Below are 144,179 nucleotides of genomic sequence, written 5' to 3'. Positions count from 1 at the left end.
GGGAGGGATTTGTTGTCTGAATATATGATCTGGAATACAGGGAAGGTCTGGGGAGGTCGGAGAAATAAGTCAACGCAAGGAATATTATGAAGATAAATTTGTTTTTATTCTTGCCTTTTTTCTTTGATACTTTTTGTCGTTTTTTTGTGTAATTTTGTATTTTTTCTGTTTTTGTTGTTGTTCATTTTTTGTTGTTTCATTTCTTATGTAAAAATAAAATATTTATATATATATAAAAAAGGAAAAGCATCTTGCAGAGCTAAAAACCGTTCAGAAAAGGGCAAGCAAAATGATCAAGGGGTTGAGCAACTCCCTTGTGAAGAAACTGAAATATACTCGGAGTCGAGAGTGGATTTCATGCTCTTTATTCAGCTCATAGTGGGGAGGAGGAATGGAAGTTCCCCCAGAATGTCTGCTTTATATACATTCTTTACACAATGGGCCCCACATGATTGGCTAATTCCAGGATTCTCCTGTAGGCCAATCAGGTCGCGGATTCCCTTCCACCTGGAGCTGGATTGGGTGGCTCCTGTGGACCAATCAGGCTGCTGCATTCTGAATCCTATTGTTCAGCTCAGTACATAACAAAAACCTTACATCATTTGGGGATTTTTAGTCTGGAGAAAAGGCAAGTCAGAGGAGGTGTATAAAATTAAAAGGTAAAGGTACCCCTGCCCGTACGGGCCAGTCTTGACAGACTCTAGGGTTGTGCGCCCATCTCACTCAAAGAGGCCGGGGGCCAGCGCTGTCCGAAGACACTTCCGGGTCACGTGGCCAGCGTGACATCGCTGCTCTGGCGAGCCAGAGCCGCACACGGAAACGCCGTTTACCTTCCCGCTAGTAAGCGGTCCCTATTTATCTACTTGCACCCGAGAGTGCTTTCGAACTGCTAGGTTGGCAGGCGCTGGGACCGAACAGCGGGAGCGCACCCCGCTGCGGGGATTCGAACCGCCGACCTTTCGACCGGCAAGCCCTAGGCGCTGAGGCTTTAACCCACAGCGCCACCCGCGTCCGTGTATAAAATTAGAGGTGTATAAAATTGCGTATGGAGAAAATGGAAGCACACCCCTCCTTTGATAACAGAATCTGGGAGCTACACAGCTGCAAATGAAATGTTTCAAGTGTATTACACAGATGTGTCAGTAGATGGCGATGGCAAATTCAATATATTTTTCAAAACTTTTTTTCAAAAAAGCATTTTCACAAGTGTGTGTGTGTGTGTGTGTGTGTGTTCTAGATTTCACCTAGGTCTTCCAAGGTTGTTGGAAAAATCAGGACAGGACTTCAGCCCTTTTCACACTTCCATGTCATCATCATCTCTTCTTTTTTGGGGGGGGGGGGTTTAGTGTTGAATGGGGAGAACAGACTGCTGATTGTGCTATTTATTAAATTTACTCCCACATGGTGTAGTAATGGCCACCAACTCAGATCCACACATGCAAATAAGGGATCGAAAGTGACATTCAGTGATTGGATAGTTACAGAAAGTTGTTACAGTTACATTGTACTGGAGCTCTATATAAGCAGGCTGGCTGAACCCTTCAGTTCAGTTCTGTTCTGGCCTGTGAATAAACAAGAGCTGTTTGAAGAATCGCTGAGTCGTCTGATATGTTCACCCACAACATAAACCCAATAGAATTTAATTATATTTAGTTTTGAGGAAGCATGTGTAGGATTGTGCTGTAAGGCTGCAGTCCTACGCACCGCTTACCTGGGAGTAGGGATGGGCAAATCTGTCATTTCCACTTTCTTTCAATATTTGATTTTTTCCCATTTTGGGTATAGTTCTCCACATTTCCGCATGAAAACACACCAGTATTTATGGTGCAAAATTATCACAATGTACCCATGTTTGTGTGCAGTTTTGCCTCACTTGAATATTTTTGTGCAGCAGTTTTCCTTAATATGATCATTTTTGTATGTTGTTTCCACAAATATATGCATTTTAATGCACACTATATGCATTTTTTGCACACTTGCCTGGAGAACTTTGCAGAATGTCTAGGAGACCCCAGTTAAAGAAAAATCCTCATTCGTGATTTCTGGGTTAACACGGTGGGTAATTTGCCTGCGATCTGCTCTGCTGTTTCGTACATGTCATGAACAGCAAGCATGAGTACAGGAATTATGTGACGTCAGGCTGCAGGATTCTGGTTCCTTGCCAACCAGGTTATCTTTAAGAGTGCATGCTGAAGTCACGTGACCAAGTGCTCCCAAGATAACCAGATTTTCCAGCTCTCATTCAGTTCTGAGCTGACTGGACTCCCACAGGTTTAAAAGGAAAAGGAAAAAGCTTCCAGTAGAATGAAAGTCGAGTGTGTAATGGAGGTTGCTTTGGTTGGCATCCATCTGTCTCAGGAGTCAAGGAAGGAGTGTGCCTTTGTGGGAAAAGTCAAATTGATGGAAGGTTGCAGAGCCAGCTGTCACTGTAGATATTGATCCCTGGATCCTGTGTTCCTCGGAGGAAGGATGAAGAAATTTAATAAATAGTAGTAGTAATAATGGAGTTTTCTTGTCAGGGATACTGGAGTGGCTTGCCGGTTCCTGCTCTAGGTGGATCACATTTGGTCAAAACTCTCCACTATGGCCTGTCCATCTTGGGTGGCCCTGCATGGCATAGCTCATAGCTTCTCTCAGTTATTCAAGCCCCTTCACCACGGCAAGACAGTGATCCATGAAGGGATCACAAATGCAGTGACAAACCTAGACAGCATCTTAAAAAGCAGAGACATCACCTTGCCAACAAAGGCCCATATAGTTAAAGCTATGGTTTTCCCAGTAGTGATGTATGGAAGTGAGAGCTGGACCATAAAGAAGGCTGATCGCCAAAGAATTGATGCTTTTGAATTATGTTGCTGGAGGAGACTCTTGAGAGTCCCGTGGACTGCAAGAAGATCAAACCGATCCATTCTGAAGGAAATCAGCCCTGAGTGCTCACTGGAAGGACAGATCCTGAAGCTGAGGCTCCAATACTTTGGCCACCTCATGAGAAGAGAAGACTCCCTGGAAAAGACCCTGATGTTGGGAAAGATGGAGAGCACAAGGAGAAGGGGACGACAGAGGACAAGATGGTTGGACAGTGTTCTCGAAGCTACCAGCATGAGTTTGACCAAACTGCGGGAGGCAGTGGAAGACAGGAGTGCCTGGCGTGCTCTGGTCCATGGGGTCACGAAGAGTCGGACACGACTAAACGACTAAACAACAACAGTGATAATAATAGTAGTAGTAGTAGTAGTAGTAGTAGTAATAAATAACTTCAAGGCTCTCGCTGCTCTCATTTCTGAAGGTTCATCATATTTAAGCTGAGCTAGGACCAGACAGCTTCTTAACCTGAGGACCATAATCTGTCAAACCGAACACAGGGACACCACGATTTAGAAATTCCTTAGCTTTCAGATACAATTAAGTCCAGTACCATTTTGTGGTTTAACTGTATAATGGCACTATCAACACATGTCCCTAAATCTGGCTTGGGCTGTACTGTTTCATCCCACAAGTGGTTCTCCCAAGACAGAACGAACCTCCATCCAAATAAAACAATAAAAAACCTGTTGCATTTTCAGGGCTTGGGGTTGAGACAATAACAAAAAATGGGGTGTGTGAGAGAAAATATGCAATAATTATTATTTTCAGCGCCTTTTAAAATTTGAAAGTCACTACATTACATCGAGAGCATAGAACAATTCATGTATACCTTGGTTCAACATTAGGTTGTTATGTTGGGAATATTATAAGTACAACTTACACAGTCAATAATTGCAAATTGATTTTTATTTTTATTTTTATTTTTACGAAGTGTCAAGCAGACATAAAGTTTTGTGAAGAGAGAGGGGAAACCAAGGCTCAATGAATACTATATGAAATTTAATCAGTCTCATTTCCTGGACTACCATTTTCTGCTTCTTCATATTTTTCATCATATTTATCACAGACTTCTAAAAACCGGAGGTTTGCCTGGATGCAAACAAGCTTCTCTACCCTTCTGTATGTCATAGACCAAAATTTTTCATTTTTCCTCCGATTTTTTGAGGTGGCAAAGGGCTTTAGGAGAAAAAAAGGGGGCTTTAGTCTCTCAAGCCTTCATGTCTCTAACTTGAGTAGAAGAAGTCTTCACCATGACACCTTGTTTCAACACAGAGGCGTTTAAAAAATTTATTGTAGCGTTAAACGTGTGAATCTGCTCCCCCTACTGAAAGAATGCAAGGCAGGCATGGAATATAATCTCAGTGAGAACTGGGCCTGAATTCTGAAGCTCCGTGCGATTTCTTCTCTTGATAAATTCTGGGAAATGAAAAAGAAATGGTGAATTATTTTCTCCGGCAATGTAGAATTTGGAATCCTTACGTACAAGCATATGTCAGCTACACTTGCGTAACAGAAATCAAGTCTGTTATCCTTAAGCTGGCTGCTAAGAAGGTATTATCTGACACTGCCCTGATGGAAAACAAGGGTTGTCATGGCGCTGATCCTTTCAATATTTTGCAAAGCCCTTTTGCCTAATTATATGGGTGCATTTCAGGGCCGCGGGAACAAATCCATTAGGCAGCCACTTAAATTCCATGTGAAATTTGCTTCGTTAACATGGCAAGGCAATCAACCCAGCGCATGTGTCTTCTGTTTGGGGTTGTTTCCCTCCCCCCCCCCATAAAATTCAGAAACGAGCTAATGGCAGCCACCCTTGCCATTTCGACAGGTCCTGAAACAGCCAATTTGTACCTCGGGTGCTATTTTGCCGCCCGGCTTTGCTGATTGCGGCAACTCTGGGAGACTCCAAAAAGGATGCTTTCAGTAAATTAATGGCTAAGTGTATCATTATCTGCAGGCTCAGAAATGGCTGTTTCTTTCAGTTCACATTTTGCATCCTTCCCAGCCTTCCCAAAGCGTCGCCGCAGTTACAAAGACCCTGAGATATTTTACATGAATAAGGAGGGCCCATAACTCATCATTTGAGCACATGCAAGAGGTCTGAGGTTCTGGCATCTTCACATCTGAAGATCTCAGGAGATGGGGAAAGCTGTGGATTGATCCAGATATTCAGTGCAACCCTGAACATGTCTACTCAGTCTTCTGTTGCATACAGGGAAGCTCACCCCCAGGTAAGTGGGGTCAGGATTGCACCCTAAGGCTAGATCTGGTGAGATGAGCAAGATTAAGATGTAGTGCAGGGGTCTGTAAAGTTTTTGTGGCTTGGGCCGGTTCACGGTCACGCAGATGCCGCAATGGGCCGGAGAGTGTGTGTGTGTGCGCACACATGCGCAAAGTGTGTTCTCCTTCATGGAGAGCACGGGTTGCGGTGGGGTTAACAAGACACCTCACTGTTGCCGGGCGGGTTAGTTTGGATGTCCACTGTTGTGATTGGGGAGAGTTGATGTTGCCAATTATTGATTGACAGCCTTAGGTTATATTTTCTCTGTGCGCAGCGTTGAGCTTCCTCTTTCCGCTGCGCGCATCAGATCACCCACCCACCCTCCCTAATTTTAGGGCTTTTGCGTATGACCTTGCTATGCCTGTCATGGGGCCGTCTGCTTTTGGGGCAGGGGCCTGGTAGGAATTTTGTCCATTTGGCTGATTGGCTGGTGCCATTTGGTTTTTTGCCTACTGCATAGCAAATCATCACAACTTGTAAGGTTGCGGTTAGGCATTGGTTTTAGAAAATTGGTTGGTGGAGGGGCATGGATTGGCTGTGCCAGCCCCTCCAATGCTGCTGCAAGGGTATTCCGTTAAAGGAATCCAGGGGCTCACCATGCTTTTGTCCGCACCCCTATCAAGGGGGCTAGGGCCACGCAAGAGCCCCTGGGAGCACTTGGGGAGGGGTGAGGGTATGGCACCCAGCTCCATTTTCTCCCCAAAAATGTTTTCCCTTACTGATTTCACAGGTTTGTGGATGTCATTTCTGTCCCTGGGCGGGGACAGATAGTCACAACCAATGCCTAAGCAACCACTCACATTTTGTATTTTATCCATTTAAAACCATACACACACTTAAGGGGAGAGATAGTGACATGTTCATTTATCTATTTATTTCATTAAGTTTATATACCACTTGATTGGTTGGGGAGGCGATCATCAAAGCGGTTTTACAAAAGATGGAACAGCAAAAGGAAGAAAAAATTACAACCCTACCTTAAGGCATACAAAGGTTAAAATACTGAAGCAGATTAAAATTACAGTAACTTTCTAAGCATCACGTATATGGTTCTATGCAGGGGGGGGGCAGGGTTATTTTGTGTGTTATCGGGGTGATTTAGAGTGGACCAGGGAAAGGGTTAAGCAGTCCCTGGAGTCTACTCAAAAGTTGCTTTTAAAAAAGGATAAAGGGGGACATTAACACACAACTGAGCATTGTGTTAATCACAAAATTCCGCCTCCCTGTTTTGTTGATCCAACAAAATAGCGCATGCCTTTCAAAATACCCCATGTGCTGTCTGTGACTCTTGTTCAGGTAAAATGTCATTGTGAAACACACGCCAAGCCTCCCTGATGCCCATTCTAATATGACAGTGCCCTGCCGCCATTACAAAGGCACCGTCCATTAGCCTCTTGCATCCGAACTGAAATTTGCGGCTGCGTGGACTTTGATGGACTGAATTAGGTGGAACGGTGAAGTGTTGTCTAGATGTTGCTCAAAAGCTAAACAACAGAAAAACAGAGCTGGGGAAAGGCCCATGCAAAACTTTCTTACAATGAGTTGGCAAAGTTGCCAAAATATACCGTATTTTTTGCTCTATAAGACTCACTTTTTCCCTCCTAAAAAGTAAGGGGAAATGTGTGTGCGTCTTATGGAGCGAATGCAGGCTGTGCAGCTATCCCAGAAGCCAGAGCAGCAAGAGGGATTGCTGCTTTCACTGCGCAGTGATCCCTCTTGCTGTTCTGGTTTCTGGGATTCAGAATATTTTTTTGGGAGATATCCAATAAGGTCATACTCAGATCCCTACTTGACTCTGATGGGTTCTAAATATTCCATTATTATTATTATTATTATTATTATTATTATTATTATTATTATTATCCGTCCATCTGACTGGGCAGATTCCAACATATATAAAAAGATAATAAAACATTACACATTAAAATGCTTCGCTGCCTTCAGATGTCTTCTAAAGGTCGCATAGTTACTCATCTTGGGGTTTTTTTCTTTTAAAATTTTTATTTATACTTTTCAGGTTTATACATTTCATTACTTTTACAATCATTTTAACATTTCAGAGTCTGATTTCCTTCCCCCTCTTTCTGTGGTTCCTTGAATTTTTTTTTTTAATACCTTCTGCATATCCAAATTCATTTAAGTTGCTCATTTAATTATCTACTTTAAATATATACTCTTATGAAACTGTAGGTTATTACAATAATCCTGCCAATGTTTTTATCTGTTGGCAATTTGTCTGTAAATATTCAATAAACCATTTCCATTCTTTTATAAAAAGTTTGTTATCTTGATTTATTATTCTTCTGGTAAGTTTTGCCATTTCTGCATATTCCACAAGTTTTTGTATCCATTCTTCTTTGCTGGGGCTTTTGCTTCTTTCCACTTTTGGGCGAGTAGCATTCTTCCTGCTGCAGTCGCATACATGAATAAATTTATATACTGTTTGGGTAGTTCTGTCCCTACAATTCCCAAAAGAAAAACCTCTGGGGTTTTTTTTAATAACAAAAGTTATTTTGAACATCCTTTTCAATTCATTATAAATCATTTCCTAATAAACTTTAACCTTACTACAAGACCACCCTCTCAAGTACCTGTTGCAGCTAGTAGTCACTGAAAAGCCTTATCAGAAGTCACCAAACCTTTTCAGCAGGGGGCCGGTCCACTGTCCCTCAGACCTTGTGGGGGGGCTGCACTATATGGGGGGAGGGAATGAACGAATTCCTATGCCCCACAAATAACCCAGAGATGCATTTTAAATAAAAGGACACATTCTACTCATGTAAAAACATGCTGATTCCCGGACCATCCACGGGCTGGACTTAGAAGGCGATTGGGCCAGATCCGGTCCCTGGACCTTAGCTTGCCTACCCATGGTAGGCGCTCTTCTTGCTTAGTGGATGGAGCTGATCTGGTCCTCCGTCGCTGTCAATGGGCGCTTCCTCCTCCGTGCTGAAGGTACCGGAATAGTTTCCTGGATTTGACTTAAGAACAATGGGGATCCAAGGTTTGCTCCAGTTTATCAAAGAGGCTGCCGAATCTGCTCATGTAAAGAAAAGCTAGCCAAAGGAGAACCCACAGATCAACATGTAGCTTATTGCATGAAGCTTGGTGATATGTTTCTGTCATTTGGGGTCAAACCCATTCTAGTATTTGAATTCCCAGGTCAGATCCTCCCTCTGTTGTGTGGGCAGGTAGTCCCTCCCCTACCTGGCTTGGTCTCCTTGGCAACGCTTTCCCCAGGCGGGACTGGACAACTGACTGAGGTAGGCGGAGACCTCCAGGTATCCTACGCAAAGGGCGCCCCCGTTTAATGTGGGGAGCGGTCATTCTAGTATTTGATGGCTGTACCCTGCCTTCCAAGAAGAAAGTTGAAAAGTCGCGACAAGAAAAAGGGCAAGCAAACCTCCTAAAAGGGAAACGGCTGCTTCATGAAGGGAAATTATCAGAAGCCAGAGAATGTTTTGCATGTAGCATTGATGTTACACATGCTATGGCCTGTGAAGCGATTAAACCTGCCCGAGCCCGGGGAATAGATTGCATTGTTGCTCCATTTGAAGCGGATACTCAGCTCGCCCACCTTAACAAGACTGGCTTAGTCGAAGCTAGAATTACAGAGGATTCTGATCGTCTTGCTTTCGAATGTAAAAAGGTATTTCTGAAAATTGACAAGTGTGGAAATGGCTTACAAATGAACCAGACTCGGCTTGGAATATGCAAACAACTTTACAGAAGAGAATTTCTGTTACATGCGTATTCTGTCTGGTTGTGACTACCTTCCATCTCTTCATGGTACAGTGGTACCTCAGGTTACATACACTTCAGGTTATAGACTCCGCTAACCCAGAAATAGTACCTCGGGTGAAGAACTTTGCTTCAGGATAAGAACAGAAATCATGCTCTGGCAGCACGGTGGCAGCAGGAGGCCCCATTAGCTAAAGTGATGCTTCAGGTTAAGAACAGTTTCAGGTTAAGTACGGACCTCTGGAATGAATTAAGTACTTAACCCGAGGTACCACTGTATTGGATTAGGCAAGGCTTGCAGGCTGATAAAAATAGCCAAAAACCCTGATATTGTAAAGGTCATTGGGTAAATGGGGCAGTATTGGAAGATGAATATTTTGGTACCAGCAGAATACATGCAAGGATTTACTTGTGCTACCCATGGTATAACGCATCTTTTTATGCTCCTGGAAGGAGGGCAAAGTCGGAGGGAAGTAAGTGCACATTATTCACAGTGAAACCAGGATTCCCACTTGCTTCATTGTAGATGAAAATTAAGTCACAACACTGGCTGCTTTCACATCCACACATTCATATTTTGACACAGATACACATTTTATTGTCAGAAAACAAACATGCAGCTTTTGTGCCACATTATAGCCTGCCGGATTTAGAAGGCGATTGGACCAGATCCGGCCCTCAGGTCTTAGTTTGCCTACCCATGAGCCTTATTATTCATGAGTTTGTCCTGAGTCAGAGCACTGGTCCATTTAACACAGTACCGTATTTTTCGCTCCATAGGATGCACCCAACCATAGGACGCACCTAGTTTTAGAGGGGGAGAGAACAAGGAAAAAAAAAATCTCTCCCTCTCTGCGCAGCGCCCCTTCAGCGAAGCGGCAGGAGAAACAGAGCCCCTTCCATTTCTCCTCCCGCTTCGCTGAAGGGGTGCTGCGCAAAGAGGGAAAGCTGCGCAGCGCCTCTCCAGCGAAGCGAAGCCAGGAGAGCAAGAGGGATCGGTGCGCACCTACCCCTCTCACTCTCCAGGCTTCAGCGAAAGCAACGTGAAGCCTCCGGAGAGCGATGGGAGCGCTCCTGCTGCGCTTCGTAGGCTTCACATTGCTTTCACTGAGGCCATGGAGCCTGCATTCGCTCCATAAGACACACACACATTTCCCCTTAATTTTTGGAGGGGGGAAAGTGTGTCTTATAGAGCAAAAAATATGGTATTTTATTTTGTTTGCTCTCTTGGGCATTATAGTTCTCTAGATGGGGGGGCATTCCCTGACCTGCTACTTGGAGATACTGTATGCATGTGGAACAGATTCTGTGTCTCTGAGCTACACCCTTCCCCACTGGCACAACTGGAAGGTGTTGTTTTGTTTGTTTGTTTTAATTTTTTTATTCAAAAATATAACAAGACATATTATCCAAAAACGTATCATCCTTGTTTCCCACGCCCATTTTTCCTCCCCCACCCCCACAAAGACCCCACCCCTGACTTCCCTCAGTTCCAGTCTTTGGTTTCTCTGAGACTGCTGTTTTCTGCATGTTACAAAGTTGTATAGATCATCAAACTATTTAGCTGATTATTGTCAATAAAAAGTTTGTGAATGTTTATTCAAAACCTGCCAAGGAGTCCAGTTCGCTTTGCTGCATCTTCAGATACATTGTAAAGGGTTCCTATTCATCCTTAAAGTCACATTTATCCTTGTCCTGTAGCTTATATGTCAGTTTTGCCAGTTCTGCGTAGTCCATCAATTTTTCTTGTCATGATTCTTTAGTTGGGGTTTCTTCAGTTTTCCATCCTTGTGCTACCAGAACTCTCGCAGCCGTTGTCGCATACATGAAGATGTTTTTCAACTTTTTGAGCAGGTCTTTCCCTACAACCCCCAACAAAAATGCCTCAGGTTTTTAAACAAATGTTAAATGGAACATTTTCTTCAATTCGTTGTATATCATTTCCCAATTTTTTAAAATTACCTTACAATCCCACCACATATGATAAAATGTCCCCTCCTTTTCCTTATACTTCTAACATATATTTGAACTAGTTTTGTACATTTTCCCTAACTGCACTGGTGTTGTGTACCATCTGTACATCATTTTCATGTAATTCTCCTTCAATAGGGAACAATCTGTAAATTTTAAGTCGGTTTTCCATAATTTTTCCCCATCATCCATCATAATGTTGTGACCTACATCTTGTGCCTTGTTTTTTTAAAACAACAACAACACCATTGCAGCTGCTCATCGTTTTGCCTGCAGAACATCAGCTTCCATGCTTTACAATGTAGCTTGAGCTTAGTAGCTTTTTCCACCCACCAAGGGGAACCAGCTGGGAGCAGCAGCTGTTGCTAGTATGCATCATTGCACCGGCCTGTTGCTCAGGCCTGTTCCCCATTGCCACTTCTAGCCTGTGTTTGTTTGCAGAGCTTAGATGTTGAAGAGACGATGGATGAGTTTTCCTATTTCATTATTGTGCAATTACGGCTTCCACCAGAAAGTCATTCATCTCACGTTAACCTTCTGTTTTAGGGCCTGCAAGTGCTCTGCAAACATTTGCTTTTGACGGTCTGCAGTAACTCCTGAGCTGTAGCATTGCTGCCCTAACCCAAAGCGAATGGTGTGCAGAAGTAACGGAAACTAGAATTAATTCGCAGGGCAAGGGAGTTAACGGTTATTCAGCCAAGTTATGATGACAGTTTTCTTGAACGTAGGAAGCTATTGCTATGTACACAGCCAAACCTGTTTGTAGCACATAAATGTAGTTTTTTTTCTCAGTCTGCCAAAGTTTCTGCTCATCTTCGACCTGCTGCTTTTAATCTAGATTGATTCTAGAACATGGTGTCTACCAGGCTGGGCGTTGTTACTTGAAAACCCTCCCCTTCATTTGGTAATCTATGCCTTTTCCATTCCTGCAGAGGTCAATGGAGAAGTGCAAGGATTCTTCCTTCTTCTTGCACCGCTGTGGTTGACAGACAACAACGTGAGTTGGGACAATGCACACTGCTGTGATGTCACAGAATGTTTGCCCATAATGGTTCTCTGTGGAAGTGAGCGCAGAGAGAGGAAGAGGGAAAAGTGGCTAAGGTTGCCATATTTCAAAAAGTAAAATTCCTGACACACGCAAAATTGTTGAGCTTTTGGGGGGAAGCACTGTTTTTAACACTGTTAAAAAGTAGAGACATCACCTTGCCAACAAAGGTCCGTATAGTAAAAGCTATGGTTTTCCCAGTAGTGATGTATGGAAGTGAGAGCTGGACCATAAAGCTGGACCATAAAGAAGGCTTATCACCAAAGAATTGATGCTTTTGAATTATGGTGCTGGAGGAGACTCTTGAGAGTCCCATGGACTGCAAGAAGATCAAACCTCTCCATTCTTAAGGAAATCAGCCCTGAGTGCTCACTGTAAGGACAGATCCTGAAGCTGAGGCTCCAATACTTTGGCCACCTCATGAGAAGAGAACATTCCCTGGAAAAGACCCTGATGTTGGGAAAGATTGAGGGCACAAGGAGAACGGGACGACAGAGGACGAGATGGTTGGACAGTGTTCTCGAAGCTACCAGCATGAGTTTGACCAAACTGTGGGAGGCAGTGGAAGACAGGAGTGCCTGGCGTGCTCTGGTCCATGGGGCCATGAAGAGTCAGACATGACTAAACGACTTAACAACAACAACTGTTAGAATTCCTGCTCCATGATTGCAGTCATGGGATTGTTGTCTATCACATGACGGTGCGTGTTTTGACTCCACAGAGTGGAAAGTGACCGCCAAAATAGTGATTTTTAGCTTTTGGAGCTATTTCTACTGATTTTTCCATTGCGTTGCCATACACCTGGGTTTTCCCTGACATTTTGCCAGTTCGGCGAAATTCCCCCCGACGCCATTTTTACACCCGAAAACCAGGACATGTCAGGAATTTTCCCATTATATGGCAAGCCCAACAGTGGCAACTCTTGTCGCATCTACTGAAGCGCTCAGATAAATAACTGGTCTTCCAATTCATCATCTGTTAGAGAAGAAATTGGTTGTTGTTGGGTTTGCTATCGTTATTATTATTATTACTTCCATTGTTTCGCAGCGCACTGAATTTTCCGTGCAATCATTTTACTCCTTATGCAAGCCTAATCAAGCGGCTGCAGGGAAGGAAGTGCAAAAGAACAGCAAAAGGCCCCAAACAAATCCCAGGTGAATCATCTCAAGCCGTCTTTTGTGTGGAAGAAAACCTGGCAGAACAATGAGTGTGTTCGAGGTTTATAAAGGGCAAAAAAAACCCTTGACGCATTATTAGGCTTATTATCTCTCACCTATCCTGGCTCTGAGATCTTTCTGGACCTCACACAAACCTTATGCCACTCTGCACATAACTCTTACAATCTGTCCATGCATTTTTTGATTCAATGGCAGCCAAATGGAGCATCATCTGCCACCAGCGTCATTCTGAAGACCACTTCAAACGTCACACAACAGGCGCGACTGGCAATTGCGCGCTGCACGTCCGTCAATGAAAATCACGCAAGTGCGAAGTCGAGACATGAATTGCTAAACTAGAGCTGCACCTGGATACAATTCGTGACCATTTCAATTGTGTGTTTGGCAATTCAGGAGATGCTCCCCTTTAGAACGAGAAATTTCAAGTTTATTTTCCAATATGTTGAATGACACAAACCCCGCTGTAATGGTTCTAGGGGTTGCTCGTGCGTAAGTTGCCACCACTCCTGGCTAGGTTACCTGGTTGAACCCTTTCTGTCTGGACAGCCTCAAGTTTCGTGGCTGCCTCAGTCGCTGGCAGAATCCGTCAGTGGGCGTTTCTTGAACCTCTTCCAGCATAAAAGCTGTTTGACGCCCAGTCTCCTCCTACTCTCCCTGCGCGGAAGTCTTCTGCGCAGGGAGGGTGTGGGTAGCGGAGTACCCGTACTCTCTCTGCTGGTCTCCGGCGAGGAGTCCTGGAGCCACCTCTCCGATTCCCCCATCTGCCCCCCTTCTCCACTGGTGTTACGCTGATTTCCTTCCCCAGCGGATGGGCTGCCTCTCTCCCTGCTGGGACCCTCTCCGGCATCCCTCTGGAGCCTTCTCTCCACCTCCAGCTCCAATGGCAGTTCCCTGACACCCGCTTTTAAGAATTATATCTGAACTAGAGTCCTACATGACTCCAAAACTTAACTTTTGGCATTCCTTCATATTGTTGCAAGTTTCAGCTGGGATTTGATCCCAAAGCAGCAAATTCAGATTGCAGCGTTGTAGCAATATACTCATTGTTGCTCCAAAGTTCAAAGAAACAAAACAAAACAAAACAAAACAGTGCAGATTGGTTCAGTTCTCCATCTTAATTCAAAGTGGCACCCAGCTGTATCTGAACATAGACAAAAAACTGCTTCTTGATATGCAGAACCACCATGCAAAATTTGGTTGCAATAGCTTAAGAGATGCCCCAATGTTTAGCGAACAGACAAACAGCTTTCCAAAATATATAGTGGAACAGGAGGTCTTGTGCAAGAAACCCGTTTCCTGTGTGCGTGTTAAGGAAACTGATGGGATGCACTGGAAAGTGTGGGATGACAAATGACACAACTTCATCTAACCTCCCTGCAAACAAAGTCAGAACAAATATTCATTCAATAGCCAACGTCGTCTAATCTCCTTGCAAACAAATCAGGGTGAAAACTCAATGAGCAGGCTGTGTGGAAGTATTGTAAAATAATCAGATAAAGGGATTGCTATGTAATGTCTTAGTAGCACCAATATCAATAAAGAGACTTTGTTTGGTAGGGATATCATGACCTCTGGTGGTGATCATGAGTATTGGCGTTATAAAATTAGCATGCTTTGTTCGGCAAAAGAAATGCCTTCTTGCATATATATATATGTGTGTGTGTGTGTGTGTGTGTATACACTGTGTGTGTGTGTGTGTGTGTGTGTGTGTGTGTGTATCTATGATAAGCCATTTCATACTGTCATGTGGTTCTGATATATTAGCAGTGTCTCATCATCGCTTCTGCTGCTACCTATACAGTCATACCTCGGGTTTCAGATGCTTCAGGTTACGTGCTGAACCCGGAAGTACTGGAACGGGTTTCTTCCACGTTTCGGTGTTCGCTCATGCGCAGAAGCACTAAATTACGCTTTGCACATGTGCAGAAGCACCGAATCGCAACTTGCGCATGTGCAGACGCCTCGCTGCTGGTTGCGAACATGCCTCCCGCATGGATCATGTTCACAACCCGAACATCCACTGTGTAGTGGAAAGTCAAAAATAAACAGAGAGAAGAATGGTAGAGTTCTCATTAGACACCATTTCATAAATGATTATCTGAGCCAATCTGTTTTATTGTAACAGTATGAACAAGTACAAAAACAAAAAGTGAGGGGTGTATAGAAGAGGGGGCATAATAAGACGAAAAAAGAGAAAAGGAATCTGGGAGTATGGTCACTAAGTTTATGGTAGATACGGTCCTGAACTCTTTCATTCCATAAACTTATGAAAAGAATCCAGTGTTCTAAGAACTGATTTTCTTGTTGGTTTCTCTCCTTGAGTATGTCAATGTGATACACATTAACACTTGCTATGCCTGTGTTGTTGATATTGTTATTGTTGTCTACTATAGTGGATTTGTAACTGGCTGACTGACCGAACCCAAAGGGTGCTCATCAATGGTTCATCTTCATCCTGGAGAAGAGTGACTAGTGGGGTGCCACAGGGTTCTGTCTTGGGCCCGGTCTTATTCAACATCTTTATCAACGACTTGGATGATGGACTCAAGGGCATCCTGATCAAATTTGCAGATGAGACCAAACTGGGAGGGGTGGCTAACACCCCAGAGGACAGGATCACACTTCAAAACGACCTTGACAGATTAGAGAACTGGGCCAAAACAAACAAGATGAATTTTAACAGGGAGAAATGTAAAGTATTGCACTTGGGCAAAAAAAGAGAGAGGCACAAATACAAGATGGGTGACACCTGGCTTGAGAGCAGTACATGTGAAAAGGATCTAGGAGTCTTGGTTGACCACAAACTTGACATGAGCCAACAGTGTGACGCGGCAGCTAAAAAAGCCAATGCAATTCTGGGCTGCATCAATAGGAGTATAGCATCTAGATCAAGGGAAGTAATAGTGCCACTGTATTCTGCTCTGGTCTCACCTAGAGTACTGTGTTCAGTTCTGGGCACCACAGTTCAAGAAGGACACTGACAAACTGGAACGTGTCCAGAGGAGGACAACCAAAATGGTCAAAGGCCTGGAAACAATGCCTTATGAGGAACGGCTAAGGGAGCTGGGCATGTTTAGCCTGGAGAAGAGGAGGTTAAGGGCTGATATTATAGCCATGTTCAAATATATAAAAGGATGTCACATAGAGGAGGGAGAAAGGTTGTTTTCTGCTGCTCCAGAGAAGCGGACACGGAGCAATGGATCCAAACTACAAGAAAGAAGATTCCACCTAAACATTAGGAAGAACTTCCTGACAGTAAGAGCTGTTTGACAGTGGAATTTGCTGCCAAGGAGTGTGGTGGAGTCTCCTTCTTTGGAGGTCTTTAAGCAGAGGCTTGACAACCATATGTCAGGAGTGCTCTGATGGTGTTTCCTGCTTGGCAGGGGGTTGGACTCGATGGCCCTTGTGGTCTATTCCAACTCTATGATTATATGATTCCATATATTTTGGAAAGTTGTTTGTCTGTTCACTAAGCATTTTGGACACCTCTTAAGATATGATAACCAAATTTTGCATGATATCAAGAAGCAGTTTTCACCTAGGTTTGGATACCATTGGATGACATTTTGAATCAAGATGAGGGACGGAATAATAATAATAATAATAATAATAATAATAATAATAATATATTTGTACCCCACCCATCTGACTGGGTTTCCTACTCTGGGTGGCTTCCAACATATATAAAAACATAATAAAACCTTAAAAAGCTTCCCTATACAGGGCCGCACTGTTTTTATCTGCTGATGTCAAAACTGATTTTGGTTCATTCAGCTTCCTGAACAATAGTGGGTACAAGGCTGGTAGTAATTATTATTTGAGATCTTTTTTAAGAAAAGGGGGAGGGAGGGGCTCTCTCACACAAAGGGGGACACATCACCCTTGACAAACGACAGCAGAGGGAAAAATGACATTGTCAGGGGATGGAATGAGAAGGAAATGCCACTTTAAAGGATTGTTCAGCCTCCTAGCATCTTTCTTGATGATGCTGATGATGATAAATTACTTTTGCCCCGCCCATCTGACAGGGTTGCCCCAGCCACACTGGGCAGCTTGCATCATAATGAAAATACAGCAAAACATCAAACGTCAAAAACTTCTCAATAGAGAGCTGCCTTTAGATGTCTATGGAAAGTTGTGTATTTGTTTATCTGTGCGTTTTTGGGGTTTTTTTTATATTTTATTAAGATTTTCACATAAGAAAAAAGAAAAATACAAAAATAAAAACAATTCAATTTTCATAATGTTTCTTGCATTTGCTTATTTCCCGGACCTCCCCACACCTCCCCTCTCTGTATTCCAGTTCAATTATTTATTCAGCAAATCCCTTCCCTCTACCTTATCCTTATCTTGATCTTTGTATATTATACCTTTAGTTTTTCGTCTATTAACCTTCCATTTTTCCATATTCCTTCATCCCATTATTACTAATAACCCTTTAATCTCAATCCAACATCATTCTAACATTCATTAATTTTATAGTATTTCTGTAAATAGTCTTTAAATTTCTTCCAATCTTCCTCCACCAACTCTTCTCCCTGGTTTCGGATTCTGCCGGTCATTTCCGCCAACTCCATATAGTCCATCACCTTCTGTGCGTTTTTCAGACTTTGAAATAAACACCTTACTTTTCCGTGTGTAAGACGAGGCTTTTATACTGTAAAATAAGGTCAGAAAACTGGGGGTGCCTTATACACAGGTAGTGGGTAGACAGATGATTGGTTGCAGCCGTGAGCTGCAGGTTGTCATTGGCGCGTGATTGGTGGCTGAGGCAAAGGCTGTTTCGTATTGGCTGATGCTGTGTTAAATAGGTGTGTGCCTGGTTGCTGTGCCAAATGCTGTTTTGTATTTACTGCTGCTGCAATTTGGCTTGCGATTTCCTTCCACTGTGGGCAACCGGGCAGACGCGTTTTGCTGACACGAGTGATTGTTAGCGAGCGGCGCACACAATTTTAAGCGTCAGGTTGGTGATTTACTGCATTTCCCCCCATAAAAACCTCAACAACCTTTGACATCCCCCCCAAAAAAGTTGCACAATTCTGGGCAATCCTCTGTAAAAAAGCTCAACATTGTCTTTATTTGGAGTCCCCAAAAAATAGGGGGTGTCTTATACAAGGGTGTGTGTTATACACGAAAAAGTACGGTACAGTGGTACCTCAGGTTAAGTACTTAATTCGTTCCGGAGGTCCGTTCTTAACCTGAAATTCTGGTTCTAAACGCAGCATAAGGGATCTCTATAGTATAGTGTATTTTAAAATGGGGTTTCAGAGTTTTTAGGGGTTTTTGAATGTTTTATGTAGTTTTGTAGTAGTTTTATGTAGTTTTATGTAGTTTTGTAGTAGTTTTATGTAGTTTTGTAGTAGTTTTATGTAGTTTTGTAGTAGTTTTATGTAGTTTTTCAATTTCATTGTTCTGCATGGGAGAATGACAATAAAGATATCGGATATCGTATATTGTATAAACTGTTCTTAACCTGAATTACCACTTTAGCTAATGGGGCCTCCTGCTGCTGCCACTCCGCCAGAGCATGGTTTCTATTCTCATCCTGAAGCAAAGTTCTTAACCTGAAGCACTATTTCTGGGTTAGTGGAGTCTGTAACCTGAAGCGTATGTAACCTGAGGTACCACTGTACTTATGCTTAAAATGACCACTTTTTATGATGAAGAAGAAAAGGATCTACCGGCCTCTTATCCTTGACATGTTCTCCATCCAGATCGGGGGCCCATAGCAATTTCCTGTGAACCTCGACAACCCCCATTTTGGGTGCAAATAGCACCTGGGTGACATGTTTCTGCAGAAAGTGGCTTGATCCCCAGTAGAGAATGTGCCATGCGTAGCTCCTAGGCTCGCCACACGGAGGAGCTGCTCTCAGATCCAGCAGTTCCTAATAACTTGGGGCAAGGCAGCTCCCTACATATTCCTGCTTGAGCAATCCTCTTTTCGTGATCTATTTTTGTAGAAACCTTGGCACCACAAGCGGCCTGCCTCGGCGGTATCGCTCCCCTGAGATTAATGGTGCTTTGGATTGGCTCGGCCGGCTTTTCAAGCTCATGGAAATGTAATCACACCGTGCAGCCATTCCCGCAAATTGATAAGGTGTCAGGTCAGAAGGCCTCGTCTGCCTGTTAGCGGGCTGGGGTGAAACACCAGAGTTGCACGGAAGACGTCACGGGCACAAAGCCCACTCTCAAATCTCCCCCTGGGAGCATCTCTTAAGAACGTCAAAGCAGATTTACAGTAAAGAGTTTGTAACTGCCTATAGCTGGAGTGCAGGGGGAAGTGGAGGGGAGCACGAACACAAAATAATTTATATTAGCTGGTGACTGTACAATTTCTCTTTTCTTTTCCGTGTGTGCCCTGAACACTTTGGCAACATGTCTAGCAAAGAACAATGGGGATCTGCCAGACTTCCATGATACAAAATGAATTGTGTTTTGCGTTTTCATCAAGTGGCTAATGATACCCAAAGAGCTGCTTCAAAAACTCTTGCCAAAAAAGCATGGGGGGAAATGCAGAGAATACTTCACAAAACAGTGCCCTAAACTTCAGACCTGAACTTGTTTCGATTAATGTCTGCAGGAGACTTTGTGGATATTTAAGTTATAATTAGAAAAATCTTAATAATTATTCATAAAGGAAACAGCTTATAATAAGTAAATAAGGATGCCTGATACAGGATAAAGGAAGTCGTTTATTTGATTGTTTGTATTGTTGTGTATTATGCTTGTTGTTCATGTCTGATGGGGGTGGATTTCTGTGTTGGTGGGGGGGAGTTGTGTTATGTTGTAAATAAAAATTTTAAAAACAAACAAAAACTCTTGCCAAGGTTGCAAATTTGAGAACTTGGGCTTGATGTAATAGCACACTGACATTTGTTATCCTGCGGAATTCTGGCATTAAAGAAGGTGAGGTCTGGTCTTCCAGCGAGATGTACCTAGGCTCCCTTATGCCCTTGGCAAGGGACTGTATTGGCGACCCCCCCCAAAAAAAATCACAGATATACCGTATTTTTTGCTCTATAAGACTCACTTTTTCCCTCCTAAAAAGTAAGGAGAAATGTGTGTGTGTCTTATGGAGCGAATGCAGGCTGCGCAGCTATCCCAGAAGCCAGAACAGCAAGAGGGATTGCTGCTTTCACTGCGCAGCGATCCCTCTTGCTGTTCTGGCTTCTGAGATTCAGAATATTTTTTTTCTTGTTTTCCTCCTCCAAAAACTAGGTGCGTCTTGTGGTCTGGTGCATCTTATAGAGCGAAAAATACGGTAGCTGGAATACTGCAGTTGGAAGTAATATCCTGGCAGAAATCACTAAAAATGTCAGGGGAAATCCAGAATGTATAGCAACCCATTCATTTTGGGTTCGATTTTGCAAAAAAATAAATAAATCTCAACAACATTTTTGTCTGGATTTTTACTTTTTGAAGTATGGCAACCCTACTTTCACCCTTGGATAGAATGACCGAGCCAGAATGGAGAGGTGCCCGTGGTGGGGGGCAGTCTAGCCAACCCCTTAGTACTGCATTGCTGAGTCTCCAAGGGAAAACTTTTCATTTCCCTCAACATCTAGTCAGTAGTCTAGCCAGGGGATTACCAATGCATGGACCACTGTAGCAAGTCTATCCTTGTCCCAGAACGTCCTAGCAGAAGTGGCGGTGGGAAAGCCCATTTTTAAAACACCCAGAACTATAAATGTCCAATAAACAAAGTCCTTTGGCCTGAGCAATAACTCTGCCGCATTCAATCATTTCTCCTAGCATTGCAGCATTCCCATATTCCCATCAGGTTTATTATAATGGAAGCATTGTTTGTGTTGTGATGTCACAGCTTCTGGGAGCACATCTATAAATGGTCACCGTGATTTGATGCCTCGAGTCCAGTGGTTCAGAATTTTCTCCTGAGATAAGTGGGAGGTTTTGAAAAGCCCAAGGCGGAACAGTTTGTGGAGGCATGGGGTGTGTCGGTCCTTCATGCATTTAAGTCTGCCGTTAGGAGCAAAGGAACACAACCAGCAGAAAATAGATGGCAAGGTGGCCGAGTCAGAACCTTAACCCATCTCCTGCCCTACTCCGAGGTACCACTGTACAGTGGTGCCTCGCAAGACGAAATTAATTCGTTCCGCGAGTCTCTTCGTCTAGCGGTTTTTTCGTCTTGCGAAGCAACCCTATTAGCGGCTTAGCAGATTAGCGCTATTAGCGGTTTAGCGGCTATTAGCGGCTATTAGCGGCTATTAAAGGCTTAAGGGATTAGCGGATTAGCTGCTAAAAGGCTATTAGCGGTTTAGCAGCTTAGAAAAAGGGGGTGGGGAGTGGGGAAAAACCTCAAGACTCGCAAGACATTTTCGTCTTGCGAAGCAAGCCCATAGGGAAATTCGTCCTGCGAAGCGCATCGAAAAACGGAAAACCCTTTCGTCTAGCGGGTTTTCCGTCTTGCGAGGCATTCGTCTTGCGGGGTACCACTGTATTATTAACACAATTTTCATGAGGACACGTATAAAAATAAGCAAATGTGTATTGAAATGGAGTGAGCTGATTTTTAAGGCTGGGAAAATTAGAAACTGAGAGACACCAAAAATGGCAGTTTCATCTGTTCCCTCCTCTCAGGAGGCAAATTTCAGAGGAGGAAAGTTAGTTTCCCGGTTAGGATGAGTGTCTTCCTCACCTTCTTCACAGGATCTGGAGAGAAATAGGCCCTAGTTTAAAGGGAAAGAGACAAGGCCAGATTTGGGAGAGGTGGGGGGGGGGGAACCCACCAAGACTTAAATCATCGTCATCATCAGATGGGAATTTGATTCTTTCCCAATATCGCCTAATCCCTTTCCATAGTCTATCATTTCCCCATTCATCACATGCACGTCCTTTTAATGAACTGCGTGATATTATGACAGATGTCCCGAAGCCCCGAGTAGCACATTAACAATGTGTCTTGGATTCCCAAAAGTCCTTCGTAACTTCATGAAGAATCTGTTTCGTGCTAGCTTTGTCCTTCCTGGGAAGCAGGGACCCTGGGAAACTAGAGGAAATGGAATTTGTTCCCAGGCGGAAGAAAATAAAAAAGGTCCTTCTTAGGCTCCGTGATAATGAGGCCTGCGGTCACGGTGGAGGTTGAGGCTGTCTCCACGGGGGCTGAAGGATGCTCTTTAGATTACCAGTGTTGGTCTGAGGGGGATAGCGGTTCCTCAGATTGCTTCTGCCTCCGCTTATGAATCGAGTGGATCCCACTTCACAGAGGATACACAGCTGTTTCAAGGAGTCCTCAATTTACAGGGCTGCCCATTCTAAGTCCTGTGTAAAGAAAAAGACCCCTTAGAAAGAAGATTAGGATTACTGCTAGGCATGGAGGAATCTATCAATTTCAGCTTAGTTTCTCATTTTTTCTTAAGTTCATTTCACATTTCCGGGCTGGAAAATGTGCATTTCAAAATTTGGAGGTGTGCACATTTCATCAGCTGTTTTCCGCTTCCCTTTCGTTTTGGACACTGTGAGTCTGATAGGTTCACCTTTAAATGTGAACGGAATTGAATTTGTGCCCCCATCCCTATGACTGGAATATTTTTTGCTCCTGACATGAAATCTGAAATGACACGGCTGAAAAAAAGGAAACCATTATTGCATACCCCCCCTAACACATAGTATTTATTTTCTGCCTTGAAACCAGAATATAATATCTCCCCCACCCTGTCTTGTTTAATTATTTTTTGTTTTGTAAAAAAAAAAAAAAAACCTATTTGAAATCCTTCAACATAAATGCCCCCCAGAGATGTTCCCTTATCCCAATCTAATTAATCTCATGATTTTTCATAGCATGTAACCTCCCTCTCCCCCACACAGCAGCATGTAGCATCCTCCTTTATTTGTTTTGAAGCAGAGATTTTGTGGCTGTTGACATCAGTTGTCCAACTTTTATAATATGAAACATCTGCCACTCTGTCTCACACTGTTGCCTGTAGGTCATGGGAAAGCTTTCTTTATCTTCCTAAATGAAGGATGTCCCACTGTACAGTCTAGCCCAGATGACCAGGGCCTTGGTATTGTCCGGCTGTGAGTGCTTCCCACCACGTCTCTGAGGAGATAAGATTTAGCCTTCAATCCTCAAGACATTTGCTCCACAGCAATCCCACCAAGCTGTCGTCAAAGGGACTTGGCGACCGGCCCTCTTCTGTGGTGGGTGAGAACCTTTCTACCGCAGCCGTACGTCGTTTGATTTATACGCAGACAAAATCCCCCAGAGTACTAACTCAATGACTCTGAGAAGTGAAATGCTTCAGAGTGCTTAGGAATAATAATAAAGACTAATTGCCTCTCCCCAATTTGCTTCCTTATTTTCTCTTCAACAATACTTCCTACCAGTTTTCCTGAGACAGACATTAAGCTAACCGGCCTGTGATTAACAGAATCCCCCACAGATCCTTTTTTGAAAATTGGTGCTACATTGACTATTTTCCAGTGCTCAGGTATGGAGGCTGATCTGTGGGACAAGTGACAGATTTTGCCCAGTTATAAAACCACAGTAAAACATCGAACATTAAAAACTTTCCTATGCAAGGCTGCCTTCAGATGTCTTCTAAAAGTCAGATAGTTGCTTATCTCCTTAACATCTGACAGGAGGGCGTTCCACAGGACGGGTGCCACTACGAAGAAGACCCTCTGCCTGGTTCCCTGTAACCTCACTTCTTGCAGTGAGAGAACCACCAGAAGGCCTTCGGAGTTAGATTTCAACATTATACAATAATCTTATAATTATACAATGAATAATAATTGGGAGTGTATTGCAGAACTCCATGCGTTGCCTTTCTACTGTTTTCTGTGCACCTACATGGGCAAATGAGTTGGAGAGCTCCAATATCTCATTTAGGAGGGGCTTCAGGTTATGTTTTCCATGAAGTCACATTGTATGTAACAGAACTTTCGCACCATTCTTCTGGAACAGAAACACCTTGGGTTCTCAGTGTTCTCAAATCCTTAGCTTCATAGCACACTAGGGCTAAAAAAAAATAATTCTCCCCTTTTATGTTGGTTAGGCAGCTCTTGTTTGAATTATGGTGCTGGAGGAGACTCTTGAGAGTCCCATGGACTGCAAGAAGATCAAACCTATCCATTCTGAAGGAAATCAGCCCTGAGCGCTCACTGGAAGGACAGATCCTGAAGCTGAGGCTCCAAGACTTTGGCCACCTCATGAGAAGAGAAGACTCTCTGGAAAAGACCCTGATGTTGGGGAAGATGGAGGGCACAAGGAGAAGGGGACGACAGAGGACGAGATGGCTGGATAGTGTTCTTGAAGCTACCAGCATGACTTTGACCAAACTGCGGGAGGCAGTGGAAGACAGGAGTGCCTGGCGTGCTCTGGTCCACGGGGTCACGAAGAGTTGGACACGACTAAACGACTAAACAACAAGGCAGCTCTGGGACGATGGAGGCAGTGACCCTACAGAGATCCTGCTGCAAATATAGTGCAGTCTTTGACCTGCCTCAACCCCAGACCATTATACCACCGGCTAGATGTATTGATGGATCAGGATTCCTACTCTTCTAAGAACGTTCATGAGCTACAGAGATCGACAACCACAAATGGCTAAGTAACTCCATGCTCATTCCCTGCACGTGATGGGTATTTTGTTCTCGTATGGTAAAAGGAAAGAAGTACACTGATGCTTCATGTTGCCATGTTCTAAAATGTCAGCCTTCAGTTCTCTAAATGCTGAGCCTGGGTAGTATTACACAATTTAACTGTACGTTCTCAGTTTGGATGTCTTGGCTCTGCATCCCCAGTGATGTGAAAAGAAGGTAAGAACATGTTCTCTATCTCTCAGGGACCTTCTGAATTATCACTGGCACCCAACTGAAGTCTACACAGTTGGAGTAGGACATCTATTATGCCTCAGAATCATTGCACACCCTTTAGTAACTGTGCTCATTACCAGAAGAGAGAGAGCTTTTTAAAACTTGAAGTTTCTATAATTATATTTTTTATTCATCTTTGAAATAAAGACCCTGGGGAAGAAAGCCACATTTACATGATTAGAGAAATGTGGCTTTTTGTGTTAATTCTTTGTGAGAAATTTTCTTAATTTCAGAACTACAATGTACTTTACCTCAAAAGAGAGGGGGAGCGTGGAGTAGCACCGGCTGGCTTTGTTACTCTGCTGCTCCACTGGCTGCCCAGTCAGTTGGTCAGTTAACTGGTCAGCTATACTGCTGCTCAGTCAGTCCGCTGCTCACTTGGTCAGTCGCTCCACCCCTCTCTCACTTGCTCGGCAATTCACTTGGCCAGCCAGCTACCCTGCTGCTCATTCAGCCATCCAGTTGGTCAGTCCACTGCCTGGCCAGTCTGCTGCTCGCGGGGTCAGTCATTCTGCCATTTGCTACACCGACCGCTTGGTTGATACTTGGTCACTTGGTCATTCGGTCTGTCATTCTGCCAGCTCACTGGGTGAGTAGCTTTGTTGCTTGTTCAGGCCACTGTTCATTCCCTCAGTTGTTCCACTGCTCAGTAGGTCAGTCTCTCAGTTGGACCACCAGTTGGCCACTTCTGGTTGGTCGGCAGCCTGCCACTCCCTGCCACTCAGTTGGTAACTGGGCCACTCTCCCACACTTGCTTACTTCCTCTCACTAAGTATCCGACTCTCCTCAGAAAGCCACTAAAGATGTCTGGCAGTCCTTCAAGAATGGAAAGTGCCACAACACAGGCTATGTCACTGTTACTTTAACAACCACACCCCAATAGCTTACTTTTCATGGCCCTTAATCTGTTAAACCTATTGTGTGTTGCATATGTATTTTACAGGTGTCTAATCGCCTTTTGGGACGCGGGTGGCACTGTGGGTTAAACCACAGAGCCTAGGACTTGCCGATCAGAAGGTCAGCGGTTCGAATCCCCGTGATGGGGTGAGCTCCCGTTGCTCGGTCCCTGCTCCTGCCAACCTAGCAGTTCGAAAGCCAATAAAGCGAGATGTGCGCCGCAACCCCAGAGTCATCTGCGACTGGACCTAACGGTCAGGGGTCCCTTTACCTTTAATCACCATTTAAAGCCATCCACGTTAGCGGCCACCATTACATCTCATGGGAGCAAATTCTGTAGTTTAATTATAAATAAGTACTTTCTTAGATCTCTCCTGAATCTTCTCACATTCAACTTCAACAGGGCAACCATATGTCTGAGGGGTTTTTTTTGGGGGGGGGGGAGAGATATTTCCAAAGCTCAACAACTTTGTCCAGATTTTCATTTTTGGGAATATGGCAACCCTAGCTTCAGTGGCTTCTAGTATTATGAGAGAAAACTTCTCTCCACCTGCTTTCCCCACGCCATGTATAATTCTACACACCTCTATAATATCTCCTCTCGCTCATATTTTCTCTAAAGTAAAAACTCCCAAATGTTGCACTCTGTCCTCTATCTGTGGCCTCGGAGCCTGATATTTTCCACCCCAGTAAGGCAGAGCAAATCAGCTTATTTTGTTGATTTAAAGATATACACACTGCTTAGTGAATTTGAAGGAATTTACTGCTGAAAATGGAGTAGGAAAGTATTTCCTAACATATACAATCACGATGCGCTGGAAAAATGAGAACTTCAGTGCAGTGCCTGCTGTTACCTTACAAATGAGCGTGACTTGATTAAATATTCCTTACCCTCCGAGGATGGAAACAGGAGGAGAATGGTTTACCATAACTTACTGAATCGGAGCGGCTGCAATGAGTCTCTCTTTAGACCCTCGTTTAGAAACACTTGTCTGCGACTGAGAAGGACCAGTATTTCATACTATTTATTGAATCATCTCTTGGAAAAGAAACTCTAAATCTAAGAAATGACCACCCAAGCGTGCTGCTGAAAACTGAGCGAGCTAAGCAAGTTTTGGATGCCTTTGTAGTTCTGCTGGTTTTGGCAAAGCTCTTTGAAGTGGAAATGCTGTATCTGTTAAGTGGGGTCAAATTCACTGGACTCAATAGGACACACATAGGATCGCTCTGTCAACAGCACTAATTTTCTGAAAAGAGGAGCAGTTTGCTGGATAGCGCATCGCCTGATGTAGATGTATTGTACAGGGTACATGGGGAGTTAGGGGTGGGGTAGAACCTCTGGTAGGGGACACACTGTGCTCCCTCTGGGTGGTTTTCCACCTTTGGTCCCCACCCTGCACTCAGAATCTCACCTGTGGCTCCAAGAAGATGTCAGGATCAGCCACATCCCAGGAATGGCTTTGTCTGGCTGGCTAAACCAGGTGAGGGTAGCCGATGGGTCTCAAACCCTTGGGGAGTTAGGGACCTTCCTTGAATGTGAAGACAGGCTCCGGCAGATTGAGCAGACAAGACCAATACAGTGGACACTCGGGTTGCGAACGTGATCTGTGCGGGATGCACGTTCGCAACCCACAGCATTCGCAACCCGCGTCTGCGCATCTGCGCACGCATGGGTTACGATTCGGCACTTTTGCGCATGCGCGACTGCCAAAACCCAGAAGTAACCTGTTCTGGTACTTACAGGTTTTGGCAGACTTTTAGAATACATCTGAAGGCAGCCCTCTTTAGGAAAGCTTTTACTGTTTAATAGACTATTGTATTTTAATATTGTGTTGGAAGCCGCCCAGAGTGGCTGGGGAAACCCAGCCAGATGGGCGGGGTATAAATTATTATTATTATTATTATTATTATTATTATTATTATTATACATCAGGGTAGCTCAACTGTGGCATCCCAGATGTTGCTGGAGACAGCTCTTATAATTCCTGACCATTGGCCATGTTTGCCAGGGCTTTTGGAAGTTGTACAGTCTAACAGCATCTGAAAGACACCATGCTGACTTACCCCTCTCCAGGATTTCACTCTTCTACAGCCATACCTGGAGCTGCTGGGGATTGGGCCCTACATGCAACACCAAGACTATTCCAATTCTAAATAGAAACACAATGTTCTTATGCAGATGAGATGCCCATTCAGCCTCTTTTCTCCACCCATTACTAATCTCATTAGCGTTGTCGATTCTGCCATCACAAAATACCTGAAATTATTCAATTTCAACGAGGCGCCCTATTTGTAACTATGCAGATTCCTAATCACCACAATACATCGTTATGGTTAATTTCAGAAGCTGGACTTTACAGGACTGTTTTGAGGCTCAGCTGGAAGTAGAAGAAAATTGTACATCCATTCTGATTGTTAGTGCCCAGATTTTCTTTCCAAAGTGCTTTTCAGCTCTTAAAAATACTGGCTGCTCTCAAGGAGGAACTGCAGGTTTTCTGAAGAAGAATAAAGAAGTATTGTCTCTTGAATCCACTTTTCTGTATGCTGTTTTGTCACGGGCCACGAGCAGTTTTACTCTAAGTTTGCAGCTCTTGAGATGCTTGTTCTAAAGTAGCTCCATAGATAAAGTTATTTGAGGACTGAATCTGTACAGCTGTTTGCCAGCTATAAAGAAACTGGCCCCTCCAAACTAGGTGGTTTTTACCCCTCCCCCATGTGCATTCTGTTTTTATTATTATTATTAAATTTTTATTGGAAATTTTATTTACAACATAACATAAACCCCCCAATACAGAAATACAATAAGCATAACATACAACGTTGTTGTTGTTTAGTTGTTTAGTCGTGTCCGACTCTTCGTGACCCCATGGACCAGAGCACGCCAGGCACTCCTGTCTTCCACTGCCTCCCGCAGTTTGGTCAAACTCATGTTTGTAGCTTCGAGAACACTGTCCAACCATCTCGCCCTCTGCCGTCCTCTTCTCCTTGTGCCCTCCATCTTTCCCAACATCAGGGTCTTTTCCAGGGAGTCTTCTCTTCTCATGAGGTGGCCAAAGTCTTGGAGCCTCAGCTTCAGGATCTGTCCTTCCAGTGAGCACTCAGGGCTGATTTCCTTCAGAATGGAGAGGTTTGATCTTCTTGCAGTCCATGGGACTCTCAAGAGTCTCCTCCAGCACCAAAATTCAAAAGCATCAATTCTTCGGCGATCAGCCTTCTTTATGGTCCAGCTCTCACTTCCATACATCACTACTGGGAAAACCATAGCTTTTACTATACGGACCTTTGTTGGCAAGGTGATGTCTCTGCTTTTTAAGTCTTTGACCATGGAGTTTTCTTGGCAGGGATACTGAAGTGGCTTGCTGGTTCCTGCTCCAGGTGGATCACGTTTGGTCAAAACTCTCCACTATGACCTGTCTATCTTGGTTGCCCTGCACGGCATAGTTCATAGCTTCTCTGAGTTATTCAAGTCCCTTCACCATGGCAGGGCAGTGATCCATGAAGGGGACATACAACAATACAAACAACCAATTAAAAGACTTCCTTTATCCTGTATCTGGCCTCCTTATTTACTTCTTATAAGCTGTTTCCTTTATGAATAATTATTAAGATTTTTCTAATTATAACTTAAATATCCACAAAATCTCCTGCAGACATTAATCAAAACAAGTCCTGGTATGTATTTTAGGGCACTGTTTTGTGAAGTATTCTCTGCATTTTCCCCATGCTTTTTGAAACTCTTGTCTAGTGTGATCTCTAATTGCTTCTGTTAATCTAGCCAGTTCAATATACTCTAACAGTTTGTCTTACCATTTCTTTTTTGTTGGCACAATTTCTTTTTTCCAGTTTTTAGCAATTAGGATCCTTGCCGCTCCTGTGGCAGAGCAATATTTTCTGATCTTGTCTTGCTATAGCCCCATGTGCATTCTGAATAGGGATGAGAGACCATTTCAGTTTCTATCAGTTTCTCATTTTTCCAGTCTTAAATCCAGTCCTTCGTATTTCCACATAAGTTTGATATATCTATATCTATATCTATATCTATATCTATATCTATATCATCTATATCATCTATATCTATATCTATATATCTATATATCTATATCTATATCTATATCTATATCTATATCATCTATATCTATCATCTATCTATCTGTCTATCTATCTATCTATCTATCTATCTATCATCTATCTATCTATCTATATCTATATCATCTAGAGAGAGATATAGAGATATAGATACAGATAAATATTCTTCATGAAAATTCATTAGCACTTTAGTGTGAATTTCCTGAATTTCACTTTTGTATGCAATGCTGCAATGCAATTTCCCCTACTACAATTCACTTTTTATTTTCACGGATGCATGCATTTATATACTCTACCTTAGCGTATGCATTTAGCTGGATATTACCTGGCTGGAGAACTGCACTGCAAAATTTGAAGAAATGTGAATATCTAAGCATGGCTGGGTTTCAGTTTGCGTCCTATTTCGGAAAGTGCAGATTTGGTAGGTTTGCCTGTCAGTGTGAACTGAATTTCTCCTCCATTCTGAATTCTGCAACAAATCATGGACTCTGCAATAGTGCATTAGTGGTGGGTTTATACTGGACTGTCCACACATCATTCTTCTTCGTTGGTTTTGCATTGCTTCCCTAATGTTACCCTGTCTGGAGAAGAAGAAGAAGAGTTTGAAGAGTTTGGATTTGATATCCCACTTTATCACTACCTGAAGGAGTCTCAAAGGGGCTAACATTCTCCTTTCCCTTCCTCCCCTACAACAAACACTCTGTGAGGTGAGTGGGGCTGAGAGACTTCAGAGAAGTGTGACTAGCTCAAGGTCACCCAGCAGCTGCATGTGGAGGAGCGGGGAAGCAAACCCGGTTCACCAGATTACAAGCCCACCGCTATTAACCACTACACCACACTGGCTCTCTTGAACTATATCAGGGCAAAACTGGGATGACAAAACCCTGGATCTCTCATGGTATAAAAAGTCAGAGGTTATCAGCAGGAGGTTATGGCACATGCACTGACTGGAAATGAAATTAAACAATTCCTTCCAGTAGCACCTTAGAGACCAGCTAAGTTTGTTATTGGTATGAGCTTTCGTGTGCGTGCATTGGAAATGAATCAGTATTTCCATCCCAAAACTTTTGCAGGTGCAAGCAGTATTGAAAGGGGATTGAGTATCTCTTCCCAGATACCATCATGAACGCAAATCATCATAAATGCACAATAAACACAGCATCTGGAGCGGGACAAAATTTAGCCGCTTTGAAGCTGTTTTTAGGACTCGCATAAAGAAAGAGCAAGCAAAGATGTCCGAAACTACTTGAGATTTATTATATTTGGCCAAGGGACCAGGCATGCAGAGTGTCACGAGTTTTATGGGCCTGTTTTAATGCAACTGCCCCATTCACATTATGTTCCATTTTAAGCAATGCTGTCTTTTGTCCTGTGATAAGCCTAACTATGCTACTCATCATTTCCTTTTGATGTATGCCATAGTTCGTAGACAAGCCTCCTGGCTGGGCAAAGATTTACATTGCCCTAGATCAGCGATTCTCAACCTGTGGGTCCCCAGATGTTGTTGGACTACAACTCCCATCATCTCTGAGCTCTGGCCTTGCTAGCTAGGGGTGATGGGAGTTGTAGTCCAACAACATCTGGGGACCCACAGGTTGAGAAAGGCTGCCCTAGATGAAAACAAAGGACATCATCACCATAGTTTTCAGGACCCCCAGAATGGGGAAGGGTGATAAACTCAGAGTCAATTGCTATGATGAAGAAAAAGCAGAAAAAATGAAGCCAACATCGTAGATTTTAGTTTATGCAAGCTTATTCCTCCGTTTCTAGGTGTTATGCAATAGTTACAGGGCTGGCCCTATTATTAGGTAGAATGAGGCAGCCGCTTCAGGCAGCGAATTCTGTTGGGGTGGCCCATGACCTTTCCTGGGCCTCCTAAGCTGCCCTCATGCATCAGTGTTGAAGTAAGATTCAGCTGCCAGTTTGGTAAACATTTTACAAGGGGGGCCACTATCTTGCCAATTGCCTCAGGTAGCAAAAAGTCTCGGGGCAGCCTTGAGTAAGTAGATCATGCAAGTGGAAATCATAGAATCTAGTCCAACCCTCTGCAATGCAGGGATCTCAGCTAAAGCTTCCATGACAGGACCATTCCACCTTTGCTTAAAAACCTCTTAGGAAGGGGAGTCCACAACTTCCCGAGGGAGACTGTTCCACTGTCAGACATTTCTTGTGTGGTTTGCTGGTTGCAATCCACATCAGAAGAGGACAGCCTAGGGTTAAAATATTTCAAAAAGTGACAAGCCAGATACAAAAATTGTTGAGCCTTTTTTTTTGCAAAATCTTTTAATCCCTGCTATGTCCAGGAAATTCCAGACGAATGGCAACCTTAGGAGAGCCAACGTTCAGCCAATGGGCTGTAAGTATCCAATCCAGATAGGGACGTGGGTTAAACCACAGAGCCTAGGACTTGCCGATCAGAAGGTTGGCGGTTCGAATCCCCACGACAGGGTGAGCTCCCGTTGCTCAATCCCTGCTCCTGCCAACCTAGCAGTTCGAAAGCACGTCAAAGGGCAAATAGATAAATAGGTAACGCTCCAGCGGGAAGGTAAATGGTGTTTCTGTGCGCTGCTCTGGTTCGCCAGAAGCGGCTTAGTCATGCTGGCCACATGACCCGGAAGCTGTATGCCGGCTCCCTCGGCCAATAAAGTGAAATGAGCTCCGCAACCCCAGAGTCGGCCACGACTGGACCTAATGGTCAGGGGTCCCTTTACCTTTATCCAATCCAGATATGGAGGGCCAGATACGGAAGTCTGGAGAGCCACATTGAAACCCTGTTCCTGTGATTTCTCCCCTCTGCTTTATCCCAATCGAAAGGAAATTCCATCTCTAGGCAACGAGGTTTGTTACTGCATTGTTTTTATATCTCTATGGCTCCAACAGCGTTTGCCATCCAACTGGCAGTGAGAAGGAAAGATAAATAGGGTTGTACTCTGGGACACTAAGATCCCAGGGACAGCGGGAGTCAGTGTTGCTGGTATGATTTACAGCCCCCAGAATGTGAGTAAATGAATTCGGCCTCAGGAATCTAGTGTGCGCTGCGGAACTGACAGAGAACCACATCTAAAGAGCCTTTGTCACTCGTGTGTAACTAATATCAATAATAATAATAATAATAATAATAATAAAATAATTTATTATTTGTACCCTGCCCATCTGGCTGGGTTTCCCCAGCCACTCTGGGCGGCTTCCAACAAAGATGAAAAATACACTAAAATGTCACATATTAAAAACTTCCCTGAACAGGGCTGCCTTCAGATGTCTTCTGAATGTCAGGTAGTTGTTTATCTCTTTGACATCTGATGGGAGGGCGTTCCACAGGGCAGGTGCCACTACCAAGAAGGCCCTCTGCCTGGTTCCCTGTAGCTTTGTTTCTCACAATGAGGGAACCACCAGAAGGCCCTCGGCGCTGGACCTCAGCATCTGGGCAGAACGATGGGAGTGGAGACACTCCTTCAGGTATGCTGGGCTGAGGCCGTTTAGGGCTTTAAAGGTCAGCACCAACACTTTGAATTGTGCTTGGAAACGTACTGGGAGCCAATGTAGGTCTTTCAAGACCGGTGTTATGTGGTCTCGGCGGCTGCCCCCAGTCACCAGTCTAGGTGCTGCATTCTGGATTAATTGCAGTTTCCGGGTCACCTTCAAAGGTAGCCCCACGTAGAGCACATTGCAGTAGTCCAAGCAGGAGATAACTAGAGCATGCACCACTCTGGAGAGACAGTCTGCGGGCAGGTAGGGTCTCAGTCTGTGTACCAGGTGTAGGAAAACAGGGGCAGCAACAAATATTGCCACTGCATATCCTTCTAATAAAAGCACTCCTGTTCAGGGTTCCAGCCAGCCAGGCCCGTCTTCAAGATACTCCATTCCACCTCTCTCATTTCCTTTTAATTCCCCCCCCCCTCCCTGACACACATTCTGTGGTTACTGAGTATGCTCAGTCCTCATGGGGCTGTTTTGGTGTTCTTTTTGCCCCCTTAGATTTTATTTTTAAAAGGTTTCAGATTTGTGCTTCCATATACTTAGGGTTCCCATAAGCTTGCGGATCCTTCTCTCTTTTTCCTAAGAGACCCTCTTCTTGGACTCTGCCATTTCATCCAGCACGAAGTCACCTGTCTTCACAATTAGAGGGCGTAGCAAGCTCCTTCAGTGACTGGCTATAAATATAAGCCAGGCAGCCAAAGCATAAATAAGCTAAGGGAGATCCATCAGTTATTCTGTTTCTTTCAAAACTGGCAAGGCTTTCCTTGGTCTGTTTTGGAAAAAACAAAGCAAGAACAAAATGCCAATGCAGAAGAAGAAGAAGAATGGATTTGGACTTGATATCCCGCCTTTCACTCCCCTTAAGGAGTCTCAAAGCGGCTAACAATCTCCTTTCCTTTCCTCCCCTACAACAAACACTCTGTGAGGTGAGTGGGGCTGGGAGACTTCAAAGAAGTGTGACTGGCCCAAGGTCACCCAGCAGCTGCATGTGGAGGAGCGGGGAAGCGAACCCAGTTCACCAGATTACGAGTCCACCGCTCTTAACCACTACACCACACGGGCAGAGCCACCACCAGCTCTGCTGAGGAGTCAGAGGAATTCATAGCTGTCAACTTTTCCCTTCTCTTGTGAGGAATCCTCTTCAGAATAAGGGAATTTCCCTTTAAAAAAGGGAAACGTTGACATCTATGGAGGAATCATAGAGTTGTAGAGTTGGAAGGGACCCTTTGGGTCATCTAGTCCAACTCCCTGCAATTCAGGAGTCTCAGCTCACAAACCCCCATCCAACCTCTCCAAAGAAGAAATGAGACCAATGGGCCTGTCCATTGGCAGAGCCGAGAAACAACTACTTTATGCCCCTCCACTTCTCAACGTTTTCCTCCCCAGCTGGTCACCAGAGGAGCTTGGAACCAAAAACTTATATCTTGTGTACTTCCTCCTCCCTCCCAACTCATTTTCCTTTTGTGATGTGTCTTCCGTTTGCTTGGTTTTTTGTAAGTTTGCCTTGCTTATAGTGTCCAATGGCCTGTAAGCAACACGGGGAGCTGATATTTTTTAGCCATAGGTCAGTGGTAGAGCATCTGCTTTGCAAGCAGAAGGTCTCAAGTTCAATCCCAAGAGAGGACTGGGAATGTCAGTGTAGACAATTCTGAGCTAGACTAATGGACTAATGGACTGATTCAGTAGAAGGCATCTTCCTATGTTCCTATGATAGCTAGATCTATCCATGCACCCCAAATCTCTGAGTAGCAAGAGACTTCAGTGGTTCCAGATGTTACCTGGGGTTCGGTTTCCTTGGAATGAAGGTCAACGGAGACTGTGGTGCCTTTAGGATATATGGTTTTATTTACACACACTCACAACCTGAGCCTAGCATGGAGGGGCTCATAGCACTTGACATTTCAACAGACCTTTCCCTTCCCATTAGGTTTCCAGGGGATCTCAAAGATATAGCTTTGGGTCCAGTGCAGAGCGAGACAATCCTCTGTGTATCCAGCTTCCAGCATCAGCCAATACACACACTCTCTCTCACACACAAAAACCCTTCGTGACCTATTGTTCCCCATCCTAGGTTAATGTTGCATCTAGCCAGGTGAAGGCAGGTGGGGAAAATGCCTGTCCCACTCTCCTGTAGATCACCATCACTTAGCTGTTGCTATGGCAACACAACATCTTTAAGATGCTGATGAGAGTGCTTAGCTGGCCAGCTAAGGCGATTCCCTGATAAGGAGAAATGTCTGACTGGCTCAACAGCTTCTTGTGCTTGATTCTAAAACTCACTGGATACAGAATCACCTGCATGGAAGGGGACCCCCCTCCCCCAAATATCATTCAAGTTAGCCACCACCCCCATAACAATACATATAGTGGAATTTTGAAAAATCAGTGATTGAACCAGGCCTAGAGAAATGATGCTGCGGTCCTGATATTGTTACGATTCATGGTTGTCTCTTCTTGTCATCAGTTGGCTCAATCACAGTTCCAGATCTCACTGATCCAAAGTGAGCATCTAGCTAGCCAACTGACACAGAGGGACATAGGCAGAGTTTCAGGACATAAAACCTAAACATAATTACACATCACAACAAAGAAAGTGGGGAAAAACTTTATTTAAAAAGGTTGTCTTTATGAAGTGGACAACTAGAAGATCTACATATGCTGAGGTTCTTAATATAGTTTTCTGATGTGCATTATTTTCTTTTTTTAAAAAAAAAGATTTGAATGACAATAACTGTAGTATTTGCTGGTAAACATACCCTACACAGAATCTTACTACATAGTGAAGTGAATTTTACCTCACCTCTTTTCCCACCCACTTCTGATCGCTGAAGGGGCATGGTAATATTTCAGTTCATTCTACTCAAGTCCTGTTGATTTAAGCATAATTCTAAGGCTGGATCCAAATCCTTGGTTCAAGAAGTACTCTAGGTCATTTAGGGTTGTTTACAGCAATGCCAGAACTTTGAACTTCACCTGGAGCAAGCTCCCCTCTTTGATGGTCTTCCAGGACCAGGAGGGCATGAAGTGGGAGGAGCAAAGGCAGGCGTGCTGGCGCAATCTCAGATTGCTTGGGAAAAGCCCTGGAAGAGACTTAGGCAGCTGTGGAAGGTGGGGACCTTTAGTCTCTGCAACTGCCTCATAGGGGCAAGACTTACTGAAGAGAAGTTGCTGTGCTCATTAGGCCTGGCACTCATGAACAGATCCTGTTTCTTCTAATAAAGAGATAACTTCACTTACTGTGTGTGATTTATTGCTGGCTCCCTCCTGACACTGGCCTAGTTTCATCTGTGAAGTGCTTTAAAAACCTGAAGGGATTCATTGTATTTTTGTATGGAACCATCTTGTCCAACCAGATGTTGTTGGACTACAACTCCCATCACCCCTGCCCATTGGCCATGCTGACTGAGGCTGATGGGAGTTGAAGTCCTACAACACCTAAAGGACACTGGGCTGAGGAAGGCTAGTCTAGAGGAAAGTTCTCCGGTCTAAAATGGTACACATGCTGGAAGGTGGGCCTGGCTCTGGTAGACCATGTCAGTGACAACTACACTACAATTACAGTGTTTCTCTCTATTTCAGGGGTGAGGGACCTGTGGCCCTCCAGGTGTCGTGGGGCTCTGGGCTCCCACCAGACCCTGCTAGCATGGCCAAAAGTTAGGAATGATGGGAACTGTAGTCCAACATCATCTGGAGGGCAGCACGTCCCCTACCCCTGCCCCGTTTGGTTCGACTTGGTGCTTGCACATAATAAATAGCTCCCAGCTCCATTAATTTTTTACACCGAGTTAACACAAATGTCCTAAGAGGGGTTTTTTTTACAGAATAGTGTGTGGGATTACTTGAGACCTGTCATGTCTCCAGCAAGTTCTGGTTTCCTTCCGGTGTCATGAACTGGACCTTGGGCACCACAAAGGACGAATTATTCCTCCTCATGGAGTTGTTCCTCCTTATGGAGTTATTCCTCCGCATGGAATTGCGTTTCCTCAGGGAGTTCTGGTGTGACAGCTCGCTCTTCTGGAGGGTCTGGATGAGGATGGAAGGCTTCTCGTCCAGCTCCTTGGCACTGCAACGCGGCGCTGCGACTTTGCTTGTGTTGCCAAACTTGGAGTAGTCGACAGCGTAGGCCCCTTCTTCTTCCGCTACAATGGGCACGAAGCGGTGGCCCCAGAGGATCTCTTCGGATATGTAGGACGTTCTTGCTTGGGTGGTGATTCCAGTGGTTTCCACCACACCTTCAAGTATGACAATGATCTCTAGGTCTTGGTTGGCCAAGTCATTGGCGGAGATGTCATACAGAGGACTCCGTTTGTCAATGATGTGGCAAATAATCAAAGGGGCCACTAGGAAAATATTGTTGCTCTCAATGGGATTGTCTACCGGGACGTCTAGTTGGTGGATCGGGATGACTTCTCCTTCAGGAGTGGTGGTCTTCTTGACCACCTGGATCCGCACTGAGGCACTGATGATCATGCTTTTCCTCAGGTCCCCAACCCGAAACATGAAGCAGAGTTTGCCATTGCGTACCGCGATGACCGCGTTCCGGCTGAATATCAAGGTCTCGGCTCGCCGGTGTGCCTGCGCCGTCTTCATGAAGATGCAACCCAACATGACGGCGTTGATGATCAAGCCCACAATGTTCTGGAGCATCAGTACGGTGATCGCTATGGGACATTCTTCGGTCATCATCCTCCCTCCAAAGCCAATGGTCACCTGGACCTCAATAGAGAAGAGGAAAGCGGAGGTGAAAGACCTAAGGGAAAGGAGAGAGGGGAAACAATGCACACCATTATCAAATACTGTATGATGGGCGACTCATGTTATCCATTACTGAAACTTATGTAGCATCACGAATGAGCCAGCAGTAAATCACACCATGCAAGATGGAGTTAACTCTTTATTAGCAAAATCACGATCTGCACAGGAGTGTCAGGCCTAATGAGCACAGCAACTCATCTCTGGCAGGTCTTGCCCCCATGAAGCAGTTGCTGAGACTGAAGGTCCCTGCCTCCCCATAGCTAGCTAAGTCCCCTCCTCTACAGGGCTTTCCCCAAGCAATCAGAGACTGTGCCTGCCTGTCACCAATCTCTCCTCGGCTCTTTTCATGCCTCTTCTGGTTCTGGGAGACCAGTGGGGAGGTTAGCTTTTAGAGAAAAGGCGAGTAAGAGGCAACATGATAGAATATTTTTGTAAAATTATCCATGGCATGGAGAAAGTGGATGGATGCAATCATCAACTGGGGCTCTTCTTCAAGTGCCCCCTCAATGGGAAGTCCAGAGGGTAAGCAACAAGAGAGCAGGCCTTTTCTGTGGTGGCTCCTCAATTGTGGAATGCTCTCCCCAGGGAGACTCACCTGACACCAACACTGGATATGTTTAGGTGCCAGGCAAAAACATTCAGCTAGGACTTTGGATGATAATGATCTATGGTCTTGTAAATCGGTGTGTGTGTGTGGTGTTGTTAAAATTTGTATACTGCCCCTCATCCATAGATCTCAGGGCTGTTCACAACATTTTAAATGTACAGTCGTACCTCGGAAGTCGAACGCTTGGCAGGACAAACGTTTTGGCTCCTGAACACCGCAAACCCGGAAGTGATTGTTCCGTCTTGCGAACGTTCTTTCGAACCCGAACGTCCATTGCGGCTTCTGATTGGCTGCAGCAACTTCCTGCAGCCGATCAGAAGCTGCGCCTTGGTTCTTGAACATTTTGGAAGTCGAATGGACTTCTGGAATGGATTCCATTTAACTTCCAAGGTACAACTGTATTTAATTTTTTTTGTGTATTTCCCCCTTGGTTTTAATAAATGTACGGCTTTCCTTTTGCTTTTCGTATAGTTGCTTTGGGTGGCAAGAAATTTAATCAATCGTTGTCGCTATTACCTGACACAGGTGACACAGGGCTTCCACCTATCGATGTCCTCACTGGTTGTGCACGGCTTGTCCATGTCCCCGTGAGCAAAGGCCACCAGCCACCACATCATGGCGAAGAAGAGCCAGCTGCACAGGAAGGACATGGTGAAGATGACCAGCGTGTGGCGCCACTTCAGGTCCACCAGGGTGGTGAAGATGTCCTGAAGGAAGCGCCCTTGCTCGCGGATGTTCTTGTGAGCCAAGTTGCAAGCCCCGTTCTTGGCGATGAAGCGGGCTTTCTGTTGCCGGTCCCTGACGCGTGGCTTGCCCAGGTTCTCGGCCGCGATCCGTGCGAGGACATACTCTTCGGGGATGATGCTCTTCCTGGCCAACATCTCCCTGTCACCATAGTCCACCGATCAACTGAAAATGGGCAGAGGTGGAGAGGATGGAAAAACCCTGTAGAGACCTCTCGTGTATTCTGTTTTCTCTATCCAATCCTGGAGAAAGAAAGCAGCGTGCATAAGTCACCTCATCCCACTAATTCACTCCATTCTTGCCAATGATTATAGGCCTAGCTATAGGGATGCGGATGGCGCTGTGGGTTAAAGCCTCAGTGCCTAGGGCTTGCCGATCGAAAGGTCGGCGGTTCGAATCCCCGCGGCGGGGTGCGTTCCCGCTGTTCGGTCCCAGTGCCTGCCAACCTAGCAGTTTGAAAGCACCCCTGGGTGCAAGTAGATAAATAGGGACCGCTTACTAGCGGGAAGGTAAACGGCGTTTCCGTGTGCGGCTCTGGCTCGCCAGAGCAGCGATGTCACGTTGGCCACGTGACCCGGAAGTGTCTTTGGACAGCGCTGGCCCTTGGCCTCTAGAGTGAGATGGGCGCACAACCCTAGAGTCTGTCAAGACTGGCCCATACGGGCAGGGGTACCTTTACCTTTACCTTTAGGACGCGGGTGGCGCTGTGGGTTAAACCACAGAGCCTAGGACTTGCCGATCAGAAGGTTGGCGGTTCGAATCCGCACAACGGGGTGAGCTCCCGTTGCTCTGTCCCTGCTCCTGCCAACCTAGCAGTTTGAAAGCATGTCAAAGTGCAAGTAGATAAATAGGTACCGCTCTGGCGGGATGCAAATGGCATTTCCATGTGCTGCTCTGGTTCGCCAGAAGCGGCTTGGTCATTCTGGCCACATGACCCGGAAGCTGTACGCCGGCTCCCTCGGCCAGTAAAGCGAGATGAGTGCCACAACCCCAGAGTCAGCCACAACTGGACCTAATGGTCAGGGGTCCCTTTACCTTTACCTTTAGGAAAGAAATTTGGGGGAGATTTGCCAGGAGGGTGGGGATTCTCATCTGAGGATCAAAGGTTTCTGTACAAGCTAGGAGATCTTTTGCACTCTTGTACAAACAAATCCAAGAATTCTGGGCTGCTCCAATCAAAAATTCTATACAGAATGGGAATGTATAAGTGAATACATGAAGAAATGTGGTGTTAAAGCAGAACTCTTAATAGGGAATTGTTAAGCATGTAATTATAATTTATCAGTTTTCATGTTATTTTATTTAAGCAACTAGAAAAAAATATTATTTTGGGACGATCTCACACAGGTGAAAGGGAAGCAGTGGGGAGGAGGGGAGGGTTAGGTTGAATTTGGGAAATAAAACAATATATGGGACAGCAAAGGATATAATAGATTCTTATAGAATAGTAATATATTGTAACCAAAATAGAAGTTCAAAAGGGGAAGTAAATGGACTTTTAGTATTTTCATCATTGTATTAGTTATTATTATTTCTTATTGGTAGAAGGCAATGTTAACTTAGACGTCTTCGTTTTGCTGTCTGTATAATTTTCTTAAATCAATAAAATAATAATAATTCTGGATTGCAACTTCAAAGCACTCGTTTTCATGATTCCATTGGACTTCCTTTTTTTAGTGTAATACTTTTTATTAGTTTTCAATTGCAACAACCCAGTAAAAGCCTCGTTGTCACAATACCAAATTATAATACAATTAATAATGCCAATTGTTCAGATGCCAAATTATCTTATTTTGTAGGCCCCCTTCATGCTAGAATTGATGATTTGATAATTTACTTTAACTCTGCGATTCCATTGGACTTGCATTCCTCGAAAATGAAATCATCTCCCCCCCCCCCTGCAAAAATGTAAAATTTGTCAATCTGAAGAGCTGTCACATAGAAAATGGAACAAGCCACTTTTCTTCTGCTCCAGAGCGTAGGACCCAAAACTGATGTATTCAAATTACAAGAAAGGTGATTCTGGCTAAACATTAGAAAGAACTTTCTGCTGTTAAGAGCTGTTCAACAGTGGAAGAGACAGCAGGTATTGGACTCTCCTTCCTTGGAGGTTTTTAAGCAGAGGTTGGACAGCCATCTGCCATAGATGCTTTAGTTGAGATTGCTGCATTGTGTGGGGTTGGACTAGATGACCCTCGGGCCCCTTCCAACTCTACCATTCTATGATTCTATGGATGAGTCCCACAAAGGATTTGCACTCTAGAAAAGCAAAACTCCACACGTTCTCCAACTAAACTCATATAAACATCTTCCAAAGGCCGTTTGGGTTTAATTAGTACTTTCTTGGGCAACATGAAAGGTTAAACGCACTGTTTTAACTCTTTCCCACATTATACCTGCATGTTTCTAGCAAATGGAATACAGTGGTACCTCGGGTTACATACGCTTCAGGTTACAGACTCCGCTAACCCAGAAATAGTACCTCAGGTTAAGAACTTTGCTTCAGGATGAGAACAGAAATCGTGCTCCGGTGGTGTAGCAGCAGCAGGAGGCCCCATTAGCTAAAGTGGTGCTTCAGGTTAAGAACAGTTTCAGGTTAAGAACAGGCCTCCGGAACGAATTAAGTACTTAACCCGAGGTACCACTGTACTGTGTATGAATGCATTTGGGGGTCTTCCCAACAAAGGCTGAGAAACACTGGGGGATAAGCAGAGCCTTAGCAGTTGTGTCAGTTTCACAATACAAGAAAGAGAAAGCATCTTTGTTTGGGAATCTGGTGTTTATTTACAATGCAGGAAGCAAGTTTTTGAGTCACACGGGGCTCTTCCTTTATGCATGACACCCTTAAACACAGAAGTTGCTAATCCAGAAATGGCTGGGATACACTATTAAGGGCAAGTAGTCAGTATCCCAGGAAAGTGATATCCCATTACCGTGTGGACCGCAAAACAAACAAACAAACCATAAATATCTAGCCTGGTTGAAGAGCCCTGTTTGACTCAAAAGCTTGCTTCTAGCATTTTAAATGCTAGTCCTCCAAATAAAATGCTAGTTCTCCCAAGCACGCTTGCACATGTGCTTCATGTCAGGAGAAAAGTTGTACAACAAACAAAGGACACAGAATGAGCGGCGCTGAACTAAGTTTTAAGTCAGAGTAGACCTATTGAAATAAATGGACCTAACTTGGGCATGTTTATGCATTTCATTGATTATTGACATAGTTGATTGCTGCTTCTTGACTAGTAAAACGTGAAATACCTATAAGTATTGACATAATATTCAATGGAAATGTCTGCTACGAATAATCCCATGAAGCCTGGAAAACGGAAAATAAAAACTAAAGACTATGTCATCCTGCAGGCACTTTTTAATCTGAGCAGGGGCAATCAAGGGCTCTTTTCCCCTCAGTATGATCCCTGAGCCATGCTAATAAGAGTTCTTCTGAGCATGTCTGAAATCCCTTCTTGTAACTTGTACAGTGATACCTCGGGTTACAGACGCTTCAGGTTACAGACGCTTCAGGTTACAGACTCCGCTAACCCAGAAATAGTACCTCCTGAACTTTGCTTCAGGATGAGAACAGAAATCGTGCAGCGGCGGCAGCGGGGGGCCCCATTAGCTAAAGTGGTACCTCAGGTTAAGAACAGATTCAGGTTAAGAACGGACCTCCAGAACGAATTAAGTTCTTATCCTGAGGTACCAACCCTGCCTTAGACAAGGGAGAAAATCCCCTCAAGGGCTCTCCAAAAGCACAGAGCATCACTTTCAAAATCCAGAACTCTTACATAAAAGTTACTTTGAGAGGAGGGGATAACAGCTTGTTTTAAGTCCCAGGGTGCGGGGATGCTGAATGAAAATGCGAAGCCGCAACAGCTGCAGACCCCTGAACTGTCTTCCTTAGCATTAAGGGGACACCGACTAAGGGAGCTCAGACAAACCCGAGAAAGAAAGTGGAAACTTACGGAGATTCTGCAGCGACAGAACAGACGCAGCCTGGGCTCTCAGCCTGGCCAGATCCTTTGAGATTCCATGGCAGCTGAATCCCCAAGAGGCAAAAGGCAGCCGCGAAGCTGGCAGGATTTAAGACGCAGGTATTGCTGGTCTTCCTCACGTTCTGCTCCCCTCTGGGATTTTTCAACCGCCTGGCCTGCAGACTGGACGTGGTGGTCAGAGAGTTGGCAGAGCCATGATTTGGTCTGCCTTGGCCCGGGAGATGTTCTTCGGCGGAGAGGAAGAGGGAGGGGTGGAGGAGAGAGAGAGTGGAGGGGATGAAGGAGATCCAAGTTCAGGAAAGGCTGGCTGAGGCTGTGTATGGAGCTAGGTAGGAGAGAGGAATCTTGACATCAACAGTAGCAGCGACCGGAGCCCTGCCTCTTCTCATCTTCCTCCTCCCTCGACATACAGATCGTTGCAAAGTTTTCAGTGTTTCCCCTGAGTTTGGGGATGGGACAGAGAGAGCAGGGGGAGGGATGCTGGCCCCGGTCCAAGCACCACTGACGCAGAGAGAGAGAGAGAGAGAGAATTAAATTCTCTTTTAACCTCTGGCCTGAATAGGGCTCAGTGACAAGCTACAGCAAAGAAACTCCATCTTCGGAGTCTCTATCCCGGCCAGTTGATTCGGTGGTTGGCTGTTTTCCATAAGAAACAGGGGGCTGAAATATGTGACCTTTCTGGCCTTATAGGGGTCGAACCTCTCTTGGGAGGCCCGGCAGGCAATCTAGTGCTCTCCCTAAGCTGTTGTGCCATGTGATTTAAGAGAAGCGATCTGGGATCCCTTGCAGTGTCACAGAGGATACTGCAGAAGCCATCCCGGTTTCTGATTTGATCCTGGAATGTCCGACGAGCACGGAATAGGGATGTCCGATTCCATAATAATAATGATAACAATTTTATTATGTATACCCCGCCCATCGGACTGGGTTGCCCCAGACACTCTGGACAGCTTCCAACAGAAAACTTAATATGAACCTACCTGGACCCTGAGATCACCTTCTGAGGTCCTCCTTCGTGTGCCTCCTCCTCGAGAGGTCTGGAGGGTGGCAACATGAGAACAGGGCCTTCTATGCAGTGGCTCCTTGTCTGTGGAATGCTCTGCCCAGGGAGGTTCACCTGGTGCCTTCATTATAGACCTATAGGCGCCATGCGAAAACGTTCCTTTTAAACCAGGCCTTTGCTCGGTTTGATTGACATCCCATGCCCTTTTAAAATGTGGGGGGTTTGGGGGGTGGGGAGTTATTGAGTTGTTGTTGTTTTGATTATGTATTTTGTGGTTTTATATTTTGATTTTATTCTGCGAGCCACCCTGAGACTTGTGGGTATAGTGCAGTATATAAATTCAATAAATAAAATAAATAATAAAACATTTAACATTAAAAAAAAAAAACCACTTCCCCATACAGGGCTGCCTTCAGGTGTCTTATAAAGGCTGCATAGTTATTTACCGTATTTTTTGCTCTATAAGACTCACTTTTTCCCTCCTAAAAAGTAAGGGGAAATGTGTGTGTGTCTTATGGAGCGAATGCAGGCTGTGCAGTTATCACAGAATCCAGAACAGCAAGAGGGATTGCTGCTTTCACTGCACAGCGATCCCTCTTGCTGTTCTGGCTTCTGAGATTCAGAATATTTTTTTTCTTGTTTTCCTCCTCCAAAAATTAGGTGCGTCTTGTGGTCTGGTGCATCTTATAGAGCGAAAAATACAGTATATCCTTGGCTCAGTGGGGGGGGGGTGTTGCAGAGCTCTACACTCTGATGAAAATAGGGACATCCTAAGGAAAAGCGGGACATTCTGGGATCAAATCAGAAACTGGGGCGGCTTCTGTAAATCCGGGACTGTCCCTGGAAAATAGGAACACTTGGAGTTCCATCCCAGTACTGGACATGGAATTTGAGAAGACACTCTCCCGCTCCCATTTTCTCCTCCTCTGTAGCCCCACCAATTCTTCCTCCATAGATCACTGGTGGGTTCCCAGGAGGCAAGACACAGTGATAACAGCAAGAACATTTCATGACCTACATAACTAGGAAACAGGGGCAAAGCAACTGCTTATATACATTCCTGAAAGCCTGGGCCACTCCCACTCCCAACGTGATTGGCTGTCTCAACTTCTAAGCTGTGAATCATGACTCCAAGGGCCAATGGCAGAGGCCCAAATCCTGAAATGTTCTGTGATTGGACATCATGTATCGAATCAGGAGCTCATAAATCCTTAGTCCAGGCTCAAGCTCAGGCAAACACAGACCACTGAATACATAACACCATGCTTCGCGGAGACTGGATCTGCTGCCTGAGGCTACTGCCTCATCAGGCCTCATGGGTGGGACAGCCCTGCAGCCATGGAAGGTTCTGGAAGGCATCGGTTGGGCCTGTGTCCTCCTCTGGAAAACTTAGTCACTCCCTTGACTTCAATAGGGCTTCCTTGTAACTGAGTTTCCCTGGATTGTGCCCAGCTAAGCTTGTCTTCTAAATCTCGCAGTGGTTGCCCAAAGGTCAAGGCCCAAAATGGTGTGCTTTATTTGCATCCGAAGTACAACCTGTTGCTGTTTGAACGCCGGAGAATCATTTCCTCTAAATCTCTGGTCTTCTCATAAAAAGGTCTCCTTAGCGTAAATCTCTCTCACACACATACCCTGAGAAATATGCCGTGGAAACTGAAGAAATCATGCAGGCCAAAACCCATTTCAAAACAAAACAAAGCTAATCAGGGCACAGCAAAAGGAGGCCGTGAAGTTTTCCCACTGGTTTGAGCCGGCAGAGTGTATAATTCTGGCACTCAACGTCTTCTGTTTAATGGAAACTTGAATTCTTGGAAATCTGATTCCACTCCCCCCACCCACCCCAGCCAACTATTAGGGTTCATAATCAGAAGGATAAACAATGAGGCTGATGTATAAAACGAAGTTTAGGAAAGTACATGTGACTTTAACTGTCAACCCGAAGCCAATGAGATGCTCAACTGAGACAGTGATCAGATAGGCAGTGTGCTGTGGTTTAGACTTAAGAGTAAGATTGGGGAGACCTAGGTTGCTTCCAGGTGCCCAGTTTATTGAGCATTCATCCTAATTTGATTCCTGCATTGCAGGGCATTGGACTAGATGGCTCTTGTGGTCCCTTCCAACTCTACAATTCTGTGATTCTACAACTCATCTGGACAGCAATGTCCCACATGGGGCTGCCAATAGCTTGCAACTAAACTTCGCTTCTTTGACGCACAATTGACTTGGACTGAGATACGAGTCTCATGCTCGCTCTTCGTTTGCAAGAGTCAAAGTCCTCTTATCTCACGAGAAACGATAATCTTAATAGACTCCACTCTGGAGAACGACATACAGAGTGCTAGAACCTGGTCAAAGCACTCGGTAACTTGCAGAATTAATTGTGGCAGCCTCTTGAACAGATTTTGGAGGACTTGCTTTCAGGGCAAGTTCTGTGCCGATATTAAACTGGTTTCCCCACCCCAAAAGAAACACAACGGTGGTTCTTCATTCCTAGGAGGCAGCTGGTTCCATGCAATATTATTGCTTTTACCCATAGCCTTTTTGTAGCTCCTAGGCATTTGGGAGGGGGGGGGGTTGTAATTTCCATTCAGTATTTAAATGCATACCTACTTAATTCACGCTTCGCCAAATAACATTTGAACTGAAATACAGCCTTCAGAATTTGCATTCCTTCAATGCCGTTCTTTGGCCAACTGTGAGGGACGTGGGTGGCGCTGTGGGTTAAACCACAGAGCCTAGGACTTGCCAATCAGAAGGTCGGCGGTTCGAATCCCTGTGACAGGGTGAGCTCCTGTTGCTCGGTCCCTGCTCCTGCCCACCTAGCAGTTCAAAAGCACATCAAAGTGCAAGTAGATAAATAGGTACCGCTCCGGTGGGAAGGTAAACGGCGTTTCTGTGCGCTGCTCTGGTTCGCCAGAAGCGGCTTAGTCATGCTGGCCACATGACCTGGAAGCTGTACGCCGGCTCCCTCGGCCAATAAAGCGAGATGAGCACCGCAACCCCAGAGTTGGACATGACTGGACCAAATGGTCAGGGGTCCCTTTACCTTTAGGTAAAGGTAAAGGTACCCCTGCCCGTACGGGTGACATCACTGCTCTGGCGAGCCAGCGCAGCACACAGAAACACCGTTTACCTTCCCGCTAGTAAGCGGTCCCTATTTATCTACTTGCCCCGGGGGTGATTTTGAACTGCTAGGTTGGCAGGCGCTGGGACCGAGCAACGGGAGCGCACCCCGCCGCAGGGATTCGAACCGCCGACCTTTCGATCGGCAAGTCCTAGGCGCTGAGGCTTTTACCTACAGCGCCACCCGCGTCTCCCCTTTACCTTTACCTATGTTCAAAAACACATATACCATGGTTATGTGTGCATATGAATGCAAATATCCACAATAACGGCATATAAAAATGCCTTACTCAACTGCTTCAACTGGTGAATTTGGCACTGCTACAGATGCCACATAATACCACAGATGCCACATTATATTTGTAAAACCTTTGGAACTCTCTGCCTATTGAGATCAAGCAGGCACCTTCACTCTACTCTTTTCGGCACCTGCTAAAAACATTCTCATCTAGGCAAGCCTAACCAGAGGCTTAGAAATGCTGGTGTCAGTTTTAATCCTTTTTTGTTATTTTAACCTCTTGTGTTTTAATACATTGCAAACGTTTCTTTGGTTATATGGTTTTACCTTTTTTGCAAACTCCTTTGAGGTTTTCTTTTGCAATCAGGTGGTGTATAAATTTTACAAAACAAATAAGGTTACGCAGTGGTTCTCAACCTGTGGGTCCCCAGATGTTGTTGGCCTACAACTCCCATCATCCCTGAGCGCTGGCCTTGCTAGCTAGGGGTGATGGGAGTTGTAGTTCAACAACATCTGGGGGCCCACAGGTTGAGAAAGGCTGGGTTAGGGGAAATATGCTTTGCCCAAATTTGCCAAAATATATGGGGGAAATTGCATACAATCTTCAGGAGGTGCTGCGCAGTGAGCCACCAGAGATACATGTTTGCAGGGATAGCCAACACAGTGACTTCCACAGCTGAGCTACATCCCTGACCTTTGGCCATGTTGGCTCGGGCTGATGGGGTTTGGAGTCCAACAGCACCCGGAGACAATGCCCCCCCATCCCTGCTCTAGGTAATAAGGGGATCATAGGTACTGGAATAGGGACGCGGGTGGCGCTGTGGGTTAAACCACAGAGCCTAGGACTTGCCGATCAGAAGGTCGGCGGTTCGAATCCCCGCGACGGGGTGAGCTCCCATTGCTCCGTCCCAGCTCCTGCCAACCTAGCAGTTCGAAAGCACATCAAAGTGCAAGTAGATAAATACGTACCGCTCTGGCGGGAAGGTAAACGGCGTTTCCGTGCACTGCTCTGGTTCACGAAAAGCGGCTTAGTCATGCTGGCCACATGACCTGGAAGCTGTCTGCAGACAAACGCCGGCTCCCTTGGCCTATAGAGCAAGATGAGCACCTCAACCCCAGAGTCAGCCACGACTGGACCTAATGGTCAGGGGTCCCTTTACCTTTAGGTACTGGAATAATTTCATCTACACACAGACTAGCTGCTGTAAAGACTTCCTGTTCAGGTTGGGACTTTGCCTGAAGGAAAACAGACTTCACTGCAAAAGACACAGAGCATATTTCATTTTTTTAAAAAAAATAGTGGCAATGAAATCTCAGTATACCTGAAGGAGCATCTCCACCCCCATCATTCAGCCCAGACACTGAGGTCCAGCTCAGAGGGCCTTCTGGCGGTTCCCTCCCATCAGAATTCAAGGAAATAAACAACTACCTGACTTCTAGAAGACATCTGAAGGCAGCCCTGTTTAGGGAAGTTTTTAATGTTTATCATGTTTTTAATATTCTGTCGGGAGCTGCCCAAAGTGGCTGGGGAAACCCCGCCAGATGGGCGGGGTATAAATAAATGATTACAGTGGTGCCTCTGGATGCGAACGGGATCCGTTCCGGAGCCCCATTCGCATCCTGAAGCGAACGCAACCCACATCTGCTTGTCTGCACATGTGCGGGTCGTGATTCACAGCTTCCGTGCATGCACGTGACGTCATTTTGAGCGTCTGCGCATGCACGAGCAGCGAAATCCGGAAGTAACGCATTCCGTAACTTCCAAGTTGCCGTGGAGCGCAACCCAAAAATGCTTAACCCGAAGCTACTTCAACCTGAGGTATAACTGTATTATTATTATCCATTTAAAAGAGTTGGGTTTGTTAGTACAGGCCCTAAGCACACGGCTATACTGAACCTTACTTCTGAGGAAGCATGCATGAAATCAGATGGCAGATCCCTTTCCTTTGCTTTCAATAGAAGTTAGCAATAATTGTGTTTATCTGGATTTTGCCTATTCCTTCTCTTCTCCCCCAGAGGAAAATGATTGGACCGTTCTCCATCTGCAAAGTCCACCCAGGAATTCAGCTACCATTCCCAGTGCTGTAAATCCTTTCGCGCACCAAAAAAGGGGAACATTTCGACTCCGAGTACTCCAAGAAATTGCCAACTCTCTCCATGCCAAGGGATCGAATTGCTAAGGAAATACAAGGGAGGATTGCCTAGGGTTTTGTGAAGAAGAATTTATTGCACTGAAGTCAGCGTACATAACAGGTTTCGGTTTTATAAAAATTAGACAGATGCAAAAATCCTTGGCAAAGTCTGCAGTGATGCTACAGTGTATAGAAAATATACATATATGTTGTTTCCTCAGTCGTTGAAAAGTCAGGCATTAGAAAAGCCAGTGGCATGCATTTCCCCCCAGCCCTTTCACATGTCGGCCCGAACAAAGGATGCAAAGATGCCGTCTTCCTGAGCCAGCAGATTCTCGGGTGTGTCGTACTCCAAAATGACCCCTCGCTTCATCACAATGACCAGGTCTGCAGTCAGGATGGTGTGGACCCGGTGCTACAATTAAAAGACATACCTAAATTATTTCATTTCCCTACCAGGCATCATCTAGATGCGAGTTCATACAATGATTGGACCAGCAGCATTATTTGCAAGCAGCATGGTGGAGGACCCCACACGCTGCTCCCCATTCACAGCTAAAATGCATTGGGGCTGAGCCACTTATTAAGGATTTAAGAGTGTTTGTAACCTGTGAACCAGCAGCAGCCACAACAGCAAAAGCTGAGCTGGGGTTTGAAGAGAGGGCTTGCTGCAGACCGAGTCAGAAATTACTGTAGTTTTCTGTGTATAAGACAATGCTTTTTGCTATAAAGGGGGGGGGGCAAATATTGGGTGTCATATTATACACCAGGCTTCCTCAATCTCATCCCTCCAGGTGTTTTTGGCCTACAACTCCCATGATCCCTAGCTAGCAGGACCAGTGGTCAGGGATGATGGGAATTGTAGTCTCAAAACATCTGGAGGGCCAAGGCTGAGGAAGCCTGTTGTACACGGATAGTGAATTAATGGCAGCAGCAAGCAGGAGATTGGCAGCGGTGACTGGGCAGGTGATTGGTGGCTGCGGCAAGGCCTGCTGGCGATTGGTTGTGGCTGCGGCAATTGGACAGGCGATTGGTGGCTGTGGCAAGTGGGTGGGTGGGCTGGTGGCGGCAGCGAAAGGGCAGACAATTGGCAGCTGCAGTGAGGTGTGTGATCGGTAGTGGCAGGCAGGTGGGTGAGCGATTGGCAGAAGTTACCACCCCTACCCCCAAAAGCTAAACAACTTAATTTCTTAATTTGGGGTTTAAAAATATAGGGGTCGTCTTATACATGGGGGCGTATCATACACAGAAAAATACAGTACCTTTTAAAAAAAATAAAATAAGATGTATACCTAAGGCATCCTGTTTCCATATATGACCAGTGGCATCATTCCAAGGGAATGAGTAAAGAGCACATTGTGATTCTCTGGGGATATATAGCTGACAGGTGCAGGGAAAATCCCGACGCATTGACACTGCCTTGCGGAATACAGGATCCCATCTCCGAGTCCCAATGGAGAATGCTGGAATACCCAGTAGTGGGAACTGCTACAAAATCATAGAATTGTAGACTTGGAAGGGACCACAGGGGTCACCTAGTCCAACCTCCTGCAATGCAAGGATGTTCCAGTCAACATGGGGTTCAAACCCACGACTGAGATTGAGGGTCTCATGGTCTACCAACTGAGACATCTCAGTTGCAGAGCATTCCTCTTCAGGGTTCAAGCCAGTCAGCCCTGTTTTGGGATGCTCCATTCTAATCTCCCCTTGTTTCCCACCTCTTCTCTTTGCCATAGATACTTCACAGTCTCTGCTCAGTCCTCTATGGGCTGTTTTGTTTGGGCTTTGCTTCCTGCCCCCTTAGAGTCTTTCTTGTGAAGTTCCTTTTTTAATTTCTTTAAATCTTGGGGTTCCCCCCAGTTTGTTGATGCACCCCTCCCTGCACAATGATGACCTACACTTTGTTATGTAAGAATCCACACTTGGGTGATCTGTTCACACATATAATTAAATTCATAAGCTGCTTCTCTTTTAAAAAAACATACAAAAAACAGCTAGACCCACCTCAAAGGTATCTAAAAGGTACCTAAAGGTAAAGGTAAAGGGACCCCTGACCATTAGGTCCAGTCGTGACCGACTCTGGGGTTGCGGCGCTCATCTCGCTTAATTGGCCGAGGGAACCGGCATACAGCTTCCGGGTCATGTGGCCAGCATGACTAAGCTGCTTCTGGCGAACCAGAGCAGCGCATGTAAACGCCATTTACCTTCCTGTGGGAGTGGTACCTATTTATCTACTTGCACTTTGATGTGCTTTCGAACTGCTAGGTGGGCAGGAGCAGGGACCGAGCAACGGGAGCTCACCCTGTCGCGGGGATTCGAACCGCCGACCTTCTGATCGGCAAGTCCTAGGCTCTTGGTTTAACCCACAATGGTTTAACGAACAGCCACCCACGTCCCTAAAAGGTACCTAAAGCTATCTAAAATTTGTATGCTACAAATTCAAAACAAAAATAACAAAAAATAACAAAAAGGCACAAAGCACTGTTAAAATAAACTGTAATAGACCTAGTTGTAGTAGAGCAATTATTCCTCACATGCTCAAAGGAAAAAGGACTCTTGGCTTGCTTGCTAAAGTATGAAAAAAAGTGAGAAGAGCGAATTGTCTTTGGTGTTCCAAAGCTCTGTAGAGCAATTACATAAAGAAAGGTTCTTCTGCTTTGCATGGGTGTAATTCAAAAATGTTGGCACCTGCAGAAGGGCCTCATTATCTGATCTCAAATTTCAGAATGGTGGTGGGATTAACTTCATATGGGAGAAAGTGGTGTTTCCTAGGTGGGCAGCTCTGACACTATTTAGGGTTTGGTTGTAGCAGCTATTCTAGAAAAATATGCCTGCATCTCTCTTTTTGTACGGGAATAAATTGTGCCCTACTGTAAAAATCTTTGTGTTATGTACTGAAGTTCTCACCCTGGGCCAGCAGGGGGATACTGTAGATAGTTATGCAAATAAGGGATCGAAAGTGATGTTGAGTGATTGGATAGTTTTAGAAAATTGTTACAGTTACGTTGTACTGGAGCTCTATATAAGCAGGCTGGCTGAACCCTTCAGTTCAGTTCTGTTCTGGCCTGTGAATAAACAAGAGCTGTTTGAAGAATCGCTGTGTCGTCTGATACGTTCACCCACACCTTAACACTTTGGATCTCAAGTGCCAGAATGCCCCAGGCCAAACCTGCCCTGCCAACACTACCATGATTGACTGTTCTGAGACTGAATGAAGAACAGGACCATACAGGACTGAGTGAATTAATACCGAAAATCTTTCCGGAATCCTGGGTCAAGAGTATCTATTTGTTTGTCTTCACCAAAGTGGTGAAAAGGCCTCCCTCTTTGAGGAGCAGGTTGGCTGCCGCGTCACACTCGACGAGATCGCCTTCGGACAAGACTAAGACGAGGTCTGCATCTAGGATTTGAGAGACCCGGTGCTGGAAGGAAAGGAAAGGAAAGGAAAGGGAAAGTAACAGAAAGGGAATGCCATGCAAAGAACAGGAAAGCTTAGAATAAATACAGACAGAGATCTTTATTGAGCGGAGAGGAGCATGTAAAGTAAATATGCCAGGATTGAAATCAGCATGGTGATTTATGTAAGAACCCACTAAAGCAGTACTTAGTCACTCCCACAATTACCTCCTTCCATTGGCTGGATGGGTATTATTGCCCCAAATACACGCCATAATGCCTCATTCATCAGGTTGTTCTAAATTCAGTGACAAAGAGAAGCCAGAACTCCCCATGAACACCTCCCTCGTTCTCTTACATTGGCAATGGCGCCCACCCAAGAGGGGCTGGAAAGGAGGTCTGGTGCGTTCCGGCTGAAAAAAAGCCCTGTCACAGGTAATTCAAAGACTTGGTGCTCATCTTTAAAGCCCTAAACAGCCTTGGTCCTGTATACCTGAAGGAGCGTCTCCAACTCCCATCATTCTGCCCGGACGCTGAGGTCTAGCTCTGAGGGCCTTCTGGTGGTTCCCTCACTGTGAGAAGCAAAATTACAGGGAACCAGGCAGAGGGCCTTCTCGGTAGTGGTGCCCGCCCTGTGAAACACCCTCCCGTCAGATGTCAAGGAAATAAACAACTCTCTGATGTTTAGAAGACATCTGAAGGCAGCCCTGTTTAGGGACGTTTTTAATGACAGATGTTTTAATGTATTTTTAATCTCTTGTTGGAAGCTGCCCATAGTGGCTGGGGAAACCCAGCCAGATGGGCAGGGTATAAGTAATAAATTATTATTATTATCACACATGACTATCTGCACCCGAGATCTGCCATTTCCTAGATGGGAAAGGTCTCCTTGTATTATGGATTTTGATCCCACTCAAAATTCTGGAGTAGTCTCAGCTTGGGATTTCATTTAATACTGGCAGTGTTTGAATGTAACCCAAAACCATGGTTAAGCACTACACGCATGAACTGGAAAAAGGCCCCAAAAGGACTTGGGCTCATATGCTTCTCTCATCCCCTCCTCCTACATGGTTGGGTGAAGGATTCCCAATGCTTTCGATTTCACTTTCATAGCATCCTGCCTTGTATTTATGTATGAAGCAGAAGTTATGGTTTACAACAAACCTTGGTTAATGAAACAGGCCAGCTTCATAAACTATGGTTTGAAGTCAGCTTGCTTTTTTCCAAAATAATAGTAATAATAATGATCAGAGTTTGTTTTAAACCACTATCTTTTGTTTGGACATAGACACGAGCCAGGATTTTGAGAAAGTACACAGAAGTCTTCAGAAGGGGTGGAGGAGGACTTCTGCAGGGTTTAGTTGTGCTTTCTGGGAAGCCTGGCTTGTCTTTACATATGAAACAGAGATTGGAGAGGGCCAGGAGAGGTGAATGTAAGCCGATGGTGAGCTTCTTTTTGCTTCTGCATGTGGTGTTTCAGGACACTGTTTCCAGCAGACCAAGTTTATCATCTGCTGGGGAAATGCGGAAAGGAGGTCCACTGTGGAACGGCATACTTACAGCTATCGTCACCACTGTGCGATCAGCGAAGGCAGTCATCACAACCTTCTGCAAAATGTTCTCCTAGCAAATGAGAGATGCAACAGTCACTTAATGACTGCAGGAGTGGAGCTTGTCATAAGTCCACACCTACAGAAGCTCCTGGGTCTGGGTCTTGCATGGCTTGTGGTTAAATATTGAGTAAACCTGACCTGTAAAATTCACCCAATCACCTGTACATATGCATCACAGTTGACCACCCATGTGGGTCACTCACTGCCTGTATAAATGTGTCCTGGATTAGATGTTGGTAGTACTTTTTTCTGGGGGTACGCATACCCCTAAACATTTTGTGAATCTTTGTACTTTTGTCCATTTACTGTATTTATTTTTCCCCATTTGAACTATAAAATGGTGATTTTCTTGAGTCAAAATGAGAGTACCCCTAAACATTTTTTTAGGAAAAAAAGCACGGGATGTTGGAATCAAAGGTGTGTTGACAAAGATAAAGTCTCCATAACAGTCCCCCTTAGAGGAAAAAATGCTTAGGAACCACCAATCCCATTGAAACAGAGGAGTGTGCTATGTACTGAGCTGAATTCTAGAACAATAGGATCCAGAATGCAGCAGTCTGATTGGTCCGTAGGAGCAACCCAATCCAGCTCCAGGTGGAAGTGAATCAGCAACCTGATTGGCCTACAGGAGCAGCCCGGAATTAACCAATCACGTGGGGCCCATTGTGTAAATAATGTATATATAGCTAGACGTTTTGGGTAAAGTTTCATTCATTGCTACTATGAGCTGAATAAAGAGCATGAAATTCACACTCGACTCTGAGTATCTTTCAGTAAGGAACCCAGTGAGACAATGAAACAAGATCTTCTCCCTCCCCACATTTCCTAAAGCAACCATGTCCAACATCTCCCATTCAGGGGCTGGACTTTCCCTGACCAAGCTCTTTGGGGGATAGACCCTCTGATTGGGTTATGAGGTCATCAGGGCAAAGCACCACTTCTGCCCTGGAAGGCATTCTGTACAAAGTGGTGGTTGAGGAGATTTCACCCCTCCCATATCCAAGAATCTCCTGAGGAGTCTGCTGATTCTGCAGAGAGGAGGAAGCGTGTTCTGCTTTCTACATATTCTGCTCCAGCACCACATCAAAGAGTCAGTCGGTCAGTGAGTGAGTGAGTCAGTCAGTCAGTCAGTGTGTTGGAGAGACTGAGTGTTAGAGATCGTGTGTATAGATAAGGTTGCTGCTAAGAGCAGCTGCAGGCACTCAGTGCAGTTCAGCATTCTTTATGCTTAGACCTATTTAGCTCTGTATATAGTTGTATAATAGTTGTAGTTATAGAATAAAGAGAATATTCTACAGAGCTGCTCTCCGAGTTGTTTATATACTCTGCTGGACTCTGCTATACTCTGCTGTACGACGACTGTCTTGTTGGAGTGAATCCGGTGCTCACAACTCTAAGTTGTGAGTCCACAGCACTTTGACCTGTTCCTGTGCTGAAGGTGGTCTCTGGAAGTGCTACCCAGCTCACCTAGCCCAGTCGGGGCTGAAGTGTATGAGTCCAGTTAGTCACACTGGCTCAAGGGCGATGCTGACAGTGGTAAGACCTCCGCTGTAATGGTTCAGCACCTGACTCTTGAGCAGATTGGTCTGAGCTTTGCATATTAATGTAATGTTCCATGATCTCCTACTACGTGAACATGGAGGAACAAAAATGTGTCAGTCGTTTGTGGTTTGGGGTAGTGCTGGGGTTGGGAACCTAAGGCAGGGGGATCAAATGTAGCCCTGCAAGCTTCTCTGCCTGGACCACAGAATGGTCCCCAGGCATGGTCCTCCTCCTCAGCCACAGCCTCTTTCCCCAGGTCACACCCCTCACCCGTGATGCTCGGCACCCAACTTGGGTGTTTTTGCCTGGCTGCAATGTGTCCTTGAACAATGATCATGAATCTTGCTTGCCTGGATGGGAGATAGAGTGTGAATGTGAAGCTAGCCTGGTGTGTGAAGGTACAAGGTACATTTGCTTCTCTGCCCATGTTCCCCTCTGGCCCTGTCCACCTCGGGCATGTGGCCCTCAGAAGCTACTTCAGAAAAGAATGTGGTCCTCAAGGTGAAAAGGGTTCCCCACCCCTGATGTAAACCGAAGAAGAAAGTCCTCTGAATGGGTGGAACTAGGTGAACAGGGTCGTCTTCTTCAGTCTTGGCTGAAGGTAAAAATAAATAAATTACATTCCTTGCTCTTCCTACTTTTGTCTAGTGCCATCCGCAATTGGCATGTTGGCTGCAGATGTCTGTCCAGAAAGCGATGCATCCCGTGGCCTGAAATTGGTTCCCTTTTTCTTAAGAAAAATGCAAACAGGAGGGCAGTGGTTTACTCACTGTGGCCATATCGATGGATGCTGTGGCTTCGTCCATGATGAGGATGCTGCTCTTGCGTACAAAGGCTCTAGCCAAACAGAAGAGCTGCCGCTGGCCTACACTGAAGTTCTCGCCCCCTTCAGTTACTATAGCATCTGGATGGGAGGACGAGGAGGCAATAATTAGAATTTCTACACCTGTCTCCAGCTGCCATTTATCCCCAGGAAAGCCTCTTGTCAGCAGGCTATGGGATTCCACAGGGATCAGTAAGGAGGAGTGTTGGAGCAAGGTGCCATTGGTACATCAATGGCATGCAATTCTCTTTCTCCATAATATCTGTCCTAAAGCACCAGGAACACAACCCTGGAGGCACAGGTCAATTCTGTGTCCAGGGCGGCTGTCTACCAGCTCCATCTGGTACACCAGCTGAGACCCTACCTGCCCTCAGACTGTCTTGCCAGAGTGGTGCAGGCTCTGGTTATCTCCCGCTTGGACTACTGCAATGCACTCTAGGTGGGGCAGATTTTTGAAAGTGTACACCCAAAAAAGTAATGTGTGAATAGGACAACCAAAAGACTGCAGGCACATGGATCATGCAGAGGGGCAGGATTGGGTGCAGCTCCTCATCAAGTGTGCACCTGACCACAAACCCAGAGTTGTTGCCAACATAACTTGTGGAACGGCTCTCAGAAACATCAAGCAGCCAAATGATTCCATTGCAGGCTGGACTCTTGTTTTTAATTGCATGTGTTGATAGGGGCAAACTAGTATTGCATCTGCCCCCGATATACACACCTAGACCTCCTGGCAATGACTTGACCATGTTCTTCAACTGGGCAATCTCCAGAGCTTCCCAAAGCGTATCATCCGTACATTTGCACTCTGGATCCAAATTAAAGCTAAAGAAAGGGAAATGTAGAAATGCTCAGAGTCTGTTGCTGGATACATTGCCTAGTTAAATCCTGGCTGGACTGCTCAGCCGTTCAGTGAGCACATGCTTATTCTGTTACATATCTATCCTGTTGTTCTTCCGTCATAGATCTGGATGTGTGATAATGTGGTTCCAGACCCAGACCTGCTTAGCTTCAGCAAAGTGGTGGCCTCATGTGACTTTAGACCATATACTAGTTCCCTTTTTATTTGAATCTCCTCTTTCACATGGCACATTCTTCCCAGAGCGAGAGAATCAGCAGAGTGGGAGAGAAAGCAGGGAAAGACACAAGCAAACCTGAAGCCCAATGTAAACGTATCCAAAGCCATTGAACACTTCCTATCAGTTGCAGTGGGGTAGCAGTGGGGGCTAGCCTCTCTTCCTCCTGCCCTATGCCAGTCTGGGAACATATATCAATGTGGAGAGTATGACACAAGATCATTCATATTCTCCAACAAAATAAACATATTTTGTGCCCAGAGAACCGAATTCTAACCCCCGCCCAAATAATTTGTATTTGGCACAGATTTTGTTCATTATACATTTGTTGCTGCTGTCGTTTTCTTTTTAATAATTTTTATTAAATATTTTATTAGTTAACAAAAGTATGTGCATTGCCTCTTTTTCAGGTAATAATAATAATAATAATAATAATAATAATAATAATAATAATAATTTATTTATACCCCACCCATCTGGCTGGGTTTCTCCAGCCACTCTAGGCGGCTTCCAACGGAATATTAAAATACAATAACCTATTAAACATTAAAAGCGTCCCTAAACAGGGATGCCTTCAGGTGTCCTCTAAAAATCTGGTAGTTGTTTTTCTCTTGGACATCTGGTGGGAGGGCATTCACAGGGCAGGTGCCACTACCAAGAAGGCCCTCTGCCTGGTTCCCTGTAACTTGGCTTCTTGCAGCGAGGGAACCGCCAGAAGGCCCTCAGCACTGGACCTCAGTGTCCGGGCAGAACGATGGGGGTGGAGACGCTCCTTCAGGTACACTGGTCCTTCAGGTATATTGGTTGTGAGAACCTGACTTTGGGACATCCTCTCCCATCTCGACCAACAGCATTTAGGCAGACGTAAATATCTCCAAGTCCACCGTAACCAATGTTCCATCAGTCTGTCACAGTCTCTGAGGAAAGTGAGTCACAATAGGAGACTCAGAATCGTAGGCGAGTGCGTATGGGGAACACTTCCTGATTTAAGGAGCACAGTTCCAGTTAATAGGACTGGCCTGAAATAGAGGGATAGCCTTTGCTTTCTCACTGAGCATCACCACGTGGGGGAACTTTTGAGTATTAGGTACCCTGATTCAGGGCCTGAGTGGTATGTTCCAAGCAATTCTGAGCTGGTTTGCAACTGTGCTTTGTGCATGCCTGTTTGGTGGCCAAATCCACATGTGAAAAGGTTCAAAGGCAACAGCTGCCTTAGCTGTGCTTGGGGAAGACTTAGATGAGTCCCACCCAAAGATAGCACCAACATTATCTGAAATCCCGGCTATGCAAAATTCTGGGCGCACAGCAACACCGCAGCTCGCCAGCCAAGGGAACTGCAAGAGTGCTTACCGAATGGAACCACTGAATAATATGGGATCCTGCAGGATTATGGATAGCCTGGAGCGCAACATATCCAGGGGTATCTTTGAAATGTCGATCCCATCGATAACAATCTTGCCTGTTAGGAACAACAGAAAACACAACAGGTGAGGTGCTCAGTGATGTAAATAAAGCCTACAGAAAGGTAGAAAGGCACCTGGAAACAACCCCAAATGTCTGTTGGGTCATAGGGCAATGCTTTGGGGACAGAGGTCTAGGGTCCTACTCAGAGGAATGAGCGGGGGGAGTGGGCGATGCAGCAGGCTTGGTGTTAATCATGTTTTGAAGCAATATACTCGATGTTAGAATTCCTGCTCCATGATTGCAGTCATGGGATTTTTGTCTATCACATGACGGTATATGTTTTGACTCCACAAAGTGGGAAGTGATGGAGACAGTATGTTTGTGTTACTGTGTTCCGTGAAATGGGACTATTTGTCCTTTTTCTCTTTGCTGTCTGATGCTAGAGAAAGAAGGAGCCATGTTGCAGTGCTCCGTGTATGTTTGTATGTAAATAAAGTAGATTAGCCAAAATGCTGAGTTGCTGAGGTCTGTTACGCAACTGCGCAAACTCTGCCGATCCCTAAGTGTGCCGGTGTCGGTCGCTGTGATGTTTGGGCAGAAGAAAGCTTTTGAAGCTCCTGAACAAATGACCAGAAGGGAGAGAACATGCCAGTTGGGCATGTGTCTCTGTCAGGATCCTACTCAAGTGTAGGACGAGCTGCTGACACTTGACCGCTAAAGTTATCTTGGGCTAGTTACTGCACCTACATGGCCTCATCTTCTGTTCTGTCTCAGACTATACAATAGCCTTCCCCCAAACTGGTGCTCTCCAGACATTTTGGACTACAACCACCATTTGGCATGCTGGTTGGGGCTCATGGGAGTTGGAGTCCAAAGCATTTGGAGAGACACCAAGCTAGGAAAGAGTCAGCTCCAGAGTGAGGGGGTGCTGCTAGCTGGGTTTTACCAAGGCAGAGTTTAGAACACAGATCTTTCCTGATGCTGCTGCTTCATAGATTCATCACTCTCAAGTTCAAACACAATCCCGGGAACTGCATACACTTTCATCTCCATTCCTTTTGTCCTTTCTGATGTAAGTGCGATAGTTTGAACCCTAAGCCCAAGTGAAAGGTGTATAAGAGCGGTTGAAATATAAAGCAGCAATTCATTAATTAACCAGTAATAGGGGCACTGAATAGGAGGAGGCAGCACACAGGTTGGCTGGGAACGTGGTGAGAATCAACAACGCTGAATACCGCAAGGCGCTGAAGTAGCCCAAATGTATTCTGTTGCTTGCACTTGAAAGAGTGTACTTTTCAGAGCCATAATATCATGACTCATGAGCCTGCAATACAAGGTCTTTTCTGATCAACTAGCTTGCTTCTTAAATCTTCAGCTAAGCTCTGCTAGACCAAACACAGCTATCCATCAGCCCTAAATGAACATACCGGTGTGGGGGGTGGCCCTAAGGAAGAGCAGCAGAATGTGTGGGTCACCTCTGGGTCCAGATTCTTGGTCAGCCTATAGAGGCACCTACCCTTTACTGATCCAACACAGCCTGACGGAGAATTATTGAGTGACCCTCACTCCTTTGTTCCCTCCCCCCTCTTTCTCCCATTCTCTTTTGTTCTTCCCATAAAGGAAATATTTTGATTCCGCGGCGCATGATTAACGACGCTGCTGAAGGGATAATTTACAACGTGTTGGACACGGGGGCAGAGAAAAAGCAGCACCTAATGTAGCTGTCACTATGGGAGGCTGATCTAACTCAGCCATGAAATAGGATATGGCCCTTTTGCGTTTTGGCTCTTCCTTTTAGATGATTGGCTGCATAAGCCTTCAGCTGCAAGGAGAGGAGAGAATAGCTCAGAATAAATGCTTAGTGGCAGTGTTATGTACTAACCCTGGAACCTAAGAACAACAGGCAAGTAGGATCCTAGAATGCAACAACTGATTGGCTTGCAGGAGAAGACCAATCAGGCTCCAGGAAGAAGTTTATCAGCCTATTAGGCTGGTAGAATCCTAGAATGCAACAACTGATTGGCCTGCAGGAAAAGACCAATCAGGCTCCAGGAGGGAAGCAGAATCAGCCAATCAGACGGGACTCATTGTGTAAATAATGTATATAAAAGCCTGAGGTTTGGGGGGCAATTCAATCACTGTTTTACAAGCTGCAATAAAGAGCATGAAATTACTCAGAGTATATTTCAGGCAGTAAAGGTGAGGCGTTAAAATGGGCTAGGTTGGGGATGGGGTACCTGAGCGCCTCTGGATGTTGCTAGATTGCAGCTTCCTTCATCTATTGGTCATGCTGGCTGGGGCTGATGGGAGTTAAGAGTCCAACAACATCTAGGGTTCTCCCCCCCTCCCAAAACAGGTTCCCTGCCCTTGGAATAGGCAGGGAGTGATACTGGACCAAATGGACCAACTGGACCAAATGGTCAGGGGTCTCTTTACCTTTACCTAACTGTGGTCCACTGCAGGGGATTGGACTAGATGACCCTCAGGTTCCCTTCCAACTCTAAAGTTCTATGGCTCTATGGCTTAGTTGCATTTGGTTTGGTAATTCACAGGTGGCACAAACCTATACTAAGAAGTGACCAAGTACTCACCATCAAATATGTCTACCATTCTGAAGAAGGCCAAGGACAATGATGATTTTCCGCTGCCAGTGCGACCGCAAATCCCAACCTGAAAGAGAAGGTTCGTTGTGGCTTTTCTTGAGCATCGATGGAGGATTGGGGGAGGAGACCACAGAGAGCAAATCCACACACCCCTCCGCAAAAAAGTCCATGATGTTTTTCCTTTAACTACCGGAGATGGAGAAGCACTTCAGGCACATTGAGTTTTAAGCTGAGATTTGGCAGTGGAGCGGTTGTGGACACTTGGCAAGAGACAGATATGGGGTAGTGTTAAATTAAATTCATTAAAGTTCCATCAAAGTTTGGAAGATAATCCAAATTTTTCAAGACTTGTTTGAACTGAATGAATTATGAACCACACTTGGCCAGTATACAGCAATAGGCCAAGTTAAGTATATTCCTATTCAAGAAAAGAATTGGTTGGATGGATTTAATTCCTTGTGTTAGCTACCGGTAGGGTTTGGTCCTATTTAAAATTGGCATACACACACACACACACACACACACACATATATATACACACACACACACATATATATATCTCACATCTGTGACAATGGTCATCCTTCATTAACTTTATGGTAAGAAAGAGAGTAAAATTATTTAAGTCTGAATACTGTAAACCGCCCTGAGATCCTTGGGTGAAAGGTGGTATAATGAATTAATAAATGATAAATTTATGAAACCTTCTGGCCTGGTTTGATGTAAGCTTTGACGTGCTTGAGAACCGGCTTCAGGTTGTTTTCATATCGGACGCACAGATTTTCAATCTTGATTTCTCCTTCTTGCGGCCAGTCTTTGGGGACCTGAGAAATATCTGGAAAACGAATGAAGTCGTTGACCGTCAGTGCTTGGAAACCTTATCTATGCGATCAGTTAGCATGCAAGCGCAATATTGTTTTGCTCTCTGGCTTGTATGCATGTGCAAGATAAAGACATTCATCTAAGTGAAAGATGAGCAAAATATACAACCAAAGAGCCTCCAACTGGATTAGAGGCTATTGACTCCGTTATGTTTCATCTTAAGATAGAACGGCAGTGTTAAGACCTCATACGTTAGGTGATATCTAAGTCATAGTCAAAGAAAACCAACTAAAATCAATAGGCTTCATTTCAGCAGGTCTACCATGATGCTGATTTAGAATCATAGAATCATAGAGGTGGAAGAGGCCCAGGGGTCATCTGGTCCAACCCCTGCAATGCAGGAATCTCGACTAAAGCATCCATGACAGATGGCCATCCAACCTCTGCTTAAAGACTTCTATGGAAGGAGAGTCCATAACCTCCCCGGGGAGACCATTCCACTGTCGAATAGCTCTTACTGTCAGAAAGTTCTGATGTTCAGTCATAATCTCCTTTCTTGTAACTTGAAGCCGTTAGTTTGGGTCCTACCCTCTGGGGAAGGAGAAAGCCACTTCCGCCCTTCGGAGGAGGTGGAGTTATGGGCGTCACGCGTGCTTGGGGGGATTCCCAGCCGCATCACCTCCTGGCCAGCCAATCGGCAGGCTCTGGGGGCATGGCCTGCCCTAGTTAAAGCAGAAGGCGGCTGGGGATCTCCCTCTTTGCCAGCTGTTCCTGGTATAGTTCTGTAGATGGAAGAGGGGAGGTAGCGCCATCACCTGCCCCACATATTGAAGGGTAGTCCGATAAAGGATTCCAGGGGACGTGGCCCTGTCCAAAGCCTGGGGAGGTGAGGGCCTAAGGCACACCCCCTATCGATGACCCTGGGGGAGTTCCTAGTTGATGTGCATCAGCAGGACTCCCCCTACTGGTGGTTAACCCTTCCCGGACTTCAAGCGGATGGGCTGAAGTCAGATATAGTTGGTTAGGACAAATGCCTAAGCCAATACCGGTCATCACCTGTAACCAACAAAGTTGTGGCCTTATTTAGCCCGTTAACCTTAATAATTGTGTCATGTGTCATTATTTCCACTGGGGGTGCAGGAACTCGCCACGCAAAACAAGCTTGCTCCATCTTTCATGTGACAGCTCTTGAGATATCTGAAGATGTCTATCATAGCCATCTATGATGGGAAGTAATAGTGCCACTGTATTCTGCTCTGGTCAGACCTTACCTGGAGTACTGTGTCCAGTTCTGGGTACCACAGTTCAAGAAGGACACTGACAAGCTGGAACGTGTCCAGAGGAGGGCAACCAAAATGGTCAAAGGCCTGGAAACGATGCCTTATGAGGAACGGCTAAGGGAGCTGGGCATGTTTAGCCTGGAGAAGAGGAGGTTAAGGGGTGATATGATAGCCATGTTCAAATATATAAAAGGATGTCACATAGAGGAGGGAGAAAGGTTGTTTTCTGCTGCTCCAGAGAAGCGGACACGGAGCAATGGATCCAAACTACAAGAAAGAAGATTCCACCTAAACATTAGGAAGAACTTCCTGACAGTAATAGCTGTTCGACAGTGGAATTTGCTGCCAAGGAGTGTGGTGGAGTCTCCTTCTTTGGAAGTCTTTTAGCAGAGGCTTGACAACCACATGTCAGGAGTGCTCTGATGGTGTTTCCTGCTTGGCAGGGGGTTGGACTCGATGGCCCTTGTGGTCTCTTCCAACTCTATGATTCTATATCTCCTATCAGTCTCCTCTTTTCCAGTCTAAACATACCAAGCTCCCTCAACCGTTCCTCATAAAGCTTGATTTCCAGACCCTGGGTCATCTTGGTTGCCCTCCTCTGCACACGTTCCAGCTTGTCAATATCCTTAGTTGGGTATCACTTCCTTATGAGTAAATCAAGGAATGGGACCACACCGACTGTTCCACCTTCTGAGCATAACCTTTGAAAGAGCCTACAAATGTAGGAAAGAACTGGAAAAGTGTTGGCAATCAAGTCAGGTTCCCAATTGCACAAACAGAGCCAGCTCACACAGCTTTTACAGATGTGTGCTCTTTCAGAAGTTATAGTGACTGTATCTATGGGGCAGAAGTGAGGTCAGCAGGCATGAAGAACAGGACTGTAAGCATTTTGACATACCCATGGTGCCTTCGTAGTTCTCTGACTCCATGTTGAGAAAACTGTTCACTTTCTTTACCGCACTCATTTGTACTTCTAAGTCAGCCAGGTTTCTCACCACCCAGTTCAAATAATTGGTGATCTGAAATGATACAATAGGATAATTTCACAGGATGAAAACGGGCCGCTAGTAGTACAATGTGACGGAGTGAGGCTTCATTCATCCACGCATCATTTTCGAAAGTCCGAACAGTGCTGACAGAGTCGTCGTTTTAAAATGGTAGCCGGATAAGCAGAACCAATGATTGTGTAGATTTATACCATTGGGTGGTGTCTCCATTGAGTGATGCCTCCATCTCTACCATTGGGTAGAGACATCACCTTGCCAACAAAGGTCTGTATAGTAAAAGCTATGGTTTTCCCAGTAGTGATGTATGGAAGTGAAAGCTGGACCATAAAGAAGGCTGATCGCCGAAGAATGGATGCTTTTGAATTATGGTGCTGGAGGAGACTCTTGAGAGTCCCATGGACTGCAAGAAGATCAAACCGATCCATTCTTAAGGAAATCAGTCCTGAGTGCTCACTGGAAGGACAGATCCTGAAGCTGAGACTCCAATACTTTGGCCACTTCATGAGAAGAGAAGACTCCCTGGAAAAGACCCTGATGTTGGGAAAGATGGAGAGCACAAGGAGAAGGGGACGACAGAGGACAAGATGGGCAGTGTTCTCGAAGCTACCAGCATGAGTTTGACCAAACTGTGGGAGGGAGTGGAAGACAGGAGTGCCTGGCGTGCTCTGGTCCATGGGGTCATGAAGAGTCGGACACGACTAAACAACAACAACAACAACAACATACCATTGGGTTTACGCTGACTATTTTTACTAGTTTAATTTGTGTACTGCAGTTCCTCCTAAAGGATATATCCAAATGCTTAATACAATACAATTCAAAACAAAAATTGAAAACCTATTAAAAGCATGTAAAAACAATTAAAAACCATGTATTTTATTCTGTGAACTGCCCTGAGATCTTGTGGTGAAGGACAGTAGGTAAATGTAATAAAAAATAATAGCATAGAAACATTTAAAAGTATAACCTCGTAGCCCCCTGCGTACAGTGGCTTGATTCAGGTGTCACCAATGGCCATTCACAAGCTGTCTGAGCACCATCTCCAGCATCAAGTAGAACAGAGTCTGTTGCTGCTCCTGGCTCTTGTCACTGCTTGCACACCTGGGCAGGTGTGCAAGGCTATAACAAGAAGCAGGGGCTTGGGGTGGAAGGTTCGCAGGCTGTGAAGGACTTGTTCACAAATTTATTGACAGCCGCACAAATTATTATAGCTAGGAAGTGGAAGGGGGCAAGCAGGAGATAAAATGGAAGAAGATATAAAGAGGTGATATAACTACAGTGGATGCTCGGGTTGCGCACGTGATCCGTGCGGGAGGCACGTTCGCAACCCGCAGCGCTGCGTCTGCGCACATGCAGGTCGCAATTTGACGCATGCGCAAAGTGTGATTTAGTGCTTCTGCGCATGCGTGAGCACCGAAACCCGGAAGTAACCCGTTCCGGTACTTATGGGTTTGGCGCGGTGCACAACCCAAAAACCATAGCTGTCAACTTTTCCCTTTTCTTGCGAGGAATCCTATTCGGAATAAGGGGATTTCCCTTTAAAAAGGGAAACATTGACAGCTATGCCGAAAACGCGCAACCTGAAGCGTCTGTAAGCCGAGGTATGACTGTATTAACGTTCAATTAGCATGTGCCATTAAGGGAATATGCAAAATATGATTTTGAGGAGAAGGTGTTTATAGAGTTTGTACTGTTAAAACGGAAAGGGGTCAAACCATCACAAGAGGTGTTGAAATTTTGGGAGGTTGTGTTAGAATGACATCAGATTAAACGTAAAAGGTTATTAGTCAAAAGGTGTAAAATTAAAAGATTTAATATTTTGAGATGCTAAGGAGATCAAGATATAGTAAGATATCAAAATTAAGATAAAGATCAGTTAAGACAGAGGGAAGGGATTTGCGGATCAAATATATGAATTGGAATACAGTGAGGGGAGGTGTGGGGAAGTCTGGGAAATAAGTAAACGCAAGAAATATTATGAAGATGGAATTGTTCTTATTTGTTTTTCTTCTTTTCTTTTTTGCTGTTTTTTGTTGTTTTGTATTTCTGTAATTTTGCATTTTTTTGTATTTTTTGTTATGTCTTGTTTCTTTTTTTATGTAAAACTTTAATAAAATATTATTAAAAAAAAGAAATTTTGGGAGGTTGGATAGTTACATTGGAGTTGTCTCAGTGGTGGGGTGCATATTTTTATTTAGTTTTATTTATGATTATCACTTCCATCAAAATAAAAAATAAAATTTAAAGGAGGAAGAGGAGGAGAAGGGGCTACAGGCTTGGGGTGGGAGGGGCTGCTCAGGCAGTTTTCAGAAGAGATAGAAGTTATCCCTTTCTCCTCCAACTTTTCTACTCCCTTCCCTCCTACCTCTTCCCTCTGCTGAAGTTTAGACTGCAAATTCCTCAAGCTGTGGAGGGACCTGCTTTTCCTTTGCTGTAAGGCACTGCGGGGGACTGGACTAGAGAACCCTTGGGATCATAGCTGTCAACGTTTCCCTTTTTTTAAGGGAAATTCCCTTATTCCGAATAGGATTCCTCGCAAGAAAAGGGAAAAGTTGACAGCTATGCTTGGGGTCCCTGCCAACTCTACAATTCTGTGTCCAGCAAGGATGAGTGACTGTGCTACTATGAAAGAGAGGCAAATTTCATCAGTTGATTTTTGCCTAAATATCCAGCCTGCCTTTCAAGCTGAGCTGTCCTGTAAAGGTTCCTTACAACAACGGTTCAGAAAAAATTAAGATATTTTAGAAAGTGAAATGAGGTTTTGCTTTTTGTTTTTTAAAAGGACAGTAAAGTGGATCCCCTGTCGAAAGCTGGGTTTGAGAAGGCTAAAGTCCTTGCATGCACTTTCTTCGGGAGCACTCAGGGCCTGGGAATCTCAGTGACTTTGTTATGATTATTTCCAATTGGCTCGTAAAGCCAGAAGCTGGTCCAAGTCATTCCAAACTCCCTCAGCCCTGGCTTGAATCCATAACTTGCAAGATTGTTTCTGTCAATATTGAGAGTGTTGGGAAGTGAACCATGTACGGGTTTTATTTTTATTCTTTTAACGGTGGCTGTGAACCCAGCGGATTGGTTTTTGAGTGTGCGAGTCACCGGCAGATTCTGCTGTGCAAAGTGCACCAAAACAAGTGGGATCTGTACTGCCTCCTGCAGAGCTTCTCATTCAGTTTGGTGCAGCTTTCATCAAAATGAACTGCGCCCAAGTGCTGTAAACCTCTGTACGTACCGTTAGTGCATAGAGGAGACCCAAGCCCACAAGGCCAGACTTTGGACCATCGTATGGAGAAATGGAAGCCACAGCTGCAGTGAGAACAATGAAAGCCCCCAGATAATCCTGCAGAGAGAAAACAAAACACAAAAGGTGAGGGGCAGATTTATGCTACAGTTCAGTTAAATTACAGTTCACTGAATTAGTTCAAAAATCTCCAACAACACCTGAAAGCAGGTCCCATAATTGCTGGGTGAACTGTACGTATATCAAGATCATTTTGAGGTAGAACTTTGAACAACTTCCAATTCATCTTCAAATTAATTCTCTTCTATGTGGGCTAGACTTAGACTTTTCAGTTTCATTGGTAGGGAAAATAAATGCTTCCTTAGACATCTTAAGTATGTTTAATACTTCAGCACAGCGGCTTGTAGCATTTGAAAAGCCGACCCAAATTTTTTTTAGCTGATTTGGATGAACTTGAATTGAACTGTGAACTGAATGCAAACCTAACTAGTTCATTTTGTAAAAGAACAGAACGTGAACTGCAACCAGCTCCTTTTTGGGCACGTTGAACTGGAACAAGAACTAGTTCTTTTTTTAAAAAAAGAACTTTTCAAGCTCTAAGTGGATCCAATACATCGATTTCACATTTCTTTGCTTAACATTCACCCTGCCTTACAAAGGACTAGTGCACCTTTACTTATTGTACAGCAGAAGGGATTTCAGCAGGGGGAGCAGGCGTGTGACTGAGGTTTTCAGCAACTGCTGTTCCTTTAAGTGCAGAGGTAGCAAATGTGGTGCCACCAGATATTGCAGGAATACAGTTCCTAGCATTCTGCAGGTGCCTGGGCAAAGAATGTGTGTGTGTGCGTGCGCGTGTGTGTGCATGTGCGTGTTACAACCCTCTGGTGGAATCTGTGAGGGATGGATACAGAACCGGTGACTCCCAGATTTGTTGGACTATAACTCCCATCACCCCTGATCAGTGGCCATGCTGGCTGGGGTTGATAGGAGCAGGAGTCCAGCATCTGCAGAAGATGGGTTTTCTCCCCCCAAATCTCTTCTCCTGTGCTGTGTTGGTGGGCTGATCTAAATCACCCATAGAAGGTGCCACTAGGAGAAATTTATGGACACATGGTTCATAGTGGCAGCGGCGGTGGGGAGGGTTAAGTCAGGCACAATGGGGAAAAGCTAGTACAGGCCTTCATCCAATTCCTCAGTCCCTCGTGGCTGCTTTTGCAAGACGAAAGTTATGGCTTTGGTGTTCCAATCGCAGAACTCCAATTTAACACATAACAGGGGTCACCAGCCTTTCTGAGCTCGTGGGAACTTTTGGGATTCTGAGGGCATCTCATCCAAACTTTAGTTGTTGTTTTCCACTGGGTAACTCTCCCCGCCCCCAGGCAACATAAGGAGAGAAAGCACACATACAGATAATTCTTCCTACACAACACACACACACACACCATCACGAATTCACAAGGGGGTCTGGTTGAAAGTTGGATCCAGCAGAACTAAAAGGGATCCTCTTCAATTTGCATGTTTTACACAGTGTCTAAGGGACACGGGTGGCGCTGTGGGTTAAACCACAGAGCCTGGGACTTGCCGGTCAGAAGGTAGGTCAGCGGTTCAAATCCCCACGACGGGGTGAGTTCCCGTTGCTCGCTCCCTGCTCCTGCCAACCTAGCAGTTTGAAAGCATGTCCAAGTGCAAGTAGATAAATAGGTACCACTCTGGCGGGAAGGTAAACGACGTTTTTGTGTGCTGCTCTGGTTCGCCAGAAGTGGCTTAGTCATGCTGGCCACATGACCCGGAAGCTGTACGCCGGCTCCCTCGGCCTATAGAGCGAGATGAGCGCCGCAACCCCAGAGTTGGTCACGACTGGACCTAATGATCAGGGGTCCCTTTACCTTTTAGGGGTGTGGAGGAGGTAGCCACCCTCAACACAGGCGCCACATTGGCAAGCAGAGGTGTATAGTTTGGCCCTCAGCAGTCCTGTGCCATCCAATGGCTCTAGCACAGGCATAGGCAAACTCGGCCCTCCAGATGTTTTGGGACTACAACTCCCACCATCCCTAGCTAAGAGGACCAGTGGTCAGGGATGATGGGAATTGTAGTCCCCAAACATCTGGAGGGCTGAGTTTGCCTATCACTGCTCTAACATAATACTCCAGCCTGCAGCAGGTCTTGAACTGGTGACTGAAGGAACTCAGGAGGGTTTTCAGCCTGTGTGCTACCATCCATCTCTGGTCAGATTTGGGAAAGCAGCAAAGAAGCCTCTTAAAATCAATAGTTCAGGTGATATTCCTCAACTCAAAGCTTCTGGTTTCCTTTATGGCCTTGCATGTACATCCAGGGGCGGAATAGTTGGGGGTCACCTCACCAGGTGAGCTGGGAGGTCACACTGTCATTCTCCTCTGTATAGCTGGATTGGGGGTGGGGAGTATAATCCAGCCCAGCCTAGCCCAACTCAGATTCTCTTCTGAATGACAATCACCCCCAGCAGCAGCAAATGAAGACGTTTCTTGGCTTCATCGAGAAGAAAACTCAACAGAAATAACAATGAGCTATTTTAAGGATTGGCGCATATGAAAGTGTGGGTGTTTCGTAGCCAGATGTATTCCAGTTATAATTCTTTGCCCAGCATTTCACATCAAACAAAAGTTAACTGCCGGGTTCTAAGGTTTCAAAACCATGGCGGGGATGCAGGCGTACGTACCGTCCTGACCTCCAGCCATCTGTTGGCAGCCGACAGGAACAAGTATGCAATGTTGTTTGTGTCCGTAAGTTCCAGCATTCGCTGTTTAAATCTGGGTTCGTGCCTGCGAAAGACAAAGGGATTCTTACGTTAGCAACTCGCAATCCTGATGATACAACACACAGAGCACAGGTTGCAGGGAAGTGGAACCAAAACATTCAGATCAGGACCCTATCTGCCTACGGACTGCCTCGCCAGAGTGGTGCATGCTCTGGTTATCTCCCACTTGGACTACTGCAAAGCGCTCTACGTGGGGCTACCTTTGAAGGTGATTCGGAAGCTACAACTAATCCAGAATGCAGCAGCCAGACTGGTGACTGGGAGCGGCCGCCGAGACCATATAACACCAGTCTTGAAAGACCTACATTGGCTCCCAGTACGTTTCTGAGCACAATTCAAAGTGTTGGTGCTGACCTTTAAAGCCCTAAACGGCCTCGGTCCAGTATACCTGAAGGAGCGTCTCCACCCCAATCGTTCTACCTGGACACTGAGGTCCAGGGCCTTCTGGTGGTTCCCTCACTGCGAGAAGCCAAGTTACAGGGAACCAGGCAGAGGGCCTTCTCGGTGGTGGCGCCCTCCCTGTGGAACGCCCTCCCACCAGATTTCAAAGAGAACAACAACTACCAGACTTTTAGAAGACATCTGAAGGCAGCCCTGTTTAGGGAAGCTTTTAATGTTTGATGTATCACAGTATTTTAATATTCTTTTGGAAGCCGCCCAGAGTGGCTGGGGAAACCCAGCCAGATGTGCGGGGTATAAATAATAAATTATTATTATTATTATTATTATTATTATTATTATTATTATTATTATTAAATCTGAGTAGGATTGTGCCAAGTTGCCGGGTGCCTTTTGAAGATCAGGAACCAGAATAAAAGCGTCCCACTCATTTGCTCACATTCATCCCTTTTTCTTAGGTTGCCATATTTCTAGAAGTAAAATTCAGGACACACATTTTTTGGGAAATGAAACTCAAAGTTGTTCCCCTCCCCTAGATACTGTTTTCACTGGTTTAATCTCAGCAACCTTTTCCTTTCTGAGTTTTCCCCTACCCTTCCCTCCTTCTATTTTCTTCCCCCGACTTCATCAAAATGTTCAACCTGATCCAAATCATAGAGCTAAAAGGAAAAGTGGGATAGAGTGTCGCTTTTCTAACTTCCTCCTTTAGCTCTATGTGTCGACATGCAGAGGGCAGGGGCCAGCTGGGAAGCCCCAGCTGGGCCGTTTCCTTCCAGCCATCCTGCTGCGAAGACTATCAGCCTCTGCTTCGACATAAATCAGCAACCCGGGCTATCAGCAGAGTGACCTGTGCACACAGAATAGGCGTGAGGCTTGTGGAAGCATACTACAAACTACAGATTTATTAATCATAAATCAGGACAAAGAAACATGTCGTCTCTCTCTCAGAACAGGGGGAAAGCAAAAGCTATACACACAACGGAAGTTCCCAGCAAGCGGTGCTGGAATATAAACAGACATGTGACACGCAACAGTTCCACACGTCTGCTCCTTAAGGTGGAATGGAAATCTCAACACTATGCACATATTAGACTGCTTCCTATGCGTCATGCATTAACTCAGTAGTTCGCAAACTTTTTTCTCTGGGCCACACTTTTGGAATAAAAATTTGCTCATGCCACTCCAGTTTCTTTCTTGATAAGAAATACAATGGAAAACAAAAAGAAACAACTCTTAGCAGTGCTTGATTTGCAACATAGAACACAACTACTTTATAATACAGTGGACACTCGGCTTGCGAATGTGATCCGTGCGGGAGCCACGTTCACAACCCACAGCGTTTGCAACCCGCAGTGCAGCGTGTGCACATGTGCGGGTCGCAATTCGGCGCTTCTGCGCAAAGTGTGATTTAGTGCTTTTGTGCATGTGCGAGTGCCGAAACCCGGAAGTAACCCGTTCTGATACTTCTGGGTTCGGCGCGGTGTGCAACCCGAAAACATGCAACCTGAAGCTTCTGTAACCCGAGGTATGACTGTATAACCGTGGGACATCCAGGAAGTATAAAACAAAGCAGCTACATACGAACATGAATCATTCCCACCACACTTGCCATTCTCTCCTGCCACACCACTGTGGCACATCACACCCTTTGAGAACCACTGAACTAACTGGAATCAGTCAAGTAAAAGTGTGGGGAGAATCTTTGCCTGATGCCTAATCCAGAAGCACAGGCATCATTGATCTCTTTGGGGAGGGTTTTTCAGAGGCAAGGAGCCACCGCACAATAGGCCCAAAGCCCAACTTATTCCCAGTGTCACCCAGAGCAGGTCCCCGGTTAAAGATCAAAGTCAGGGATGGGGAACATCTGTGAACTTTCAGATGTTATTGGTACATCTAGAAGTCAGGGAAGATGGGATTCACAGAGCAGCCATGTAAGGAGGCCAGTCATTCTGTCCCTGCTTTAGGGAACAGACTGCTCAGTCGCTATAGCATTCCTGCATTGCCGGGGGTTGGAATAGATGGTCCTCCTGGTCGCTTCCAACTCTACAATTCTACGGTTCTATGACAGGTTCATACAGGAGAACAGCCCTTCAGAAACCAGTGCATCAGCTTGTCCTCTCTGACCTACCTGGCAGGTACTGATAATATGAAATCCCATGAGTGGGAGGAGAAGAACCCAGAAAACTGTTAGGATATTTCCGTTCCACCTTAAAAGGGAGCAGGATGTTTGTGTCACAGCCTGTGTATTTCCTGTTTTCACAGGATGTTTCTGTTGTGTCTTTTGCTTTCGTTTCTCTCTCTCTGCCGGAAACTCTCAAGCAGGCAGTCATGGTTTTTCTTTGTTCTGATCAACGCTGAATCTATATAATGCTCTCCTGTGTGCATCTTTCGTTGTGTGAACACTGCTGATAGAGTGTGCAAGAGCTCTGGAATGTGGCAAGCTATTTCTGGAGCTCCTGTCGCTAATTGCTGATACTGCGTGTCTACGGGAGATCGATAGACGTCCGGAGACGACGTGGAGTCAAGATGGACTTTGTCTCCCTGGCAGTATCCCAACAAAAACACCCCTCCATTTATACATCCTCCCTTGTCCTTATCCCGTCCAATGTACTGGCTATCTGACGAAGACCATGTCGGGATTCACAGAATGCTGTGTGAGTTAGTAAGTCTGCAGGCTTGAGTTTGCTAGCTGATGCAACTTCTGATGTACTTCTATAGAAGTACTCAGCAGTAATGTACTGACAGTTGATTGGCTGCCATCGGTTTAAAAGGGAAACCTGTCCAGCAGTAAGTGTGGTGGTGTAGAGGAGTGTGGTCAGAGAGAGAGTTTGAGGTCTTCCTATTTGCCTTAAGGTGCAGCCAGGTACTCTGTTTGACTATGAACTGCTTGTGTATTATAGCCTGTAGATATTTGTATATATAAAGGTAAAGGTACCCCTGCCCGTACGGGCCAGTCTTGCCAGACTCTAGGGTTGTGCGCTCATCTCACTCTATAGGCCGGGAGCCAGCGCTGTCTGCAGACACTTCCAGGTCACATGGCCAGCGTGACAAGCTGCATCTGGCGAGCCAGCGCAGCACATGGAACGCCGTTTACCTTCCCGCTGGTAAGCGGTCCCTATTTATCTACTTGCACCCGAGGGTGCTTTCAAACTGCTAGGTTGGCAGGCGCTGGGACTGAATGACGGGAGCGCACCCCGCCGCAGGGATTCGAACCGCCGACCTTTCAATCAGCAAGTCCTAGGTGCTGAGGCTTTAACCCACAGCGCCACCCGCGTCCCTATTTGTATATATAGCTCACAATAAATAAACTGCACTGAAGAACCTGGAACTCTGATCATTTCTGCTAAAGCGTCACAAAGAATTCGCGACAGACCAATCACAAAATGCCATTATCCCAGAAGATGGGAGGAGATTGGGTTTTATGCTTTGGTCAACATTTAGTAAGCGATGCTGTAAAGCCAATGACATGCTTTTGATGCTCTTTTTGGGCTCTGTGTGCTGGCTGGCCATCTTTTAACTCGAGCCAGGTGTTTACATAACTACCAAGTCTCCCTCCCTCCCAAAAACTAGCTCAGAGACATTTCATCATGATACATACATTTCTTCATTAGGGGGAAGGGAAGAAGCCCAGTATTGCTTCAGCCTGGAGTGCAGCAACTCTGCTACAGTGATGTTTAGAAGAAATTGTAAATATTGGCAGGAGGCTGACTGTATTGTATAAACGTTACTGCTGTACTTCTGCTCTGGTCAAAACAGATGAATTGCTCTTTGCTGGTTTATTATAAATTGCAAGAATGCAGCGCTTGTGGTGCATTTTTGTTTAAATCCATTTTGCTTTTTGCAAACTCGGGAGCCAAGAACGGTTTTTACCAAAAGAATAGCCTGATTAACAATAGCAATTGATCCAGTTTAGGATACAGCGGAACTCAGAAAGGGGAAGCTTTGCTCTGTTTGAGTAAGCCTTGATTGGTGCCAAGGTGGGTTACAAAAATGAAACTATGAAAATAAGCACAATTTACATTTGCACAATGCAACAAAAAAACAAAGCACCCAATGACAAAATAAGAAAACTGGAGCACAGAAAAGCCATGCAGAATATAGGAATACAGTGGTGCCCCGCAAGACGAATGCCTCGCAAGACGGAAAACCCGCTAGACGAAAGGGTTTTCCGTTTTGGAGGTGCTTTGCAAAACGAATTTGCTATGGGCTTGCTTCGCAAGACGAAAATGTCTTGCGAGTTCTGCGGGGGTTTTTTCCCTCTCCCCCTTTTCCCCCAGCCCCTAAGCCGCTTAACAGCTGTTAGCTAAGCCGCTTATCAGCTGTTGCTAAGCCGCTTATCAGCTGATCTAAGCCGCTTATCAGCTGGTCCACTAATCCCTTAATAGCCGCTAATCCCTTAATAGCCGCTAATCCCTTAATAGCCGCTAATCCCTTAATAGCCGCTAATAGCCCTTAAACCGCTAATAGCGCTAATAGCGCTAATCCGCTAATGGGCTTGCTTCGCAAGACGAAAAAAACCGCAAGACGAAGAGACTCACGGAACGGATTCTTTTCGTCTTGCGAGGCACCACTGTACTCAACAAAAGGCGTGGTAATGAGATGCATCTTGGGTAATTGATGAACGGCATACGTACTGACATGAAGCCTATCCAACGCATCGTAAAATCCCTGGATGCACAGCACTGAAATGATTTGAATGATTGCCAGTACAGTGGTACCTCGGGTTACATACGCTTCAGGTTACATGTGCTTCTAGAAGACATCTGAAGGCAGCCCTGTTTAGGGAAGCTTTTAATGTTTGATGTATTACTGTATTTTAATATTTGGTTGGAAGCCACCCAGAGTGGCTGGGGAAGCCCAGCCAGATGGGCGGGGTATAAATAAATTATTATTATTATTATTATTATTATTATTATTATTATTATTATTCAGGTTACAGACTCCACTAACCCAGAAATAGTACCTTGGGTTAAGAACTTTGCTTCAGGATGAGAACAGAAATCGTGCAGCGGCGGCGCAGCGGCAGGCCCCATTAGCTAAAGAGGTGCTTCAGGTTAAGAACAGTTTCAGGTTAAGAACGGACCTCCAGAACGAATTAAGTACTTAACCCGAGGTACCACTGTAGATACTGGTTTAAGGTGGCAAAGCTGTACTCTGTCTTAGAAAGCCTTGGTCTGCATATTCCTGCAGGTTCATCTCTGGAGTATCTGGATAAGGGATTGGCCATTTGGCCTTTGTGGAAACAGAGCTTCAGATCTCAAGAGGTTGTAAGAGACAGCAACATATGTACCTGGAAGCACTTATTTTGTTTTTCCTGCCAGGGTGATTATTGAATTGACAAACCTGCCCTGGTCTTCGTTATCAATAAGAGTGTAATTCCTAGATGCTGTCAGACTACAACTTCCATCATTCCTAACCAGCTTGGCCAGTGGTCAGAAATTATGGGAGTTGTGGTCCAAGAACAGCTGGGCACCCAAGGTTGAGAAAGGCTGGTATAAGGCGTCTCAGTTGTTGTTTTGGATAGGGGGGAAATGTAGAGGGACTCATGTGACTCACAATCAGTGCTTTTTTCTGGGGGGATGCAGGGGGATGCATACCGCTAAACATTTTGTGAATCTAAGTTTGGCTTCATTGAGGGGCAGTATTTCAATATGAGGGGCAGTATTTCAATATTTCATAAAGAAGGCTGATCGCCGAAGAATTGATGCTTTTGAATTATGGTGCCAGAGGAGACTCTTGAGAGTCCCATGGACTGCAAGATCAAACCTATCCATTCTGAAGGAAATCAGCCCTGAGTGCTCACTGGAAGGACAGATCCTGAAGCTGAGGCTCCAATACTTTGGCCACCTCATGAGAAGAGAAGACTCCCTGGAAAAGACCCTGATGTTGGGAAAGATGGGGGGCACAAGGAGAAGGGGACGACAGAGGACGAGATGGTTGGACAGTGTTCTCGAAGCTACGTACATGAGTTTGACCAAACTGTGGGAGGCAGTGGAAGACAGGAGTGCCTGACGTGCTCTGGTCCATGGGGTCACAAAGAGTCGGACACGACTAAATGACTAAACAACAACAACAGCCTCACCTGTCCCGGGGACAGTCTACGGGATATCTAACAATCCAGGATAGCAGCGGGAAGCATCGGGAAACGGCGCCGGAATAAAGGAATTTCCAGCAAAAAAAGGGAAGGTTGACAGCTATGCACTGTGCGTGCCCAACATCGTTGTGATGATGTAATGACGTTGTGATGTGGCATGATATACAGAAGGAAATGTGGACCCCAGGCTGCAAAACATTCCCCAGCCCTGTACAGAATGAATCCTGTGATGTGTGAACAAACGTTGGCAAGTCTGCAAAACTTTGAAGTGCTGGGAAGTGGGTAAGAAAGTAATTGCCCAGTTATTAAATTGATGTGCCCTGCTTCCTCTGAGGCTCACAGAACAGTTCACAAAAATGAAGACTCAAAAATACAAAGAGTAAGAAAGAAAGATCTTGCCGAATCTGTGGGATGAAAGGGCGGTATGCCTACAACGAAAGCAGCAGAGTCACTATGAGCGAACTACTTTTTCTCTCTCCGAAAAGCTATTGTCTGTCTCCCACTTTGGAGAGCTTCTTTGGCAGCCACAATCCCCTTCCCTTCCCTCCCCCCCCCCCCCACCACACACAATGGAAACTCTGACACACTCAATCTGCATCTTTTCATCTGCCTCCAGCTCCTTCTTCTGCACATTCTTTAACTTTTTATCCTGTTCAGATGACGAACAAAAAGGTCACCCAAATCCCAGTCTGCTTGGCCTGTACAACGTTGCGGTTAAGTAGTCCAGGGAGCTCATGACTGCTTGAGGGGGTACATAATGAACTCAGAACAAAGGGAGGCAACTATCAGGCTTATCTGGGGGGGGGCACTTTGGTTCTGGGATGGAAGAAAATTGGTTAGCTGCTGGAAGAAAGCATGGGTGGAATGGAATGATCTTAGGAAATTAAGGTGAGACGGACCCAAGACAGAGGATTTTTTTTGCAGTTCAAAATCTAGCTTGCCACACACCATCTAAAAATATTGGTCAGGATGAGAGGAATTCCATAGATAGGGATGGAGCAGAGATTTGTTTGATCTGCATTTTAATGCAAAACTCCTTAATTCACATTTCCCGAAACCAAAACATGGCTACTCCATCAAAATCAATGCAACTCAGTTCTCCACCCAGAATACCCGGTTCGAATCCCCACCATGTGGTGAGCTCCCGTTGCTCGGTCCCTGCTCCTGCCAACCTAGCAGTTCGAAAGCACGTCCAAGTGCAAGTAGATAAATAGGTACCGCTCTGGTGGGAAGGTAAATGGCGTTTCCATGCGCTGCTCTGGTTCGCCAGAAGTGGCTTAGTCATGCTGGCCACATGACCCAGAAGCTGTACGCCGGCTCCCTTGGCCAATAAAGCGAGATGAGCACCGCAACCCCAGAGTCAGCCACGACTGGACCTAATGGTCAGGGGTCCCTTTACCTTTACTTCTCCACCCAGACATAAGTATAAAAATGCATATATTGTTGAGAGCAAAGCAACAATGCTTGCTTGCACTGTTACCTGACCCAGTGTAGGTGCGGATAGACAGAAAGGCAACCTGTTCTTCCTCCTCACAGATTCCTTCCCTTTTACCAACTGCTTGTTGGTAGAGTGGATCACTTCCTCTCAGGCTTAACTCGCAAGGCAGCAGAGGTTTAGGATCTCCTAGATAGCCTACCTTCCCAGGTTGATGAGCTCCATCTGCCCCTCACTTCCCTCTACACCAGCCATTTTCAACCTGTGGGTCCCCAGATGTTGCTGAACTACAACTCCCATCACCCCTAGCTAGCAAGGCCAGAGCTCAGGGATGATGGGAGTAGTAGTCCAACAACATCTGGGGACCCACAGGTTGAGAACCGCTGCTCTACACCATATGCAGAAACTGCCTTCTTGACCATTGCACCCACCGTTGGTCTTGTCTGCTCACCTGGCTTAGCCAGCCAGTCAAAGGCGTTTCCCGGGGTGTGGCCGCTGCCACATGCTACATGCTGACAACTTCTAGGAGCCCCAGGTGAGAGGTGAGTGCAGGGTGGGGACCCCAGAAGGAGCATGATGTGCCCCCGACCAGAGCTAATAGCCCTCCCCTAACACCCCATACACTCCAAATTGTTTATATATAATGTTTCAGGAGCTCCTCCTACACTCAAGTAGGACCCTGGCAGAGACACATGCCCAACTGGCATGTTCCCTCCCTCCTGGTCGATCGTTCAGGAGCTTCAAAAGCTTTCTTCTGCCCGAACATCACAGCGACTGATGCCAACCGACACCGGCACACTTAGGGATCCACAGAGTTTGCGCATCATGCGTAACAGACCTCAGCAACTCAGCATTTTGGCTAATCTACTTTATTTACATATAAACACACACAGAGCACTGCAACATGGCTCCCTCTCTCTCTAGCATCAGACAGCAAAGAGAAAAAGAACAAAGGACAATAGTCCCACTTCGCAGAACACAGTAACACAAACATCCTGTCTCCTTCACTTCCCACTCTGTGGAGTCAAAACATACACTGTCATGTGATAGACAACAATCCCATGACTGCAATCACGGGAGCAGGAATTCTAACATAATGTGTGTATAAGGAGAAATGTGCCGTAAAAAAAGAAATCTGTTGCGATACAGACATTGAAAATAGGAGAAACCAAAATGGGCAGATTCATCTATCCCTATCCCTAACTACTTATGATATCCAATGAAACTTTGCACTGGCTTTGCAGGAACACCAGACCACTTTGCCACATGGCAAACCACTTTGCTAGATTTTTAGGTCTACTGTTGAGAGGGTGAAAGTAAAAAAATTGCATTCTGCAAAATGGGGGGGTACACACACAGTTTGCACACAAATCCCCCAAAATTTGGCAGTTTATAAGTTTGACCCAACCTTTGTCTGAACCAGGGAAAGGGGTGGAGCTTCATGCTCCAACACTGGGGTGGGGAGAGCAGGCGGGGCAGGGCTGGTGCACATCCCGGGGCGTGGCTTGCAGCCCTCAGGGGTGTGGCACGTGTGCTGGGGGCGTGGCATGCAGCCTGCAGGGGCGGGGTGCCCAGTGCAGGTGGGGTGGCAGCCACGATGGTACCCCACCGGGATCGTGCTGCCGGGGGCAGTGAGCTCCCTCCATACTCCTCTTCCTCTGCCAATGACCAAGGGAAGCCAACATGCTACCCTCCAGAAATGATAAGGCTATGAGTCCCATCGTTCCTGCCCACTGAGCATCCTGGCTGAGGCTGATGGGAGTTGTAGTCCAGCGGCAGCTGCAGGCTGCCATGTTAGCTACATTAAGTAGACAGGGGGTTCTGCTCTGTCTGTGCTGCCTATGGATTGCCTTCGCCTCTCACTTGGCAGGAGCCTGGCCTGCAAACAGCCAGTTGGCAGCTGAACCGATCGAGCTTCCCAGGGTCCCTTTAACCAGCACCTACTATAAAGGGAGGTCCTTGTTTACAAACCTGAATGCTCTGATGGTAGTGAGGCCTTCCGCCGTCTCTGAAAAGTGGCAGAGGAGAGGCAGCTGCGTGCTGTCATCAAGTTCCTGGAGGTCCCTGTCACCAGTCGAAAGAAGGTGTGTAAATAGCGAAGAACAGATTGAATAGAATCATAGAATCATAGAATCATAGAGTTGGAAGAGACCACAAGGGCCATCGAGTCCAACCCCCTGCCAAGCAGGAAACACCATCAGAGCACTCCTGACATATGGTTGTCAAGCCTCGGCTTAAAGACCTCCAAAGAAGGAGACTCCACCACACTCCTTGGCAGCAAATTCCACTGTCGAACAGCTCTTACTGTCAGGAAGTTCTTCCTAATGTTTAGGTGGAATCTTCTTTCTTGTAGTTTGGATCCATTGCTCCGTGTCCGCTTCTCTGGAGCGAACACGGAGCAATGAGCAGCAGCAAATGGCAAACAACCTCACTCTTTTAAAGCAGGAACCCTGTTTCAACCTGAGGGCCACAATTTGTCCTGGGCAACCTCCCAGGGGGGACAAACCAAGGGTGCATATGCCCCAAAATGGGTGTGGCCAGACACAGGCCACTCCCCATTCAGGAAAGAGAGATGCTTCCATTAAAGGACACCTACCAACTGGGTAAAGTCACTAGACTTTCTCAACCTGTGGATCCCCAGATGTTGTTGGACTACAACTCCCATCTTCCCTATCTAGCAAGGCCAGAGCTCAGGGATGATGGGAGTTGTAGTCCAACAACATCTGGGGGTCCACAGGTTGAGAACCACTGCATTAGAGGGTCACATAGAGCAGGGTCAGTGAATTATGTGGCCGGAAAGGGGATGTGCTGGTCTGGGCAGGATCCTGATGGTTGGGTAGAGAGGTCCAGAGGGCCACATTGGTCCTGTGGTTTTCCACCATTGATTTAAAACTTGCTTTTGCTTAATTGGCGGCAGCTACAAGCATCGGAATTATAATGGAAAACATCAATAGCTATGGACTTAGGCTATATTTGGGGTGGTTGTTTGTTTTTGTTTTAAACTTACTTGGATGCAACTCTGAAGTATTTCTGGATGAAATAGAAGGCTATCCCCAGGGGCACGAGAGCGACCACGAACCACGGCGTGGCATACGAAATTATTCCGATGGCAGACAGGCAGAGCAACGTGGACCGCGAGAGGGACTCCAAGGTCGGGGGGATGTGCTGCACCAAAGATAATTTGCAAGCGTTAGATTAGGCCAACATCCACTAAAGTTTATCCACAACAATTTATTCACTGTTTTATTTATAGCATTCTTCCTTCATAGAACTTGAGGTAGCCTGCTTCTTCATCTCTTTTGACCGTACCAATGCCTTCCAAGGCAGCATAAAATACAGCTGCAAGATTTCACTACGCTCTTCTAACACTGGCCAGACACAGACCTCGTTAGCTACCTTCTGGCGTCTTCAGATTTGGGGACAAAAGACTGGATAGCACACTTGGTTAGAGTGTGGTACTGACAAACGCCAAGGCTGTAGGCTTGGATCCTGATAAAAGACAGGTGCATATTCTTGCATTGCAGGGAGTTGAACTAGGTCAGCCTTTCTCAACCTGTGGGTCCCCAGATGTTGTTGAACTACAACTCCCATCACCCTTAGCTAGCAAGGCCAGAACTCAGGGATTATGGGAGTCATAGTCCAACAACATCTGGGGACCCACAGTTTGAGAACCACTGAACTAGGTGGTCCTCAGGGTACCTTCCAACTCTATGATTCTATGAGAAAACTCTTACTGCATGCACTTCCATTTTCACTATCCTCCTGTTTTCACCCCCTATTTCTCTGGCAGCAAGTCCCACAGGTAATAGCTGCAGTGAGAAGTTCCCTCATCAGGAAATACCTTGCACAGCTGTGGGTGCTTGCTGTCACTGCCCATCAGCTGAGCCCCACTTTGATAGCTTGCAGATGAGGTCTGAACACAGACCTGTGAATGGACTTGGAAGGGGTTTGCTGCAACGGTCCGCTTTGAACTTTTGACAAATGCCAGTTGTCTCTCGTCCCACATATTTTGGCCCGTGGGGGTGGGGGAATAAAGGCTCTGGACCACCTGACGAGATCAATGAGCTTACCTGATCAATGATATTTGTGTCGGCAGAAAAGCGGTTGAGAATCAGCCCCAAGGGTGTTGTGTCAAAGAATCTATCAGATGGCAAAAATATATAAACGAGGAAGAAGAAGAAGAAGAAGAAGAAGAAGAAGAAGAAGAAGAAGAAGAAGAAGAAGAAGAAAAAGAAGAAGAAGAAGAAGAAGAAGAGATCAGTGCTTATATTCTGCTTCCTGAATTAATCCCACATAAAGTACTAGGTGATCCAAGCTGGACTCTCTGGCAACAGAACTCAAGGCACCTTGACCCAAATACCATCATGGCAGCTTTGAGGCTGAGGGTGCTTAGGGCCTGATCTCCACTGAGCTGCAATGCCACCTACGTAATGGCGAGAGTGGGTACTGCAGCCCATCAGCCCAGCCAGACCAGGTGACTTGAGGAGCCAATAGGAGCCTGCCTGGCTCTATAAAATTACTGCTCCAGGCGCAGCTCTTCAATCTGAGCAAGAACCTTTTTGTGAGGAGTTGCCGAAAAGCCTCACCTCTTTAGCAACTTGATCACAAGCCTCACACAAGCCCTATGTTATCTGCCTATGGGTCCTAAAGGTGACTCGTTTCATTTTCACTGCACCTGATTGGTCCAAGGATGATCTTGTTGAGGAGATCGTGGTGAAGGTTCTTAGCTGCTGTCAGGCCCATCCATTCAACAGTCAAAGATGTGACCAGGCAAAGGACAATCCCTGCGCCACTAAGGATGCTGAACACAGCCACGTAACAAGTCTATTAAAACAAGGGCAGGAAGAAGAAGAAGAAGAGTTTGGATTTGATATCCCGCTTTATTACTACCCGAAGGAGTCTCAAAGCGGCTAACATTCTCCTTTCCCTTCCTCCCCCACAACAAACACTCTGTGAGGTGAGTGAGGCTGAGCGACTTCAGAGAAGTGTGACTGGCCCAAGGTCACCCAGCAGCTGCATGTGGAGGAGCGGGGAAGCGAACCCGGTTCACCAGATTATGAGACTACCGCTCTTAACCACTACACCACACTGGAAGAAGACAGGTTTCTCATCCTGAGAAGTAGGGTATGCATTGAAGTAGAGCATGCAATTTGGTATGCACTGAAGGCGGAATCTATCAAATGCGCACTTTCCAAAACAATATGTCGACTGAAATTTTGAAATTCACAACGATGAATTTTTCGATGTAGTACATCAGTCAAACACAATTTGCAAAAAAAGCATAAATTGGGGGGAAATTGCTTGCAAAAATGTGCACATTATTCAAAACTGCATATAAACATGTTTTATAGTTGAAATAATACAATAACACTATCATTATAAATTTGCACTAAAATCCTCATGAATTTTCAGGAAAGTTTGTTTAAAACTAATAATGTGCAAAATGCAGAGACATGAAGTTAAGACTTAATTTTCCTTTGATTATGAAGCACCCTCAAAGACATGCTTAGTTTTGCGGTGCAGTCCAGCTGGTGGGTCATAGTTCCAAAGACTTCTGTTTTAGGACTCTGTGCACTTCCTATTCAAATTAACTGAATGTTTTTATAGCACTTTGGGGGAAAGAACGAAGTTTTCTGGTCTCCTGTGTGCGCCTGTGGGAATACGGCTGAGATACAAAGCTAGATCACAATATTACTGCTGAAATTACCTTAGAAGGAATGTCTCTAAGCAGTGGGGTAATACAAGGGCACAAAACAGGACTGACATACCGGTCAAGCAGTGAGCCCCAAGTGTCTCATTTGCTCCAGGGATGGGGAGCCTTAGTTCTAGGGGCTGAATGTAGCACTGTGTTTTTCTATCTCGCCCTCAGGACTCTCCGTAGGCTGTAACCTCTCATCAAACATACGCCTTCTCCACAAAATGCTTTGTGCATCCATGTCTAATCTTGCCCCCTTTCTAAAATGTATTTATTGGTATGTGTTTATCTTTTTGTAAATCTACAAAGGACAAAAATAAAATAAAACGGGGATTATGGGGTTTTCTGAAGACGGTAGAGGGCGTGTGTGCTGTGCCCATTGGTGGGGAAAATGCTCTACGGGTGGGGAGAGGGACAAAAATGGGGTGCCAATTGGGGGGGAGCGAGAAATGTCCCTATTTTCATCTCAGGAATTTTGGAGGGTATGCCTCCTTCCAAATTTGGGAAAGCACTAACTAGGCTGGTTGAAGAAGGGTGGGGGACTCTTGGACCCTGTCAGGGCCCTCATGCCCCGTTCCCAAAGCCAAGGGCCTCCTTACCCAGCCTTCAGGCCATGCGTTGGACCACCCTGCAGGTTGTTTATCTGTTTATCAAACCATAAACCTGTTTATCAACCCTAAACCGCTTTAACCTCTGCATGTCGGCCTACCTTTCTGGCCGGCTCCTCTGTGGAACACAATGCCTTGCCGTTGTTAGTCATCGATGTCCACTGTGCCAGCCAGTAATCAATTGCAACGATGACCGAATGCTTCAGCAGTTTTGAGAAGATCATCAGGGAGAGTAAGAGAAACCCTCCCGAGGTGAGGTACTGCCAGCAGGTTTTCCAGGGCAAGTTTGTCCTAAGTCTCATGACGGTTGACATGTTGTCATCGTCTTCCTCCTCCTCCTCTTCCTCTGCTAGGTCACAAATTTAACTTAGTCAGTTCATCTGGCGTGTGTGTCTCAGCTGCAAGCAGGGGCGGTCCACATTGTATGTGAACAGACCTGATTCACACCTCCTGGACTAAATACATGGATGAGATTGTGACTGCTCTTCAGGTTTTGCACTTCCCTGAATTTTATGACTGGGAAAAGTACCCAAAATGTGTAATAAATAAATAAATTACACATTTTAGGGTAGAATAAATTTAGAAACAAAGACACCAAAATAAGTATTTAAAAATGTATTTTGTGAACAAACGCATAATTAAAAACGTATTTTCATGAAGTTATATGTGTGTGTGTAAAAATAACAGATTTATATTAATCATATTCTTTATTGCTGTTGTTTCAACCATCCCAGCATCAACCAAAATATATCTTTACATTAAAATATACCAGAAATAGTAATGTACAAAAGGTTAAAAGAAGAAAAGAATATTAGAATACATAAGGTTAATGGAACTAATACATTTCAATCATCCAACTAAAATTTTGCAGTTCACTCAATTTCAAATTTCTCAGCTTTTGGGCAGCCAAAAATCTCACATATCTGTCAAAAATGTGCCAAAACCAGACAACGAATATGTTGTTTTCACTTGATCATGACCATCAGGTGTCTTACTTAACAAATTCAGAATGAACTTTGCCCTTGGTTCGGAATGCAAAGAGCAGTATAAAAATATTTTACTGCTCAAGCACCATATATACAGAGAAGCTGTTCTACTGATATATTGCTATAACGTCCCTCTAAATATAGTTACAGGTAGGTAGCCGTGTTGGTCTGCTGTAGTCGAAACAAAATAAAAAAAATCTTTCCAGTAGCACCTTAGAGACCAACTAAGTTTGTTATTGGTATGAGCTTTTGTGTGCATGCACACTTCTTCAGATACACTGAAACATCTAAATATGGTGAAGGCATAGTCTGGAATCGCAAAGCCAGAAATGCTTTTCTAAACAAACTAACTGATAAATTATGTGGATAATGCTCAACTCCATGTGTTAATTTAAGGAAACACAAACGTGGAGAGAAAAATTATTCATTGAATTAATTCATTGAATTCTTCTCTCTCTCTCCCTCTTTAAGCAAAGGATCAATCAATCAGCCAATACAGGGTATATCATTACCTTCATCTTCATCTTCCAGCTGAGCTTTCGATTCTCTTGGGTACATAGCTCTTCGGAGAGTCTTCCTTTCCAGGGTGGTCTGGTCAGCTTCCATATCCTACAATCAAGGTTTCAAAAATGAAACTTCTGCAAGGACTACTTAGGTGAGACGTAGGAAGCTTCAGGTTTGGGAACCAAATGCAACTTTCCAGGCCTTTCTAACCTCACCAGACTAGGTTCACTGCCCCTGGTGCTTTTAAGTGCTTTTGGCTGGTTAGAATGTCCCCTTGAAATGGGATAACCATAGAACTGAAGGGTTGGAAGGGACTCCAATGATCATCTAGTCAAACCCTCTTACTTGGAGACTGGATCTGCTGCCCCTGTGGATCTGCCACCTGAGGTGGACATCTTACCTTGCCTTTTGGTTGGGCCAACCCTGGCCAGAACAATAGAGAACAGAATGGACAGCGGTGAGGGGTAGTTGTTCCCCAAGAATTGGAGCGAATAAATAACATTTCCATGAACAAGGAATGCTGTGTATTCTGACTATCTGGTGTGCAGCTAGCAGCTAACTCTGGTGCTAAGTGCACTTTAGACTGGTTTTCTGTAGACTCCAATCCTTTGTGAAATGTGGTAGCCAAGAATGGACAAAACACATCAACCGATCATCCGTTGACGAATTCCTGAAGTGGCATTCTGGGTAGAAATGCGTTCATGTGTGAAGCAAGCACAAAAGCCACGTTTGAATGGCAAAAGAGGAAAGGAATTCTGCTCCCCTTTAAGGAAACACCACCTGATAGGTCAATAAAAAGGTAGAGGACCCCTGACAGTTAAGTCCAGTCGCAAACGACTCTGGGGTTGCAGCGCTCACCTCGCTTTACAAGCTGATGTTTGTCCACAGACAGTTTTTCCGGGTCATGTCCAAGCCGCTTCTGGCAAAACCAGAGCAGCACACGGAAACACTGTTTACCTTCCCACCAGAGCAGTACCTATTTATCTACTTGCATTTTTGGTATGTTTTCGAACTGCTAGGTTGGCAGGAGCTGGGACCGAGCAACGGGAGCTCACCCCTTCGCGGGGATTCGAACCGCCAACCTTCTGATCGGCAAGCCCTAGGCTCAGTGGTTTAGACCACAGCGCCACCCGTGTCAATATGGTGTGCCAAATATGGATCCACAGCTTGTCTTGAATGGAGCTCTGCTGTTTGCGTTACCTTTTCCAGTTCCTGGTCTTGGCGATTCATCAGCGTTTTCCAGTGTTCGTAGAGTTCGACATCTTTAGTTTGGATGTCCTTCAGGGTCCCTTCTCTAAGCACGGTGCCATCCTTCATGGCAATGATCTGAGGAGAAAGAGAAGGAAGGGGCAAGGGCCATAGCTCAGTTGGCAAAGCAAATCCTTTACGTGCAGATAGTCACGGGTTCAAATTCTGGCTTCTCCAGGTAGGTCTGGGAGAGACTCCTGCCTGAAACCCTGGAGAGTCACTGCCGGCCAGTGTCGACACTACTGACCTAGAAGGACCAATGGTCTGACTCATTATAAGGCAGCTTTCTAGGTTCCTAATGATGTGCTACTTTGGAAATTCAACATTTCCCACTTCCCTAATCTTAAGATAACCACATTTCTGTATTAATTTGAGTTTTGCTTTTTAAAAAAATCCTTGTGAAAAACTGTCTGCACATTGGTGTGCATTTCTCCTAATACAGTGGTGCCTCGCAAGACGAAAAGAATCCGTTCCACGAGTCTCTTTGTCTAGCGGTTTTTTCATCTTGCGAAGCAACCCTATTAGCGGTTTAGCGGATTAGCGCTATTAGCGGTTTAGCCGCTATTAAAGGCTTAAGGGATTAGCGGATTAGCTGCTAAAAGGCTATTAGCAGCTTAGCGCCTTAGAAAAAGGGGGTGGGGAGCGGAAAAAAATCTAAAGAATCGCAAGACATTTTCGTCTTGCGAAGCAAGCCCATAGAGAAATTCGTCCTGCGAAGCGCATTGAAAAACGGAAAACCCTTTCGTCTAGCGGGTTTTCCATCTTGCGAGGCATTCGTCTTGTGGGGCACCACTGTGCACACACGTTATATGCAGATTTCTCTAATATGCATATTTTGCAAGTCGTGTCCCCTAATGTAATGCCTTTTTTTTTTTTTTTGCACGGATACATGCATTTTTATCCGTTCTTTCCTATCAGTTCCCTATTTTGGGTGGGGGTGGAGAACTGCCCTGCAAAATTTGGAGATGCATGAATATCAAGGGATGCCTGCTTTTCAGTTTGTACATTGTTTCAGGAAAGGTGAATTAGCCCAGGGCATATTTTCACTGCACTTCTTCCCCACCTCTCAGCAACATATATAATTTGGTCCTTCAGCAAGTTTCCTATTAGACCCATTCAGAGCCTTAGCACAAAATCAGATATACAGAAAACAGCATCTGGAAAACAAATTGCGTGCTTCCTGCCCCATCTGGACTGTGCTATCAGTGCTGACCTTGATGACCCGGCAATTGCTCTGTGATTCCAGACTACCAGGAGATTAGCATGGTCTGCTCATGGGTTACGTGCGGGGACTGGATGTGCTAAATCAGCACACTAGAGCCCTGAGATGACACGGCCTGAAACCAGCATCGTTTCTCTTCTCTTAACCAGTTATCTGAGCAGGAGGAGCTCTCCAACCCTGAAAACTTTAAGTGAAGCCAGTGTGGTTCATTGGTTACGAGCGTCAGACTAGGACCTAAGTGACCAGAGTTCGAACCGACATTCAGTCATGAAGCTTTACTGGGCGACCTTGGACCAGCCATTGCCTCTCAGCCAAAGCTACCTCACAGGGGTATTGTGGGGATTATATGAGATGGGGGAGAACCACACATGCTACCTTGAACTCCTTGAAGGAAAAAGTGGGGTATAACTGCAGTAAACAAATAAGGATGAATTCCAAGCGTCAGACATGCATTCATAAGATTGGTTGATCAAGGTGGTTAGATTGGTCTCAACTAGGGCCAGGGCCTTTTCAGTACTGGCCCCGACTTGGTGGAAGGCTCTGTCACAAGAGACTAGGGCCCTGCGGGAATTGACATCTTTCCGCGGGGCCTGCAAGACAGAGCTGTTCTGCCTGGTCTTTGGTTTGGACTCAGTCTGACCCTTATGTTTCCCTCCCCTTATGGTCTTGATTTATCGAATTTGCTGCCAAGGAGTGTGGTGGAGTCTCCTCCTTTGGAGATCTTTAAGCAGAGGCTTGACAACCATATGTCAGGAGTGCTCTGATGGTGTTTCCTGCTTGGCAGGGGGTTGGACTCGATGGGCCTTGTGGTCTATTCCAACTCTATGATTCTATGATTCTATGACTATTTTAAAATGAGGCTGCATTTAAAATTGCATTTTAACCTGTATTTTAAATTGCCCCCCCCCCCTTATTATGTTTTTACTGTGATTTTATTGGTGTTAGCCGCCCTGAGTCCGGCTCTGGCCGGGGAGGGCGGGGTATAAATAATTTATTATTTATTATTATTATTATGCTCAAACTATGGAACTCACTCCCCTGGGAGGCAGTGATGACCAACTCGTGGGTGGCTTTAAAAGAGGATTAGACAAATTCACGGAGGAGAGAGCTATCAATGGTTACTAGCGATGATGGTTATTTTCTACCTCCACAGTTGGAGGCAGCAATGCTTCTGAATACCACTCGCTGGAAACCATATTCTGCTTCCTGGTTTCCCCCAAGTTGGCCACTGGGAGAACAGGTGACCAGATGGGCCATTGGCCTAATTCAGCAGAGCTATTCTTGTATTCTTAGTTTGATACGTAAGAAAATCCGGCAATGTTTGGACTATGCAGAATTGGACAAAATGACAGGAAGGATTCGAAACCTGGGGGACCAGAGATTTACAGAAGATTGGAAGAAGTATATTAATTATTTGAAGAGCAACTGTAATCAACAAATTACGCTAGTGGGACTACAAGAAGTTTTGTAAGGAGAAATATACGAAGTGTTACCAAGTAGGAAAAGATAGAGATATTGGTTATGAGTTTGAAATGCAATAGGGGAAATAAGAAATGCATACTGAGAGACTAGATTGGAAAATTTTCAGACAGGATTGATGGAAGTCAAAAAAAAATTGAATAAGATGTAACAGTATGTTTAATTACTGTTGAAAATGATATGTTAAAAAAACTAATAAAAATTTATATATATATATAAAAGAAAATTTGGCAATTTTTTTTTGGAAAGTCCACGACGCCTACCCAATCCGCGTGTGGCAGGTACTGCAATTTATGAGTCACCAATACAAGGGTCCTTTTGTCATCCTTAAGAAACTTCAGGATGCCTTCTTGCATCAGGTGATCACTCAGGTGAATGTCCAAGGCAGAAAATGGGTCATCCTGGAATTAAATATATGAAAAGAGGGCATTTTCAAACCAGGCTAAAGCATAATACCTGCAGGTTTTGCTATCCCAACACATTGTGCTCTCGGGGAAATCATTTGGGTTTTGTTTTTTTTAAAATAATATTTATTAGAGGTTTAATAGTTACAGGAAGAAAAGGAAAAATAAAATAAAATAATTAACAGACAATACATCAAAAATAAAAAGAAAGACAAAAAAATACATCAAAACAACAAGAAAAACAAAAACATTTAAAAACACATCCAATATTTCCATATCTTTACCTTTCATTTACTTGTTTCATCGACCTCCTCACACCTCCCTTTAGGCAAATGTTCACATACCAAGTCAACGATTTCCATTGATTCCTATGGGGAAATTTCTACTACGTTCCCGACCGCAGAATTTTGAATACCAAATGATGGGGAAACATGGGGAAACGATCTGAAACCTTTCAAAAGGTAAATGGGGAGGGGGGCCTCTCTTATTTGTCTAATCCCTCCCATCTCCCTCCCTGGTTTCTGGCAAAATGGCTGCCGTGGACCAGCAAAACACCAAAAATAAGGCTTGTCAAAGGTTGATTCAAAACAAACAAATAAACAAAACAGTACTGCATGAATGTCCAGCTGTTTGGATATGTGAATCTGTGGTGTGTATAGCATGCTTATACACTCCTTGTGAATTTTCACACAAAAGGCATTTGGATAGCACAACCAAAAATTCTAAACAAAAATAAAAACCAAACAGAATTAAAACTGAAGAAGGATGAAAAAAGCCTTACCAGGAACACAATGTTGGTGTTTTGGTAGAGAGCCCGAGCGACACAGATTCGTTGGCGTTGACCTCCGCTCAAGTTAATTCCCTAATGGGTACAATAGGCCATGCAAAATTATTTCTCTTGAGTAAGTACCAATGACATCTGATTTTCCAAAGCCTTAAAATAACCAGTTTCTAAAATTAACCCCTCACCCACAAAAACGCCTTCAAATTTATGTAATGAAGTGTTATATTAAATATTAGGGCTGTTGATTGCCAAACCTAGATGACAACTAAGATAGAAAGTGCATCTCAGAAACCAAATAGGGAAGAAAGTGTCCCAAAATTATTTGTAAGCTGCAAATGCCCTCTTTTATGAAGGCAGATAACAGAATGTTTTTATTAAGTGGACCTGATCAAAATAAAGCCAACATCCATACAGGTAAAATCTCATAACAGAAAAATAAATTAAAGTGGATTGTAATACATAAAAGATATAAAGTATCAGGAATGTTTAAAACAAGTCTAAAATAAGATATCAAACTTGATACCTTAAAATATGAAAGTTAAAAGTGAGTTAAAATAATTGACAACAACAATGCCAGATTGTTTATGCTATTGTTATTAAAATTATAGATTAATAATGATAATGTATGAGAACAGCAACCAGGCAAGGATAGGTTCAACCTGGGGAGATTTCCTTTCTGTGTTTTTGCAGCCAGAAGGTAAATCTAAGCCACAGTCACTGTTAATAATTTGTTTGAATCTGTCCAGAGGTAGGCCAGATAGCATTCAGAAGTCCTACCTGGAAATTTTGAGACAAAAGAAGTCACCAATCTGATTCGGTTCTCTGAATAGAAATTACAGGCAAAAAGCACATGAGCCAAAGGTTGTATATGTAAACAGTTAAGGGGTACCCTCAAACTGTCCAATCCAGCGGAGGTCAAGCAATTAAACCTAGCTTTAGTGAAAACCCAAAACAGTATTTGAGAATAGTTAAATTCTCCAAGTATCTAGCATGACTTCCTGTAGCTTTCCCAAAGCAAGGAAGGATTGGACTCTGATTAATAAAATACACACGAGGCGTGACCAGCAAGACTCTGGGAGGAGGTGCCAATAATAATCCTGTCCACCCCTTGGCCCAGGTTGTTTTATTCACAAAAGAACTTTTTACACAGTGTTCGTAAGAACCAATCAGATTTCCTCTGAGCATTTCAAAAAAACCCACATGGGACAAAGTTCAAGTTAAAACTACAAAGAAACTATTTCCTCCTTGAGCATGCATAGTAGTCCAGAGTAAATAAAATAGGAATAAAGGAGGAATGTTTTTAGGAAAACCCCAGAAGTCATAAACAGGAATAAATAAGAAAGGAAGGATGGCAGTATTTACCATCTCCTTGTGAACTCTCTTCCTGGCCCTTAATATCTATCTAAAGATTAGGTAAAGGTAAAGGTACCCCTGCCTGTACGGGCCAGTCGTGTCCGACTCTAGGGTTGCGTGCTCATCTCGCTCTAGAGGTCGTGAGCTGGCGCCGTCCGAAAACACTTCCGGGTCACGTGGCCAGCGTGAGGAAGCTGCAGCTGGCGAGCCAGCACCAGCGCAGCACACGGAAACGCCGTTTACCTTCCCACTATAAAGTGGTACCTATTTATCTACTTGCACTTAAGAGTGCTTTCAAACTGCTAGGTGGGCAGGAGCTGGGACCGAATGACGGGAGCTCACCCCGCCACGGGGATTCGAACCGCCGACCATAGGATTGACAAGTCCTAGGCACTGAGGTTTTACCCACAGTGCCACCCGCGTCCCTTTTATCTAAAGATTAAACTACATCAAAGCTACCTTCTAGCTTTATGACCCAGAATGCCTGGTGAAGCAACTGGCCTGTGCATTTAGAATGCTTATACATGCCTGTCAGGCAGAGAAATAGGACATAGATGCAGAGGCATGGATTGATCAGAAATCATAACAAAATGGCTCAAACCCAGTCAGCGCAATGCTGACACAAATGGCTTGCTCCATATTTTTTTTAAATTCCTCCTAGCGATCCCACCTGATCACTACAGCTTCCTGACATCGGGGCAAAGAAAAAACCCAGATAGATTTAGAGGCAGGAAACCATTCAGGCAAAGGGCACAGAATACCAAATATCAATGCCCTTAATTCAGAAAGCAATAGCAGATTTCACCTGACAATTGCCCTGGTTAGGCCAAGGGGTTTACGGAAAAACTTAGAAATTGTAATTTGTTGATCAGGCTTTTAAGGTTTTGAATGTCATCAAGAGCACCTGCCAGTGAACGTTTCCTCAGGTAAAGACCTCAGACAGGGCCACCCCTATCATTTGGCAAAGTGAGGCAGCAAAATATGGGTGTCCTGAAAAGGCAGCTGGTTACTTAATACATTATTGTAATTGTTTTTACTGCCAAGGATTAGGAAAGGCATGTGTGGGGCTTCCTCCTGCCTCATTTGCCAAAATAACTTGGCTGGCCTTGGATAATAATGCACTTGGGCTTGAGCCCAGGGGAGAGGGGTGCCATTTGCTGCTCTGCCTCAGGCAACAACATTTCTTGGGCCAGCCTTTGCCCTGGTGAGACAAAGAAATCATGCCCCAATAACTGACAGGGGGATGCTTCTGGATTGCTGAGTGTTGCGGGCACTGAGGCTGCTTCTGCTGAAAACCAGCTTGTGCCGATGTCATTACTAACAGCAGCTGCGATCTTGGATCCACTTGGACAGAGAGCATAAGCGCAAGTTCCTCATGCTTTGTTTACCCTTTCTCCAATTTCGGTCTGGTCTCCAAATGGCAATAGATCGATGTCAGGCTGCAGAGAACATGCATCTGTGACAGCTTTGTACCTGTTGAAGGAATAGAAGAAACTTGATGCGCACAAAAGGATCTCTGGGCAGGGCCAGTGCAAAGACAGGAAGCTGATTTGAACTAAGTTACACCATTGCGTCCATCGAGCTTGATACTATCTGTGCTGAATGACTGCAGTTCTTCAGGATTTTAGGCAAGATCTCTCCCAGCTGTACCTGAACCTGCTGGCAACTGAACCTGGGGTCTTCTGTATGCAGATTATTTCCTCTTCCACTGAACGATGAGGCAATGAGGGAAAGTTTATGGTCACAGCTTGACAGACACTAGCAGAGCTAATAGCAATTTTTTTCATCTTGTTTTCATGGCTTGTGCTTGACTGCAGGCTGGACTTAGGTCTGGCTTTTACTCCTAGGCAAAGAAGCTTCCAGACTGTCGTCAGGTGATTGACACAGGTGAGTGACTCTGGGGTTTGTGTGCAAATCAGGAGCTGGTCCATTGCCTGGATCCAGTTCCCCACTCTTTGCAATATAATAATAATAATAATTTATTATTTGTACCTCACACATCTGGCTGGGCTTCCCCAGCCAATCTGGGAGGCTTCCACAAAGACCAAAAATACACTAATATGTCATACATTAAAAACTTCCCTGAACAGGGCTGCCTTAAGATGTCTTCTGAATGTCAGGTAGTTGTTTATCTCTTTGACATCTGATGGAAGGGCGTTCCACAGGGCGGGTGCCACTACCGAGAAGGCCCTCTGCCTGGTTCCCTGTAGCTTTGCTTCTCACAATGAGGGAACCGCCAGAAGGCCCTGGCACTGGACCTCAGCATCCGGGCAGAACAATGGGGGTGGAGATGCTCCTTCAGGTATACTGGGCCGAGGCAAAGGTTCAAATTACGGGTTCTCTCTGTAGATGCATGATCTCAACATCACAATTTGTGAGACAACAGGGAAGACTGGGCTGGAGGTGGGTGGGAGGGATATCTTATTTGCTCGTGTTAGTCATTTTATACACAGCTTTATTGTGGTCCATAGACCCAAAATACACAGTACAACAATAGTATATAGTCATTTCAGTGGCACTGGGATGGGAAGATTTCCTGATGCATTGCACCCATCCTCGAAATTAGCAGTTGCCATTCTCCAACTAAAAATCCCCATTTGCTCTTCCATCTTCCTTACCTGAGCAAAGAGCAGGAAGAAGTGCGGCTGTTAGAAGCCTTATTCCCTTACCTCTGTTTATTAAATGGGCTGCCAAAGGTGATGTTTTCCTCCACCGTAGCATTGAGGAGCCAGGGCTTCTGGGCTGCATAAGCCACAGAGTATCGGTTCCTGGTGGGAGAGGTGAGTGCGTTAGGAGCAGTGGGCAGGCAGAGCTTCTCCCGCACATGGTTTATAGCAAATTGGTAAGAGACAAATGCAAGAGAAAAGCAGATGTTATAACAAGAGTGAAAGGAGGGGAAGGTTTTTTTCCAGGAGAAGGTTATGTTAAAGGAGCACCCATTCCCTGCCACTGCTTTTTCTTCCCATGATTAACTCCAAGTAAAAATGTGTGCCACATGTGCCCTATTTACACTCACACATTCTGACACTAGGCTCTCCAATGGTCATATGCCCAATCAATGTGTCCTTTACAAGCAGGGTCCAGTATGATTTCAAATTGGGAGACAATGTGTTGAGATTCCTGCATTGCAGGAGGTTGGAGGAGATGGGATCTCTTCCAACTCTGCATGTGATGGCCTGGGATTCAGACTCAGAGGCTGAACCTGAGGAATCTCAGCCTGCACAGGAGTCCCCGCCTCCAGAACCAGCTGAGCCGGGGCTGGGGCCTGAGCCTGAAGGGTCCTCACCTGCTCTGGATCCTCAGGTGCAGGCACCAGCTGAGTCTGCTCTGGCCTCTGAGGTGATGGAGGACCCATTGCCTGCAGGTGCTCCACTCTCGGCCCCATCAGGGGAAGAGGAGGTTGCCTCTGGGTCCGGTAACCCTCCAGCCTCTCCTGAGCTGCAGAAGCTCAGGGCAGAGAGGTGGAGGGAACTAAGTTCCCGCAGGAGGAGTGCTCGCCTCCAGGCCAGGAGAGGTGAGTCACCTGTGGACCGGGGCCGCCCTATGCCTCAGGGCAGATAAAAGCCAGTCAGCCCCAGTCCCAGGTTGCGGGAGCAATGTTGTTGGTAGCCTGTTCCTGCCTGCATCCTGTCCTGCTCTTCTGCCAGAGTTCCTGACTCCTCCCGACTCCCCGCCTTGGACCCAGCTACAGCTTTGACGGCCAGCCTCCACACCGCACCATCGACCTCGGACTGGATTCGGACCTCGCCTCTCGGTTAGACCCCAGGATCCGCACACTGCAGTTCTATGATTCTATCAAGTTGAACTCCAGCTGCATAGATTCCACCATCTAAGCATAGACATCAGGTTCCGTAGAATTGCACATATTTTGGAGCATGCACAGGAGGCTAGTCAAAGACAGAAGCTCTCGATGGTGCCTTTGCAACCTCTAGCCATTGGTGGCCACTTCTGCGTTGGCCTTAGCAGACACCTAAGCGAGATAACTGCCAAAAGAAAGCTGAGCATGCTGGGCTGCAGAAGAGCAATGCAAAACTGAGAGGGCGGGATGCCTTGCTCGAATGGCTGGTTGGAACCATGAACAAGAACTCTCTTGTTAGGAGGGAGAATATACTGCAACATTTTGTTGCAGGTCCCACCTGTAACATTAATGTTCCATCCTTCTACGGTGATAGCTCTCAAGGCTCTGTAAACAGGATTCCCAGGTGGTAAATAAGGTAAAGGTAAATGACCCCTGGATGGTTAAATCCACTCAAAGGTGACTATTGGGTGCGGCACTCATCTCGCTTTTCAGGCCGAGGGAACCGGCGTTTATCCACAGACAGCTTTCTAGGTCATGTGGCCAGCATGGCTAAACCACTTCTGGTGCAACAGAACACCGTGACGGAAGCCAGAGTGCACAAAAACGCTGTTTACCTTCCCGCCGCAGCAGTATCTATTTATCTACTTCCACTGGTGTGCTTTTCAACTGCTAAGTTGGCAGGAGCTGGGACAGAGCAATGGGAGCTCACCCCGTTGCAAGGATCAGCAAGCCCAAGAAGCTCAGTGGTTTCGACCACAGCGCCACCCACATCCCTATTCCTAGGTGACCTCCTACTGAGATATGGATCAGTCCCAGACCTCTTTTGCTTCAACAAAACTGCAGCATCAAGTGCTTTCAAACCATGCCCTGCAGCCTATGTACAACCTTTCCTTCCAGGTACGTACTGAAGAGGAAGATCAGCATGGTTTGCAAGCTGCCTTTTGGATTAGCTTATCAACCATTATTGACCTCATGGATCAGGGACAGTCAATGTTGTGCCCTCCATATGTTGTTGGACTACACTGTAGTCGCTGACCAACAGCCTTAGGCAGCATAGCCAAAAGTCAGAGATGATGGGATTTGTAGTCCACCAACATCTGGAGGGAACCCCTGATAAGCTTCAAAGGAACCCAAGATGGTGCAAATGGCAGTTTGGAAAACTCCTGGTGCATCATAGCATTTAATGATGAGCATATAATAGTCTTTAATATTTGACAGTATTTAACAGCTGGCATGCATTTTTTAAAAAATCTGTCAGGATTTGATAGATAACATGCATTGGTATTAGTATCTGCCAGCATTCTAATAAGATGCATGCAATAGAGATTAGTATTTGACATTTGACAACTTAGGAGATTTCCTCTCCGGTCAAAATCAATACTATCAAATTAAGTCACTGTGTCTACAGCATTTGAATGTCGCAGTTAAAATGCCACATTCAAAATGCAACTACAGAGTCAAATCTTGAATTCAAAATTCCTCATTCAAAATATGTATAACTACTATGGGGAACGCACAGCATTTAAAAAAAATTTTTTGCCGGCATTTGTTTCTTTTTAAAAGTGCTGCTACGTTCCATCACAACAGGTTTTCCACAAGTTCCACCTGCAGTTTGATAAAAGAGATATGGGTGCTGTGAAATACTGAGTGTTAGTTAGAAGCATTTAATGTAAACTTAGCAAGTTTCCACATTACAGGAGTTTAGAAGGCACAAGAATGTGTTGGGCGCTGTTAATTTCCCTGAAGTTATCAGGTATCTGATAACACAGTGGTTCCCAATTGCTGCCACAAGAACTACCAGCAGAAGCGGACATGAAAATTCATCTTAGTTCATAGTGAATGTCTGTGCAATCCTATGCAGGTCTACTCAGAAGCAAGTCCAATGGAGTTCAATGGAACTTACTTTCTGGTCAGTTGATTATAGGGTTGCTGCCTGATTCACTGAAACTTGGGAATGAAACTCGAAGAATCATGAAAGGTTGTTTATGTGAAGAAGGATAAGGAAGAGAGGGCTGGTTTGTTCCTCTATCACATGAAGTCACTGGTTCTTGGAGGGTCTTAACTTTTCCAAACTGGGTCTTAAAATTTCTTGCGGCTCATATTCGGATATTTACTCGACCAGGACATTAAACCCACCCCACCACCCAAAAAGAGATTGGGAACCACTGCATTGGAGAAGTTTGCTAGTTAATATTCTCTAGCAAAGTGTTGTAACTGGGGTAAGGAAACAAGGCGTTGGTTGTAGAAAAGGGAGGGATTCAAAAAGAAGAAGATTCAAGAATAATACCTCCGGCTTGCTTCAAAAGAAGACTCACTTTCATATACACTGCAAGTTATGGTAAACAGTATTTTAGTGGTAGTTGGTGAAAAGATAACAGCAACGAGGTGAGCAAATTTCACATACTTGGGAGAAATATTTGAAAGCAATAAATCAAACTCCTGATGCTGAAGAATAGGGGGGAAGACATTTGCATCTGCTACAGATATCAGAACAGCACTCAGCTGCAACTGTAACAAGATACTGATAGAAATTCTGACCAATTTTGCACAGTTTCCATTCTGGAGCCCCCATCAGCAACTAGTACAATTAAATCCAACATGGTACACACTGGGGAAGCATTTACATCCCCCCCCCCCCCGTGTGTGTAAGCTCCAATAGTGGCTGCAAAAGGTAAAGGTAAAGGGACCCCAGACCATTAGGTCGAGTCGTGGCCGACTCTGGGGTTGCAGCGCTCATCTCACTTTACTGGCCGAGGGAGCTGGCGTACAGCTTCCGGGTCATGTGGCCAGCATGACTAAGCCGCTTCTGGCAAACCAGAGCAGCGCACAGAAACACTGTTTGCCTTCCAGCCAGAGCGGTACCTATTTATCTACTTGCACTTTGACGTGCTTTCAAACTGCTAGGTTGGCAGGAGCAGGGACCGAGCAATGGCAGCTCACCCCGTCGCGGGGATTCGAACTGCCAACCTTCTGATCAGCAAGTCCTAGGCTGTGTGGTTTAACCCACAGCACCACCCGCATCCCAATAGTGGCTGTAATTAATAATAATAATAATAATAATAATAATAATAATAATAATAATAATTGCATCTCATGGGATTTGAGATATTTGACCCACCATGGGATGTCATAAAAAGTCCTTCAGGGTCCCATACACTCAATTCATCTTTATTGAGATCTCAAAAAGAGATCTCACTCATATGAGATCCTAAGGACTCTTAACTTTTTGTAGGATCTCCAGGTCTGGGTCAGTATCCCTCATAATAGGCAAACCTCTCTCACTCTTTGAAGATTGCTGACCAAGAGGAGAAGGGGCTCCTTGCAAGGGTTGCAGGAGACAAATGCAGGATACTTCCAGACTACTTTTTTTGGGTGGGATTCAATCACATGCTGGCAAATTCAAGTCATGCAATTACAGTTGCTTGAGAAGGTCTTGACCAACAAACCCGCTTCCCTAAAAGCTCAGGCTTTTTGCAGTAAGGAAAATGCAATGGAAAGTGTGGGGTGGCATTTGCTTTGTGCAACACCATATAAAGGTAAAGGTACCCCTGCCCGTACAGGCCAGTCTTGACAGACTCTAGGGTTGTGCGCTTATCTCACTCTAGAGGCCGGGAGCCAGCGCTGTCCGCAGACACTTCCGGGTCACGTGGTCAGCGTGACGAAGCTGCTCTGGCGAACCGGCACCAGAGCAGCACACGGAAATGCCGTTTACCTTCCCGCTATAAAGCGGTACCTATTTAGCTACTTGCACTTAAGGGTGCTTTCGAACTGCTAGGGGGCAGGAGCTGGGACCGAACGACGGGAGCTCACCCCGCCACAGGGATTCGACCCGCCGACCATGCAATCGGCAAGTCCTAGGCGCTGAGGTTTTACCCACAGCGCCACCCACATCCCTTAACACCATATAACCTCCCCACAAACAAAGCAGAATGAACGCTCATTAAATCGCCAGCATTGTCTAATCTCCCTGCAAGCAAATCGAGTTGAGTGCTCAATAAAAAGGTCATATGGAAGCAGCCTAAATTTCTATGCAACCCTGCAATTCTTTATTTCTGTGGTCCTATAACTCCAAATGCTCTTTGGTTTCTTTATGAACACAACAAACTTTTGTTACGCCCAACTGTGAATTTAGTTTTCTGGCGTGCTTATTTCAGAGTCCCACATCATAGCTTTGAACACCTGTTGGGAGGAAAAAAACCTTTTCCAGTAAGACGTAGTCTCCCTCCCCAATTTCTTATCCTCCCCCCCCGACCCCAAATTCCTTAAATGACATGTAAACAGCATATTCATGCAAATGACAATGGTGCTAAGTATGGCTTCACAGCTTAATATTAATGAAGGTCAATGCTTCACTGCAACAAGCAATGGGTTGGGCAGGCTAAAATCACACCTGGTAGATGGAAACACATATAAGAAGGAGAAAGCGTCATTATTAATTAATTCACGACTGCATGGATATGGACTTTAAAAAAACACATCCCAAGAGCATGAGGCAAAGGTTTAGAACAAAGGGAAAAGGAACATCAGCTGAAGCGAAAGACATATACAGTCGTACCTTGGAATCCATTCTGGAAGTCCGTTCGACTTCCAAAATGTTCAAAAACCAAAGTGCGGCTTCTGATTGGTTACAGGAAGCTCCTGCAGCCAATCGGAAGCCACGGAAGCCCCGCCAGATATTTGGCTTCCAAAAATAGTTCACAAACTGGAACACTCACTTCTGGGTTTGCAGCGTTCGGGACCCAAAACGTTTGAGAACTAAGCTGTTCGAAAACCAAGGTACGACTGTATATATACACACATTAACTGAATCCTGCTAACCTCAGGGTCATGTTTCTAGAGTATTAGCTGGCTGAGTAACTTGGCATCCCATGCTCAAATGAAGGAGTGAATTTTCATCAGAAGGTGGGGAGTTTTCTCTCAGAAAGGCAGAGATTCTTTCTTGCTCGGTTAGCCATTTCCCCATTCAGCAGAACAGGTTCATAAATTTGGGGGTTTTGTGGATGCCACAAGTTCCTGCAGACACAGGGGCACTGAGGTACACACAAAGCTGCTCACTCTGTTGAGGTGATGGGAAAAGTCCTCTGTACCAGAACACAGGCCGTAAGTCAGAAAGCCACTGGGTGACAGAGTGGGCTCTTAATATCGACCACACCAACCCTTCCTGATAGGACAGATGTGGTGTGGAAGATGCAGCAGGATACGACCTTCTTGCGTTGCTCAGAAGATGGAGACCATGGAGGAGAACATCTATGGTGCAACTTCTATTCATAACAGGGCTGCTCCCTCTAGAATAGTGGTTCTCAACCTGTGGGTCCCCAGATGTTGTTGGACTACAACTCCCATCATTCCTAGCCAGCATGACCAGTGGTCAGGGATGATGGGAGCTGTAGTCCAACAACATCTGGGAACCCACAGGTTGAGAACCACTGCTCTAGAAACTAGGGCAGGGGTATATCTTTTCTATTTTGAGGGCCACATTTTCTCACATTAACCTATCAGGAGCAGGCATGGTTGTGGTGAGTGACACCAGAACCCAAAGTGGCCCTGCGCCACCTTTTTTCTCTCTCTACCACCACTTTGTCCTCTTTCCCCCACTCTCAAAATTCCCTTTCTCTTCCTTCCTGCTGGGGGAGCGGGAGCAGACTGCTTTTGCCAGAGACTTGCACTGATCACTTGCAGTTTCCATCAGCCTCGGACAACATGGCTGATGGTCAGGGACGGTGGGGAAATTGTAGTCTCAAGGCCCACATGTTTGCAACCCCTGACCCACCTAGTCTGTGTTTGTCTATTCTGAATGGCAGAGGGTCTCAAAGGTCTCAGGCAGAGTCCTGGCCCCTGTTAGGATATTCCATTCCACCTTAAGTTCAGGCATGACTGTTGTGTGTCACATGCCTGTTTAAACTCCAGCACAGCTTGGTGGGAACTTCCGTTTTGTGTATAGCTATTGCTTATGCTGCTTGCTTGGACGTGAAGGGGGGGAAGACATGTTTTTCCTTTTGTCCTGATGTACGCTGAATAAACTGCTTGTAAATATGCTCATCACAGCCTCTCCCTGCCGCTTCTGTTGTGTAGCGTTTATTCTGCTGATTAGAGCATGCTCCAGCTTCTAAAGCTAGGGTCGCTGATGCTGAAGCAAGGACTGGGGATCACCCAGCACATCGGCCAGTGGGCTGGTGCCAGCTGTGGGCTTGCAAATTGCCCCTGTTTCCTTGGCTGCATCTAAACAGCCCCGCTGTCTGTGATCTCAATCAAAGATGCCAAGGATCAAATCTTCCTCAAGCAGGGTGTACACTGCACAACATTCACTGGCAAGCTTATTCGCTTTCCAGCTCCAAATTCCTGAAGCAACAGGCCCCTGGAAAACCTGCTGGCAAGATACAGAAGGATGCTTGGGGGCACTGGGCATACACATATTCTGTCCTCTGGAAATGCTTGACTCTATGAATTTAGCTCTTGTTGTTGTTTAGTTGTTGTTTAGTCGTTTAGTCGTGTCCAACTCTTTGTGTCCCCATGAACCAGAGCACGCCAGGCACTTCTGTCTCCCACTGCCTCCCGCAGTTTGGTCAAACTCATGCTGGTAGCTTCGAGAACACTGTCTAACCATCTCGTCCTCTGTTGTCCCCTTCTCCTTGTGTCCTCCATCTTGCCCAACATCAGGGTCTTTTCCAGGGAGTCTTCTCTTCTCATGAGGTGGCCAAAGTATTGGAGTCTCAACTTCATGATCTGTCCTTCCAGTGAGCGCTCAGGGCTGATTTCTTTCAGAATGGATAGGTTTGATCTTCTTGCTGTCCATGGGACTCTCAAGAGTCTCCTCCATCACCATAATTCAAAAGCATCAATTCTTCGGCGATCAGCCTTCTTTATGGTCCAGCTCTCACTTCCATACATCACTACTGAGAAAACCATGGCTTTAAGTATATGAATTTCACTTAGAGCTATTTGTGGGTAAGCATAGAAGTTACTTTTCCAGAGAGTAACAGGAGGTTAAATGCAACCTGTCTCTAAAGGGTGCTATATGGATAGTATGCTGCTAGCCTCAGTACTACAAAATCTTCATTAACTTCTCCAGATGTTTTTGGTGCTCTTTTCTAACCCTTATAAGATCAGTGGGCAAACTCAAGCATGCAGAATTATGTAGTAAGGGAATTATAGTAGGGATTTATTGTTATGCCACGGAACTGAAACCATTAGGGTTGGAATTGGTAATACCTGTAGGATTTTCCTGAAAACTCGTCTCTGTCAGGCTGTCTGAAATTACCAGCAACAACCACATTTGTTTGTGCCAGGATTGGGAAAACATCAGGCTCCACAATATAACTGCATGCCGTCTTCATAGAAAAGCTTCTAGACCTCACAATCCCAAAATTAAATGTGTAATATGGAAAGATATTAAATAACTGGAATCAAGGGTATAGGTAAAAAACAAAAAAGGAACAAAGCAGTTACGTTTTTTAACAGTTGTGACCTCAAAATCCATCTGTCAACTCCCCCCCCCCCCCCCAGGGCTAACTCATAGATCAGTTCATTCATTGACCCTATAAAAGCACCAAAGTGAGGGAAATAACAAACATACCGGTTCCAATGAACTTTGCCTTCCAGAGCTTGCATCTCACCAAGAACAGCAAGAAGGAGAGAAGATTTGCCACAGCCAACCTGACCCACAATCATTGTCATTTGGCCTGCAAAGCAACAACGGACTAACATTAGACCCTTTGATCCACCAATAACTGAATGGTCTTGGTTGCTTTGATCGTAACACGCATGAATGGTGAACACTGTATATATGAATTAGATGTTGATACTATTGATTGGCTGCTGTTTAATAGCTATTACCTTTTTAAGAATCTACTATTTTCTTATTTGTCAGTTATAGAAGAAAGGAAAAGAGAGGAGGAGGAGGAGGAGGAGGAGAAATCACTGTGTCAAATAGAGACATGTTTCTGCATAATTTTGTCTTCATTTCAATGTAACAGATTCCTGTTTCAGGAAGCTTTTAATGTTTTATCCCCCCCCCCCCTTTTCTTCTAAATGTATTTTTGCTGGCAACCCAGTCAGATGGGAGGGGTATAAGAAATAATAATAATTATGATGATAAAAAATATTAGTATTAGTATTATAAGTAGGCTACCTAGAAGTAAGCCCCATGGAGTTCAGGAGTTCAGGAAGACTCCCAGTTTAGTATGATTGCTGCTTTATAGTGCAATAAAAATGTATGTCTGTTCTGAGGTAAGTCGCATGAAGTGTGACTTAATCCAAAGTCAGTGTGCATAGGATTGCAGGTGTTTTCATATCTCCCATTAACATCGGTGGTTTAAACACGCTTGACTTTCTATTAACAGACATTTGTGTTCATCTCTAATCTCGATCTGTGTGCTTGCATGTTTGTACGCATACTCAATAAACTAGGAGTGAGGAACCCGTTGTTGAACTACAGTTCCCATCATCTCTGTCCTTTGTCTGGGGCTAATGGGAGTTGGGGTCCAACAACATCCGGAGGGCCACAACTTCCACACCCATCCTCTAGACCATCCCAGGGCTATGAGAGAAGGTATGAGAAATGAAACAATGTTGAAAATGTGAGGCTATTAATTCATCATACCTGTGGGAATTCTGATATCAATATTGGATAATGTGGCTAAGCCACTTCCCCAAGAGAAATACCCATTGGTTACCTGCAATAAATACCACATATTAGAACCACAAGAACATGCAACAATTATACTGAGTATGTGCATGCAGGAATCTATATAAAATAACCACTCTTACAAACTGTATTTTAATATTTTGTTGGAAGCCGCCCAGAGTGGCTGGGGAAGCCCAGACAGATGAGTGGGGTATAAATAATAAATTATTGCTGCTGCTGCTGCTGTTGTTGTTGTTAATTAATTAATTAACTAAACTGACACTCGTGGCTTTGTTTCCCCATAATACTACCCCATGGTTTGTTAAACCATGATTAGCATGGTGTGTGAAGACGGCCCAGCAGCTTAACTGTGGTTTATTTCTTACCAACAAGCCACAGTTTCTTTATTGATGCACAGACCTTAGTTTCCGTCAATTACGTCTTGGTGTTATGTGTGAACTCAGCACCCTGCCTTAACCACGGTTTGACTTTCAAACCCCAGACATTCACCTTGCTAAAAAGGCATGAGGCACTTGTTTGACTGAACTTTGGTGAAACAAGCCATGGTTTGCTTGATCACCTGTGACACAACTTTTGGTTTGCTAACCAAACCATGGCTTGGCATTATGTGAAAACCAGGCTGGCCAAAGATTTTAAAAACCCAGGAAAATGCCACAAGAGTAAGAATTACAAAGGAAGGAGGTGTTAGGGGGGTGGGAATCTGTGTATTTCACATTAAACACTGGTTTTGAACTTTTTCAGCCTAACATTTCATAAAACACATAATAACAAGGGTACAAAAACAACAAACCCAGTAACAGTTGGTAAAATACGTTTTATGCCATGCATGTCACCGGGGCATCAAAGGACACAATAATAACCCTGAGATGAAAAGTTGTTCTTTAAGAGAAAATGCAATCCCACCCAGAACAAAATATTCGCCATCACTTTCCTGGTTAGATGACCCACGCAACAACACAGCATCTGTCTTAACTGGCTTGAGCTTACACGCAATTCATTAATTGATTAATGAATTGAACAGCTGGCAGCAGATTCACTTAAAAAATAATTTGTTGGCTGCCCTACTGAAAATGCAAGTCACCTTGATAGCGCAGTCATCAATGTCTAAATGACGGGTTGGAATCCTTAGAGGAGGCTCATAGCTGTCCAGCTGCTGCCTCAGCGGCTGCTTTCGATTTATGGCTTTGGAGGGCTAGGCAGGTCGACAGCAGGGAAGAAGGAAGGAGAGACGTTTTGCAGAAGGTTAACACAGTAAGATAATGCATGAAAGGTATAGAAGCTACGCATGGCAGTAAAAGAGGCATTTCCTCCTGCGTACAAAAGGAACAACCCTTATAAGACAACACCGGCTGCAACAAATCTCCTCAAAGCAAGGAAAGGGGCTTCTGAAAAAACACTTTCAAGCTAGTTTGTATACATGGAGATTTAAATCAGCCAATCCCTCTGCTTCTTCATGTGTTAAAATGCCTTTCTGTGAAATCAAGAATGTCAATAACTATATGCAGTAACCAAGAGGTTATTCAAAGTGTTATCTCAAGTGTTCAAAGACGCATTCCATTGATGCAAAAACATTCAGAGTGTGAGGCAGGGCCAGTGAGATGTGTGGCTTGGGGTTCCTTGCCCCTGCTTTAAATGTATTCCATTTCACTGTGATCAAAATGTACTTTTTATAGCATTTCATTGTGTTGTTTTTAAGCAAAGGCGATGAACTGGGCCACCTCTGCAAGGCAGTTTGTTGCAGGTTCTGTGCCGTTGGTGTGCGCAAATATTTTTTTGCAATGTCTGCACCACGGCATCCTCTTCAAAATGCCATCCTGTTCTCACCCCTCCCCCGTTTAATTTGAATTTGCAGTTTCTTTGGAAACTCTGACAAGTGAAGAATAACCACAGAAGTGGTCCCAATTAAAAGGATGTGAAAATATAGGGTGGGTTTTCAATGACGATGAAGTTGTGTGGATGCTGCAAAAAAATAGGTAATGCATGCATAAACAGCATCAAGTACAAAATATCCTGCCATGTGCAAGAGTCCCAGGGTGACCTGTAGGAATGGGAGATGGGGGATTCAAATCAGTTCACATTTTAAAGTGAATCTGCCTAATTAATACTTTCTGAAACAATATGTGACCAAAACACAGCCACCTGCCAAATCTTGCACATCTCTGAATTTTGCAATGTGGTTTTCCAGTACAGTGGTACCTCAGGTTAAGTACTTAATTTGTTCTGGAGGTCCGTTTTTAACCTGAAACTGTTCTTAACCTGAAGCACCACTTTAGGTCATGAAGCCTCCCGCTGCTGCTGTGCCACCGGAGCACAATTTCTGTTCTCATCCTGAAGCAAAGTTCTTAACCTGAAGCACTATTTCTGGGTTAGCAGAGTGTGTAACCTGAAGTGTATGTAACCCGAGGTACCACTGTAATGTGTACAAAAATGCATAAAAATGTGCATAAAAATGCATATACTGGTGAAAACGACATATAAAAATGCATTATACTGTGGGCAATTTATCTGCAAAAATGTGTATTGTGGGCAAAATTGCATACAAAGATGTGTACATTCAGGGGGAAATATTGCACTGGATGCTAATGAATTTTCATGAGGTTTTTTTTTTACTATTGCAGACTGATGTGGAAAATGAGAAACTGTAATTAACAGATCCCCTTATCCCCAGTCACTAGTGTGCTTGGTTCAATTTTATAAAGAGAGAGGCACTTACAAGTCCCGTGTGCTTCTTGCAAGACTCGCATGTTAAGGCAGTTTCTCCTTTTCTCCAGCTGTCATCTCCAATCTCGTCACTTATGAGAAATTCATTCAGTTTTTGCACACTGGGACAAGACATGGAAAAAGACAAATTGTTACAAGTCATAACAACACACTGAGAAACTACTGAATAACGATTACAACATCTTCATGGCATATGGTGTAATCCACTTGTTCCAACCGCATGTTTCTTGGCACTGTGACAGATGCTCTCTGGACAAACAGTTCGTCACAGAGCCAGAAGCGCTCGCAAACTGTGCCATTTCCAACTGAGAGTGGCAGTGCTGCAAAGATCCCACGATTATTTTCTCTCCAATGGGAAAAGAACATGTCTACACTTTAAAGGGAGGGATGTTCTAGCCCAGTCATTATCCTAACCTAAGTTGGGAATTTAGGTTCATATGGGGAAGAGCTCAAATGCAACCCTTCGTCACCTGAATTTGCACTCGGGTCCTGTTTGTGAGCTTCGCATAATAGGTATCTGATTGGCCAGAGTGCTGGGCTTGATGGGCATTCTTCTTATCTTAGTTTAAGCTGGTACAACCAAGGAAGAATTTTACCTAGCAGTGGACAAACTTTCTTCAGCTCGATTTAGAAATGGGTCACCCATTACGAATACGTTTGAAGAAGTAGGGGGCCACGGGGAGGACTTACTGAGATGATTCTTCAACATCAACTTCGTTGGACTGGTCATGTTGTGCAGATGCCTGATTATCGTCTTCCAAAGCAACTACTCTATTCTGAACTTAAAAATGGAAAGCGTAATGCCGGTGGTCAACAAAAGAGGTTTAAAGACTCTCTCAAGCCAAATCTTTTAAAATGTAGCATAAACACCAACAACTGGGAAACACTGGCCTGCGAGAGCTCCAGTTGGAGAACAGCCTTTACCACAGATGTCATTACAGACTCACTATTAAAAATGTGTTTATGCAAGACAATCTTACTCAGCTACGAATGATCGCCAACGAAGATTACATTGGTTTAAAATTACCTTTCTATTTTATCCAAATTTCAGGCACTAATCTAGCTCAAACACAGCTTTCCAAACACCCATAAAATGATATTTTTAAGGCTTTCGTGAGAAAGTCTGGAAGTCCCTCATTTTCTATTCTGAACTGGAGAACTTTGGGGGTGATAAAGCACACCTTATATTTGACAATCTGCCAAGATGTGTATTTTTGAGCCAGGAATTGCAAAACATGGTGACATCATTGGATTTACTTTGCGCTACCCTGCTTATCTAGGTGGCTTCCAGACCGTTTTGTTGGTGGGATTCAATTGCATACCAGCAAATCCAGGTTGTAAAATTAAATGTATATGGCATTGTTGCACAACAAACCCACTTCCAAAAGAGTCTGGACTTTCTGCGGGAAGGAAAGTGATGAGAAGATGCACAGGAAAGTGTGGGGTAGAAATTGATTAGTGCAAAGTTGCACAACCTGCCTTCAAAATAAATCAGAATGAATGTTCAATAAGCAGCCAACACTGTACAACCTACCCCTTGCAAACTTGGTGCAAAGAAATCAGGATGAATGATCAATAAGCAGGTTAATGGAAATCACCCTGGTCTTTCAAATGACCACACTCCTAAGGGAGTTTACATTGACATAAGCTAAGATTCCTTCTTTAGTAGACTGCAATGGTGAATTCAAAATTCAAATGGGATTCATTCACAAAAACCCATAAAAGGTTGTCTACCAGTGCAACACGCCTATTCCCTAAATGAAGGGGATTGGCAGACCCAATTAACCACTTAGTTATCCTGGGAATAGAGCACTTAATTCTATATGCTAATTGGATGGGTGATAATGAGGATAGAGTGGCCCAGTCTATATTCACTGGGGTATTGCCTTGGCTGTAAGAGAAAAAATAAGAGGAGGAGGAGGAGGAGGAGAAAGCTTCTTAAAGGTTGAGATTTGTCTTGGCAAAAAATGGGATCTTTGGAGAGCTCAAATGTGCAAAGCAAGACAGACATTCTCTATTTGGTGTTACAGCTGAGCTAAATATAGCACACAGAGAGAGAGAACATTTAAACAAATAGAAGGCGGGTTTGGAGACTGGAAGGAAAGATGGAAGATACCATGTTTAGGGTTAGAAAGCAACTTTCTTCCAGACTTCTCGTTGGACTGACACCTCTGTTCCCCACCACCTCAGTTGTGGAAATGCAGCCGATTTCCGTTCAGTTTAGGAAAAACAAAGATAATTCAGAATCCGCGCAAAGAAAAGGTCTGATCTGTAACTTACATAAATTCTGCGCATGTATTTTTCCTCTGTTTTGCTTGCACTAACCACCACCTCATTGGCTGGGGCAAAGAATTATGCAGGAGAAAAGTGGTTAAAATCGTTAATCAAAGAAGAAGAGGGCGGAAGGTCAGGAGCAGAGCAGGTGCTTTGCTCAATTAGCCACACCCATTAATTTAAGTGGGTCTAACATTGAATAAAACATTAACCTAGGTTCACTAATTTTAATGGCTCTGCTCTGAGTAAAAGTTAGTTGTCTACAACCCACGACTGCCTCAGACTCAATCTTCAATTTGTGACCAGACTGGGAAAGATCCGTCTGAAGCAATGGAGGGTTAGCTGTAGATTAGCAAGACTAGGGTTGCCATATTCCCCAAAAGTGAAAATCCGGACAAAGTTCTTGAGCTTTTTTGGGGAACATCTCTCCACCAAAATTAAGTTTTTTGGATTTTTAAAAATCCGCCTGGATGCCAATTTCAGAGCCTGATTCCAGGATATATGGCAGCCAAAGACACAATATCAGACTAGACTGTCCAACAATCTTACATAATAAATTATTATTTGCTTATTACATTCGCATACCACCTTTTCCTTCATGGAGCTCAAGGTGGCATACATGGTGTGTTTTTTTCTCACAATGAAGTGACCCGGACCTTGAGATCATCATCTGAGGTCCTTCTTCACGTGCATCCTCCATGAGAGATCCAGAGTGTGGAAACAGGAGAAGGGGCCTTTGTGGAATGCTCTTCCTAAGAAGGCCTACCTGGCGCCATCATTACTTAACTTTAGACTGTACTTATCTATAACCAGGCCTGCTGGAAGTGGGGCGGTGGTGATGTTGAAGAAGAAGAAGAAGAAGAAGAGGAGGAGGAATTTGGATTTGATATCCCGCTTTATCACTACCCTAAGGAGTCTCAAAGCAGTTACCATTCTCCTTTCCCTTCTTCCCCCACAACAAACACTCTTTGAGGTGAGTGGGGCTGAGAGACTTCAAAGAAGTGTGACTAGCCCAAGTTCACCCAGCAGCTGCATGGGGAGGAGCGGAGACGTGAACTCGGTTCACCAGATTACACGTCTACCGTTCTTAATAACCACTACACCACACTCGTATTTCTTGTTTTCCTCTTGGCTTTCATGTATCTATGTGGGGAGGTTGTCTGTCTGCCTGTTTGGTTCAGGTAGGTAGCTGTGTTGGTCTGACACAGTCGATTAGATAGATAGATAGATAGATAGATGATAGATATCAGTCCAGTAGCACCTTAGAGACCACACGTTGGTATCTGAAGAAGTGTGCATGCACACAAAAGCTTATACCAAGAACAAACTTAGTTGGTCTCTAAGGGTTAGGTTTTTTTTATATATTTTGCCTGTTTGGTTGTAAGTCACTTTGGGTTGCTCTGGGCAAGATAAAGCAAGTATTCAATAAATAATAACAACAACCCTGTGAGATATGTTAGGCTGAGAGGCAGTGACTAGCCCAAGCTTTGTGGCTGAGTGGGGAATTGAATCATGGACTCCCAGGTCCTAGTCCAACACTCTAGCTGTTTCTCCACACAGGCTCTTGGCATATTCCTATGCATTAAAGCACATACAGTGGTACCTCTGGTTATGTACTTAATTCGTTCCGGAGGTCCGTTCTTAACCTGAAACTGTTCTTAACCTGAAGACCACTTTAGCTAATGGGGCCTCCTTCTGCTGCCACGCCGCCGGAGCACGATTTCTGTTCTCATCCTGAAGCAAAGTTCTTAACCCGAGGTACTATTTCTGGGTTAGCGGAGTTTGTAACCTGAAGCGTCTGTAACGTGAAGCGTATGTAACTCGAGGTACCACTGTACCTGATGATGGCCTTGACAGCAAATCGAACAACTGTGGAAAGCAGGAACAGCGGTGTGACCAGGATGTGGAAAAGCGACAACGATGCAAAGGCCTGGGCTGTAGTTGGTGGTTCCTCTTTAATATACGTGTATGTCACAAAGGTCTGTCACGTCAGGAAAAAGAGGGTGTTGGTTATGTTGCTTCGTGCAGAACAAGCGAGGCAAAGAATGTGTGAGACGGGAGGAGGGGGTTGGAATGCAATGCTCTTTGCATTTTAATGACAAACTATCTAATTTGGATAGATGGTTTTGGAACCAATTTTGGAACCAATACGCAAAGTGAAACCAAATTTTATTCCTCAGGGATTCACACCTCTCTGAATTTTGCAACCATAAGTGTATAAAAATCAGGGTCCTCTGAATCCAGTTTGTTAATCTGGATCGGACCCGATCCTGTCTTGACTGATCTGGACCCCTTCCGATCCATCCCGGATATTATTGTTATTGTGAGACTCTTTGATTTAGTTTATTTATTTCGTGAAATTTATAGACTGTAGAGAAAAGCAACAACTCAGAAGAGGGTTTACGAAAAAGATAAAATAATATTGTCACTTTAAAAACCACAACAATAATTTGAGGCCTACAGGATGTCAAAACCACAGTAGAGTAGACTGAAACAAACTAAAACTCATGCAAGTTTTCTAAACATCCGGGTAGGCTTGCCAAATAAGAATATCTTCAGCAGGCTCTGAAAAGAATAAAGTGAAGGCAGCTGCCTGATATCAATAATAGGCAAGGAGTTCTCAGGGCTATTTAGTGAGATGCAAGTACCATGGCTTCCAACATGGGGCACACGCCCCACAGTAGGGCAATTTGATTTTTAATGGGGGCAATTCGAGAATGAGTTATTTACAGTTAATAGCCTTTTAGGCTTACTCCACATGACTAGGAGTTCACTTTCTAAATAATAAGAATTATATGTCATGGGTGGGGGTGGATCAGAATTCTAGAGATGCTTAGGTGGGGCATGGCCAAAAAAGGTTGGGTACCACTGTGTATGTATCCTAAACAGGTAAATAGGTGTCCTGTTGCCACTGCTGCTGCTCCTGGACCACTGATACAAATACAGTGGTACCTTGGTTCTCAAACGCCTTGGTTCCCAAATGCCGAAAACCCAGAAGTAAGTGTTCCAGTTTTCGAACGTTTTTCGGAAGCCGAACATCCGATGCAACTGTCGGCTAATGTTTCCGGGGCACCTGCACCAATCAGAAGCCGTGTCTTGGTTTTCAAACATTTCAGACGTCAAACGGACTTCCGGAATGGATAAAGTTTGGCGCTCTTTTTTTTTTGCTATTTATTTTGCGTTTTTGTTTTTGAGGCATTTTCGGTTACTTTGTTATTGTGACTGTGTGGAACCCAGTTCAGCTACTGATTGATTGATTGTGTGGCTGCAAAAATGGATAAAAGCTCTCCATTCAAACAATGACTATCATCAGTGCAGGTATGAAAAGTATTGAATTTTAATTATTATCATCTACAATACTGCCATTTATTTTATAGTACAGTACATTGATTATTATCAGGGACGTGGGTGGCGCTGTGGTTAAAACCACAGTGCCTAGGACTTGCCGATCGTATGGTCGGCGGTTCCAATCCCCACGGCGGGGTGAGCTCCCATCTTCGGTCCCAGCTCCTGCCCACCTAGCAGTTCGAAAGCACCCTTCAAGTGCAAGTAGATAAATAGGTACCGCTTTATAGCGGGAAGGTAAACGGCGTTCCGTGTGCTGCGCTGGTGCTGGCTCGCCAGAGCAGCGATGTCACACTGGCCACGTGACCCGGAAGTGTCTGCGGACGGCGCCGGCTCCCGGCCTCTAGAGTGAGATAAGCGCACAACCCTAGAGTCTGACAAGACTGGCCCGTATGGGCAGGGGTACCTTTACCTTTACCTTTTTACATTGATTATTGCTTTCATTTTATGGATCAATGGTCTTGTTAGATAGTAAAATTCATGTTAAATTGCTGTTTTAGGGGTTGTTTTTAAAAGTCTGGAAGGGATTCATCCATTTTGCATTACTTTCTATGGGAAAGCGCGCCTTGGTTTTGGAACGCTTTGCTTTTGGAACAGATTAAGTTTGAGAACCAAGGTACCACTGTAGAAATACAAGTAGGAAGTATGCTTGGCAACACTTATCCCAGTCCTCCAATGGCTTGGGAATATCTTTTGGAGGTTTTCCATTTTCTTCCAAGCAATTTCAGAAAAATCCTGAGCTAATCTCAGGACAGTATTGTGTGGTAAGTGATTTGTCATCTTTAGTTAGAATCTTTCTCCATAAGTTGTTGTTGATGATGTTGTTGATGACGATGATGTTTTACATCTGGGAACATTCAAGGGGACATCTGCCCTGCTGTCTGAAATAATAAAATCTACTCTACCACCTCAAAAATCTAGCAGTTCATTCTTCTGTATGTCTACAGCTAATTTAAAAGTTTGCTTAATAAACCACCCAACATTCACACACACTCCAAAAATTAATTCTTACCGCAAGAACAGCTGCAATTGGTATAGCTGCATTCATAAAAACTGTGGAAACAAGCACAACCATAAATTATATACAGCAACATTTGTCAATGTCTGAACTATACTATAGATGTTTGCTTTAAGATTATTTCCTGCCCGGACAACTCCTTAAGTGGAGGTTGGGGGGGGGGAGCTTTTCCTGTCAAATGAAAACATACTTGGAAATATTATGGTTTGTGTATTTTACTGAGCTGGGGAACATATTCCCGAAAGAATTGTCGGGTTGTATGCCACAGTTAAAAACGTTGGCTTGGTGGGGAAAAGGGAATTATTTAAATTGCTGAGGTTATGTTAACCTAAATCAAAGGCCATGAAAAAAATAAACAAACTCTGCTATATCAGCTGCCCATAGATGCTGCGTGTGATTGTTAATGTAAACTAAGGGATGTCAACAAGCTTAATAAGGAAGGTTAGATGATTATTTGGAGAGATCTCATCGTGCTTGTCCCAGGGTATGAGAAAGGCAACAGGAGGTCAGGAAATCATTTCTCCCCAGCCAAGTTTCATAAACTTGCAAGCTTCACAAGGCTTTTTTTTCCATCTTGGAAGACAAAGAAAACGTAGCGATGCTGGAAGCTCATCTTGTGGGAAAAGGGACCTGCTCTGCTGCATGTGATCTCTCTTCCGTCTTTCTGCTAAGGTTGGGAATGGAGAGGTGACTGAATCCTGGGAATTGGCAGAGGGAGAAAGAGCATTGCCCCTGCAGGCCATGGGGATAGCCTTCCCAGTCTTGTAAAATCCGGGTCAGAAGCCACATGCAGGAAGTATGATAATTCAATCATCTGCCTTGGAGCTCCCTAATCAGCTAAAATAATAATAATGTTTAACTGGCGGACCTAAAACTAGGAATGACAACCAATTACGATGAATGTCGGTCAAAGGGCGCTACTGAAATCATGGCCTGCCTGTTGGCTTCCCACAAACATCTGGGTGGTCGCTGTGGAAAGCAGGATACTGGACTAGAAGGGTCTTTTTTGATCTCATCCAGCTGGGCTCTTGTTACTTTGCAACATTTCGCAGATGACAACAGAGACTCTGGAGGCTTGCAACCTCCAGAGCAGTTTGGTGCAGGTCTGTGTTGAAGGTGCCCATGGCTGTGGGCAGTTTTTGTGGCAGGTGCTGCCTCTAATGGCTCTATAAGACCATTAGAAGAGACTGCTTTTTGAAGCCAACCTGGTGCCTCTGGGTGGCTTACAATAAGGTCCGGGGTGTTTACAGCACTCTTCCCACCTGTGATTTTCAGCAACTGGTATTCAGAAGCATGCGGCTTCCAACACTGGAGGTAAAATATAGCCCTTGTGGCTAGTAACCACTCTTTAAAAGCCAGCTCCATCTGGTACACTGGCTGAGACCCTACCTGCCTGCCCACTGTCTCGCCAGAGTGGTGCATGCTCTGGTTATCTCCCGCTTGGACTACTGCAATGCACTCTACATGGAACTACCTTTGAAGGTGACCTGGAAACCACAACTATTCCAGAATGTGGCAGCTAGAATGGTGACTGGGAGCGACCACTGAGACTATATAACACCAGTCTTGAAAGACCTACATCGGCTCCCAGTATGTTTGCGAGCACAATTCAAAGTGTTGGTGCCAACCTTTAAAGCCCTAAATGGCCTCAGCCCAGTATACCTGAAGGAGCATCTCCACCTCCATCGTTCAGCCCAAACACTGAGGTCCAGCTCCGAGGGCCTTCTGGCAGTTCCCTCACAGCAAGAAGTGAGGTTACAGGGAACAAGGCAGAGGACCTGCTCAGTAGTGGCACCTACCCTATGAAACACCCTCCCACCAGTTGTCAAGGAAATAAACAATTATACAACTTTTTGAAGACATCTGAAGTATAGGGAAGTTTTTAAAGTTTAATGTTTTATTATGTTTTTGTATATGCCGGGAGCAGCCCAGAGTGACTGGGGCAACCCAGTTAGATGAGTGGGGTCCAAATAATAGAACATTGTTGTTGTTGTTGTTGATAGCCATCACTACTGCTTATGGAAACAAATTCCATAGTTTAACAAATAACATAACTGGCAATCTGTTCTATCCACCCAAACAGTAAGATATGGCAACATTTAATTATTCCATGCTTTTAAGTGTGTGTGTGTGTGTGTGTAGTATGCCTATTCCTGTACCTATTGTTGTGACTTTTGTATTTTATAGCATATGTGGCATGTGTGTGCTTTTAAAAAAGCATTTATTCTAATTTGTGCACTGCTGTTTTTGCGTTTGTCTTTGGACAAAAAGGGAGGAGGGTCAAACAACAAGATGGTGGCCTTCCAGCCAGCCTGCCACACTCAAGGATATATACTTACTAGAGAGAGACGTGTAAAGAGCAAAGGTTTTGAGGCTCGTCAGCTCCTTCACCCTCGTTTCTTCTACGCTTCTGCAGAATATGTGCTCCCAGGCATACAGCTTTAAAAGCTTGATCCCTTTCAGTATTTCATTGGTTTTCTTCAGCCTCTCTGTGGAGTAATCCTTTCCATCGATGGGAAATGGAGGGAGAAAAGGGGAAAAGAGCATTAAACCACCCATTTTTAAAAATGCAAATAAACAATAATAAATATTTTAGCAAACTATGGATCGTGCCAAACTGCAAAGTGAGGCCACAGGGTGGAGAGGGCAGAGACTGACAACCCATAATGTGTTGCTGATCCTTGAAACCATGGATTGAAGATCAGCTGAAACATCAGGAGCTGTCTTACGCTGTCAATGTTTTTTTAAAACATTGTTGCCACATTTTCAAAGCAGTTCAATAGTTTTTGATGCAAGAGTTATGGTACAGTCAAACCTTGGTTGTCGAACATAATCCATTCCGGAAGCCTGTTCAGCTTCCGAAAATGTTCGCCAACTGAGGCACGGCTTCTGATTGGTTGCAGGAGCTTCCTGCACTCAAGCGGAAGCAGCGTCGGATATTCAGCATCCAAAAAACATTCACAAACCAGAGCATTTACTTCTGGGTTTTCGGCATACGGGAGCCGAAACGTTCCAAAATGGAGGCGTTCAGGAGCTGAGGCTTGACTGTAGTCAGTTATATCACTGTTCCTTTGGTTGAGCTGAAACCACTAAGTGCCCATCTAAACAAAGATGATGATGTTGATAATAATAATAATGATGATGATGATGATGATGATGTCTGGGATTTGAAAGTCAAACCATGATTAAGGCAGGGTGCTGAGTTCACACTTAACACCAAGACATAATTGACAGAAACTAAGGTTTGTGCATCAATAAAGAAACTGTGGCTTGTTGGTAATAAATAAACCACAGTTAAGCTGCTGGGCCGTCTTCACACACCATGCTAATCATGGTTTAACAAACCATGGGGTCCTACTCGATGGTAGGATGAGCTCCTGACAATATTATGGAGGAACAAAGCCACGAGTGTCAGTTTAGTTGTTAATAATAATAATAATAATAATAATAATAATAATAATAATAATAATAATGCTATTATTTATACTCCACCCATCTGGCTGGGTTTCCCCAGCGGCTCTGTTAAGCAACATAGAGCCATAGAGTTGTAGAGTTGGAAGCGACTATGAGGGGTCATCTAGCCCAACCTCCTGCAATGTAGGAAGCATTTGCCCAACCTGGGGCTCGAACTCACAACCTTGAGGTTAAGAGTCCCATGCTCTGCTGACTGAGCTACGTCCAACAGTGTACCATAACCAGGCACAGAACTCCAGTGTGTTACCACTCCGGTCGCGTGCTTTAAATAGCTGCCAAGTCTCATGTGTGGAAAAACAACTTACAAGCGTGCTCTTCTGAGCCTCGGCCAACTTTGTCGCTATGAAATATTGTATTGGAGCCAGCAATACAATGACTGCAGCGCCGACCAAGGCACTCTGGCCAAGTAAGTTGTAGAGCAGGATCACCCCCATGATAATCTACAAAAAAAAGGGGGGTAGAGAAGACTTAGGAAACATTGCCAGTTCTGTAGTTCAGTGCACAAACCTGTATGAGATGATCTAAAGGTGAAGCTGCCAAATTCAAAATATGCTGCATAATGCTTAACTGTAAAGGGTGTGTAACAAAGGCTACTAAGTTATACTAAGTCAGATGCGGGTGACGCTGTGGTCTAAACCACTGAGCCTCTTGGGCTTGCCGATCAGAAGGTCGGTGGTTCAAATCCCCATGACGGGGTGAGTTCCTGTTGTTCTGTCCCAGCTCCTGCCAACCTAGCAGTTCGAAAGCACACCAGTGCAAGTAGATAAATAGGTACTGCTGTGGCAGGAGGGTAAACGGTGTTTCCGTGTGCTCTGGTTTCCGTCACGGTGTTCCGTTGTGCCAGAAGTGGTTTAGTCCTGCTAGCCACATGACCCGGAAAGCTGTCTGTGAACAAACGCCAGCTCCCTCAATCTGAAAGCAAGATGACCGCCAAAATCCCATAGTTGCCTTTGACCGGACTTAACAGTCCCGGGGTCCTTTACCTTTTTACCTTACCTTATTAATGTATGTTCACGCCATACATTTAAAGCACTATTATACCACTTTAAACAGTCATGGCTTCCCCCAGAGGATTCTGGGAGCTGAAGTTTGTTTAAGGGAGCTGAGAGCTATTAGGAACTTGCCCCCTCCGCCCAGAGCTACGATTCCCCAAATTCCCTGTAAAGAGGGATTTATTGTTAGGCCACTCTAGCAATTGCAGTTCTACGTGGGGGATTGGGACCTCAAAACAACTCTCAGCACCCTTCACATTAGTCAGCTCCCAGAATTCTTTGGGAGAAGCCATGACAGTTTTAAGTGGTATCGTAGTGTTTTGAATGTATGGGGTAAACGTGGCTGTAGTATTGATTGCTCTGCCTTGTGGTGGCTATCCGAAATCTCTGGCAGAGGAGGTTTTTCCCCACCCTGCTACCTGAAATTAGGGTGGGGGGGTTCAGGGCAGAGGGCAAACCTGTGGCCCTCCAGCTGTTTTGGGGTTCCTACTCCATCTACCCCCAAGCCAGCATGGCCAAAGGATAACTGCAATGCATTTTGTGGGGGGCTCCCCTTGCACTTGATCTGGAAACCTCAGCTAATGCAGAAAGCTGCAGCACGGTTGCTGACAGGAGCAACACCCTCTCAGCATGTAACATCTCTGCTCAGAGATCTACACCGGTTACCAATTTGTCACTGGGATAACTGCAAAGTTTTCTCGCACCCGCTAGCATGTTTAACAGCTGCATAGTAAAACTGCAGGAAGTCCTCAACAGCTTGGGACTAGTTCACTTGCAAGATTGTCTTACACCATTTGCAGTAAATCATTCGTTTAGTGTGGTGGCAGCTACACTTTGGAACTCCCTGCCACTTGACACCAGGCAGATGCCTTTGAAGCACCTGCTCTGCTTAAGACATTTTTGCCTAGGCAGCCTATCCAGACGCATAGATGCTGATGTCTCTTTAATCTCTTTTCAGTTTTCTGTTGGTTTTAATCGTTTTTTTAAAAAAATGTTTTCAATTACTTGGTTTTAACTAATTAAAAAATTGTCCAGTAGCACCTTAGAGACCAACTATGTTTGTTCTTGGTATAAGCTTTTGTGTGCATGCATACTTCTTCAGATTTTTTGGTTTTAACTATTCTTATTTATCATTTTAATGACCCAGATTCAATCTTCCCTGTCCGCCAGTACAAAGGCTGTTGTGCTAGCCTAAGAGGCAATAACAACAGTTGTGCAATATGAAATCAAGTGCAATGGTTGCACTAGCTGCATTTAATTCTTCCCAGTATTTCTTGTAAGCAGCCCAGATGTTTCGTTACAATCAAGCAGTATACGAATTTTGCCAAATCCAGCAAAATAAAGAGTTGTGCATGATGAGAGTTGTAGACAAGCAACATCTGGAGGGGCATGGCAATCTCATCCTCTGCTTTAACTGGTGATGCCAAGAATTGAACCCAGAAGCACCTCCATCCATCCATGTGCTGTAACCCTGAGCTTTGGTCCCTCCCTTAAGGCACCATCATTCTTTAAGATTCAGTAAAGTTGTGGGGGGGGGGTTGCAATGAATGAAATGAAATCTGTTGTGTCTTCCAAAAATCAGTCCCTTACTTCGATGCTCTACCTGAACGGGCATAGCCCATAGATTGGGACACAGGAAAAGGAACCACATCAGTTGATTAGTTTCAATGGCGACCAAGTTATTGATCTGTCCCAGAGTCATCTCTCCCATGGACAGGTTGGATGTGGAAAGTCTCAGCATCTTATTATAGATCATTGCCTGTGGAAAGAAGCAGGGCAAAATGTTGGTGGGTGGTATACATTCCTTTTCTTTAAATTATTATGATTTGTTTGCATATTTAATGAAGGAAAAAAGGAGAAAAACATTTAATGTGAAAAAATAGTATATAAATGATACTGAGATGTCAGGGACCGTACTGAGGAGGAATGGTGGGAGCCACCCCTTCCCGCTGATCCTGATCCTGAATCTTCCCAGGAGCAGGAGGACAGAATAGATTTAGAACAGTGGTTTGCAGAGGGACATAGTTCAGAAGGCAGAAGCTGGGAAATACTGGATGGGGAATAGCCAGCAGAAGAAACACCGGAAGAGAGAGAGTTAACAGATTCACAGTCTCTGGATAGCATCCACCCCCCTTCTCCGAAGTCTCGAAGAGCTCAGGAAGTATCAGAACAGTAAAACGCAGAGGGTACAAGCTCAGATTACAAGACGTAAGAGTGACATGGATTAATAGGGACAGAGGGGGGAGTATCCCTTAATTGGGAGCACCGCCATTTCTAGGAGACGGGTTCTTTGTCCTCTCACTGTGATTATTAAAGATTCTAACTGGTAAGGTGTTCCTTTCATTTGATCTCTTATCTACTGCCACAGGGGGAGGAAGCCAATTCCCCGAAGCCTGACATGAGACTAACAACAACAACAAAAAGACCATCATCAATTCACAATCTAAACACAATAACTATCAGTATTGTATTTAGTTAAATGTGTAAGTAGAAAGAAGCCCTCCAAATGTCCAGAGAAATATCCACACAAAACTGAAATATGTTCAAATGTAGCAAGGGCTGCCTGCAATAGATAGTGGGTATTGCTGTATAAGTCTCTTAGCAACCATAAGGGCTCATAAAATCTGCTTTTGACGTCCTGCCATTAATCTCCATACTACAGGAATGAAAGTTCATGATCCCTAGGGATGTGCTCCACAAGGAGCTGGCTTGAGGCCTGAGGCCCATTGGCAGACCAACACTACGCTACAAAGATGTCTGCAAACAAGACATGAACGTTGGCAACATCAACCTTCCTTTGTGGGTATCTCTCGCAGATGACCACAGCACCTAGAGGCAGTCAGATGGTGTATCCATATCAGTGACCAGAGGAGGAATCAGAGGCAGATTTGGGGAGTGCTGCTGGTTCGGTCACACTAGGCGTGGAACCTTGGGGGCGCTGAAGGGAGCGCCGTAACTCTGCTTTAGGATGGAGCATGAGAGACGGGGGCGCCGAATTTCGGCATCATTTGCGGGTGGTGAGAAACCTTCCCTCAGCATCAATCTGTAGGGGGCAAATGTCACAAGACAGTCTGGGAGGGGGTTCATTACAGATTTATGAATTGTGGGTGTTTTTCTGTACCCCTCTTTCTTTCTTTTCAATCCAGAAAAAAAAAAAGACTTGCCACTGCTTCAGGCCAAGGTTCCTCTCCTCAGAACAGCCTTGCAACATTTCTGGGCCAGACTGGGCATGGGAACGATGTTTCGTTTTGATGCAGTGGCATTCCTACGGACCAGGAATGTGACAGGGCTCCTCTGAAGAGGAAGTGTGCCAAAGCTTATAAAAAGAAAAAGAAAAAAATACTACTCACAGCCACCTCATAAAAATGTAAGTGAATCTGAAAGTAGTTCAAATTACATTCTCCCGTTGCCCCTGAAAGTCGACAATATCCCTCCCCCACAACCTTTGTGGGGGACGAAATGTTGTTTGAAGGTGGGGTGGCGGCTAAGGGTTGGAGACTTCTGCCCAGTTCAATTTTAAAAGCCTGATACCACTTGGTGGGGCAGCCCGATATAGCTGGCTCCAGCCTTGTGATTCAAATCAGGCACCCCCAGCTGGTTTTGGACTACAACTCCCATCATCCCTAGCTAACAGGACCAGTGGTCAAGGATGATGGGAACTGTAGTCCCCAAACATCTGGAGGGCCGGACTTGGGGATGCCTGGTTCAAATATTATTTCTTTAAAATTTCTATCCTGTCATTCTTCCCAAAGGAGCCCAAGGTATAAAATACCCAAACACGAAAAAAGTAAACATAATTTTTAAACCCTACAAACTTATGAAAACATATTTTAAAGCAGTTAATATTGTCAAGATTGCCAGACAATGTCTTTTAGTCCTCAAGTGCCTGAGTAAACAGTAATGTTTTACAATATCTCTGGAATGTTATTAATGAGGGAGCAGGTGCATCTTACAGGGGAGGGCATCCTATAAACAAGGAGCCACCACCAAGAAGGCCCTGTCATGAGTCAATGCCAGCCAGGCAGCAGCCAGCAATGGCACTATGATGGAAGAAGGGTGGGATGAAGCAAGATGTAAACAGGTCTTTTGCCTCTTCTATCAGGTACAAAGGACACTGGAGAGACTCCTTAATGCCATCCAAACAGCCGAACACTTTTTATCAAATCTGCCCCAATCCTCCTGGTCCAATTAGGCCAAAGTATGGATAATTTGAAGCCTTGACCAAGCCGTTTCACAGCCTGTGGAGTAATGCCTTTATTTACCAGCAAAGCTCCTCGTAGATTGATGCCTGTTTCTATGGTAACGTAGTAGGAGGCCTGGAGAAAGGTCCTTTGCAGGATGAGGGCCAGGAAGAGGAGAACTGCCAGGACATAGGCGGTTTTGAGGAAATTGGCTGAAGTGAGGAACGGATCTGTAGAATTCTACGGAGCAAAACGAAAGAGATTGTTTCAACTAAGAGAAAATATTGGAGGTCTAACCAAACAGCAAGGAAATGAAAATAATAATAATTAGCTGTCACCCAATTAAAGAAGGCCTAAGGCAATTCACCTGGAAAAAATGCATAAACGTGAATGTGAATAAACAATAATTGCTAAGAAAAGACTACAATTTTTCTCTAAAGTATCAAAAAGAAAAAGTACAGTTAAAAATAAGAAGACTAAAATAATTCTGGAGTCTCTGATAAACAATAGTTTGTTGGTTGAAGAAACACACACACACCCTTCCTCCCCCTGTTACATTCATGATTTGTTAAACCATAGTTTCCTGTGACATACGGATTGGGAAGCTTTTGGTATAAGTGCTTCTTACAAACCAGGGTATCAAATGTCTCAACTTGGTCTGTTTAAAAAGAAAAAGCCTATTCAAATGATACTTCCTTCCCCTGTCACCTAAATTTTAGGTCCCATAAACAATAACCAACTGAGGACCAACAAGCCATCTTCCTAAAAAATATACTCTAATTTTACTTACTCTAACTGGGTAAATAGCTCCAGAGGTTAAGGCAGTGTAGTTTGCAGACGTTGCATTGGTCTTGAGAATGTCGTCTTCGGTCTCGTTAGAAAAACTCATAACGATGCCGGAAATACAGAGCGGTCCAGCAAACCCCAGCAGGTCGGCTAAGTAACGGAAGGTACTGCTCAGAAGGATTGGCCGCCCGAAGGCGCGATACATGGCAAGCCAGATGGAAGGCTTGCGGTTTGGCTTGTCTTCCACTTTTTTCTGGGAAAGAAATAATAATAATAATAATAATAATAATAATAATTTATTATTTATACCCTGCCCATCTGGCTGAGTTCCCCCAGCCACTCTGGGCGGCTTCCAATCGAGTGTTAAAAAAAATACAGCATTAAATAGGCTGGATGCAAATTTTCAAAATAAATAACCTTTTTTTTTTCTTGTGAGGATACTGCTATGCTTCTCTTCTAAAAATAAATCGACCCAAACAGAAGCATGTTTGTCCTACAATAAATCTCTAAAACTGAATCGATACAGGGTACATTGAGATAAAGGGGCTTTTCTACGTAAATGAAGAACCAGCATGACCGATTCCCCAAATATGGATATAGTGGTACCTCGGGTTACATACGCTTCAGGTTACAGACTCTCTAACCCAGAAATATTACCTCGGGTTAAGAACTTTGCTTCAGGATGAGAACAGAAATCGTGCAGCAGCGGCCCGGTGGCAACGGGAGGCCCCATTAGCTAAAGTGGTGCTTCAGGTTAAGAACAATTTCAGGTTAAGAACAGACCTCTGGAACGAATTAAGTACTTAACCCGAGGTATCACTATATTCATGTTCTGTCCGATTTGCACCATTGCTTGGGAAATGCGAAGAAATATCAACGGAAAACCAGATTTAAATCATCTATTGAAACTTGTTGCTTTTCTCACTGATTTCAGCTCATGAATCAACTCATTGGTTGGAGCTGCCTTCATTTAAAGCAGGGGCAGGGAAAACCTTTTGTTGTTGCTGCTGCGAGGGCCGCATTCTCTTCATGGCAACGTTCTGGGGGCCGTGTGCCAGCGGTGGGCGGAGTTAGAAGCAAAAATGGGAGGAGCAATGATAGCTTATGTTTATACAGTAAGGTAGCTTCTGTGCACGCACGCACACCCCTCATCTTCCATGAAGCAAGCAAAAAACATTATCAGAGTTCAAGGACATGTTTCAGCCAGGCAAAAACACTCGGGGCATGAAGAGGGACGGTGGGTAAAGCAGGTGAGGTTCAGGAGAGTCCTGAGGGCCAGATGGAGAGGCCTGGATCATAGAATCATAGAGTTGGAAGAGACCACAAGGGCCATCGAGTCCAACCCCCTGCCAAGCAGGAAACACCATCACACCACTCCTGACATATGGTTGTCAAGCCTCTGCTTAAAGACCTCCAAAGAAGGAGACTCCACCACACTCCTTGGATTTGATATCCATGGAGGAGATTGACAATAGATTGGGGGCCATGGAGGAGATTGACAATAAACCATGATGAAAGCAACTCAAAACATACATCACGTGCAGACATCCTTAGGAATATTTGGTTATTAATGAATTCACACTTCTACACAGGCAACAGTGTAACCCTTTCACATTTGAGGACAGCTTTGATCTCCAGCATGTTGCTGCCACTGCCCACCTCTCATTTCTGCCGCCTAAGGCAGCTTCCTCCATTTCCCTAAAGGTAGGGCTGGTGGGGTCTGGACACATTCAAAAGGAATGAAGGCCTGGAAAGGGTGAATGTGGAATAAATTTGATTTTGCTGTAGGTGAAATTGACAGGCAGCAGGTACGGGTGGACTAAACAATGGCTATAAATGTTACTACTACTACTGGAGAGTCAGCGTGATGTAGTGGTTAAGAGCGGTGGACTCGTAATCTGGTGAACCGGGTTCGCTTCCCTGCTCCTCCACATGCAGCTGCTGGGTGACCTTGGGCCAGTCACACTTCTCTGAAGTCTCTCAGCCCCACTCACCTCACAGAGTGTTTGTTGTGGGGGAGGAAGGGAAAGGAGAATGTTAGCTGCTTTGAGACTCCTTAGGGTAGTGATAAATCGGGATATCAAATCCAAACTCTTCTCTTCTACTAATAAAAATAATAATTTGATTCTTCCAAATTGACTGTAGATGTTGTTGTTTTCCCCCTGAGGGGATCCTCTATATTTATATTTTTGCTTTAGGAAAAATGGAGTGGCCACTATCCTTTGGAAACAGGACTCACAGAAATTGGAGCTGACGGTCCATTCAATTAACTATCCAAAATCATCCCACATGGAGATTGTGCTGAAGGCACTCCCTATTCATTATTCTTGGTTTGGCTTTGGATCCTTTTAGTTTGGTTTATTGTTCATTTGACCCCCTCCCCCACCCAACCCTCACACCCTGTAATCTGCCTTGAAACTCTTCTTGGAATAAATGTGACATATAACTTTAGAAAATAGCCAACTAAATAAAAATGGAATTATTACTGCTGCTATTATAGTAACAGATCTGTGGTAGATTGCTTTGATATAGGACCATGAACCTGAGGCTGACAAGAGTTATTCTCACCACAAAATTGTGTCTGAGATAATTTAACAGGGTCATGTTCAGCATCTTTCACTGAAGGCTTTGGGAGAGAACAGTCTCCTACATTCTCCAAAGGGATGGAATGCACTCAAGGCCAGCTCTGTCCCATTTTATACAGGAACAGTTTGGCTTAATCCTTCTCTCCTCAGAAACCTTATAAGCCGGCTATGCATGAGTAACAGCTAGCAAGATCGCTGAAATTTAAGTCTATGGTACCAGCGTAAACAATGGCAAAAGTTAGCAGCTGCCTCAGGCCCCCAGATGTAGAATAATTTTTGGAACTTTCCTAAATTTGCCTGTAGTTCCTTTTTCAAAGTAGGTGTGGCAAGGATTGGATATGAAAAGCATGCAATCTACCCCCTAGCTTACGCATTTTGGGGCACCGTGGGACCCCAAAACAGGATGTCCCGATTTTATCAGGACAGTTGAGGGGTATGCAATGGCCATCTGACCTCTGGTGACCTCAAAAATCTCTGGTGAAGGATCCGATAAAGATGAATTTGGCTGGATCAATGGGAGAAATTGTGGAAATGTGATATTAAATTTACCGCATGTTACACAATCAGAGAAAATTTGATGAAAATGCTGTACCAATGGTACTTAACTCTGGTAAAATTGGCTAAAATTTGCAAACTAAAATCAAATACCTGTTGGAGATGCAAGAAAGAAATAGGAACAATGTTTCACATGTGGTGGGAATGCCAACCTATTAAACAATTCTGGAATGAAATATATGAAGAAATCAAAAAGGTGTTTAAAATATCTTTTAGTAAAAAACCGGAGGCATTCTTTTTAGGTGTAATCACAAACGATATTCCTGACAATCAAAGGAAAGTATTCCTCTACGCGACAACAGCTGCCAGGATGCTCATAGCAAAAAATTGGAAAGGGAGAAAAATTCCATCAATGAAAGAATGGCAAATTAAATTTTGTGAATATATACATCTGACAAGACTCAGAGCATTCATAAGGGGACAATCGGACCAAAAATTATTAAAAGAATGGGGATGTGCTAAAGCGTATATGAAAAAACATTGTTCTGGAGTAAGTATATCGGTATGTAACGAATGAAGCTTTGCAGGGTTAAAGAAAGAGAAAAATTGGGCAAAATGTATAAAGATAGAGGTAATCTACATTAGACACAACAATTTAGAAAGAGTAAAAATTTCGAAGTCTTAGAACAAAGGAAGGAAGTCATTATGTGTATACGTACGTAACAATCAGAATGATGATATGGATTTATTTGTAGATGTGTTTTTGTTTTGCGTTTGCTTTTTTCTGGTGTTTTGTGTTTTGTTTTGTTTTTGCTTGTTTGTACTGCTTTATTTTGGATTCAATGTTTGCAATTTCTGTTGTAATTTTGCATTGGGAAAAAAAATTAAAATTAAAAAAATGGAAGATGAATGAACTTGGATGGCTTTCAAAGTGGGTTACACAAATTACTGGAAGGTAAGATTGCATCAAGGGTGGCGCTGTGGGTTAAACCACAGAGCCTAGGACTTGCCGATCAGAAGGTCGGCGGTTCAAATCCCCGCGACGGGGTGAGCTCCCGTTGCTCAGTCCCAGCTCCTGCCAACCTAGCATCAAAGTGCAAGTAGATAAATAGGCGGGAAGGTACACAGTGTTTCCGTGCACTGCTCTGGTTCGCCTGAAGCGGCTTAGTCATGCTGGCCACATGACCCGGAAGCTGTACGCCGGCTCCCTCGGCCAGTAAAGCGAGATGAGCACCGCAACCCCAGAGTCGGCCACGACTGGACCTAATGGTCAGGGGTCCCTTTACCTTTACCTTAAGATTGCATCAATGGCCAACAGCCACAATGGCTGTGTTCGACCTCAACTATTGGAGGCATTATAGGAATGAAAAGCAGAGCGAGTGGCTGTCACAATCAGGTTCTGTTCCCGCTCAGGAAGTTACCTTCTGCTCCTCATACGCATCTTTCAAGCGGACGTAGTTTGTAAGGGCTCGCATGGCGATCGGCAGTTTCCCAATCGCCTTCAGGTCAATAGGCTTCCTGTGAGCTGATATGATAAGCGGGTTCATCCACCAGTAGGTCGCTTTGGAGAGCAAGTTGACGAAAGGCTGCAGGAATCTCACACCCAGATCCTGTAGATCTTCAGGAGGCTTCACTTTCTGAGGGTCTGTGAAAAACACATATTTCTGGAGATAAAAACAACAAAGAATAAGTTGAGTGGCAGGTGATTTTTTAAATGCCCCCCCCCATTTCTTATTTATTTTATTTATATACAGTGGTACCTCGGGTTACATACGCTTCAGGTTACATACGCTTCAGGTTACAGACTCCACTAACCCAGAAATAGTACCTCAGGTTAAGAACTTTGCTTCAGGATGAAAACAGAAATCATGCAGCAGCAGCGGGAGGCCCCATTAGCTAAAGTGGTGCTTCAGGTTAAGAACAGTTTCAGGTTAAGAACGGACCTCCAGAACGAATTAAGTACTTAACCCGAGGTACCACCCGAGAAGCACAGGGATTATTCCCCCAGATGGGGTAGATCCACATGTTCTATGTCTGCCTTCAGGAATCCAACTGTGAACTGATGTGAGTAAACTTCTTTTATTGACTTTGAATAAGATTGTGGCATCTTTGTTCTTTTAAGAGGGATTTAAGGGAACTGACCAGGAACGTACAATTCCATCTGAGGCAGACTGAATTGTATAATAGTGAGAAGCTCACATGATCTTGCAACCAGCTATCTGCTGTGCATGTGAAAAGGGGAATGTAACTCTGCTAAGTAAATGAACTTGCTAGCGTAAATTAGGAAGGATATCAATTAACAATATATCCTCTCCTGCCACTCTGAACATTTCCACAGCAGAGACCTGCAGAGGGGCTACACAAGAAGAAGTTCCTATAGGGCAGGGTTTCCCAAACTTGGGTCTCCAGGTGGTTTTGGACTACAAGTCCCATCAACCCTAGCTAGCAATCAGCTGGAAACCCAAGTTTGGGAAACATTGCTATAGCGCATGGGAAGTGGGGAGGTTGATATACACCCTAATTCAAAGCCACTGCACGATGCACCTTTTTTGTGTGCTTTTTACACAGGATCCTAAATCTGTAAGCCAGCATTGCAAAACAAACACTCCAAGAGCTGGGAGATGATGGTAGTGATTGACTTCAGCAAGGGCTAAACTCCTCCACTCCACTGGCCAGTGGCTGGTAGATAACACAGCAAAGTTATATAAAGTCTGGAATCTATGCCAAGCGGAACACACCCTGACACGGATGACGTTGATCTCCACTGCCATCAATAACCCATAGAGCACAACCATCAGTCCGGTGATGCAGAAACGCAGCTGCTGAAAGCTGAACCCATCTTGGCAATATCTGACCAGCTTGATAGTTTTGGTGACAAAGGCCATGACCCAGTACAGAAACAGAGCTGCGAAATAAAGGAAGAAATAACACTTAGTTATACATAGGTATCATTAATCTCTAATCTATTAATCAATCTGTCCAGAGTCTGCTGAAGATATAACCACTTTAAAAACAGAGGTTATGGAAACAGTGTGTTGTTTCCAATGTTTTTCTTCTTCTTTGGCGATTGTCTTCCATAAGCACAGTTTTAACAATGAGTCTGTAAGTGACTGTGGAGGCCAATTCTGGATCCACACGTCCTTCCACAGTGGGGACATAGGCTTCTGGGCAGGAGTTGATCACGGTGTGGATTTGCCAAGCATGCCTTCCTCTTAGCACATTTCTCCCTTGTGTCCTGAGTTCAAGTGTCTTCAAAGCCCATGACACCTTTGGTAAAGGCTGTTCTCCAACTGGAGCGCTCGCAGGCCAGTGTTTCCCAGTTGTCAGTGTTTATACTACATTTTTTTAAATTTGCCTTGAGACAGCCTTTAAACCTCTTTTGTTGACCACCAGCATTATGCTTTCCATTTTAGCCATACTCAAAGTAGGCCCAGCAATTTTAATGGGCGTGGCTAACTTAAGTGCATTAATTTTGATGAGTCTACTCTGAGTCGGATACAATCCACTAGAGACAACTGAACAAGGCTGACATATAATAGGCATCTAAAGATTGCTATCCTAAATCTACAAGCCCTTTTCTCAATGCACTGGTGTCTTCTGCTCTGTGGGACGTACACAGCCTCTCTAGCTGTTGTGTCTCTGCCATGCATTCCCACGGAGGGAAAACACACGTGTGTCTCATTTTATTCCTCACAGCACAAATATTTATTTATCAGCAGGGAATCCAGCATGGCTTAGGTTGCACCAGTTTGCTCAAAAAGCCCACTGAAAAGAGAGTGTGTGCTTTTTAAAACAAAAACAAAAAACCAACTGCTTACCCAGAAGTAGTTTTGGAAAATTTGAGGTCTCAATATTGTGGTAATAAACGATAGATGTTGTCGCTGCTACAAATCCCATTATAGCAGGGAGGAAGAGATGTAGGTGGCGAGACTTCAACTGTCTGCAAGGGAACAAGGGTGATGTCAAAAATGTGACTGGATTGCCAAGTATCGAGTTCAGGCAGATAAACTATAAAGCTCAGAAGCCCCTGTTCAAATCTCACCCCTGTGAAAGATCCACTAGCCAGCCTTGGGCACTAAGCCTACACCACAAGACTGGCTCTGGATGTTGTTTTGTAAAGTGCTTTGAGGTGGGTTTTTGTTTGTTTTTTATGATCACGTGGTTATATAAATTTAATGGCATAAATAAAACAAATCCCAACAGGCTCAGGCAGCATGGTCAATGGTCAGGGGACATAAGAGTTGGGGTTCAACAACTTTTGGAAGCCACAAGGTTGGGGAAGCTTGGAGTAGGATATTGCTAAAAAGCACACGGGAAGATGGTAAAAACGAGGATATTAGGATAATATGAGCTTTGGCCTAATGGTCCACCTAGACCAGCATCCTGTGGCCAGCCAGATGTCTGTAGGAAACCTGGAAGCAGGATGTGAGCTCAAGAGCATTCCCCCTATGATGTGGTCTCCAACAACTAGAATTCAGAAACACTTAATGCCTTTGACTGTATAGGCCAGGGCTCAGCAACCTAAGGTCCATGGGCCACAAGCAGCCCATGGGGGTCGTTTAACCAGCCCATGGACCCCCACTGCTCACTCAGGGACCCCCGCCACCCGCTCGGTTGGCTCCTGTGCACCACGCTAAGCCAACATGGAGCAGAGTGGGGACCGCCTTCCGCGACGCTGTCTGGCTTCCCATTGACTGCAGGAAGCTCCTGCAGTCAATGGGAAGCTGTGCACACCTCTTCCACGCCAGAAGGAGCACCGGAAATAGCATTTGTGCATGCATGCATGCACACACACACACACTGGCATCTTAAGACCATGAACCAGCCCAAGCCACAAAAACTTTGCCAACCCCTGGTGCAGGCAGAGCTAGCAGCCATGGCTAGTAGCCACTAGTAGGATGAAGCTCTAAGTGTTCCATTTCTTGGCTGTAGTCTACTAGGCAGTCCGAGGACAATTGTGGGGGACCTCCAGACCCTCCCTGTTTCGGAGTGGGATTCAATCACACACTGTACCAGCAACTTCAAGTTGAGCAATGAATGCTGATATGGAGCTGTTGCGCAACAAACCGCCTTTCCCAGAAGATCAGGCTTTTTGCAATAAGGAAAGTGGTGGGAAACGCATCGGAAAACATGAGACAGCACTTGCTTTGACGCAGCGTTGCCCAGAAAACAGACCAGTGTGAACAAATAGTTGACGTTCTCTCATCTCCCTGCAAACAAAAGCGGGATGGATGCTGGCCTAGAAACTCCCGCTGTTTCAAGAGGGAGATGGAACAACGGCAAGGAAAGTGAAATGTTCCACCTGCTGCTGGCATTTCTGTCTCAATGTCTGTTGCAGCTGGGGAAAGTTAAATAGAATGGCAATGCCTTTTCCCTTTAGGAAGCAAAGAAGAAAGAGGTTTGCTATCCTTTGGGAAATGCTATGAGCTTGGTGTTACACAAGTAGCAAGGGATTTTTTTCTCCCACTCCATAAGAACGTAAGAGATCAGGTCAGTGGCCCAGCATAGATCAGTATCCTGTTCTGACAGTGGCAAACTTGATGCCAGTGGGAAACCTGCAAGCGGAGTGGAGGAAGGGGGGTGCGGTGGGGGTGGGTGAAACCGGGTGTCACCACTGAGGGGGGTGACAAAATGCCAGGCGGCACTCACCACGGGGCCTGCAGCGCGCCCGAGCCACACGTCTCTCCTGGGCGTGACATGGTGGCTTGGGCACCCGTAGGCTCTACGCTGCCCCAAACAGTCCGCCCTTCACCTCCCCATCAGCTGTAGGGCGGCTGAATGGGAGGAGGCAAGCAGACTCCTCGGAGGCCCCACGGAGCGTCCTGCCCCAGCTGGCCCTGCCCTGCGGGCAGCCGGCCCTGCCCCTGGGTGCAGGGCACATGCACCGGCCCAGGAGCCCAATCGGCTTGCTCTGCCGCTGCTCTCAAGCAGGAGTCAAGCACAATAGCTCTTCCCCCTCCTTTGGCATCCAACACAACTGTGGAGGTGGAACATAGACATGAAACCTCGTAGCCATCAATAGCTCTCTCCTCCATGAATCTGCCTAAGCCTCTTTTAAAGCCATCAAGGTTGGTGGCCATCACTGTGGGAGCGAGTTCCGAAGTTGAACAATGTGCAGCCAAGCACTTACGCATCTGAAACGATGCCCTCTCCTATTTCACACACGTGCACAAACAGGAGGGTGAACGTCAGGATCCATCGCAGGTTGTGTCCGGGGAAGTGAAGCCACGTGTTGTGATGAATCTGAACTTTTGAGCTTTGACTTCCCCATCCTGAAACATACAAACATAAGCGTCAAAAGATATTCCTGGGGACTCCTAAAACCCTTGGACCCTTTTGGAAGCAAATGACAATAAAAGCATCATGAAGGAACTTCAGACAGATTGGCTTAGTTTTATTGATTACTTCGCACTGGCATAGTGGTCTCAGAAGGTTGGGTTTATTAACAGTGATTCCACTACAACTCTTTACAGAAGCTTCTCTGTCTTTTCTTGAATTTCGCAGACTCATACAACCATAGAATGGTAGAGTTCAAAGGTGCCCCAAGACTGTTTTTCAGTACCCATCCCATGTACATATACAGTGGTACCTCAGGTTACATACGCTTCAGGTTACATACGCTTCAGGTTACAGACTCTGCTAACCCAGAAATATTACCTTGGGTTAAGAACTTTGCTTCAGGATGAGAACAGAAATCGTGCAGCAGCGGCACAGAGGCAGCAGGAGGCACCATTAGCTAAAGTGGTGCTTCAGGTTAAGAACCGTTTCAGGTTAAGAACGGACGTCCGGAACGAATTAAGTACTTAACCCGAGGTACCACTGTATAGGTATAGAGCAGGCTTCCTCAACCTCGGCCCTCCAGACGTTTTGAGACTACAATTCCCATCATCCCTGACCACTGGTCCTGCTAGCTAGGGATCATGGGAGTTGTAGGCCAAAAACATCTGGAGGGCCACGTTTGAGGAAGCCTGGTATATAGCAACACAAAAACATTTCAGACAGGAATGTTCCAAACAACAATGCACATAACTTAGCAGGTCATAAGCTCTCAGCCGTATTACTTACCAATGAACAATATAGGAAAGGTGATAAATAAGAGGAAAACATGAGGTACCAAATTGAGGGCATCCAGAAAGCAGACGTTCTTTAAGAAGCCGGCGCTGATGTTATAGGCAGAAGGGTTGTCGTTGCCACAAAATGCGACTTTCATTGCTTCCACTCAGTTGCGCTGACGAGAGGGAAACAAACCAAATGTTTGTGATAACATCAGGGAAAACTTTTTGGGGTGTTTATTTATTTGCTTGTTAGCCCAAACACAAACCTGTCCTTAGCAAACGCATCAGATCTTTGAAGAATTACAGGACTAGAGGAGCCTCTACGAAGAACAGCACGAGGCCTACAGGGCAAAGGACCAAAAATTGAGCCATATCTGCACCGAACATTTAAAGCACCATTATGTCACTTTAATGGCCATGGCTTCCCCCAAAGAATCCTGGGAGCTGAAGTTTGCTAATGATGCTGAGAGGAGTTTGAACACCCTTATTCCCCTCACAAGACCACAATGCTCCAAGGGGCTCAGACTGGCAAACACAGTCCAGGTATCTTCATAACAAGGCTGTAAGGTAGGATAGACTGAGAAAAAGAGGTTCTTGTTGTTGTTGCTGCTGCTGCTGCTGTTAGAATTTATATACCACCCTATACTCGGAGGTCTCAGGGCGGTTCACAGAATTATTTAGCAAGCTCTGAGGCTGGTACATCATCCTCTGATACCAAAACCAAGATGCTCCCTGCCGCCAGCAAAGATGGATTGGTAGGTAGCAAATCCTGAGCAGTAAATTATATCCTAACGTGCACAAAATAGAGGCATATATTGTGTACATAATGCATATATAAAAGAGTTGAGCCCTGTGCTGTACTATATTTCTACAGCATAATGTTAATACATTTTTTAAAAAACCATTATATGCATTCTTGAATGTATCTGCTTATGTGCTGGCGACTTTAGGAAACCTGGATTGATAATATATGTGCAGTGTTGTCTATCATATGAACAGGGATGGGAGCCTATGGCAATTTCGGTTTCTCTCAGTTTCTCTCTTTTCCAATCTTAAATTCAGTTCTCCACATCCATTTGCTATTGTTTGTTTGTTTGCTTGCTTGACTGTTTGTTTTAAAGAGTCATCATGAAAATTCACCAGCATTTTAGCGAGAATTGTTCCTAATAAACGCATTTTTTGTATAAAGAATACATTTTTGTATTCTTTTTGTATAAGAAGACATTTTTGAATGCTTTTTCCACAAATGCCTGCATTGTTATGCACACCTCATCCTTGTATTCATGCTTCTTGACCGGAGAAATGCATTGCAAAATTTGGGGAAGTGCGAATTTTGAAATATGGCTGTGTTCCAGAGTTCAAATATGGTTCCAGAAAATGCAGATTTAGATAGGTTCCCTTTTAAATGCAAACTGAATCAAATTTCACCCGGATCTCTAGCTCCAACTCACATCCACCACAGACTCTGTGGCCAGAATTCTTTATCTGGGAAACGCAAATTGCTAACGGTGAGATGTTATGAGTTGCCTGGGCTGTGTTGAAGAAAGCCAGAGAGTATTAAGAAAATATCTTCAACATATCCCATACAACCCATGCTGACTTATGGGGAATTATGATTAAATAACATCTCACCGTTACCAATTTGCATTTCCCAGATAAAGAATTATGTATGTGTTAACTGCTGGTGGCTACTTAAAAAAAAAAAAAAAAAAAATCTTACAAGGATTTAGATTTTGATAATATCTCAGATACTAATAACACAAACTATTCTTAACTGCTTCCCTCTCAACCCTGAACAGTATTAACCATTTATACTTAATGTGCATGTCCAAAATTGTAAGGAACCTATACAATGCAATGCTAGTCTTACTCAAAGTAAACCCATTGAAGTTACTGGATATGAATAACTGAGGTTCATTACTTTCAGTGGTTTTACTGTGAGTCAGATTTAGTTGAAATTGTTTTTCCCCTCTTTCTCCAGAGTTTGGATTATGTGCCACGGACCTAAATCACCCCGGACACGAACCTGCCAAAATTAAGTCCTCTTCTCTCTAGCTGATTTTGGTGAGAGAAGTTAAACATGTGCTGAATTCATTCTGTTATACACCACCAAAAATTCATGGCTGCAATCCTACACACACACACTGAAGAGAAAGCAATCGTATACCCACTCACAGGCAAAGTAAACCCCATTAAACTTGATAGGACGTAAAGTGGATCTTATTTTGAGGTGAAAATACTTCGGAATTTGCTGCAAATACGCTGAACATCTTTAGCTGGATTGTGAGGTAAGTGTGCCAAGAAAAAGTACAGACTTATTGCCATAGTTGTGTATAAAGCGGTTAAAACGACACTACAAAGTAACATGTGCAACTATATATTACCAACTATACAAATACTCTTTTTCCCCCTTCGTTTTTACAAAAAGCTTAATGCACGCACTTGTAGAGTCTCTCATTTCATTATTCTGTGATTCTATTCCGTATTGCCTGCCATCAGGTTTTGTGCGTTGTAACCAGTTTCAGAAAAAGAAATCTCCCAACCAGCCAGTCTAAGCGATACAAGAGAGCAAAAGTGATCTCTAGGTAGGAACTGGTAAATAAAAAGTTAAAACAGCTCCCAGTGTCAAACTTTACAGAAGTAGAGAAGGAGTTTGGGGCTGGGGAGGGGAGAGAAGATCTTGTTCCAAGGAAGAGAAGGGAAAAGTTTAGGAGCGGACAGCATTTTCAATCGCAGATCAAACCCAGTTGTAGAATTACTTACCTTCCCAAACAAACACACACGCACACACTTCGCACAGAACGCCAAGGCACACTTCTTCAGGTGGGACCAGGATCACGGAGGCGGAGGAGATCTGTTCCTCTGGAGAAAGCAGACACAAGCAAGACCCAGAGCGGCTTATTTTTAGGCTGGTGATGGGGAGGTCAGCTGCTGCCTCCTATCGGGTTTCCAAAGTGAACAGATTCTTCTTGCGTCTTTCTCACACAGGCACTGTGGCGGGAAGGAAACTAGGGAGAGAGAGACGAGCGAGCTTAAAAGAATCACACTTCGTATGGGTTTTTATCATACAAATTCCTCCTTCCTCTGTACTGAAGGGTACTCAAGCGAGAGGGATGGGAGAACCTGCCAATTTTGGTTTCTCATTTTAAGTTCAGTTCCCCACATTTCTTCCATCGTTTTGTGATCGTTTTATATATTAAAAAGTCCTCGTGAAAATTCGTCAGCATTTTCTTGCACATCTCTCCTTATAGACACCTCTTTGCATGCAGTTTTGCCCAATATACAGTGGTGCCTCACAAGACGAAATTAATCCGTTGCGCGAGTCTCTTCGTCTAGCGGTTTTTTCATCTTGCGAAGCAACCCTATTAGCGGATTAGCGCTATTAGCGGTTTAGCGGCTATTAGCAGCTATTATAGGCTTAAGGGATTAGCGGATTAGCTGCTAAAAGGCTATTAGCAGCTTAGCGCCTTAGAAAAAGGGGGTGGGGAGCGAAAAAAAATCTCAAGAATCGCAAGACATTTTCGTCTTGCGAAGCAAGCCCATAGAGAAATTCGTCCTGCGAAGCGCATTGAAAAACGGAAAACCCTTTCGTCTAGCGGGTTTTCCGTCTTGCGAGGCATTCGTCTTGCGGGGCACCACTGTACCATATTTTTCGCTCTATAAGACGCACCAGACCACAAGACGCACCTAGTTTTTGGAGGAGGAAAACAAGAAAAAAATATTCTGAATCTCAGAGGCCAGAACAGCAAGAGGGATCACTGCGCAGTGAAAGCAGCAATACCTCTTGCTGTTCTGGCTTCTGGGATAGCTGTGCAGCCTGCATTCGCGCCATAAGACGCACACACATTTCCCCTTACTTTTTAGGAGGGGAAAAGTGAGTCTTATAGAGCAAAAAATACGGGTACACATTTTTGCAAAGCAATTTCGCCTTCTACCGTGCATTTATACATCCTATTTTCCCCAGCATTCTTGTACGCATTACTTGGCCAGAGAAATGCATTACAAAATTCAGGAAAGTGTGGGTTTTTAATGGATGGCTGCTTTTCAGTTCACATGCTGTTTCAGAATGCACGGATTATGTAGGTTCACCTACAGATGCAAACTGAATCGGATTTCTTCCCCAGCTGTACCAAAAGCGGCTAAATCATAATAATGCACTGGCTCCCGGCAGAGTACAGGGTCAGGTTTAAGGTGCTGGTTTTGACCTTTAAAGCTCTATGCGGCCTAGGACCCACGTACCTACGGGACCGCCTCTCCTGGTATGCCCTGTGGAGGACCTTAAGGTCTACAAATGGCAACATTTTGGAGGTCCCAAGTCACAAGGAGGTTAGATTGGTTTCAACCAAGGCCAGGGCCTTTTCAGTACTGGCCCCAACTTGGTGGAACGCTCTGTCACAAGAGACTAGGGCCCTGGGGGACTTGACATCTTTCCGCGGGGCCTGCAAGACAGAGCTGTTCCACCTGGCCTTTGGTGTGGACTCAGTCTGACCCTTATGTTTCCCTCCCCTTATGGTTTTGACTTTTAAAATGAGGCTGCATTTTAAATTGCATTTTAACCTGCATTTTAATTTCCCCCCTTTTTTTTCTTATTATGTTTTTACTGAAATTTAATTGGTGTTAGCCGCCCTGAGCCCGGCTCTGGCCAGGGAAGGCAGGCTATAAATAAAAATTATTATTATTATTATTATTATTATTATTATTATTATTATTATTACTCTTTCAGAACTTCATTTCCAAGTATGATGTGCTAGTTCGCCCCTTTGGTAGGGCACCTTGTCCCTTCAAATCTTCCTGACTAGAAAGCCCCAAAATGCTCTGTTGCTGTTATTAAACAACATTTAAATAACAAATCATAATATTTATATAGCAGGGAAACAGGGAGGCAAACCAGCAAAAATAAAAAATGAAAAAACCCAAGTCAGAACCTGGTGATAGCAGTTTTCAGCAATGGCACAACTGTGGCATGTAATTCTGCATGAGAATAGATAAGTCCCACCCCTTATAGCAGGCATAGGCAAATTCGGCCCTCCAGATGTTTTGGGACTACAATTCCCATCATCCCTGACCATGGGTCTTGTTAGCTAGGCATCATGGGAGTTGTAGTCCCAAAACATCTGGAGGGCTGAGTTTGCCTTATAGCAGGGGTGATGAGCACTTTCTTTAAGCTCATTGGCTGCATTCCCTTCCGGGTCACCTTTCAAGGGCCACTTGTCAGTGGTAGGCGGAGCCAGAGGCAAAAGTAGGCGGGGCAACTCATGTAAATTTTGCCTTTGTACAGTAGGCTAGTTTCTGTGCCTATTCACATGCCCCCTCTTTGTCCACCGTCCAGGCAAGCGAGAGGCATTATCAGAATTCAAGGACACATTCCAGACACGGAAAACACTCAAGGAGGGTGCAAGGCAGGGCCAGTGTCATGTGAGCTGGCTGGATCCACAGGTGGGAGGCATCAGTTGGGGAACCCTCAAGGGAAAGTTTTCAGTTTTGGTTTTTTAAAAAAGATGGCCTTGACACAGACTGAACCCAATTAATTTTTGTTTGCATATTAAGCCGTATGCCATGGTTACTTCATAGTTGAACCTGTGTAGTACGCATGTTTGAACCATTCCCATTTCATGTTATGAAATATACACATGACACCTCACATTTTAATCATTTCTGACATCCTCTTCTATTTTCAACAATAATAACCATTATTACAACTGCATACAGTGGTACCTTGGTTTAGTTACTTAATTCGTTCCGGAGGTCCGTTCTTAACCTGAAACTGTTCTTAACCTGAAGCACCACTTTAGCTAATGGGGCCTCCTGCTGCCGCTGCACAATTTCTGTTCTCATCCTGAAGCAAAGTTCTTAACCCAAGGTAATATTTCTGGGTTAGCGGAGTCTGTAACCTGAAGCGTATGTAACCCGAGGTACCACTGTATTTTCACACTGAACTGGTGTCATTGTTTCGGGAATATAATTAAATCTATATATTAAAAAAAATAGTAAATTTTGGCCAAAAGGAACTGGTTCCCCCCCCCCCCGCACCTATATCTACTTATGTATGCTGCTAAGTAGCTGTAAGTCGGTGCTACACTGGAGAAACCCCATGATTTTTAGCACCTTGTGAAAACGGTGCTGCATTTTCCCAGCTGTTTTCTGCATGCTCCCTAACTTTATTCTTCGCACAACGGAACTTGAAGAAACTAGGAGACCCCTTTTCTCAGAGTGCCTCTAGCGCATGGGAAATGCGATCGGCATCAGTGTGCCTGGTGCCTGTGTAATTGTCATGAGCTCTCCGCAAATGCGCGGTGCATTGCCTGAAACATTGTGTGCCGTTCATGCTACAGCAAACCTTCCAAGTTGGCAATTGCAATCCCATCTCTCTCTACCCCCCCCCCCACCTCCGCCTTGCTCTTTCCTCCCTGCCAGCCCCATTCGCCTATTGAAAAGGGCTTACCGGGATCTATTGCGGCAATCCGAGGAACCCGGGTGGACACAGAGATGGCTCTCCAGGGATGCCATCTCACAAGACTGCAGCATGAGGTTCATGGAGCAAGACACACTGCCTTCTGCCGCCGGCTCAGAGCATGCAGACGGGGAAAGCAGAGAACAACCAAAGCCGTCATTTAAGCGCTTGCGAAGACAATGCCGTTCCCATTAATGTGCAAGCTTTAGGCTTCAGCCATCTGACCTCCTCCAGGGGTGAGATGAGGGCACTCTCCTTCTCTGGCTTAAAAAGAAAGCAAAATAAAATGCTTTCTGTGGCGCTGGAGCAGATTAGGACACATCGGCACAGCTGGATTTTGATAGGTACACTAGACACGCTATCGGTTTCCTGGTTTGCACGCACATCTAAATGGATTGTGTACATATTCTTTAAGAGTTTTCAATGCAAATAGCATTTGTTTTTATTTGTATACTGCCCAGCATATAGATATGTTGCAAGATGCTTCACAATAGGAAAATTACAGGCAAGGAAGACCACACAATTAAAGTGCTCTCGGGAAAGACACATATGTGATTAAAGGCGATCTCAGATTAGGTTCAACCCACTAATATCCCTTTAGTTGGAAAGCTATGAAATGCAGCCCAAACATCATTTGCCGAGACAAGGCAATCTGCTCAAATTCCCATTGAAAGAGGATGGCTTCGCAGGGTGTTGTGAAAATGGCAAAACATCCAGATCTAGTGAAAACTAGGAGATGGGGTGGTGGGAACAGCAATTTAAAGAAACACGATTTCCCTTTGTCAAGTCATAAGGAACAAAAGTTTAATTTGGAATTACCTGACGACTTTTCCACCGCTGAGAAAACATTATTAGTATAATTTATATTATATTTGTATAGATTTTATCAGTGCTTAAATGTTTATCTATTTAAAATGGTTTGTTCCAGATTCACTATGAACTTATGTGCATCAAAATGGTGGAGCATAGTGTGTGTACATATAGACCTCTTAATTACACGGAAGCAGGTGGCGCTGTGGTCTAAACCACTGAGCCTCTTGGGCTTGCTGATTCGAAGGTTGGCGATTTGAATCCCAGTGACAGAGTGAGCTCCCGTTGCTCTGCCCCAGCTCCTGCCAAGCTTGCAGTTTGAAATCACACCAGTGCAAGTAGATAAATGGGTACCACTGTGGCAGGAAGGTAAATGGTGTTTCCGTGCGCTCTGGCTTCTGTCACGGTGTCTTGTTATTCCAGAAGCGATTTAGTCATGCTGTCCACATGACCCAGAAAGCTGTCTGTGGACAAACGCCAGCTCCTTTGGCCTGAAAGCGAGATGTCACATGCATGCACGGAAGCGGTGAATTGCGGCATGTGCAGACGTGCGTTGCGTTCACTTCAGGATGCGAACGGGGCTCCGGAACGGATCCCATTCGCATCCAGAGGTACCACTGTATTGCTTTGCAATGGGGCTTGTGCTTGGCTCTGCTTAAATTTAGTGCCAATGCACGCTCCACCAAAATTGGCTCCACTAGGGCAGGCTTCCTCAAACTCAGCCCTCCTGATGTTTTGAGACTACAATTCCCATCATCCCTGACCACTGGACCTGCTAGCTAGGGATCATGGGAGTTGTAGGCCAAAAACATCTGGAGGGCCGAGTTTGAGGAAGCCTGCACTAGGGTCACAGGAGGATGTGGTTTTCAGTGGTAACCGTTGTTTGCTGAGGGGCGGAGAAGGTAAAATACTTCTTCCCCTCTCGCTGAACTCCCTACTATGAATACCTTGGCAGCATTTGGGGGAAGAGAGAAAGGAAAATGCCCACGACTGGCATTGGTCCCTGGAAGGCTGCACAGAACAGGATGCGGCCTTCGAGCCGGAGGTTCCTTCCTCTTTTACAGAGCTATTCCCAAAGTTGTGTGACTTTACCATATCCATCATCCTGTGAGAAGATCATTTGGATAACATTTCCCTTATTACGACATCTGAATCCCATTAAGATAAGAGCAGACTGGAGCAAATGGTCAGCTCTTGTATTCAAGAAAACCAGTTGCATGACATAGACGTGTGTAATAGTGCATCACCAGGACTAAAAAGATAATTTACAAGGAAAATTCCCAGAAACGGTTCTTATATTTCTCCAAGAGCTAAAGGGTGGGAAGAGATCTCCCGGTTCTGATTGCTGCACTCGGCACACCCAGCTAAAAATGAATTCTGCTTCTTCTCTGCATTCATGATTTAAATTTGCTAAAGGTAAAGGGACCCCTGACTGTTAGGTCCAGTCGCGAACGACTCTGGGGTTGCAGCGCTCATCTCGCTTTACTGGCCTGGGAGCCGGCATACAGCTTCCGGGTTATGTGGCCGGCATGACTAAGCCGCTTCTGGCAAACCAGAGCAGCACACAGATACACTGTTTGCCTTCCCGCCGGAGTGGTACCTATTTATCTACTTGCACTTTGACGTGCTTTCGAACTGCTAGGTTGGCAGGAGCAGGGACCGAGCAACGGGAGCTCACCCCGTCACGGGGATTCGAACCGCCAAACTTCTGATCGTCAAGCCCAAAAGGCTCAGTGGTTTAGACCACAGCGCCACCCGCGCCCACTAACCACC

At 44.9% G+C, this 144,179-nt stretch overlaps 2 protein-coding genes and 1 long non-coding RNA gene across 18 annotated transcripts; all 3 read right to left on the bottom strand.

Annotated features, from left to right (window-relative positions):
* Positions 1-22,911: 22,911 nt before the first annotated feature.
* On the bottom strand, positions 22,912-23,960 carry LOC310659290. Its single transcript, XR_014502724.1, has 2 exons — positions 23,892-23,960; positions 22,912-23,138 (listed from the first exon to the last, which is right to left on the bottom strand). It is a non-coding gene; the product is annotated as an uncharacterized lncRNA (long non-coding RNA).
* Positions 23,961-35,966: 12,006 nt separating this feature from the next.
* KCNJ8 (potassium inwardly rectifying channel subfamily J member 8) lies at positions 35,967-43,894 on the bottom strand. 2 transcript variants are annotated; one of them, XR_014502650.1, is made up of 4 exons: positions 43,445-43,894; positions 39,255-39,724; positions 36,567-38,126; positions 35,967-36,526 (listed from the first exon to the last, which is right to left on the bottom strand). XR_014502650.1 is itself a non-coding variant. In XM_083402307.1 (3 exons), the coding sequence occupies exons 2-3, from the start codon at positions 39,617-39,619 to the stop codon at positions 37,226-37,228; spliced, it is 1,266 nt and encodes a 421-aa protein (XP_083258433.1). In that variant the 5' UTR covers positions 39,620-39,724; positions 43,445-43,568; the 3' UTR covers positions 35,967-37,225. The 2 variants fall into 2 exon arrangements, 1 of the variants encoding a protein (XP_083258433.1); XM_083402307.1 differs by having other exon boundaries at positions 35,967-38,126; positions 43,445-43,568.
* A 6,151-nt stretch (positions 43,895-50,045) lies between these two features.
* On the bottom strand, positions 50,046-141,769 carry ABCC9 (ATP binding cassette subfamily C member 9). 15 transcript variants are annotated; one of them, XM_083401741.1, is made up of 42 exons: positions 137,909-138,072; positions 137,172-137,200; positions 135,156-135,318; positions 134,221-134,362; positions 131,909-132,030; positions 130,829-130,995; positions 129,512-129,754; positions 125,015-125,263; positions 124,306-124,464; positions 121,647-121,802; positions 119,357-119,491; positions 117,917-118,079; positions 115,572-115,612; positions 113,053-113,195; positions 108,933-109,041; positions 107,301-107,411; positions 106,175-106,247; positions 105,149-105,254; positions 104,785-104,823; positions 99,863-99,901; positions 96,446-96,544; positions 95,165-95,249; positions 92,421-92,501; positions 91,499-91,636; positions 88,487-88,612; positions 87,295-87,391; positions 85,898-86,145; positions 84,169-84,317; positions 83,564-83,633; positions 82,501-82,658; positions 81,465-81,557; positions 71,467-71,569; positions 68,763-68,870; positions 65,428-65,548; positions 63,132-63,262; positions 62,416-62,494; positions 59,771-59,879; positions 58,066-58,169; positions 57,292-57,425; positions 54,927-54,989; positions 53,221-53,392; positions 50,046-50,385 (listed from the first exon to the last, which is right to left on the bottom strand). In XM_083401741.1, the coding sequence occupies exons 3-41, from the start codon at positions 135,298-135,300 to the stop codon at positions 53,255-53,257; spliced, it is 4,776 nt and encodes a 1,591-aa protein (XP_083257867.1). In that variant the 5' UTR covers positions 135,301-135,318; positions 137,172-137,200; positions 137,909-138,072; the 3' UTR covers positions 50,046-50,385; positions 53,221-53,254. The 15 variants fall into 15 exon arrangements, 14 of the variants coding, with proteins under 14 accessions (XP_083257867.1, XP_083257861.1, XP_083257869.1 ...); XM_083401735.1 differs by lacking the exon at positions 137,172-137,200 and having other exon boundaries at positions 137,909-138,096; XM_083401743.1 differs by lacking the exon at positions 137,172-137,200 and having other exon boundaries at positions 85,898-86,142; positions 137,909-138,096.
* Between the last annotated feature and the right edge of the window lie 2,410 nt (positions 141,770-144,179).

This window comes from Podarcis tiliguerta, assembly GCF_965153285.1.
Source record: "Podarcis tiliguerta genome assembly, chromosome: 10".
NCBI classification, from domain to species: Eukaryota; Metazoa; Chordata; class Lepidosauria; order Squamata; family Lacertidae; genus Podarcis; species Podarcis tiliguerta.
The sequence above is the reverse complement of the archived record's forward strand: the minus strand, read 5'-3'. Positions and strand labels throughout refer to the sequence as shown.

Bases quoted from the DNA above. Each gene is read 5' to 3' on its own strand.
- ABCC9 (XM_083401735.1), bottom strand. From the start codon at position 135,300: ATGAAAGTCGCATTTTGTGGCAACGACAACCCTTCTGCCTATAACATC. The intron at 118,080-119,356 runs GTAAGTTGTTTT...ATCGATGGAAAG, and splicing joins AGGCTCAGAAGAGCACGCTT to GATTACTCCACAGAGAGGCT. The intron at 92,502-95,164 runs GTAAACAAAGCA...TGTACCCATTAG, and splicing joins AGACCGAAATTGGAGAAAGG to GGAATTAACTTGAGCGGAGG.
- KCNJ8 (XM_083402307.1), bottom strand. From the start codon at position 39,619: ATGTTGGCCAGGAAGAGCATCATCCCCGAAGAGTATGTCCTCGCACGG. The intron at 38,127-39,254 runs GTAATAGCGACA...CCTTTCCCTTAG, and splicing joins CCCTGTGTCACCTGTGTCAG to GTCTTTCACCTCCGCTTTCC.